At 40.0% G+C, this 135,035-nt stretch overlaps 16 protein-coding genes and 2 long non-coding RNA genes across 22 annotated transcripts; 8 read left to right on the top strand and 10 right to left on the bottom strand.

Moving 5' to 3' along the window:
- Positions 1-39,702: 39,702 nt before the first annotated feature.
- On the bottom strand, positions 39,703-42,265 carry LOC124337930 (crossover junction endonuclease MUS81-like). The gene is made up of 7 exons (XM_046791943.1): positions 42,063-42,265; positions 41,868-41,997; positions 40,974-41,805; positions 40,671-40,905; positions 40,392-40,604; positions 40,223-40,327; positions 39,703-40,152 (listed from the first exon to the last, which is right to left on the bottom strand). The coding sequence occupies exons 1-7, from the start codon at positions 42,207-42,209 to the stop codon at positions 39,901-39,903; spliced, it is 1,914 nt and encodes a 637-aa protein (XP_046647899.1). The 5' UTR covers positions 42,210-42,265; the 3' UTR covers positions 39,703-39,900.
- Positions 42,266-42,797: 532 nt separating this feature from the next.
- On the bottom strand, positions 42,798-43,489 carry LOC124337934. The gene is made up of 2 exons (XR_006917581.1): positions 43,158-43,489; positions 42,798-43,071 (listed from the first exon to the last, which is right to left on the bottom strand). It is a non-coding gene; the product is annotated as an uncharacterized LOC124337934 (long non-coding RNA).
- A 427-nt stretch (positions 43,490-43,916) lies between these two features.
- On the top strand, positions 43,917-46,341 carry LOC124338508. Its single transcript, XM_046792589.1, has 9 exons — positions 43,917-44,122; positions 44,190-44,309; positions 44,377-44,778; positions 44,841-45,098; positions 45,183-45,327; positions 45,402-45,516; positions 45,607-45,643; positions 45,729-45,899; positions 45,971-46,341. Exons 1-9 carry the CDS (start codon positions 44,026-44,028, stop codon positions 46,045-46,047), a joined length of 1,422 nt encoding a protein of 473 aa, XP_046648545.1. The 5' UTR covers positions 43,917-44,025; the 3' UTR covers positions 46,048-46,341.
- Positions 46,342-46,348: 7 nt separating this feature from the next.
- On the top strand, positions 46,349-48,951 carry LOC124338507 (major facilitator superfamily domain-containing protein 6-A-like). Its single transcript, XM_046792587.1, has 11 exons — positions 46,349-46,694; positions 46,768-46,887; positions 46,962-47,230; positions 47,298-47,436; positions 47,503-47,688; positions 47,771-47,842; positions 47,926-48,070; positions 48,148-48,262; positions 48,349-48,385; positions 48,464-48,640; positions 48,720-48,951. The coding sequence occupies exons 1-11, from the start codon at positions 46,601-46,603 to the stop codon at positions 48,788-48,790; spliced, it is 1,425 nt and encodes a 474-aa protein (XP_046648543.1). The 5' UTR covers positions 46,349-46,600; the 3' UTR covers positions 48,791-48,951.
- A 658-nt stretch (positions 48,952-49,609) lies between these two features.
- On the bottom strand, positions 49,610-64,770 carry LOC124338505 (follistatin-related protein 5-like). 3 transcript variants are annotated; one of them, XM_046792584.1, is made up of 17 exons: positions 64,436-64,770; positions 64,232-64,319; positions 60,589-60,702; positions 60,280-60,387; positions 58,514-58,860; positions 58,074-58,223; positions 57,693-57,825; positions 54,983-55,267; positions 53,932-54,029; positions 53,129-53,324; positions 52,687-52,820; positions 51,787-51,924; positions 51,355-51,570; positions 51,097-51,247; positions 50,768-50,968; positions 50,496-50,642; positions 49,610-50,406 (listed from the first exon to the last, which is right to left on the bottom strand). In XM_046792584.1, exons 1-17 carry the CDS (start codon positions 64,547-64,549, stop codon positions 50,180-50,182), a joined length of 2,847 nt encoding a protein of 948 aa, XP_046648540.1. In that variant the 5' UTR covers positions 64,550-64,770; the 3' UTR covers positions 49,610-50,179. The 3 variants fall into 3 exon arrangements, with proteins under 3 accessions (XP_046648540.1, XP_046648541.1, XP_046648542.1); XM_046792585.1 differs by having other exon boundaries at positions 52,687-52,817; XM_046792586.1 differs by having other exon boundaries at positions 58,514-58,857.
- Positions 64,771-74,113: 9,343 nt separating this feature from the next.
- Positions 74,114-82,115, top strand: LOC124335828. The gene is made up of 24 exons (XM_046789311.1): positions 74,114-74,260; positions 74,374-74,515; positions 74,580-74,923; positions 75,006-75,126; positions 75,215-75,375; positions 75,446-75,633; positions 75,692-75,854; positions 75,921-76,227; positions 76,301-76,459; positions 76,528-76,751; positions 76,864-77,065; positions 77,124-77,267; positions 77,335-77,430; positions 77,490-77,720; positions 77,787-78,010; positions 78,085-79,178; positions 79,251-79,427; positions 79,512-80,149; positions 80,257-80,440; positions 80,509-80,833; positions 80,903-81,182; positions 81,290-81,572; positions 81,637-81,812; positions 81,890-82,115. The coding sequence occupies exons 2-24, from the start codon at positions 74,375-74,377 to the stop codon at positions 81,998-82,000; spliced, it is 5,973 nt and encodes a 1,990-aa protein (XP_046645267.1). The 5' UTR covers positions 74,114-74,260; position 74,374; the 3' UTR covers positions 82,001-82,115.
- Positions 82,116-82,149: 34 nt separating this feature from the next.
- Positions 82,150-83,538, bottom strand: LOC124335833. 2 transcript variants are annotated; one of them, XM_046789316.1, is made up of 4 exons: positions 83,102-83,538; positions 82,756-83,032; positions 82,548-82,674; positions 82,150-82,479 (listed from the first exon to the last, which is right to left on the bottom strand). In XM_046789316.1, exons 1-4 carry the CDS (start codon positions 83,278-83,280, stop codon positions 82,214-82,216), a joined length of 849 nt encoding a protein of 282 aa, XP_046645272.1. In that variant the 5' UTR covers positions 83,281-83,538; the 3' UTR covers positions 82,150-82,213. The 2 variants fall into 2 exon arrangements, with proteins under 2 accessions (XP_046645272.1, XP_046645271.1); XM_046789315.1 differs by having other exon boundaries at positions 82,756-83,035; positions 83,102-83,537.
- A 169-nt stretch (positions 83,539-83,707) lies between these two features.
- On the top strand, positions 83,708-84,729 carry LOC124335836 (sentrin-specific protease 8-like). Its single transcript, XM_046789320.1, has 2 exons — positions 83,708-83,881; positions 83,953-84,729. Exon 2 carries the CDS (start codon positions 84,065-84,067, stop codon positions 84,683-84,685), a length of 621 nt encoding a protein of 206 aa, XP_046645276.1. The 5' UTR covers positions 83,708-83,881; positions 83,953-84,064; the 3' UTR covers positions 84,686-84,729.
- LOC124335834 (C-factor-like) lies at positions 84,714-85,979 on the bottom strand. Its single transcript, XM_046789318.1, has 5 exons — positions 85,559-85,979; positions 85,327-85,489; positions 85,204-85,248; positions 85,038-85,118; positions 84,714-84,979 (listed from the first exon to the last, which is right to left on the bottom strand). Exons 1-5 carry the CDS (start codon positions 85,880-85,882, stop codon positions 84,813-84,815), a joined length of 780 nt encoding a protein of 259 aa, XP_046645274.1. The 5' UTR covers positions 85,883-85,979; the 3' UTR covers positions 84,714-84,812.
- Positions 85,980-86,667: 688 nt separating this feature from the next.
- On the top strand, positions 86,668-87,488 carry LOC124335837. The gene is made up of 2 exons (XR_006916919.1): positions 86,668-87,073; positions 87,351-87,488. It is a non-coding gene; the product is annotated as an uncharacterized LOC124335837 (long non-coding RNA).
- A 298-nt stretch (positions 87,489-87,786) lies between these two features.
- LOC124335830 (transforming growth factor-beta receptor-associated protein 1-like) lies at positions 87,787-90,962 on the bottom strand. The gene is made up of 10 exons (XM_046789313.1): positions 90,837-90,962; positions 90,702-90,754; positions 90,115-90,622; positions 89,894-90,054; positions 89,495-89,828; positions 89,301-89,423; positions 88,967-89,232; positions 88,461-88,905; positions 88,152-88,406; positions 87,787-88,094 (listed from the first exon to the last, which is right to left on the bottom strand). The coding sequence occupies exons 1-10, from the start codon at positions 90,912-90,914 to the stop codon at positions 87,849-87,851; spliced, it is 2,469 nt and encodes an 822-aa protein (XP_046645269.1). The 5' UTR covers positions 90,915-90,962; the 3' UTR covers positions 87,787-87,848.
- A 97-nt stretch (positions 90,963-91,059) lies between these two features.
- On the top strand, positions 91,060-92,449 carry LOC124335835 (group XIIA secretory phospholipase A2-like). Its single transcript, XM_046789319.1, has 5 exons — positions 91,060-91,251; positions 91,320-91,679; positions 91,759-91,826; positions 91,901-92,165; positions 92,229-92,449. Exons 2-5 carry the CDS (start codon positions 91,451-91,453, stop codon positions 92,330-92,332), a joined length of 666 nt encoding a protein of 221 aa, XP_046645275.1. The 5' UTR covers positions 91,060-91,251; positions 91,320-91,450; the 3' UTR covers positions 92,333-92,449.
- A 270-nt stretch (positions 92,450-92,719) lies between these two features.
- LOC124335829 (kinesin heavy chain-like) lies at positions 92,720-98,044 on the top strand. Its single transcript, XM_046789312.1, has 15 exons — positions 92,720-93,441; positions 93,514-93,601; positions 93,675-93,902; positions 93,966-94,109; positions 94,171-94,295; positions 94,362-94,615; positions 94,677-94,851; positions 94,911-95,069; positions 95,129-95,302; positions 95,362-95,499; positions 95,562-95,909; positions 95,973-96,167; positions 96,235-96,438; positions 96,502-96,702; positions 96,783-98,044. Exons 1-15 carry the CDS (start codon positions 93,295-93,297, stop codon positions 97,125-97,127), a joined length of 2,925 nt encoding a protein of 974 aa, XP_046645268.1. The 5' UTR covers positions 92,720-93,294; the 3' UTR covers positions 97,128-98,044.
- A 42-nt stretch (positions 98,045-98,086) lies between these two features.
- On the bottom strand, positions 98,087-99,670 carry LOC124335832 (spermidine synthase-like). The gene is made up of 5 exons (XM_046789314.1): positions 99,372-99,670; positions 99,190-99,310; positions 98,875-99,121; positions 98,577-98,806; positions 98,087-98,486 (listed from the first exon to the last, which is right to left on the bottom strand). The coding sequence occupies exons 1-5, from the start codon at positions 99,500-99,502 to the stop codon at positions 98,319-98,321; spliced, it is 897 nt and encodes a 298-aa protein (XP_046645270.1). The 5' UTR covers positions 99,503-99,670; the 3' UTR covers positions 98,087-98,318.
- A 661-nt stretch (positions 99,671-100,331) lies between these two features.
- On the top strand, positions 100,332-103,519 carry LOC124338165 (glutamate receptor ionotropic, delta-1-like). The gene is made up of 10 exons (XM_046792238.1): positions 100,332-100,544; positions 100,606-100,700; positions 100,761-100,848; positions 100,909-101,067; positions 101,121-101,250; positions 102,405-102,446; positions 102,529-102,704; positions 102,768-102,893; positions 102,979-103,127; positions 103,193-103,519. The coding sequence occupies exons 1-10, from the start codon at positions 100,443-100,445 to the stop codon at positions 103,422-103,424; spliced, it is 1,299 nt and encodes a 432-aa protein (XP_046648194.1). The 5' UTR covers positions 100,332-100,442; the 3' UTR covers positions 103,425-103,519.
- Positions 101,334-102,238, bottom strand: LOC124338166 (cilia- and flagella-associated protein 20). Its single transcript, XM_046792239.1, has 3 exons — positions 101,997-102,238; positions 101,777-101,923; positions 101,334-101,713 (listed from the first exon to the last, which is right to left on the bottom strand). Exons 1-3 carry the CDS (start codon positions 102,123-102,125, stop codon positions 101,408-101,410), a joined length of 582 nt encoding a protein of 193 aa, XP_046648195.1. The 5' UTR covers positions 102,126-102,238; the 3' UTR covers positions 101,334-101,407.
- A 1,581-nt stretch (positions 103,520-105,100) lies between the features above and the next one.
- Positions 105,101-106,987, bottom strand: LOC124338477 (carboxypeptidase B-like). Its single transcript, XM_046792559.1, has 8 exons — positions 106,849-106,987; positions 106,482-106,794; positions 106,216-106,419; positions 106,026-106,136; positions 105,728-105,961; positions 105,573-105,626; positions 105,416-105,500; positions 105,101-105,342 (listed from the first exon to the last, which is right to left on the bottom strand). Exons 1-8 carry the CDS (start codon positions 106,929-106,931, stop codon positions 105,164-105,166), a joined length of 1,263 nt encoding a protein of 420 aa, XP_046648515.1. The 5' UTR covers positions 106,932-106,987; the 3' UTR covers positions 105,101-105,163.
- A 179-nt stretch (positions 106,988-107,166) lies between these two features.
- Positions 107,167-109,884, bottom strand: LOC124337511 (integrin alpha-8-like). 2 transcript variants are annotated; one of them, XM_046791527.1, is made up of 8 exons: positions 109,641-109,884; positions 109,425-109,546; positions 109,276-109,349; positions 109,107-109,206; positions 108,996-109,033; positions 108,683-108,907; positions 107,454-108,590; positions 107,167-107,385 (listed from the first exon to the last, which is right to left on the bottom strand). In XM_046791527.1, the coding sequence occupies exons 1-8, from the start codon at positions 109,826-109,828 to the stop codon at positions 107,290-107,292; spliced, it is 1,980 nt and encodes a 659-aa protein (XP_046647483.1). In that variant the 5' UTR covers positions 109,829-109,884; the 3' UTR covers positions 107,167-107,289. The 2 variants fall into 2 exon arrangements, with proteins under 2 accessions (XP_046647483.1, XP_046647484.1); XM_046791528.1 differs by having other exon boundaries at positions 109,276-109,334.
- Positions 109,885-135,035: the final 25,151 nt, after the last annotated feature.

Here is a 135,035-nt window from a genome sequence, read left to right as displayed (position 1 = left end):
TAGATGAATCCCGGTACGACGCTTAGTTCTTCACGGATGGAATGAAAACGGGGGCTTGGTAGCGCCTTTGTCATGATGTCAGCAAGTATATCCGGCGATCTTGTGAACTCCATTTTGATCTCTCCATTTACTTGTTGTAGGCGAATGAAGTTGTAGCGGATAGCAATGTGCTTCGTCTTTGGACGTTGGTCAGGGTGGCATACAAGTTGGATTGCGCTTTGATTATCGCACTTGATGACAATTGGCGCTTCTGGGCCCTGTTGGAAAATTGGTAGAATGCGGCGAATCCAGATCGCTTCTTTCGCGGTCTCACTAGCGGCCACGTACTCTGCTTCGGTGGTGGACAGGGCCACACAGGTTTGACGGCGGCTGCACCATGCAATTATTCCTCCGTTGTACATGAAGACGCTTCCAGTTGTTGAGCGTCGAGTTGTTTGGCATCCCGCATAGTCAGCATCTGAAAACCCAACCAGAGGGTTTCTGTTTGATCCAGCGAAGCATATTCCATGGTTAGGGGTTCCGTGAATGTAGGAGATGATCTGGCGAACAGCTTTGACATGGGAGAGGTTGTAACTTTCAACAAAACGAGCCACCTGACCCACCGCGAAGGATATATCAGGTCGTGATACCAGCGCTAGGTAGAGTAGAGCTCCGACGGCTTCTCGGTACGGGAAAGCATTTTCTTCTTCCTTTTTCTCATTTGGTTTGACTAGGTGGACATTTGGGTCTGCCGGGATTGACTTGGGAGAACATGATGTCATGTGAAATTTCTTCACTATCTGGGAGATATATTCTGGTTGGGAGATGTGGAGTTTTCTCTGTTCTCGATCGCGAGCTATTGCGATGCCCACATATCGTTGTAGGGGGTGGGATCGAAACTGGAATTTTTCACCAAGGGCGATCAGGAATCCGTCAATGGCCTCCTGCTGATTACTGGCAACAATGACGTCATCTACCCAGGTGGTTAGAAAAGTTCTTTCTGTTCCGCGTACTCGGGAAAAGAGGCATGGGTCCGCTTCGCTCCTTTGAAAGCCATGATGCTCAATAAAATCGGTGAAGAGGTCTCCCCAGACACGAGATGCTTGTTTGAGTCCGTATATGCACTTGTGGAGACGGCACACCTTGCTTTCTTGGCCTGGGATGATGAATCCTTCAGGTTGGTCCATGAAAATCTCCTCCTCAAGGGGGCCGTAGAGGAAGGCAGTCTTGACATCGACCTGGAGTGCTTCGAGGTCATCAGCGGCAATAACGGACAAGAGGATCCTTAAGGTGTCATGGGAGACGACAGAGGCATATGTCTCATTGAAGTCAATCCCGGGGCGTTGGCTGTAGCCTTTAGCTACGAATCGGGCTTTGAAGCGTTGTGGTTCACCATTCAATCCAGGCTTGATGTCAAATGTCCAGCGCGATTTGATGGGCGTTCGGTCTTTCGGACAGGAGACAATGGACCAGGTTCCATTGTCGATCAGTGACTGATACTCCTCCTGAGTCGCTATCTTCCAGTTCTTGGCAGCCGGGCAGTTCATTGCATCCCAGATAGGAATTCTTGTCCCAAGGCGGGACCAAAGCCGTGCGGGTGGTGCGGGGGGCACAGGGGAATCTCTAATATGTCCCATTGCGAGCCCTTATATGAACACGTTACTCATTTTCATCTTGTCGGATTTGTCATTTTTTACTCTCTCTCGTAGAAGTCTCTGATGCGTCCCGTTTTTATTTTTTGGCTCCTTCTCGACACTTAGAAAATTTCGGAGAAACTGTCTTTGTCTTTTCGCGGCAAAGTTTGATTCTAAAATTCTATTATTAGCTTTATCTTCAAATCTCAGATATCATTTCGTGGCCCATCTGTATAGTGCTGGCTTCTCACCACGACGATCCGGGTTCGATCCCCGGGTCAGGTTCCATATTTCTTCAACTATGATGGTTATATGCAGTTGAATTATGATGTGTGCCTGGTAACCCTTTGCATACTCTGACAAATAAACTTTGTCCGGATATCCGGATCACCGTTCGTGAAAAAATGTCGGCACAGCAAACACTCATAAGAAAAAGAAGAGTAAAGAAAAAAGGAACGAAATTCAGAGTCCAGAAAAAGATTTATTATTAATGACTTCTTGAGATCCTTTTTCCGTCCCAAGTACGTCTAAAGTCCATCCAATGGGACGGGATAAGGACCGCTATGAGATCTCGGCGAAGCGGACATTGGCCATACGTAAAAGACGTCCTAGGAATGTAAACTTGGGATTCTGCTATGTGCCAAGTACATCCCAGACGTCTCAAAGTGACGTGTTTTGGGCGTCTATGGGACTGCAGTGTGCTATCTGGGATCTTGGTAGTTGAGCGGAATGTAGGAGTTGTCGGTTTCGGGTCGGTCCATAACCGGGCATGCCTTCCACTCTCGGATGGGGACTCGACCTCTGAGGGAGCGACGTGGCTGAGTTTGATGTTTTACGTCGATTTCATCAGGAGCTTTGGGCTCGGTAGGCTGGTTGGGCTGCATCTCTTCATTCAGTTGGGTCTGAGGGTCACTATCTAGGTGGATGATAGGTTGTTCTGGACCACTGGTGGCCGCCAATGGCTCCTCCTGGACTTGGACGAGGGTCGGTGAGTGAGCTTTCTGGTTGTTGTAGGCGGGGGGTTCCCCTGGTATACCCACAAGACGATGATGTTCATCAAACGTGGCTGATCTTAATTGTTCGGTTTGTCGGGTTCCAAAATCTGTAGGCCTTCTGGGTGTGGCTGTAACCAACGAAGATGCAACGGGTGCTCTTTGGGTCCAGCTTTCGTCTTTCAGCTTTTGGAATATGGATGAAAGCGATTGAGCCGAAAACACGCAGGTGCGATAAGTTGGGCTTCTTGTTATGCCAGGCTTCGAAAGGGGTCACGGGTGAGACTTTGCTTAACACGCGGTTGAGTGTATAGACGGTGAATGACGCTGCCTCAGCCCAGAGATACTTCGGGAGTCCACTTTCTTTGATAAGATTTACCGCTCCATTAACCACTTCGGTGTTCCATGGTTCCAATGGGGTACGAGTGTCGTAAAGACAACTTCGTAGGCCTTCAGTCACTGTTCTGATGCCTCTTTCGGACACGCCGTCTTGTTCGGGTGTGTGTGGAACACTCGTCTCATGGCGGATGCCTTTGTTGGTCATCCAGGTGGCGAATTCGTGGCTGGACCATTCTCCGCCGTTGTCTGTCCGGAAGGTGCGTACCAGGTTGCCTGTCTCTCCACGGATGACATGGATAAGTTCTTTTAAACAGTCCACGGCTTCAGATTTGGCCTTAAGAAATGAGATGAATCGCCATCCTGAGTAGTCATCAATGAATGGGGCAAAGTAGAGGGACCCGTTTGGTGTTGCCACTTCCATTGGGCCGCAGAGGTCAGCGTGAATCATTTCTCCAGTGTAAGTTGCTCGATTCCGGCCAATGGGAAAAGGTGATCTTTGGTGTTTACCAAATGCGCAACCGTTGCAAGGTTCTGGTGGAATGGTTTTATTTGCTAGGTCCAGACCTTCTACTACACCACTTGACGCCATTTTCACGATGGTGTAGTAGTTTAGGTGTGCCAGGCGACGATGCCACGTGGAAATGGCAGGTGAGACAGAGGATGCCAGTGCAAAGCTTGTCGGCTCCTCCTTGTATCGAGCTTGGATGGCTAAGAGATATAAATTTCTGCCTACTCGTTCTCCAACTATAATTTTGGTGTTTTTCTCTGAGGAAATGTGAACCATGGTGTCAACAAATGTGACTTTCCATCCAAGGTCTGTGGCTGCGGCAATAGAAAATAGATTAATGCCTAGCCCAGGCACGTATAAGACTTTCTTGATGGTGGCGGGCTTCCTGTCACCATTTACTTCAGTCCAGATATTGACGTCTCCGTAGCCTCTAACTGAACATTTAGCCGAACCAATTCCGTCGACGTTCCAGGAGCCATCTGGTACAGTTACAAAATCAACGAGCCATTCCTTCTGATCCGACATGTGCTGTGTCGCTCCGGAATCAGCAAACCAATCATCAGTACTTCGAGTTTCAAGGCGAGATGTGATAGGAAACGAGCTGGAGTTCTGAGTCTCTTTGTATTTCTTGGCAGACCCGTCATTCATCTTCATCTTCTTTGCTAGTTCAGCACGTTCGGAATCTGTTCGGTCATGACGTTTCTTGGTGTAACAGCTCTCTATTTCGTGGTTTGTCAGGCCACAGTATGAGCAGTGCATCGGTTTGTCTCCTTTGTTCCGGTCTTGTCCACTTTTTCGACTCAGGCCTTTAGTGTGTTGGGAGTGGCTCTTTCCCCTTCCTCTTTGTTTCTGATAGTGATTCGAGTATCCCTGAGATTCGTCACGATTTTGGGCGTGAAAAGCAGAATCCTTGTTATCGCTTGACTTTGGCCTCCATTTCGTAATTTCTCTCTCCACTTGTAATATGAGGGAGGTGAGAGTCAATAAAGTTTGCTTTTCTGTTGCCACATGTCGCCATGAAGAGACGAAAGCTTTGTAGTCAATCGGGAGGGTGCTAATGATCTTGGTGATCAGCTCTCTTTCCTCTATGGGGCGTCCAACTTCTCCCAATTGGTGAGCAATGGATTTTATGTTGGCAATATGATTCTTCATGTCGGTTTCAGGTTGGTATCTGTAGTCATAATACCGCATCAACAGGTCGTGTTGGTTGTCAGATGCCCTTTCAAGTGTAAGGCTCGTTCCAGCCTTACTTTACTCGTAAGAAATGGAGACGCAACGACTTGTACGAGGATGACGTTTGTATTTGAATACACGAGATTAAACATAAAAGTACACGAATGCGACTATTCAATATCAGAATAATAAGAGAGAAAGAGTTTACCAGCGTGAAGGCCTGCTCGGAGAAGACTGGTTATACAAGGGAAACAGGGGGGCTTTTATACTGGTCAAGGCGGAAGTCAGCGTCGTAGATTGATCTCTTTATTGCCGTTATTGCCGTGTTGGGATTGATACTCTGGCTGATGTCGATATCACGGTGTTGGGAATGGATACCTCCCGTGTGTCGACATCAGGGTGTCGGCAAGGGATACTTCCCGTGAGTCAGCCTCACGGTGTCGGCACTGGATACCTTCCGTGAGTCAGCCTCACGGTGTCGGCACTGGATACTTCCCGTGAGTCAGTATCACGGTGTCCGTGAGCGGATCCTATTTGCTCAACGGACTCGTTTGCGCAGACGTCTTTTGAATTGCGCGCTTATGGCTGACTGTGCTATAGATGCGCCGCTTGTTTGCTGGTTGCGGGTGCCCTCCCGTGGCTGGGTTCGGGTACTACTCTCTGCCAGAGCGGTGAGTTAACCCGATCCTTACACACTCCCCCCCCTTTAAATTTGCACTCCCGGGCAAATAAAATATTAAGCTAAGCTAAGGATCGGTTAATAGAATGCATTGAAAGAAACATTTTAAACAGGTAATGTACGATAATTTCACAGCTTTTTACGGCGCTGTACAATACATATGCATGGGGTGGCCTTGAAACTTTCGTCGGAATTTATCTGCCCGCCGGCTACTGCAGTGTTACGTATGCGCGACTGGTACGCTTTGGTTACACTGGCTCGGCGTTGGCTCTTTTGCTTCTTTTTCTTGCGCGTTTTGACGAGATCCGTCCAGTATTTGGTTTCAATATTTCGCCTTTTGATTAAATGACATCGCCTTCTTTTTTTTTTGTTCCTTCGCCTTTGACGGCTTCAGGATTTTGTCTCCCTATAATGGCATCATGGGACATAACATGGTCATCATGGGACATAACATGGTCATAACATGGTCGTAATGGAAAGTAGGTCCATTATTGAAGCTGAATGAAGGGTAATATGAATGTAGCGTAAACAATTTGAAATACAATGTGCTCTATATTGTCATCCTCTTTGATTAATATTTCTATTTCTTAAGCTTTGTAGTAGGACAAAATACATTTTTTTTTTTTTTTAGTATTGTGTTACATGTTATTGGTGTGTGTCCTGTTTCTTGGATTTATATGTCTATAGGGGGAAGCCTAGTGTAAATGTATTCCTTTTTTTTTTTGTTTGTTATTTATACGATCTTTTAGCTACTTGAAACGAAAATTTGGTGGGTGTCCTTACTTGCTGACGATGGTTTAACGGGTGGTCTTTTTATTTTCGTCCGAGATTTCACTATTTCTGTTCATTGCCTATTTCGCCTCGCCCTAGTGCGCATCTATCGTTCTTTTTACTGTGAGTGAAAAAGTTGCACCTCTCTGTTCTAACTTTAAAAATGCTGCGCCCCAAAAGATTTAAGCGCGTCGCTTATGCGGAGTCCTCCGCTAGTTCTACTGTGGGGACTCCCCAGTTGCCCTCCACCTCGGTAGTTCCCCCCTCGTCATTCGGGTTCGTCCCGAATCACCTCGAATTGTTCCGTCCGCTGGCCCTTCTGGATTCGTTCAGCCGCCGTCCCGAAGCCAAGCTGGCTCCGTTGTGCCTCCGGCGGCTTGTCGTTCCGGCCCATGTCGGCCGACGGCTAGGAAAAGTTGTGCGGTGCCTTTGCGTGTCCCGGCGGGTGGCCTTTCCGGCCCATCCGTTGTCGAGTCGTTTGTGCGACCGACCAGCCCGGCCCGCTCGGCTTTCCGGGCGTTTGTAGCCACCCCGGTGCCTCAGCCCCCGCCCGCGTCGCCGTCCGGAAGGGTGCAAAGCGCAGGTGGTATGCCAGCGCTTGTCCCCATCCGACCGCCGACGTTGGTGTCTCCGAGTGTTTCGGTTTCCGGCTGCCCGACGCCACTGGTGTCGTCGGAGGGCTCCTCTTCTTCGAGCCCTTTAGAGCCTTTTGACTTTGAGACCCAGTATTCGCTCGAGGCGAATTACCTGGCCTCTCTGCTGACTAGTGAGTATCTAAATCGTTTTGTTGCCACCTTGTTTTTTTTTTTTTTTGTTTGATGTGTTAACTGACTACTTTTCTTTCTCTTTTTTTTTTTTTTTTTTTTAGGCTATACTACGCAGGAACGCATCGCGGCATACTACGCCTTTCGGCGTCATATGGATGCTCATCTATCTAATCTAGAACAGGACGACCAATATCGGATTCTTCCCCCTCATCGGATTGTCTGTTCAAAAAAAAATTTTTTTTTGGTTGAAACTTTGTATTTACTATGTCTGCCGTCAAATAAAACAAGGTTTTCTTTCAAATTCATTTTGTTTTGTTTCTTTTTTTTCGTTGGCTATTAAAAAAAAAATTTTCTTCATGTATTCTCCTGCCTTCGATCAATAAAAGTTTTTAATTCTGACTTTTCTTTTTCGCTTCGTATTATTATTTTTTTTTTTTTTGGAAAGAAAGCAGTACAAAAAAAATGGCGTAAAAATGGGAAAAAATGGGACGAAAGCTATACTAGAGTAAAACGAGGTAAAATGTATGGCTCAATAGGACAAGAAAATGAAGTATAAAAATGCGTTGAATCAATAGGAAAATGGAGTATAAAAATGCATTTAATCAATAGAAAAATGGAGTGTAAAAATGCGTTAAATCAATAGGAAAATGGAGTATAAAAAATGCATTTAATCAATGGGAAAATGGAGTGTAAAAATGCGTTAAATCAATAGGAAAATGGAGCATAAAAATGCGTTAAATCAATAGGAAAATGGAGTATAAAAAATGCATTTAATCAATGGGAAAATGGAGTGTAAAAATGCGTTAAATCAATAGGAAAATGGAGCATAAAAATGCATTAAATCAATAGAAAAATGGAGTATAAAATGCATTGAATCAATAGGACAAGTAAATAATGTGTCCGTTCTATTTGTTACTACGGTTAAACATAGGGGGGAAATGCAATGACTTTCTTATCATTACACGTACAATACTTGGTTACTCGTCGTCCTCGGTGTCCATCTCCTGCTCTCCTACCAGCTGTTGTATTCCGTTTTCTACGATATCGCCATCGTACGCGAGTCGTCTTATTTGGTCCAGATTTCGGCGGGCGGCTGTTGCTGCCTCCCGTAGGCGCAACAATATACGCCTAAGTTGTTTTAGGTAACTCGGCAGAGTCCTATTTTCTGGATCGTAGTCCTTTTCTTGTTGATTTTCTTCACCTCTTCTTGACTGTGGGCGGTCGTGACTCACCGTCACTACCGGAGATGATTCAGTCAGCTCCCAATTTTCTTGTTCTTTCATCAGATCTTCTATTTCCTTGTTTGTTGTATATCCAGATGTTCTTTTCATCTTGATCGGCTGAACGCGCACGCCGGACGGCGGTCCTTCTGGTGAATCTGGTGACTCTTGAATTTCTTGATTTTTCTTCTTGCTTGGCGTCCTGCAAAATTCTTCCCATTCTTGAATTATTTCTTCGGCTAGGTCTTCATTTCCGGGGCCTGCTTGGCTGCTTCCTCCGTCTTGCCGTGTCTCCTTTGCCCATTCTTCTCTTCGTGTCACCATCGTTTCCGTCCGCGTTCTATAGGTTGGTGTCTTAAGAATTTCTGGTGCGTGAATGACCGTTAATACCTTGTATTTGTTTTTTCGTGCCGCATCGTCCGCGCTCGCCGACCTTGAGCGTGGCTGCAAGTTGTATCCGGGTCCGTGCAGCTCTTCTTCTTCGGCTCTTTCTCCTGCTGGGTCGCGTCTCATCATTTTTTTTTTTTTTTTTTGAAAAATCTTTTCTGTTGCAATGTCTATTGTTGGCCGATGCGCTGCTGCTTTCTTACTGCATCGTTTTAATGTGTAGGCGTTCGTCTTTATATACCGACTTTCTGCTGACTGGCTTGTTTGATTGCATTTGGCTATTTGTTTGCAGCTGTTTGATGCTGCGTAGGCGTTCGAGCTATTTGAATCCGATACTCTGCGTGTTAATTAGTTATCTGGCATATGACTACGGATGTGCAACTGATATGCTGCTATATATATATTCTTCGAATGATGAGTCCTGCAACCGTTAACCTATGGCAGATCGTATGTTGCTATATGCGTCCGTCTTTGACGGCGCGATCGCATGGCCTGTGTGTTGTTCACAGAAGGGGGTTGGGCTTAGCTTTTTCCTTTGCCGACGATGCTCATTGGCTGTGGGCGGGCCAATGGCGTTGGGTTTGGGATTTTATGCGGCCGGTCCCTCCCTTTTTGTGATGGCCGCTCGGCTGCAGTTGCATTGACTCTGTCTTTCTTTCTTTCTTTCCTTGACTTTTCTTATGATAGGCTTGTGTGTTGATGATGCTTGATGGGTGAATTTTTAATGATGAATCGATACATATATATTCGGGCATTTGGTCTGTTGCTTACGGTGGGCTCATCAGTTGACTTGCCTGAAGCCGTAGAGCGAACTCTGTCAGCTCTTTTTGATGCTTTATCTGCTTTAGTCTAAAATAGGCCAATGCCAGACAGGCAAATGATGCTATTGGGATGATCACTGTTGCTGATATTAAGCTCGTTTTTAATGATGTGGTCCAGTTGCTCAGGCTCCAAAATCGCGACTCAGCGTGTTTATTTAATGTGATCTCTGAAATTGATTCTCCATTGTCTTCGTGGATCCTTGTTATCAGCTCGTTTATAACATTTTGTTGCTCGAATTCGCTCGTTTCGTAGGCTTTGTGTTGCAGTAGTTGATACTCCAGCTCGTTGTCATCGAGATCTGGGAACTTTTGTTGTAAGTTGATCGTTGCCAGGTGGTAGGTTGGATATACTCTTGTATAATTCTCAGATGTGTTATTCCAGGAATACGAATGACCATTTAAATTAATTATTTGGTCCTTCCAGAAGCATTCTTGGAATGGGTGGAGCGAATAGCCATCCCGACCGACAGTATAATTGTCGAATCGAGGCTCGAAACCGCACTTCGTTTTCTGTCCTCGAATGGTGACATTCTTCGCTTCACATTGTTGAATTATCAAGTGTACTCCGTTTGGTTTCAATCGACTACAAATAGGTAAGTTGTTAGCCATAGCTGCCTGCAATCCATTATTTTCTGCCAGTAGTTGTGTCGTATATTTTCTGAGCTGTAAGTTGCCGCAGTATATTTCTTTTATTTCCTTCAGCAGTGCGTTTTCTCTTTCTAGTGTTTTATCTTCGATATATTGATGATGTTGAGCCAATAGTGGTCCAATTTCTTCTGTTTTGCCACTTGTTTTCCTCCTCTCGGGTTCGAATATCCACTGCTGGTTTGTTTTTGTGGGTGAGCAATTTACCGCCTTTACTCGCTTGTCTTCGTAGGCCTCCAAACAATAAACACCGTCTGTTAGTGCTTTCGTTTGTGGATTCCAAACAAGGGGTATTATTGGTCTGTAGTTCTTGCGTCCTGAATCGCCTATGTAGGGCAACTTTTGTTTATCGCAACTTTCTTTTATTCTGTGTAACTTGTGGTCGAAAAAGCCCATGCAAAAAGTTGGATTTTTAAAATATTGCACGACTAGCGTTTGGGAGATTTTATACCATTGCTCATCCACCGGCCTGCACTGATCCAATTCTAGTGTCTGAAAGCTCAAACACATTCCGTGTTGACGGTTAAATAATTGCATGCCCTCTTTTTTCGCTCTGTTGGGCAGCTCGATATATCCGTTTTTTAAGTTTGCTAATTTGTGAAACGTGTGATTGCAGAATTCATACGTTTTGTCTTCATAGTGAAATTCCAATTGGTTTATTTCATCTACTAGCTTGAATGATCCGTCATCTTGTTTTGTCGCGGTCCCTGTTGCGCATATTACTTTCTTTAATTTACATTTTTCGTCTTTTTGTAGGGTCGGTGTCTCCCAGATGATGGTGACGTCGCGGGATACTACTGATGTCTCGTCCGTTTTGTTTGTCAACACGCCGAACGGAGACATAACAGGGCAGGTAAGACAATCTCTATGTAGTTTTATCTTCTTTGTTGCGCAGTTCTTTTTAGTTTCGACTACCTCTTGCATCCAGGTGCCTTTTTGTGTAGGGTTTCCTTTGAATTCGTAAGCATTTTCGTTTAACTCTGTCATCTTGTTGCCATCGCAAACATGACTTTTAACTAGTTGCCTGCACTCGTCTGCCGTAGTCACGGACGTGACCATGGTGTCGATTGTGTCGAATGAGCCAAAAAAATATCCAGACGTTGTCCTTGTTTTTCGCCATGTCATGCATAAATCTGCGCTCCACACGGTGTGTGGTTCTTCCGTTACATAAAAATCATACGCTTCTATCACCGATTGGGTTGAAGTGATGTTATCGTCGCAATACGAGGGTAGGTTGATGTCCATCAAGCCGATTACTTCTGCGCGTCCGCAGTCGCATACGGTCATGTTGTTTCCTCCCGTCGTTTGAGAACTCGCGCCAATGATGAGTAGTACGAAGAACATCTGTAAGGGAAGGCGTTGCAGATTTGTATTGATTGGTGAAATACTTGTTCAACACTAAAGGTACAGAGAGGAGGGGCATGATCCTTTTTTTTTTTTTTGTTTTGTTTTGTTTTTGTTTTTGTTTTCTTTTTTTTTTTTTTTTCTTTTTTTTTTTTTTATATCCTTCCTTCTGTTGTTCCTCTAGTTTCTTCTTTTTTGTACGACGAAATCCTTGTATTTTCTTGGGAAGATGACTTCTCGCGTGAGTATTCTTCTTGGCGCTACGACCTTAGTACCAGCATTTGTCACAGCAGTTTTTGAAGCTGTGACTCTTGCTTGTGTTACAGTCGCTGTCGCCGCTGAATCTCCTTTGCTCTCTTGTGCTTCATTCTCTATTATAGGTTGCGGATTTTTGGTGGCTGCTGCTCGAGCATCAGATTTTTCCTTAGCATTCGATGACGCTAAGGTCATCTCTTTTGCTCTCGTCGCGGCCGCCGTTGAATCTCCTTTGCTTTTTTGTGCTGCATTCTCTTTTACAGGTGGCGGGTTTTTGGTGGCCGTTACTCGAGCATTAGATTTTGCCGTAGCCTTTGTTGACGCTACGGTCATCTCTTCTGCTCCCGTCGCGGCCGCCGTTGCTGCTTCTTGATTCTGATTTTCATTTGTGTGTATCCTGTTGTTTGGGTTGTTGTCAACTGGCGCTCGAGTGCGTGATTCCACGACAGTCAAATTTTTATCAGCTGTGAGGGTTTCACTCACTCTCGTTCCGGTTGCTTCTGAAGCTGCTTTTTCAATGTTGTCTGTTTGGTTTTCACTGTTACACTTTTTCATTCGATCAACATGTGTCACGTATTCTTTTCCTTTCGGCGTCAGCAATTTATAGTTTACTTCCGATTTCTTTTCTAGTACTGTATACGGTCCTTTCCACCTCATGTTGAATTTTCCTGGGATATCTTCGTCCACTTTTATCATTACTTTTGTGCCTACGTCGTACGTCTTTGCTGTTTTTACTTTTCTGTCGTAGTATTGTTTTTGAATTTCTTGGGCTTCCATTAGGCGGTCTCTTGCCGTTGATTTTGCCAAGGTCCACATTTTGGCGAACGCCATATTTTGATCCGTTATGAGTTCGTTTCTTACCGGTGCTAGAACGTCTCCTGGTTCTCTTGCATCCCTTCCAAACATTAAGTAGTGAGGTGTATATCCGGTGCTGGCGTGTACCGACGTGTTGTACGCGAATGTCGCATGTGAAATATAGTCGTCCCAATTCGTCCGTATACTTTTTGACAGATAGCTGGCCAACATGTCTGTCAAAGTACGGTTGAATCTTTCGACTAATCCGTCACAGCAGGGTCTGTACGCAGTCGTTTTCTTTCTTTTTACACCCAGTTGACTGTAAAAATCGTCCATTGTTTTTTATAAGAAATTTGTACCTTGGTCCGTCAGTACTTCTTCTGGTACTCCATGCGTTAAGATAATTTTATCTCTGAACGCCTCATGGACACTATCCGCCGTTTGATCTTTCATAGCTGCTGCTATCATATACCTTGTTGAATACTCGCCCATCACGAGTATATATTTATTTCCTTTTTCTGTGAGGTCCATTGGTCCTTGAATGTCCATTGCCATTAATTGCCATGGCCTATCCGGAGGTGTTATGGGATTAAGTGGTGCTTTACTTGACCCTAAAGCTTTTCTCTTTTCGCAGATTGCACATTTCTTTACGTACGTTTTTATCTCTTTAATCATTCCAGGCCAGAAATACCTGCAGCGTATTCTGCCTATTGTTTTCTTTGTTCCTAAATGGCCTGCCAATGGGTCGTCATGATATCTGAATAGGATTTTTTCTCTTAGCGCTTCTGGGGCTAGTATCTTTCCGTAACTGGTTGCTAATAATCCGTTGTTTAACACCGTAAATTGCTCTTCTTCTGAATCCGATTCTTGCGGGTCTGTTGCCAAATCGTAATTGGGTGGGCTGAGGGTACGTCGTTTACCAGGTTTCTTTTCTTTATTTTTTCCTTGTATTTTCTGATACACTTCCTCCCTTACTGCGAGTCTCTTGACTTGTCTGTCGTACGTCTTCCGGGCTGCCTTGCAGTAAGCATCTTTTCCTTGTTCTGTTGTAAGACTCTCCACAATGAGACAGATTGGCGCCGTTGTCACATGTGGAGGGAGATACGTTTTTGTAGGGAGTGGAATTCGACTTAATCCGTCTGCGTTTGCGTTTGCCGATCCTGGGCGAAACTTCACTTCCACATTATACTTTTGTGTTTGTAGGACCCACCGTGTTACTTTGGCCGTTTCGTTTTTTAATGGGTTTTTAAATATCTTCACCAATGCCTGACAATCGGTATATACTGTGAACTTTGGACCGTAAAGGTATGTGTGGAATTTTTCTAGCGCGTAAATTATTGCATATAGTTCTTTGTCGAGTGTGCTCCATCTTGCCTGAGTGTCAGTCAGATGTTTGGATCCGTATGCAATTACTACGTCTCTTCTCTTGCCTTCCACCCATTGGGTTTGTCCCAATACTACTCCAACGCCGTATCCTGACGCGTCGGTTTGTACTATATATTCCTCCGTGAAATCCGGGTGTGCTAAGATGGGTGCCGTAGTCAATTTGAGCTTAAGTTTTTGGAACGCGTTTTCTTGTTCAGTGCCCCACACAAAATCGACGTCGTTTTTTGTCAGTTCTGTGAGTGGGTGGGCGATTTTGCCGAAATTTCTTATGTACTTTCTGTAAAATCCAACAAATCCTAGAAAGCTTTTTACATGCTGTTTATTTTCTGGTACAGGGTAATTTTTTACTGCCTCAATTTTCTTTGGGTCTGTCGCGGAACCCTCTTCTGAGATTATGTGTCCTAGGTATAGTACACTTAATTCGAAGAAACAGCACTTGGAGAGTTTTAGTTTCATCCCTGATTTTGCGATGAGGGAAAATATTTCTTCGATATGCTTGATGTGTTCTTCTTCTGTTTTCGAGAATATGATCACATCATCCAAGTACACTAATGCAAGTTTCCCAATAACTTTCCTCAGAATTCCAGTCATAATTCTTTGGAAGCAAGGAGGTGCATTGGTCAAACCAAATGGCATTCTTTTGAATTGGTAATGACCATTTTGCGTTGTGAAGGCTGTCTTGTGCCTATCCTCCTTCTTTATTGGTATTTGCCAGTATCCACTGATGAAATCAAGCGTCGAGAAATATTTTGCTCCCTTCAAGTCGTCTTTTATTGCTTCAATACTAGGGATTGGGAATTTATCCTTGATTGTTACATCATTTACGAATCTGAAATCGACACAGAATCGTATTGTTCCATCCTTCTTTTTCACTAATAGGATTGGTGAACTGTACGGACTTTTACTTTCTTCAATCACATCGTTTGCTAACATCATTTCTACATGTTTTTCTATAACCGGCAACATCACTCGTGGCTGGCGTCTTGGTGGTATATATACTGGAGGGCCCACTGTCGGAATGCTATGTTCTTCTCCAATGGCTTCGCCGAAGTCCGAATCTGAAGTGGCGAATATATGTTTATTTCTTTCCAGTACTTTTCGAAGATCTTCTTTTCTGATTTCTGTTTTTCCGATCAATTCTTTTATTTCTTCATCGAGTTTTTGATGTATTATGACGCATACTTGACATGGTTGAATTTCTGATACCTTGGCCACGATGTGGTACTGTTTGCCGTTATTTTTGTATGATATCCGCCTGCTGGCGGTGTTTATTCGAAACTCTAGATTTGTTATGAAATCCATTCCTAAGATGCAACTAACCGCTAAATTTGGTACTACGTGGAAGTTGCTTTTAATCGGGTCGCTATCCACCGAGTGTAATTTCACTTGCAGTTCTACTGTTTTCACTTTTGGCATTGGATCCCCACATGCTGTTATGAGATTGAGGTTTTCTATTGCTTTTTCCTTCTTTGCTGATTGCGATATCTGTTTCTCGAAGTCGGAAGAGATTACACTCGTTGTGGAGCCCGTGTCTATTACAGCTGCTACTCGTCTGCTGCCTACTGTCACTAATATTGTAAATGGCTTATACTGTATTTTACACTGGGATGGGTCGCATTGTTTTGTTGATACGTGTCCAAATGCGATTATTTCCGTACGTTCTTGTGGTTGTTGAACGGTCTCCTGGTCGGGTCTCTGGGAGCTTGATTTCTTCTCACATTTTCTTCGCGCCATCTTTGGTATTTGCGACAGGCTCTTTTTATGTGTCCTTTATTCTTGCAAAAGAAACAGGTTCTGTCTTCTAGTCCTCCCGGGAATCCTCCGTTCCTTTGGTTATCCCAATTTCCTGGAGTACGGTTTAGCGAATTACTCCTTTGTGGTTGTGTTTCTTGTTCTCCTTGACGGCGATTTTGTCTCCAGTCGTTATCACTTTGCGATCTTTGTCCCAGCGGGTAATACCGCGTGCGTCCGTCCACGTCCTCCGGGTTTTGCCTTTCTCTATATCTTGGGCTATAACTTCTGCTCCTTCCAGAAAAACGGACTTGTTTGTCTCCCTCTTGCTTCTGTTCGGATATGTGTGCTACCGTTCCTGCTGCTACACCTGCGGAGTCAGCAGACAACTGTATGTTAGCTATAGCTTGCATAATCTGTTGCAATTCGGGGTTTTTGTTTTTCTCGTTTTCTTGTTGCTCCGCTTTTTTATGGGCTTCTGATTCTTCGGTAAGACGTCGCAAGTCTACGACTTGTTCGCATACTTGTGCTTTTTCCACTACTTCTTCGTAGGTATCTGTTGCTTTCAAGCTATTCCATAGGCTTGTCCTGATGGTTAGGCGCATTCCTTTCAACAAAGCCTCCTTTTTAACAGCGTTTCTTAGTTGTATTACTTCAGCGTCCTGGCTTTCTGCGGCTGCTCTTCCGTAGGCCGATTTGTATAGCTCGTCGATGCGGTGTCTGTATTCTCGTATGCGTTCGTTGAATTTCTGCTCCATCTTGCTGAGTTGTGCTCTTCTCATATCTTGTATCGTCGCGTCATCGAATCCCGCTTCCATGGCTGCCGTCCACGCTGCAAGGTTCGCTTTGATATTTACTCCTAGCGAATTATTAAATGCAGCTGCTGCTCTCCTTAGTTTGGACTGGAAAAATTTCAACTTCTGATCTTCGGTCCATCCAGCTTCTACGCCAACTCTGTTTGCTTTCTTTAGCCAGCTTTCAAATGTCGTGTTGTCGTCGAGGTCGCCACTGAATTCTGGAATATCTTTTCTATAATTGACGGCTGCTAGATTTAGCATTCCCGTTGTCATGGCTGCTGAAAATGTTCGGAAATCTCCTGGATCGATTCCTCCGGCGCCTACTTGTCCAATAGGTCCTTGGGGTCCAGGTGGGCCTTGGGGTTCTGGTGGTCCTTGGTTGCCTGGAGGTCCTTGGTTGCCTGGAGGTCCTTGGTTGCCTGGAGGTCCTTGCTGGCCAACTTGCCCTGGAGCGCCTTGTTGTCCTGGTTGTCCATCTTGCCCCGGTTGTCCCGGTGGTCCTTGTTGGCCTGGTGGCCCTTGTTGGCCTGGTGGCCCTGGCGATGGTGTTGGGGTATTTGGCATTTCCTCTTCTGTATCTGTCTGTTCGGATGAATAATCTTCTTGGGTTGATGAAAGGCTTTTGTCGAATGCCGGGATTTCTGTTTTGTTTCTTTCGAATATGTCGATGAATTCTTTATCGACGCCAGCTATTTCTTTTTCTAGTTTAGTGATCTTTGCTTCTCTTTTATCGTTTTTTGGCTTTTCCTTAAGCTTTAGTACTTTGTGTTTGAGTTCGAAACTTCTCGTACTTAATTGCTGCAGACGTCCTGCAATTTGGCTTGACCTTTGTGATCTTCGTAATTCTGTCTCTGGTTTTGTTTCTACGCTGTCTTTCGGGACCACTTGGTTTGAAGGTGAGTCTGATTTTATATTTACCTCCAATTTGGGTTGTCTGTTGTCGGTCATGTGGGTCCTCGATGTTCCGTTTCTGGGTCGAACTGTCGTTGTCTCCAGATAGTTCACAAAATGTTCAGATTTGCACAATAGAGTTAAGACACTTGTACAAATTGAAAGGTTCAATATTTTGGCACGTTCACCACTTGTAAGGCTCGTTCCAGCCTTACTTTACTCGTAAGAAATGGAGACGCAACGACTTGTACGAGGATGACGTTTGTATTTGAATACACGAGATTAAACATAAAAGTACACGAATGCGACTATTCAATATCAGAATAATAAGAGAGAAAGAGTTTACCAGCGTGAAGGCCTGCTCGGAGAAGACTGGTTATACAAGGGAAACAGGGGGGCTTTTATACTGGTCAAGGCGGAAGTCAGCGTCGTAGATTGATCTCTTTATTGCCGTTATTGCCGTGTTGGGATTGATACTCTGGCTGATGTCGATATCACGGTGTTGGGAATGGATACCTCCCGTGTGTCGACATCAGGGTGTCGGCAAGGGATACTTCCCGTGAGTCAGCCTCACGGTGTCGGCACTGGATACCTTCCGTGAGTCAGCCTCACGGTGTCGGCACTGGATACTTCCCGTGAGTCAGTATCACGGTGTCCGTGAGCGGATCCTATTTGCTCAACGGACTCGTTTGCGCAGACGTCTTTTGAATTGCGCGCTTATGGCTGACTGTGCTATAGATGCGCCGCTTGTTTGCTGGTTGCGGGTGCCCTCCCGTGGCTGGGTTCGGGTACTACTCTCTGCCAGAGCGGTGAGTTAACCCGATCCTTACACAAGGTGTTGAGCCGTGAGTGTAGTCCACATTTGGTGTGCAGTTATGCAATCAATGAGGAGTCGTTGTTGTGACAACTATAAACATATATAATGTAGGAAAGTTATCAACCGGATTGTATATATTAGGAGTGATCCTGTAGATTGATACCTCAGTTGTTGAAAGAATGTAGCCTCGAGCTCTTACGTCTCTTTCTTTCCAATCTTGGATTTCTGCTATGATTGCTAGTTGAGCATCACGTTCAGCATCTTCCATCTATCATTTGTAAATATGAGGTCTTTACTGCAAGTTTGATTGGCATATTTATATTGCTGTAGTAAACTATTACCATTTGAGGGATGGTGTAATCTCCGGTTACTATGTCGATGAGGTTGTGTTGTTCGAGCAGGACCCATAGTCCCAGCTTCCACAATGAATAATTTTGGCCATCAAACTTGGCAATGTGAGAAACATCTTTGGATGTGTTCATTCTTTAGTATCCACGAGGTAGGTAGCGCGTAGCTGGGCCCATAACCTGTAGGATTTTGACATAATTGTAAGTGAGGGTGCAACACATCACTTTAATAGGCACACTCATCTTATAATTATTCACACAGTTAATAAATTATATACCTGGGATATGTAGTGATGTTGAATGATTACTTAACCAAGTGTAAGGGAAAAGAGCTAGCGTTTATTGCAGATAGCTAGTTCACTATTCAACTGACAAGAAGCGTGGTTTTAGGATAGCAGACGACAGACCATACAGTGGTGCCACATCATGTCTAGATGGTGCGCATGGAATAATCCCAACAGTAAAGAATATAGCTGGACCATTTTCTTGGTCTCTTCCAGTACAATAATCTTCTATAAAACACCGTTTCACCATTTTTCGATAACTTTCAAATCACACATCAATGAAACGGTTACATCGCATTCATACGTAATGGCCGTATTCGAACGAACGAGAAGTCGAGAACCGAAATTCCTAAATTATTAAAGAAGTTAGTATTTTGGTTCATAGAGGGCACCGACAATACGTGACCAGCCCTGCAATTGGCTGTTAGGAATTTCGACTTTTGCACTAAGCTCCGCTTCTTGTCCGGAAACTAGCTTCATTCGAGATAGCCGATTCCAACAAAAGTTCCCCCACCATACTAATACACCATGTATAGAGTAGGCTATGCTTTTAGTCGTCAACTCGTCATGCCTGAATCATTGCCTACTTCAGTTACGGCCACAGATCTGTGATTCACCCTGGGTGTCAATTTTGTTCGAGCCACCCACCGACCCTCAGCTGCCTGTGGCAGTTATACCTATGCCACATGCGTTGCCATTTTACGAAAGTATGATTTTAAATTCCTGTTTTCCGCAAAATTTTCGGTTTTGTTCCACCACGATTCACTAAAAGTAAGCAATTGGTAGCATAGTGGGTACAGCGGAAGATTCTCACGAGAGAAATGTTAGGTTCGAATCTGTGCAGGTCATTATCCATTTTTAATCATTTTTCCTTGTTTTTTCTATATTTTTTAAACAAAATAGATGGAATGCCTAGATTATGTAAAAAATGCGAGTTTTTTTCACATTTTTTAAAACAAAATCTGAATTTGTTTTCTTCGGCAAGGACTTAGAAAAAAAAACTCAGATTTTGTTTAAAAAAATGTTAAAGTAGTCAAAATACTCGCATTTTTACAGAATCGAGGCATTCCATCTATTTGTTTTAAAAATATAGAAAAAACAAGGAAAAATGATTAAAAACGGATAACGACCTGCACAGATTCGAACCTAACACTTCTCTCGTGAAAATCTTCCGCTATACCCACTAGGCTACCAGTTACTTACTAGGGGAGACTGGAGTAAAACGGGACGGTTTTCGTTTGCCCCCTATATCTCCCCAACTAATTCTTTAATTTCGTTAAAAAAATTTTTTATGTATTCTTTATTGTAATGTACCCCCCATATTTTTTTTATAATTTTATAATAAACCATTTCCCCATAAAAGACCTTTAAAGTTTACTCAGATTTATGGGAGGAGCCTATTTTTGGGGGTAAGTGAGGACACTGGGGTGGGTGGTAAGGGACGTCCTCCGTTTTCGCCTTAAAATCTATGTATAATAAAAGAACAAGCTTTTGTGGGAGGAGCCTGTGTCTGTCACGGATATTTGGGGGAGGAGCCTGTGTCTGTGTCAACACAGGCTCCTCCCCAAAAATGGAACATGCCCAAACATGCCCATCACCACCAGATGTCGTCGCCGTGATGACGCAATCTTTGATGACGCAACAACCAGCATCACCACCAGATGTCTCGCCGTGATGACGAAATCATCAAGTAAGGTACTGGGCAGATTTCTCACGATAAATTCTTTTACGGGCAGATCGTGCTACAGAAAAGCGAATAGAAAAACAGTCCAACTTTACGCTAGACCCAAATTCCCCGGATTCAAACGGGGCTCAGGTTACTCGTTCATTAATAAAATTTAAAAAAATTTAAAAAGTGTTCCACTGCATAGACTCTTTGAGTTTATAAAGGTTTCAATTAAATTATTGTGTTTATGAACCTTTTTTCTTATATATACAAAAACCCTTATGGAGCTGTAGGACATCCTGCGTTGCTAGGTCAGGAAATCGAGCCTCTTAAAAATGCTGTACACTGATTGGTCCGTAACTGTCCCATTTTAGGCAAAAACGGCTGTCCCAAACAACCCGATTATGACTCTTTTTTTAAAAAGTTCATACCGTCTTAACAAATTGGTCTAAAATTCTAATTTTTGTTTTAAACGATCAAGAAATGAATCAGCTTCATTTCAATATTAAATTTACATGCCATTACCGTTTATTTGTTTCTATAAACATAAAATGGCGGAGACAAAAATTTATAAATAAAAACCGTTTTTTTAGTTTTGTCAATAACTCATGCAGTTATTGACAAAAATCAACAAAATTTCATGCCGAAGTAGATTATACAGATTTACATAACATACTAAAATTTTTTAAAGTTTTATTAACATCTACTATTTTTCCCCCCACTGTCCCTTTTGACCCGGTGTCCCATTTTACTCCAGTCTCCCCTATTAGTGAATTGTGGTGGAAGAAATCCGAAGATTTTGCGGGAAACAAAAATTTAAAATCATACTTTCATAAAATGGCAACGCATGTGGCATAGGTATAACTGCCACAGGCAGCTGAGGGTCGATGGGTGACTCGAACAAAATTGACACCCAGGGTGAATCACAGATCTGTGGCCGTAACTGAAGTAGGCTATGGCCTGAATCCTGAATTCCTGATTTACCATTAACGAGTTACCCGAAGGGTTTCTATTCACGTTTTTTTTTGCTGGTATGGGTGGGTTTAGTACTCGATTGCCCACTAGATGGCTAATCAAGTACTCGATTGCCCACTAGATGGCTGTATCAGGAGAGGTGGGCAAACGCGAGAGGAAGAAACTGTGCCAACTTTCGGTAATCATTCTCACTTCTGCCGCTAGGTTCTCTAGTGTTAGTGGCCCTGGAATTTGGCGCGAAGTTTAACCGTTGTGGATAAACGCATCGTAGTTTAAGCCTTTAAGGGTGTTTCAGTTCAGTAAAAATAAAATTAACACCATGCTAGTCTGTAATAACGTAAAATTATTTACAATTTATTTTTTTTAAAGAATAATTGTTAATTCTTGATTGTTTTTTTTCGCTTATGAAATGTAACAAGAAACAAAATTCAATAAAAATTACGATTTTTCACAATTTGGACAATTTTCTTGACTTGTGTTGCATCTTCGTTGTAAACATCGCAATCAGGAAGCCAACGCCAAGACGGAGGAAGTTTAGCGTCACTAGGATCACAAATGATGTTTTCAATTGTTTCAATAATTGTTGAATCATCACAATCCATGGCTGTGATAACTTCAGCAGTGTCTGCAGTATGTTTCCCGTCAGAAGTGTCAGAAGTGATGTTTTCTTCATGTTGGGTTTCTATAGAAGTGTCAGGAGTGATGTTTTCTTCACGTTGGGTTTCGACAGAAGTGTCACAAGTGATGTTTTCTTCATGTTGGGTTTCGACAAAATTTTCAACTCCTGTTTCTGGGGTTTTGTGTTCAAGACTATTCTCTCCAGGAAGAGTGACTTCAGCACTGTTTACATCAGATGTTGTTCGATCATCAAGTTTCTCTTCTGGTTGTTTATGGCATCCATTGTTTGATAATGGAGAGGTTGTTTGTTTACGATACTTTTTGTTTGGGGCTACCCCATCTTTGTAACCTGCATAATTTAAAATAAGTTCATGAATAATACAGGAATTATTTATAAAGCGTAACTTACCAAGAAAATGGGTTGGTATGGCATCATATCTCTCATTACCCAGCAACTCAATGAGGCCCCACCATTTACAGAGTTCTTGATGATGAATTCTTCTTTAAAATGTCTAGAACACACATGATCTTTTATAGAAAATTTTCTGTCACTTCTTTTCATTTTTTTCCCCCATAAAATGAATTGCCTTTCTTCTTTGGGTGGTTTAAATACCTTGGCATCATTTTCTTTTGCTGATTTGTATCCCGTAGAACATCCAACCACGAAACACTTCACCATTTCACCACACGATTTATCAAAAACACATCAGCACCACAACTTAAAGATTGAAATTATAAAATGAAACAACGAAATGGAATCTAAAAATCTACTATCAACAATGGCAGACGCTTCACGTCAGAGAATTCGCGCCAAATTCCAGGGCCACTAACACTAGAGAACCTAGCGGCAGAAGTGTAAACAATTTCAGAAAGTTGGCACAGTTTTCAGAGGGGGCGCCCTACTGCGTTTGCCCACCTCTCCTGATACATCGTGGTTGGAGAATGCGTGTAAACGTAAAAAGCGCCACTTCTATTTTGGAATGATGAAAGTGTAAATAAAATAGAATGACCGCGTAGTGACATCGACTTTGACTTCGATTTTGAAACGAAACGACCATTACACTTACAGTACATTACAGCCCATTGTGTGGTGTACAGTTATATTCAATTTTTTAGTGTCAAATAATTTCGAGCAATTACATTTGTTTTGGAAAACGGGTCGTCATAGGATCATAAAATATCCACTTTTAATTTTTTTAGATTGGTTCATCACATGTTGCTCAATGTTTCCACTAAGGAGATTGTCAATACGAATGAAAAGAAAGTTGTAAATCCTTTGATTCTAGGCTGCTACAGGCCTACCATCTAGCTTGGAAAATCAATCTCATTCCCTTCATACCAGCATGTAATAAGAATTCATGCATATATTTTCTAAGTATTCTATATTATTATTATTATATATTATTATTATTATTCTATATATTCTATATATATATATTCTAAGTGTGTACATGGTGAGTCACATTTATTTTTCATCTAAATTTATATGCAAATTAATGATTCAAATACTTTTGCAGGTTAGATTTAATTCTTTGCAGCATGCACATTACTGAACAAGGCATTCAGGTTGGAATGGAATGTGGAAGTATATTTTGCCTCGCAGACTCATCATACTGCCTTCGTGGAAGGAAAAAACGCGTCATGGGATAATGATCAAGAGCCACCGGAAGGGTGTTTGGACTATTCAGACGATGAACAAGAGCGTCGAGCCAAAGCCGCACATCGATTGAAAAAGAATCTTCGCGGTGATGCTGAGGAGTGAGGATGCCTCTGTGAATCCATGTAAGAAAGGCAAACAAAATTCCGTCGCTCGAGGGGTCAAGGGCAAGATCACCTAATAGAACAACCCCAAGTGAATCCATTTTACCTGCTTCCACCTCCAGGTTACCGGGTTACCCAGCACATAACACTCATCATAATTCCAGTTATTTAAGTGTAGCCCCTAATGTAAATCCAATTGCCGTCGATATTTCGACCATGGAAAATTCGGCAATTCACTCGCCATCTGTTTATCCACCAGCAATGCCAATCACTCAAAATCTTCCTCTCTCCTTGCCTTCTGGTGCAGCAGAAAATCACATGGCTCAACCGAATGATTAAGATTCGCTTCTCCAACCTGACAGTGACATTAAAAAACCGCCAATTTCATCGTTGATTAGTGAACCGAGCTGTGAGCTGTAGAAGTGACAAACGCGCGATGTGAAATATAAAAACCAAATTTCCAACTTTTCAACTTGCTGCAAAAATTGTGTGTGTGTGTGAGAGCAGCATCTTTCATCTAAACCTGGCAATGTGTATCAGCAAAATGTCATTCAAGATTGAAGCATCGAAGTGTCATGAAAACCACTAGACGAAGTTACGAACAACATAGAAATCAAGGAAGAATCATGGTGTATGGTGGAAGAACTACGAGAAGAACTTGGCGGTATGTAAAAATATTTTTGTTTATTGACTTTTAAGAGTGTAAGCTGTAAAATTAAGATTCGGGGTACTTCAACATACAGAAAATTTAAATGTGTACATAAGCTTATTCTGTAATGTTTTTTTTTTCTTTTTAACTAAAAAGAGACTCATTCACTAGTCAGTCTCACGAACAAAGGCAAAGACTGTCTAGCTAAGCTAACTGACCAAAAATTTATGCTAGATATACTAAATCAGTCAAATATTCCCTGATAGTCTTCTATTGGATAATTGAAGAAAAGTGTTTGAGTATTTTGACATCATATTTTCATTTAAGGTTTATTTGATGGAGAATTCAAATTCAGTCCGCAGTATTTCTAAAGATGAGACAGTCAGAGACAAAACGCATATCCGGACGACATCAACAATTTTAAATACGCAAAGGATTCGCATTAAATGCCTCACTCCAACGGTAAAACTATTTTTCTGTTCTTTGTTTAGGAATTACTTAACAGGTTGTGTGATATACCATTGAATTTCATATGTGTTTAGAATGTGGAATCCTGGAAGTCTTGCTTAACCTCCGGCCAGACTGGCTTTCGTTCATGACAGTGGTGACTTCCACTAACTTTCTGCTCCATCCTCATCTTCGCAACCCACGCTCATCTCAGCGTCATTTGTAGCATGCTTGCATGATAAGTGCGCTATATAAATAAATTTTACATACATACATACATACATACATCCAGCTCCACTGCTTCTATACTGCTACACAGATTGTCTTACCACTGACGAGTTCTGCCACTTCAGTGGTCGCTTCCGTCCGCTGTGACACACCTGTCCGTCTCACCACGAGATTATGCCCAGGTACCCGACAATTAACTTATTTTTGTAAATTATCTCCTGATAATCTAAATCTACTTGCGTTTAACTCTCTGTCTGTGTAATAATTCCAAAATCAGGCCCTTCTTGCGCGCTTAAGTGTTATTGATTTTTTTTTTATGGAAAAAAAATTAAAAACATCCCTTCGGGTACCTTGCTAACGCAGGTTGCTGACAATTCTAGCCTAGAGGTCAAAATGTCTAACTGTGTTAATCTTGCCGCTAGATGCGCCACCTCCCAGCTTTGTTATACAGAAGAGGATGAGTAGAAAAAAACTCTCCATAGTCCATACCCACTAACATAGAAGAGGGGATGGTATGTTCAATTTTCACTTAAACCAATAAAGTTTCGGTTATTTTTAGAATGACTACAAAAAATAAATCAGTTTTTGTAATATCTCCTAAAGACTGTCGATGTAACAGAGATGAGAGAACTATTAGCCAAAATGGAAGGCCGCGATTTACCGATTGAAGGAGCTGGAAGCCTGGAACACTAATTATGTAATAACAGGAATTTCCACAACCCAGAAGAGAAATTAACCCAAGTTTCGAGGCAAAATTGGCGCAATTCAGCCACAAAAAATAACGAAGAAATTAAAGGAAGAAATAAAATCGAAAATTATTCGATCCTGTCCTGATGGGTGCTGAATTTGTTTTAAAATTCAGCCACAGCCCGTAAGTGGCGCTACCTACCCTTTCGCTTTTTCGTACTCATCAGATTCGAATTATCATTTTCGTAATAATTTAATTAGCTAAACATTCCTTTGACTTTAAAGTTGTTGAAATAAATGTAAAAATATATCAACTTTGATTATGTTAAGATTGCAAGTAATTGGAATCAAAATTCAATTGATAAACATGAGAAAATGAGAGAAAATTCAAAATTCGTGTTGCGAACAGAGAATGCCAACTGCATAAAAGAGAAGGCCATCTTAGGTGAAATCATTTAAGTTTACTAAAACTAAAATTATTCGACAATGGAAAGTTTATGTTTTCTAAAAAAAGCGAGTTTTTTCACATTTTTTAAAACAAAATCTGATTTTTTTTCTAAGTCCTTGCCAAAGAAAAAAAATTCAGATTTTGTTTTAAAAATGTGAAAACTCGCATTTTTTACAGAATCTAGGCATTCCAAGTAATTCGCTTTAAAATATAGAAAAAACAAGGGAAAATTATGAAAAATTGATTATGACATGCACAGAATTTAGGTTAAGGAAGTTTAAGGTTTTATTAAGTTTTATTAAGTTTAAGGAAGCACTTAATAAATAAAAAAAAAAAAACCTGTTTGGCTAAAATGGGTAAAATTGGTTTTAGCTCTCTTGCTAGCCGGTTCCAGGTGGCCCATGTATGTAATGTTATTTACTTGAATTTACTCATCATATCCTCAATTTTTGTTGACCAGACTGTGATTTTTTTTCCTCTTTCTTCGTGTTGATCTTGATTATTTCTTGTTTGTGTTGCAAGAATGAGTATTAAGAATCTTAAGAAAATTTGTAAGAATTCAATTAATTTATGGAATATAAAATAATACCAGGAACATCAATTGCATAAAAATGAAAGCACGAGTGAAGCAACTTTGCGCAAAAACACTTCAGCGGATGGCAGCAGTCATTCTCCGCATGTTTGCGTACTCCTTCTCTTTGTTTAATGCATTCGAGTAAAATGTGAATGGGCCGGAAGAGGGAAGTGGATCACGTTTTGAAGACTTACCCAGCAATATGGGAAATTCTTTTTTCTTTTAGTTCTTATTCCTTGGAGTCCTTCAAGTAGTAATAATAAATCGTTGATTGTTCCCGATACTAAAGAATCCGGGAAGTGAATTGAGTCTTTGGGCAAATGCAATTTTTTAAGTTGATTTTGGGATAATTTAAATCTTAGACGGACTAATGATGGAGGAGATCCATTTTCCCAACTCAACTAAATGTTCTTTCTTTTTTTATGGGTTATCTTCATCGTTAAAATCCAATTCGCTCTTCCTTCTTCTAGTAATTCTGCTATATTGATAAATGTGAAAAATCATGATTAACGTGGTAAGGCTGGATGTACTAACTCAACAGGTATTGTTGTTGACTTGCAGACGAATTATGATGTGATTTTAGTTGAGAATGACAATTCAACCACCGTTACATGGATTTAACGATTTATTAATCTTTATTATTTATTTTATATCCGTAATATCTAAGCTAACGGAAGGTCACGTCGCTGGTAAATTCTCTAATCACCTGCCTTTAAACAACATCTTCGACGAAGGTAAATCTACTTAGCGTTCGCGTCACTCCACTAAAACGGAATTTTTTGCACTCTTCAACGACTTACTGATGACCGTTCACGCTGGTGATCGATCTGCTTTGTTATTTCTCGACCTTAGTGATACGATCGACACAGTCGTTCATGAGATTTTTTTTAGCGACTATCGAATCACTGCGGCGTGACTGACATCGCCGACAATTGGTTTCGCTCCTACAACAATGGTCGCACAGGTTGTTTGTACCAAGGATGAACAGTCCGGGAGCTCAGCCCCTTTCACAAGCGTTCCACAAGGAGCTGTTTTGGGATCTATTGCCTACCTCATCTACGCCAACCCGATACCTTCAGTTTAACGGAAGTGACCACCTTTGTAATGGTATTCCTGTAGATAAATTTTATGACGACAATCGATACCACATAACCCTCCGCCTTCTTCTCGGTACCTATTGAGCAAGAGGTGGCCTACCGCAAACTCTCAAGATCTTTGCAGAGCGCCAATAACTGGTTCACTATAGCAACGTAGATGGCGAACGCTGATAAAACTGGTTTTATCTACACTTCTTCTTCTCAGCGCTGGGATTTGGTCGAGTGTGAGCCCCTTCTGGTTGGCAACGTCCTGTTTCAACCATCCGACATCAACCTTTACTTGGGTGTTATCATTGGCCGTTATCTTCGTCTCTCCCAGCACATCTCTTCTCTTTGGAGGCAGTGCTTCATCCAACTACACTGCATCGGCCGCATCAGACGCTATCTGACCGATGATTCTACCAAGATCCTCGTCCACGCCCTAATTCTGTCGAGAATAGACTATTGCAACTCACTTTTTTGTTTGCCTTCTCAAAAAGGACATCCATCGCCTGCAAGTAGTTCAAAACACCGCCGATCGTCTCATCTTTCGCAAGAAAGCATTTGACGATGCAACGGTACTTTCAAAGAAGCTCCCCATCTCTCAACATATTGATTATAAAATAATTTTACTCACGTATCGTTGTATTCACGGTCAAGCCCCTCCCCCCCCCCCCTCCCCACCTTACTTGTCTCGTCACATTGTTCCATACTTGCCCGGTCGTTCTTTCAGGTCCGATAACCTTGGTCGTATTATTGTCCGTCCACAACTTAAACTTGTCAACTATGGTCAGAGAGCTTTTGCTCCGGCCACGTCTAGACTTTGGAATGATCTTCCCGTATCGATCCGTCTTGCCCCTAACTTTCCCGTTTTTAAATGTCTTCTGAAAACCAACTTGTATGCCGCTGCTTATCTCTGATTGTTTCATTTCCAATTGTGTGTTGTCGAAGGAGCGTCATTTAATCTTTCACTATGGAAAATGCGCTTTAAAATGTAAAGAATAGAATGGAATAGAAAAGAATTATTAGCGATTCGCTTGAATCGACGGCGGGGATGCATTACTTCTTCATCGAAATCCATGTCGGGATAGTCGATGGAGTTTTCGGTTGGTGGAGTTGCGGGGATACGGAAGTGACCAGCAGCTGTACGTAAAGCGTAGTAGTTATGATGCCAAATTCACGGAGTGAATTGTTCCAGGTGTAATCCTAGCATCACGAGACAAATGATTATTTGCATCATGGTCTGGAGGAACAGCTGTGGCGTTAGTAACGGGATTGGCTAGGTTATGATCCCTGACAATGTGTGAGTTGATGTGAAGTATTAATCGGGTTGTGTGGGGGCCATTTATGATTACGGAAATATTATATAGGTAGTAATGTGCGGACTGTGACAGGTAGTGAACCATGTTCACCAACAAGCATATTAGTATGCAGTGTGGGAAAGGGATTTATTCCCTACGCAGCCAAGATTCTGATATTCTTTGAGCGATTAGTCGGAGATTGTATCAAGTACTCATGTACTCATGTACTCATGCAAACATTGCAATGAGGTATGTGTAATGCTCCGAGGCTCATGCTCCCGGAAAACAAGGTCAATCCAAGATTCTCCTCGATTCGCCTCTCCAGTTACCTGCCAAAGCATTACAGGATTCTATTTCTCTTTATCAGTGTACTGAAGTACCTGGTTAGTTAATTCGTGGCCATTTCTAGAGGTTGTTGTTGTAATTTGTAAAAATCATGCTTCAATCCAAAAACTCCACTCCGTCGTCCCAATATCTACATCTTACGCCCTTCTCTTCTTCCATTTTCCTCCTCCGTTTCCTTCAGTATTCTTTCATTTTTAGTGTCCTGTACGCTTTATGTGTAAAATTAAAAGAGAAACGAAGAGACAAAGATACGCTTTTGTACGCTTCAGTAAAACATGAATTTGCTTCAAGTTGATAAACTATGAACTCTGAAACTCTGAAACAGAAGGTAGATCTATAATCGGGAATACAAGAGAAACCAAGACAAACATTTGGGTAGACCGGGGCATTTGTGGAAAGGGGCATTTGTGAACAGTGGACTTTTCCACTAGTTGTAATAACTATATTAAAATTAATTTTCACCCCAATGTCAGGCAATAGAAGATGCTTGCCTTCAAGAATTTTTCTGAAAAAGTAATGAAAATTGTGGGAGCTACATTTAAAAAGGTAATTTTTCTTTTTTTTTACGGAATTTTTTCTCCCAGTGGCATCTTATTATTAAGGTACCCTTGAGATTTTCAGGAAAATAAGAAAACTAAAGTAATGATTAAAAAGCCCATTTAATTCTGCGTTGTATGTCGTTTTTGTTTTTTTGCTACGTGACTCTGTTTAGTTGTAGTTGTAGAAATATATTTTTGGGGGTAATTCAGTAAAGGAAAAACGGGGTATTTTTGGACAGTCTACAACAACCAATGAGCGTGGCTTTAGCAGACGATTTTCAACATCACAGCAGTCGAGTAGGAAAATAGTTAAACTTTTCTTAACTTAATTTTTTTCTAAATATTTAAACATCGTCTTCAAATTTGTAAAAATACAATTCGAAAGAGAATTGATTTCTTGTTCGAATGGTACCAATTTTCTTTTCAAATATTTGTTTTTTTACATCACAAAATCAAGAAAATTCTACTGCCTAAAAATGCCCCGCCATATTTTCAGAGAAAGAGAAAAAAGACGTTTTACTTCAAAATTAATATTTAAAAAACTTTAAAACTAAATTCAGTTTTGAAAAAAAATTTAAATACACGGAAAAAAGAGATATCGAATGATTGTATTATTTACATAAGTTTTGATTTACAAGACAGCGTAATTTTATATGAATTGGGCAAACAACGATTTTGTCCAAAAATGCCCCGGTCTACCCTAACATAAGGAAGAGGGGATAAACAAACGATGGACAACGATCTATATTACTCAGAAAAGCCGATTTTCAGTAAACGTTGATTCCGTGTTTACTCAACAATATGTGTTATCATCAAGCGTGATTCTTTACAAGGTAAAATCTTAAGTCTCTTAGACCCTTGAGATGGTCTTAATCAGTTATGTTCTATCTTCCTTCTCATAATACAGAGATGCCAAGAAACTTAACTAGCTCTCTATCTCCATTTTTCTCATCCCTTGGTTTACTATAACAGGTTAGGGGTCCAGGCCAACGCATAACTCTCTAGCTTATAGTTTCAAGACGGAACCCTCAAGTTCAAGAGAAGGAGGCGTTACGACCGTTAAATTTATTTGAAAGAATTTTTAGTATCTGGAAATACAGTCTATTGAACAGATAGTTACACTATTCCAAGAAGTCTAAAAAACAAATCATCCTTAGGAAAAAACTTGCATTCTATCCTGCTACTTCATCATTCTTCATATCCCAATGAGAGAATGAAGATTTCAATAACTAAATGCATAATTTGAATCCACGACATTGATCATCGAGCATGCCGACAAAAATTCACAAAAGACATTGTCGAATTAGCCAATAAAGGTAGACTTCTCACAAAAAAAATTTCATTCTGCCCTTGCAAAAAACAATTGTCACTGCTGACATTTGGTCCAAAATAGGCTTATTATAATCCTACTTAGGTGTAATCTAAAATTTACAGAAATAATATTGTTAATTTTTTGGTAATTCGCAAATTTTTCTTTAAAACAGACCTTAATTTACAATATATCAATATGGACCATGCCATCGAGAAAGTGGTGATCAAGTTGGCTTCCTTTCCTCCACCCCATACGAGAAACGCAGTGGTGGAACTTTTCTGAAAAGTCTTTATTGATTGGAATTTAAAAGTCCCCATAATAGTTACAGATGTAATAGGGTTAAGGCGTTCAAACATTTAAGCTTATCATGCCAAGCAAGTCATTGATAGTGTTGATAAAAATAGATTGATCGAAATAAAGAAATTTGTTTGAATTTTTTTTCTGGCAAGTCAGATGTCGAAGTTGATTTCCCAGAAGTTAAAGACGAGGACTTCTTAGGTGTTCCTGCGCAAAATATTTTTTCTTCGCCCTCGACAAGCGATGATATTGATTCAGTTGATATCGACGACGACAACACAAATATTGAAATCGATAACGATCAGGTAGAATTCTTGCAATTTGAGATACAAGAAACACAGCAACTGCAGGCCATATTTCATAGAGTAAATGGAGAAAGTAATGAAGGAACAATTGTAACGACTATCTTGTCTTTCACACAAACTTATTTTAGGTCTGTTAACTTTTTCCAAATGCAAAACCATTAAAACTTTCAGACCAATAAACGATGGATCGCCCAGAGCGCCAAACATTACGGGACATAATTATTTTGTGTCTGTTTGAACGACGGCATCCTGGCAAAAACCCTAATTTGTAAAGTTTTTTATTCTTTTAAGTGTTTTAAATAAAATATTATTCTTTGTTTATAATTTGTAGGCGATGAAGGAAATGGTGGGAGATAACATTTTTGAATTTTCTAGGTGTGCAATGAGTCTTCCACTCACAGAAAAGTGAAGTATTGCAAAAAGCTTAATATTTTTAATTCTCATCACTGTCTTCGTAGATTTGAGAGACTACAGTGCCATGAAACTACCAAAAAGATATGTAGTCGTAAAAGGTTTTGGTAAATGATTCATTTTCAATATTAATTTGTTACCGGTACTGTGGCGTGTAATGGTCGCTTGCACGCCCCAGCAATAAAAGAGAAGAGGTAGTTATTTCGCATATAAACTTTTTGATGGTATTGTCGCAAGAAAGTGAACTAAAATGATGTTACTTTTATGACTTTAATGTAAACTTAATTTTTGCTGCTGGTAATTGGTCTAGGGAGAACAAAAAAAAATTGCCTGGACAAAAATTTTGAAAGCATTGGAACAATCCTGTCACAATGAACCAATTCATTGTGTTAAAGATGCGTAGAAAAGTTTAGTAAACTCAAAGCAATCGCTAAAACGAATATTGCTATTGTGTATAAATGAGACAGGTATAATAGCAGATGTAATTGCAGCATTACGTTTAATAATTTTTGTTGGTAGAAAGTGGGTCGGAGAAAACATTGCATCTGAAAATGCTGAACCGACTCTTTGGCCTTCTTTGGCCAAAAAAATGCTTCCATGCAGGAAACTCTATTAAATAAATATTATTTTACAGTTTCCAATCTGTGTTTTCACTTGACTTTATAGAGCATTTGATTTTAAATAATAAGGAGGGTGCTTTGGCAAACAACGAATCAATATCGTACATCACTAGGGGACAAACTATGTCTTGGGCGGTTGCGATTGCGAACTGTATATGGGCGGTTGAAGAACCAGGGCCGTTGCCAACCAAAGAGAATTTTACGTCGGATGAGCCTTCTGGTAGAGAAATAAGAATTTAGACCTTCTCTTGCTGTGTCTCAGGATCTTTGTACACGGTGACAAGTGCAGGCTGATTGTAATGAACAATTTGCAAGTGTAGTCCCTCTAAATCTTTCTCTTTAATGTCATCAGAAAGAGTTTACGATCTTAGTCGCTTTGACGATTCAGAGGGACCACTTTCACTGAGAGAATAATCTTCAACTTCTCTGACACTAAAGTTAATGTTCAATAAATTCATCAACCTAATAAAGATCTTCCTCAGTCTAATCCTCTTTTTCTTTTAATATTTTATACTCTGCTGGGCCACCTAAAGCTGCCAATAATTTTCTCGTCAGGTGTGTAAATTTTCTCCCACATTTTCTCCCTGATTCTTCAAAAACTTGCAATTAACAGAATGTCATCAGCATGCTGATCAAGGTGATTTAGCTGCAACAAGTCATCTGTAAAAGCAAAAATGAGTTATTTTTTTGTTACTAAAATGTAAAACATTAGTATTTTATTAATATACTTACTATCAAAAGAAGAATTTTGGCACACTGCTTACGTTTCACTACCTCTTCTTCTATAGCATTATCACACGGCCAACGTGGCCAGAAAACAAAATGAGAGACATCATACTAAAAATATATGTCTGACGTGTCATCACCAGCACACTCCACGTCAATAAGACTACTTCACCATGTTTCTACAGTGCATAATTAAATTGAAAAGAGCGTACCTCGGCCATGTGTTCACGCAAGGCATGGTCACACACTCCAAATTCAAGAAAATTGAAATTTAAAAAAAAAGAAAAAAGCTTCTGGGGCAGCCTCATTGGTATAGAAACTTCTTTTGTTTCTTTTCTAAAGGAAATTATTTTCATTTATGGTTTCAAATGGACATCGAATATTGCCATCACTCATTAGTCAAACGTTATTTTCCCTCTTGTTATAGCTCATGCACCTGTCCGAGCAATGCTGTCAAACAGCATGACGTTATACATTCTTATTTTACGGATGCGGTTAATGCTTGAACAAGTGATTAACTGTTGAAAAGGGTTCTGGATGGGCGATGATGTTTCCATTTTTATATCCTATATGCCTGATTTGGAACCCAAGAATCACAATTTTTGTCATGTAGTTACAAGTACTAGACTAGACAAACCAGTGCGCCGAGTAAACAGAACATCAATGCTTTTTTTACTCTTTTTCTAAATGTTATCACTGGTTGGATTCGGGCCATTCCATGGTATTTCAATTTTTTTTTGTCGCGGTACCTCACCGATTTTGATTAAAAAAATACTGTGTGTTGTAAGTCATGGTTACATAACACTGTGAAATTTTAAAATTTTTTGGATCAGTGGTTGAGCGTGAATTGTCGTTCCAAATTTACGGTTTTTTGCGGAATCGTAGTGCGGATTTTTCACTAAAACGTGAATAAAACGGCAACGGATAGAGCAATTGAGATCGGACAAAAACCAAAAAAAGGAAAAAAAAAAATGCAATTTTTTGGTTTGCGTCCGAGTCTGATTAGTCATTAGCAAGGTTACGCAATCTTCATTTAAAGAAAAAAATTTAATGGCTAATATCTCCATTCTCGAACGGCGAAGCTGGTCGCGACTTGCGCCATTCGATAGCCCGACTTTATGTTTACTTATCCTGTAACAATTTTCCTCCTTCCATTCTTCGTGTTTTAGTTATGAATTATTTAAATTTGTTCGTTTTCCCTATCTCTATACCTAGGGGAGAAGTAAACGACGCGCGCGCCCCCCTCTGGGAGAAGTGTAAGGTGCGATGGCCCCTGTGTTAAAAGATAGGGGAAACGAACAGATTTAAATAATTCATAACTAAACTACGAAGATTGGAAGGAGGGGAATTGTTACAGGATAAGTAAACATAAAGTCGGGCTATCGAATGGCGCAAGTCGCGACCAGCTTCGCCGTTCGAGAATGGAGATATTAGCCGTTAAAGTTTTTTTCTTTTAATGGAGATTGCGTAACCTTGCTAATGACTAATCAGACTCGGACGCAAACCAAAAAATTGCATTTTTTTTTCTCCTTTTTTTGGTTTTGGTCCGACCTCAATTGCTCTATCCGCCGCCGTTTTATTCACGTTTTAGTGAAAATTCCGCACTACGATTCCGCAAAAAACCGTAAATTTGGAACGACAATTCACGCTCAACCACTGATCCAAAAAATTTTAAAATTTCACAGTGTTATGTAACCATGACTTACAACACACAGTATTTTTTTAATCAAAATCGGTGAGGTACCGCGACAAAAAAAATTGAAATACCATGGAATGGCCCATTCTAGACATTATGCTCTGCGTTTCTTTTTTGTTGTTTCCCAATTGATAAATTTGTTGTTAGGAAGCCCAGACTAACACTATTACGTACATCCCAAAATCCCCAATGATGAATTTGAAAATTTAAAAGCTCCGAATGAAATTCTGTGTGATTCCAGAAATATTAATTCTCATCTTACCGACTAGGAAGCTATCAGTTACAAAAAATGTTATTATTTTTTAAGCTGTAGTTGCCTTAAAGAAATTCCTCCCCTCAGTTTATTATAAATATTAAATTCCTTTTTCTACTATTAGAAGATTTTTTTAATTAATTGCAGAACTATATGGCCTAGAACACTTAGTTGTAACGTTCATTTACTATTACATGTAGTCAAGGGAACAAAAAACTCGGTTGTCCCATGCGTATATTATGCGTTTTTATATGAAGATGTGGGTGGATTAATAAAACGACTCTCAGCAATAGCAAAACATATTATCGGAACTATCAATGCGGTAGTAAATTAAGATAATGTTCACGACACTTTATTCCACTGTCAAACGAGAGTGTTCGTAATTTCTATGAAAAATCGGATGACTCTTTTTCATTGTCGACACCTAATACCAACTTGGTACGCATTTCTACAATTGGATCCTGATAAAAGAAAGATGTCGATGATTGCTGTCTCTTTTATTGCAGTAGAACGGAAAAGTTTGGTTTGCTATTAAGATCAATTCTATTAATCCTAAATGTGACTTCATGTCTTTCTTCTGAAGATTTTATGCTATCTAACTCTGACGTAATTTATTTTTTAAATGTATTGTCATGTCATCAATTACCCCTTCAGAGTATTCTAACCAGAATTCAACAGGTTTTTTTAACATAGTCAACCGTGATAACACCGCCACAGAAGTAATTTTTTCCAAGTGAAATGGGTCACAAATGCATCATTATAAATCGAGATGATGATACTGAAAGTGACATTTGCATTGTACGTATATGCAATATAAGATTTGAAAAATAGTAAGATAACAATATAATGTGTATGTGATGCTTAACCTATCTATATTTTTTTGTATAGTGGGAATATAGAAATTCGCCAATTATCAAAACATTATGCACTATTTCACATGTCGGGAGTGCATGTTAACTTCTATTTCATCGGTATAACACACAATTTATTGTAAACTAGTAAAAGTATTAATTGACTTTGTGGTTTCATCATGTATTGCATGATATTACTTTAATGATAAATTTTGGTAAGCTGTTAGTATGAAAAATTAAACAAAACAAATTATACTAGTATGTGATTAATTTTAAACTTGTACAATTAATTGTCTCAGTTTTTTTCCTTAATAGTGGAGTAAAGTTAGATTTTAACCTAGAACAAATTGCAAGAATTGATTTTTTTAATGAGCTTTATTACTATCAAGATAATAAAGAGTTGTTTAAAACCTTCCGAAGAAATAATCATATTTACTATTAAAAATATTGGATTTAAATTAAAAATTTCATTAAACTTTTAATTAAGTACCGAATTTAAAATATTAAAAATTAAAAAAAATCATGAAATGAAACCTTGTGATAGGCTACATCATATCACCAAATATGAATGTTTTCTGTTGAACGGTATTTTAGTTGTATAATTTAGAAGTTGTGAAATTTTTAAAAATTTTACAGTGCCGCCAAAAAGGTTTAACACGGTCTCTTATGCCCGATAGTCCCTAACTAAAGTGACGATAACTTATAAACTATAGGACCTAAATTTTTTCTATTGTTGTTAACAAATAAAGAACATCCTAGCGTATAAGAATCAATCGTTGAAATATGGTGTTAATAGGACTTTTTCTTTAGTTATTCATACTTAAAGTTAGTCTATGATTTTGCCTTATTAAAAGTAAGTTTCCAAAAATTCCCACCACGAGCGTTGTCATCGTTTTCAGGCAAAATCATAGATTAACTTTAAGTATGAATAACTAAAGAAAAAGTCCTATTAACACCATATTTCAACGATTGATTCTTATACGCTAGGATGTTCTTTATTTGTTAACAACAATAGAAAAAATTTAGGTCCTATAGTTTATAAGTTATCGTCACTTTAGTTAGGGACTATCGGGCATAAGAGACCGTGTTAAACCTTTTTGGCGGCACTGTAAAATTTTTAAAAATTTCACAACTTCTAAATTATACAACTAAAATACCGTTCAACAGAAAACATTCATATTTGGTGATATGATGTAGCCTATCACAAGGTTTCATTTCATGATTTTTTTTTATTTTTAATATTTTAAATTCGGTACTTAATTAAAAGTTTAATGAAATTTTTAATTTAAATCCAATATTTTTAATAGTAAATATAATTATTTCTTCGGAAGGTTTTAAACAACTCTTTATTATCTTGATAGTAATAAAGCTCATTAAAAAAATCAATTCTTGCAATTTGTTCTAGGTTAACATAGCCTTTTGGCATAACTTTACTCCACTATAAATCCGTGCTGCCACCATGCTGGTTGACAAATTACCATCACTGCCAAAGCACTTCTTCCTTCTCTTCAACTTCAAAAGCATCAGTTATAGGTATAATGTTTCGTTTGTTGATTGTTGTGAAATATGCCTGCACTTATTTATTTTATTTTTAAAAATTGATGCAATTTAGCAAAACAATCACCGATTGTTAAACCAATGGCCAGCTGTAAGCCAAGTTCAAACAATCTGAGACTTGGGGCTTAACAGCCCACGTGATGTCAATTACGAAGAAAACCAGGGTTTGCTGGCAATCCCATGCGTAAGGGTGTTTTAAGGTTTTAAGCTCCTCCCCACGCTCGTAAGGGTGTTGAGCATGGGGAGGAGTTTAAAACGCCCTTTTACGCTACAGTACACATTCTTCCGTCACACCACGTTGCACTACGCTACGCTCCGTAACGCTGCGTTAGTGGCAGTGTGAACGCACCTTAAAGCATAAAAAGGGCCCGAAACAAAGACAAAAAAGCTACAGACCTGCCATGAATTGGATGAATTTTGCTCTTTTTCTCCCCTTTTCACCCTTTTCTTGCTTCCTATCCCCCCCCCCTCTTTTGCCCTTAGGGCCTAAAGGCGAAAGACGAAAAGGGTGAAATTCATCCCATTTCAAGGACCCCACCAAAAATGGCGTGGGGTCCGTTTTAAAGTGGGGGAGCTAATCTAAACTTTAAAGTGAGATTACGGGGGGAAATTATTATTTTAAAAATAAAAAAAAATACCATGAGAAATCAGCGTGAAAAACTGATTCTAATGATATTTTTTTCAAAGGAATTTCTTATTCATACAAGAACAATTATAATGATATACCTGAAATCTTCGTTATCATTGACATGGAAAATGTAGACATTAATCATTATTGTCATCTTGAGTTTGCACAAATTGGGCAACTCTCTAGAATTATATTCGTGATTGGCGTCAATTAGTTGAATTTTAGATTCTAATACATTATTATATTTTTCTATATTTCCTGTCTATTTTTAATTAATTCATTAGCAATGGCGGCTTTCAATTTACTATCTTTCTTGTCACCTTCCGTTAAACAAATTACAAATTTGCTACCATTAATTTTTAAGTAACATCAGAAGTAAGTCTTACAGCTTACACAAACCAAATCAAAATTTCAAATTTTTTATTATCTAAAAAATAAGAATTATCAACATTAACGCCATACACACGGTGTTTTCTAAAAACTACCGCCACTTCCTCGCGTCGCCTGGCTACTGCCTAAAGAGAGTAAACATCCTAAATGATGAATTAATACGATGAATTAATAAAAGATTCTAAAGACTAAAATCAATCTAAAATAAATAAATTTCCATTTGATCATTATCTGCTTACATTTATTCATTTTCTTAAACAAAACGGCACAATATCTATCTCTCTTTCAATAGGAAAACAGTCTAGATGATTGCTAATGCTCTAATCAAATAAGTCATGGTAATGGTTCTATAACATAACAGTCACTAAAAAAACTGTCATAAAAATGTTGACAAACATAAGCTGTTCCCGGCTGTTGCCTTCGCACCAAAATGTTCCAGTGGGCGTTAATTCACGCTGCTCTTTCGGCTTAGCGCAGCAAAGAGTTGTATCTCCCTGAATTTGCATTTCATCATCCAAAAATATTTTGTTGCCAGCGTGAACCAACCTTTCAATGCACACAAGATCTGCCCCACATGACGAAGACGTAGAGCCAATGCGGAGGCGTCCAGCTCCCAAAATCTGCCCAGATAGTCGATCGTTTAGAGCAAGGCCAGCACCAGCATGGGGATCCACGTCAGCAAGAAGGACGCCAACACTAGCAAAATCGTCCGCATTCCTTCAATAAATAAAATTTAAAAACCCAGAAATCCTAAACGATTAAATGTTGAAATTGAAAATATTGACAAGATCAACTTTATTGCAAACAAATTTAAACAAGGGATTCTGGAGATGCTGACTTATTCCAATCAAATCTCCAGCTGAAAACTGTATGACTGAATTAAAATACAAAATGCAATAATTCTTGAAAAAAAAAACAGATTGGCAAAAAAAAGGGGGAATGAACGTAAGGTATTTTGATACCAAGGATGCGAACAACTTATTTGTCAAGGCGGTCTTCAGTGTAGAGTTTGGCAAGAAGTGAGCTAACGGTCAAGCCGATTTTATTTCTCTTGGCTTTTCCATATTCAAGGGAAGCGAGGAGAGTGCTGGCAGAAGATCCGGCAGCCTTGAGCGCTTCCATCAGTACATAAGGCGATGGATAAATTTTGATTATGGCTTCAGCTTTGTCTGCCGATAATGCGTGAAGCTGCATTAGCTGCTTGGCAAACATCTGGGTCACTGACAAAGGCTAAAATTTGAATCCCAAGTATTAGCGCGGCTCAGTGTCAGGTGCTTCTAGCAGAAAACGAAATATTTACCTTTGATTTGGTGGAATTTGTATACACTTCTTTGTAAGTGACTAAACTTGTCTGCCAATCATGTCCAACTTTTTCTTGACAACCTCTGCTTGTCACAGTCTTACCCTGGGAAACAAAAATTTATTTTGCAAGACTACATATGTACTAAATCTCAATTCAATTTGCTTACGCGGTAGAGTTCCGTTAATTGCTCCGTCATTTGGACGAGGAAACCAACAGACTCATCAGATTTTTGTGTCCAATGTATTTGAAATTTCTCGATGATCAAAGTGTTGGCGATGGCTTGCAACACACTAGCCTCCGGCATACCAAGATTTAGTCGATTACCGAATTCTTCAATCAAATATATGGGACGAACTAATCCACTGTGTTTCAATCGGAACTAAACATTAAAAAAAAATGGTCAACTGCAAAAAAGTGTCATTTATTCATTTTTTGTTTTATTTACCTTTTGTTCTTTGAATCGACCGTCTTTGATACTCGAAACTAAGTCATCCATTCGCTTACGTTCAACGACATATGGAAGCACCAGTTCACGATCAGACCTAGTTCCTGAACTGGCTTTCGGCTTGCAGATCCACGAGTAATCACCAATCGAAAGTTTGCGTACATCGTAAAGCACTCCACAATTCTGAAAGGCTTTGGCTGCTGATTCTTTTTGATTATTTCCAGAACCGCTACTTCTGCAATGGCCAATATCATGATGATCAACTTCAGTTATATTTAAAAATGTAGATTAATGTTTTTATACCCAGAGACTTCTGCAGTGTCGACGCATAAGACTATGTCATATTCGCCAGCTCTTAGTGTTATCTTGTCACGAACATGTACGTAGGGTTCGGGTTCGGGATCTTCAACAACAACTACCTCTTCGGGAGCAGAAGGTTCAATAACAGGCTTCGCGGGAGCACTTATTCGTCCATTTGAGTTCAACAATAGATTATGTTGGGGATACATGTCGAATTCGTCATCGTCTAAAAAAATTATGTCCTTTGGTTGAAGGAGTCCACTCGTTGAAGGTAATTCAATGTTTCGTAACGTCGTTGTTTGTTCAGTCGATTGATGGATTGCTTTTGCAGCTTTTCTAACTGTAGGAACTTTTTCCACGTCCTTAGAAGCAGCTTTTGGCAAGGGGGGCGCTGGTTTTACAGGTAATTCATTTGCACTATAGTTAGAGTCAAAGGCTGACGAAGAGATTGAAGAGCTTTGTAGTTCAAATTCGGCTTTGTCCAACCGACGAGCTAAATTTCTGCCACTGTCTGTCAGATGATATTTTGCAGGATTTCCTGTTTTACCCACCAGATGTTTGTTGATCAAAGTTGACATTGATGACCAAGCATTATAATACTGAGCATTTAGTATATCAGTTTGGGAGAATGAAACATCAGCGTAAGGTTGAGCTAAATCTTGCAGATCCTTCTTTTTCAGGTAACCATCTGTAGCATGCTTGTAAAGTGCCATAAGTAAAGCATATGCCCCTGATCGTCTAGTGGGAATGTATTCTTTTGATGCATTCTTAGACTGTTTTCTAGGACGGTCATCCTCATCTGAGCCATCTGATTCTGAACAATTTCCGAGGGTACCTAAAAGGAAAAAAAATTACCTCAAATAATCATTTTATAAAAACCAGTTTTAAAGAAATAACCTCCACTGGCAATGTGCTCTGTGAGTTTCTTGTCAATTATTTTGCACAACCCCTCACCAAAATGCTGAAGCACTTTGCATTCTTTGGCACTTTCAAGTACTAATGGATATTTCTGCAATGATTTCAATGCCTGCAAGTAACACATAAGGTTGAAAGTGACTGACTGCAAAATTGCAGATTTTTTTAAAATTTTACCTTGCCATAAACATACTGCAGTCTCGACTCTTTTCTAACAGCATCCTCCTTCAATTCAATTAGCCATTTCTCGAAAAGTGGATTCGGACAAGTTTTTGGTTTGCGAGTCACTCGAATTCTTTTTTTCGCTCGAGACGTCGCAGCCATTTTCCACTGTTTACAATTTTGAAAACGTCAGGTTAACAGATTGCCCAAATGACTACTACTTTTTGTTATAGTTGCCCTACAACGACTTTATATCGTTTTATTTCGTTATTTAAAAAAAAACTCGTTCAAGCGTTCAAGTTTTTCACAAATTAATATCTTAGTATGTCTTTCACAAATTACCCCTTTTTTAATAATAAGTTGGCATTATAAAATCAGAATAAAATGCTGAAATGGCTAAATTGGGAGCGATTCAGAACTCGTTTTTATAGACACAAAATGATAAAAACCTGCGGCTAATCGATAACGTGTTTCGCTCTGACGCGGAATGACGTCGTTTAAACCCATTATTACGTCTCGTTTCACATCGAAAAGATTTATTTTATGACGCAATTCAATACGTTTATATTAAGGTTTCTGTTTTCGTCCGTTTCAAATGCAACCGCGCATGCATACATCAAGATTATTTACTAAAACTTAGCACTATATAGTCACTCTTGCATGAATACCGGTACCGAAGTTGCACGAAGCAGAGAGGCAGACGTAATACGTTCTCTGGGAAAAATGAATTTCAGTTTGAATGCATCAGGCTAAGGGCAATTAATCACTTTATTAGGCGCTGTTTTGTTCTAGTCCAAAAATAAATACATTTTGATAAATTACCAGTAAAAATGACACATTGTACATAAAAACATAGACAGTATTCACTTTAAAGATAAAAAATTTCCAGCAAAAGAATTACTTAACTTCCCGAAATCCCGATAATTTGGATTACAATTAAGCAACGAGGTATCTGAAAATCTTCATTTTGATCGGCGACGACGGCTTTCAAGAAGATTACGGTTATTGATCTGCCAGTCACGTCCTAAATACACGAGAATTCAATTAGTGAACGAGAATTTCACTGAATGCGTGAATAGGTGCGAATATATATAATGCTGTCGCGCTTACTTCCAATTGCTGCCACAATAGCGTTTTCCACAATCATTACGCCTTCTGAAGTAGACATGAATTTCTTGACAGCTTCGTACAGTACCGCGCTTCCCTCCTCTGTAGCGAAAAAGGCTGCCATACATTTGGTCTCTGAAGATTCTACAATTTGGGAAGTGGACTTTCCTTCCGTCGACAAATTCATGGCAATTTAGCGTTCTCCATTTTGTTGTTGCAACTAATGACTCGGATGACAGCGTTCTGAAATGACAAGCAACACGAACGACATAATAAAAAAAAAAAACGAAGGATTACACATAATGTGTAATGAGCAAATAAATCTACCTGTAAAGACGTCCTTGAAGGGAATGATTTATTCAGAGCGAACAAACGGATAAGTAGACAATGTCTGGGTGGGATTGTTGCCATTGGACTATCATCACGTTTCTAAAAACTAACAGTAACAGTACACATGCGCTGTAACAATTTCAATAATTTTTTCTACCTCATTATTTTATTCATTTTTAAGAAACTTCAGTCCTTCCATTACTTTAAAAAATCATTCAAACACTTTATTTTAGTAGGCACGGTTGATGACAACTCTGCAGATTAATGAAATGTATTTTCGCGCGAAGTCATCTTTATTAAAGAAACGTTGCATAACGGCATAACGTTATATAACGTGTCCGTGAAGAATTCGAATTATAATTCAGTTCTTCTTTTGATTAAATTAGTAAATTATGTTGGCAAAATCGAAGGCCGTGACAGCGCAAGTTTAGGAAATCAATTGGAAAAAATGTATTAAAAATGTGTCTAGTCACCGATCCGAACAATCGAACAATAGTTTTCTTGCATCAAGAGTGAGAAGTGGTTAACTCTAGTACACGTCATGGGACTCGATCTATTTTCCAATTTACAAAAATCTTCACTTCAAGTTAATGGACCTCTTCTAAAGTTAAAATTTACCTACTTCTTTGTTTACGCAAGTACGTTAAAGAGATCCAATAAATTTGAAAAATTGTTAACTATATCCATTTTGACTCATCAATATAGTATGGTTTATCGCATTTCCGTACGTCTCGCTTATTTCCACACAAATTATCGACTACACGCAACTAGCAATTATATATGGTTGCGTACCAGCTACGTCAATACTTGGACCTGTCATCACAGGTTCTTATACTTTTTATCTCATTACGATTATCGAATTTTTACATCTGAACATTAATTTACTGGACAGGGTTTGTGGCAGACAAAATAGGCAATTATAAAATGATTTTGACAGCCACTCTACTCTTGAATGCAGTAATGTACCTGTCCGTGCTATGGCTTGGATCCGATCACCTAAGCTATAACGCTGGTGGATTCAATCAAACCAACAGTTCCGCTAATAACTCGGACTTGGTGTCGACCAGCAGTTCCGTTCCCCAAAGTACTTACACTTTCCCTTTATTGCTAGTCGTTCGCTTAGTGGGGTTCTACTCGTTCGATACAACCAACTTCCTCTTGGACAGCTGTTCTTCGACAATGTGTAAAAAATACGGCGGCGATTTTGGGCGACAGAAAATGTTCACCATGGCAAGCATGATTATCTTCCCTGTAATTGTGGGAGTTTTGATTGACAAAATATCTGCCTATAGAGGTAAATCGCCAAGTCGTAATATGTAACTATATAATCCAACCATCTAACTTGTTCTTTCTCAGGTTTTAACGACTATTCGATGGCATTCTACATTAGCACGGCAATAACATTGGGTGTCACCGTACTAATTTACAATTTAGACGTCCAAGTCGAGAAAAATAAAAATTCTTTTGTTCAAACTGCAAAGGAAATAATCAGAATGATCGATGTGGACGCGTTCTTCTTAGTTCAAGTCGTTGTCGGGATCTGTTCGGGATGGCACAGAAGCTTCTTTCCAGTCTACGTCAACTTGGAGATCGAGGATTCAAAAATTATTTTCGGTATGAATCTTGTTTTATTGTGAATTGGGCCGAGTTCTCTATAAGCGCCACAGGGATTTAATCGATTTTTCACACGAACTTCAGGAGCTGCTGCGAGTATTAGTGGAATAGGTTCAATAATCGTGTATTGGACTGCCAAAAAAATCGTTGAGAAATTTGGCGCACCCACGACGGTTGCCGTGTCACTAATACTCACGTGCTTACGTTTCAGTGCCTATTATTTTTTTAAGTAAGCTGTTATACTAAAGTGCGTATCAATTTCTTTTTAGAAATCGTATCCAATGACGCCTAAGTTTCTTTCAGGAATCCTTGGGTTATTTTGATTAACGAATCACTCGAGGGAACTAGCGGATTCTTATCCGTTGTTGCGGGGAATTATTTCTGTGGAGTCGCTGCGCCACCAGGAATGGTCGCCTCGGTACTTTATTGCCAGAATAATAATGACGACTTTTCGTGTGTGGGTTGCGTTTCATCTAATCTTACGCTCCATTTTTCTTTTCTTTTTTAGCTCAACGGACTACTCTCTGCTGCTGTCTTCGGAGCTGGTTGTGACAACTCAAATGCCAACTAATATGCTTTGTCAGTCAACATGTATAGTTCAATTAAAGTTCTTTTTTTTTCCTTTTTTAGGAAGAGGATTGGGCTTAACTTTGGGGAGTGTGTTGACGGCAGAATACGGAATACGTTTTACGTATTTGGTCTTCGGTATCTTTGCTGGAGTAACTTCTTTATCTTACATAATTGTCTACCATTTGTTCTTGAGGAAAATAGAACAAGCAAGACTTCTGTCAGCTAATCAAAGTTTGACATTCATCACAGTTTTGTCTGTTTCAAATTAAAATATGTTCTTCTATTGTTTCCCAATATTTCAGAGCCGAATGAAACGGCCGTCGAGAACCCAGCAAGTGTTGCGTGCGCAAAGGATAATGCTGGGAATCTATCTAATTAATTGCCGAAGCATTGTGTCACCTAGCGCTATTACGGAGTTTGGGATGCAACTTTCATCCGCATAGATTCAGTCATATAGATGCATCGTTCTATGAGAATGCTTACAAGTCATAGTCAATGTCTTTGTGATGGCAAAGTTATTCAAACCCAGTAAAAGCTTCCACTCGCCCGCGTATTGTTTATGCTAATGCGCTAGTGAACAGTTGGTAAATAATACGTATTCATTAATGTGTAGGCTAATATCACCCATTTTCTCTATGAGTGTCCCACCCCCAAAATAAAAGGTTCCCCTGAATCCCCCAAGTATTATTCAGCAAGGAATCAATGATTCGACGGAAATTCTAAATGCGGACTTCATACCCGCGGTAATATTATATCTCTGTTGTTGTGTTGCGATCGGTTTTGACGTGAGTTCGCATCAATCGCACGCTATTCCCATGAGCGCAGCAGCTGAAAACGAGTCAATAAAACGATTTTACTCGTGAAGTGTACCTCAGGAAAGTTGGTCGAACAGTCATAGCGCAGGTCGATATCAACAAATTTTAGCCAATAACATGGAAACCGTTTTTTGTCGAATGAAATCTGCCATTTTCCCTATAAACCCTGAATTGCTAAAATTGAAAATCAGCTACTTTCTCGTTTATGCATGTAAGTTTTTTTTAAATTAGCAAATATTGATCTTGTGCGAATGTTATTCACATATCTCTTGTTCACTGAGAAGGCTTATACTCGTCAATGCCTTATATCTCCATCATCGTTACCCATATAATCAATTACCAACAGCTATCCATTATCTTCATGTGTGCCACGGCTGTTTCCACACTGGGACCTATCGTTACAGGTTTATTCAGCATCGAAGCTCAGCTTAAATAAATTTGCCTCGAGTATTAACAAATATTTCACGAAACGGAACAGGATTCGTGGCCGATAAATTGGGAATTTACAAGGCGATTATAATTTGTGCTGGATTCTTGACGGGGTTCATTCACTTGCCGCTCCTTTGGCTCGAGTCGGCTCACAAAATTCACGTGGCCGAACTTAACGAGACCATTCAGTTGGCTGGCGGCCCAGCACTGACGTCCGTCGTTAGCTCCACCGCCGCCGCTGTGCCAAGTGAATACATTTTCCCAATCTTGCTGTTAATTCGGATCCTGGGCTTTTTATTCTTGGATGCCACCCTCACGGTGAACAATTAATTGCACTTCATCTGATGAATAATTATGTGTACTGAACAAATTTTGATTCATTAAGCTTCTGGATGCTGCCGGGCTCGCGATCTCCAAGAAACACGGAGCAGATTTTGGCCAGCAGAAAATGGCAGGGTCACTGAGTGCAATCATTGTCCCGTTGACGTGCGGACTCTTGATTGACGCTATTTCAGAGAAATTAGGTGCTGCCACTACGACGTGTATATACAGAGACGGTGAATATTTCTAAATTTTCGATTGATTTCCAGGCTACACAGATTATTCGATCGCATTCTACATCAGTGCCGGATTTGTTGTGATTCTGATGCCGATCATCTACCGCCTGGAAATTGACGTTCAAAAGAACAAGCAATCAATAATTTCTACAGCCAAAAGCGTTATTGGAATGATTGACGTCGACGTCTTCCTTTTTGTCGAAATCTTCGTGGGTGCCTGTGAGTATTGTGTCTCAAAATCTTTCCGGCTCGTCCTTTTTCTTCTGAATAAAGCTCTAACCATGTGACACATTTTCCGAAGGCATGGGATTTCACTTGACGTTTCTCAGCGTCTACGTCGATGCTGAACTGATTGCGCCTAAAACTATTTACGGTTGAATAATCAATACATATCTTCGTTGCTTGTATAAGACAAAATTCCGACACGGGGATATATTGTTTGCTTTTTGGTTCCAGGGCTTGCTACCAGTTGTAACGGAATCAGCGCCGTGATTTCTTTATCTGTTGCGAAACCGATTATTGATCGCTTGGGAGAGGCGAACACGGTAGCCCTCGGATTGGCGCTCTACTCGATTCGATTCGCCGTCTTTTATTTTCTACAGTTGAGTACCGCTGTGTCATAATAACGTGCCAATATGAATTATTAAACGATATGACGCGCTTTTTTGCTTTTCGCAGGAACCCTTGGATTTTGATTGCTACCGAATCATTGGAGGGATTTAGCGGATTTCTTGGAATCGTCACGGGCAGCTATTATTGTGCAGCTGCAGCACCGCCCGGAATGCTGGCATCCGTTCGTAAAATAATTAATAGTAGTGGTTTTTCTATGAATGTAACAAGAATGAAATTTTAATCGAGAATTCATTGCGGTATTTATAGCTCAATGGAATTTTCTCTGCAGCCGCATTCGGTCTTGGTGAGTTTATAACTTTCAACACTTAAACAAAAATAAAGCAACAATACTACTAATTGCGTATTGTCAATCCGTGAATAGGTAGAGGAATCGGCACATCTGTCGGAAGTCTTCTCATATCGTCCTATGGAATTCGGTCAACATATCTATTGCTCAGTATGGTTGCTGGGTCAGTGGCCATTTTATACCTGGTGGTCTACCACCTGGTGTTGAAGAAACTTGAACATAAAAGATTGATGTTGACTCGATCGGAACAAGGTCAACTCGACACCTCTGACTAGAAATTGTTGCTATTGTCTTGAACACAAAACAAAAATTGAACGTTCCATTTCTGCAGGTGAGGCGACAGCTCAAGCGAATGGCGACAGCAGTACCCTCAAGGATGATATTCAAGTCACACCTTTGTAGGATAATTGAAATGGTTGAAATGCAAGTATGTATCAATCACCCGGACATACACTTGAAAGACCCCGAGTCACTCTTTTGGTGCTTCATTGGTATCTCGCTTTCTCACAGTGCCCAACCGTCATGTTTATATTTTTCGCGGGTTCCAGGAGATTAAATTTCGCGTGTTCCGCTTAATATCGACGAGTATTGGTTGTTTGTTTTTTAAGTTAGAAATGTATTGTTCGGACGATACACTATACAGGCCAACATACAAGAGTGGACAATATGGGAGCGCGTCAGCTTATTACACAGCACACAAAACATACGATATAGCGAAACGGACCACAAAAGGGCGTGGGCATTCTCTAGCTTTTTCTTGTTTTAGCGAAGAAGTCCGTCCGTTCAAAAACACCTGGATTTCGGCTGTTACGATTTCATCAATGTCACTGTTTATTATAACAGCCCAGGCCGTCTATTCTTTGCTTTCCATTTCGATCGATGTGGACCACACGCTTCGATACTATTTTTACGAATGCGGTCACGTTGTTGATTCTGCCGATTTCACACGTCTATAAGACACGCGAGATCCACCTCATTCCAATATATCAATATGTAATTAGACTTGATGGTATATACCAATGCCCATGGACAGTTGTGTGGCTTTGTTTTCCGTACACGGACTTTCTACTAGCAATATACCAATTAGTGTGTTGTACAAATGAGTGAAAAGTTGGAACGAATGAGAGATGCCGGTGTGTGTGTGTGTGTGTGTTCAAGTTTCCAGCAGGGACGCAAACTTGTTATAAACCAATCGGTATCTTATTATGTAGTATTATCAAACAGATGCCAATCCAATTTTTATTCTAGACAAAATAGTATAATGAACGTGATGGATTTGTTGAGAGTAATATAGTATTACGATGTAGGACTTGAATAGCCGTGCTACGAGGAGATGCAAATTTCATACGGCAATCAGGAGGACTTCATGACTGACTGATATATCTTTTTTGAAAAAGCAACTCCGTCTGGGAAAGATGAAGTCGAAAAAATAAATCAAGAATTTCAAAAAATAATTAAAAATAAAAATTCTACGACTTGGGCCAACACATCAAAGTGATAAACTGATAATTATGAGGTGAATTCAACTTAATTATTTAAAAAAAAATTGCATTTCCATTATTTTTTTTTGCACACGATAAGGAAATAAGAAAGTGACTTAGAATTAAATATCTGATAGACGGGATCAATTCAAAATATAGCAAAGAGAAAGAGTTATACAATTTATAAGTATTTTTTTTTTTCATCTTCGAAACGACCAACTTGTGATGCGCGCGCCATACATTTTGCGGCAGATTTATGCAGAGCTCAAAACTCGTGATGATCGAGAGATCGGGTTTTCGGGGGATGGACTCACGGCCGGGAATTGATCCAGCTGACGTGTCGCGGGTGCACCAATCCGCCGATTTCGCAGTTGACAGTGCGCGTGTCTCCGTTGATGACAAAAATGGCTTCGTTGGCTGGACTAATCAGGTAAGTACCGAAAAGGCCGGCGCTGGCAATCGGGCGATTTGGGGCACCCCATTCGCTCAAGTGACTGTCCAGTGGTTTACCCACTCCCGTAATGATATCAACTTTTCCTGCAAAACAAAAATTTGAAAATTAAATTTTTTCTTATTTTCGCGGGCTCATATAAAAATTTGAAACTTGGTGGGGAAAATGGTCTCACCTGCTTCCAGATTGAGGAAGAGGACGTCCCCCTTGTCGGCCGACGTCGCGTACAGGTCGTAGCTGTGCGATGTGGTCGACGGATGAAAGATAACGTGACTGACGTTCAAAGTTGTTCGCACGTCAAAGGCAAATTTCAGCCCGTCTTCTATAGTGTCACAAAGAAAACCAACAAAAATTCCCGCGTTGTAATGTCTCACCCAAGTGTGGCATTTCACGATTTCCGGTTGAAATCAACACATAAGGACAGCGCATATGAGAGAAACGCGATACCTGTGGTGTGCTGGACGATGAGGGTGACACTGGTCTTTTCACGATGGACCGTGACGACGATGCGGCTGTCGGGAGTGATGTACGGCTGGCCGAGCAGAGTCACTTTGTGACTGAGGACGGTGTCTGTCAGGTAATCCATGACGATCTGACCGGTTGGTCGTCTGGTGACGGGCTCTTCGCACTCCATGATAACGAGGCCATCTGATTGGGTATAGAACAGATAGAGATAGAAATAGAGAGAGATGAACGGTATTGATTGCGCTATCAGTTAGCCCGCCAAGAGATAATTGGCCGAACAGCAAGAGAGAGAGTTGGCGAGTGAAACTTACATAAAGAAGAGTACTGGAGTGAGCGCGGGACGCAGTTGTACGGAGCCAAATCGATGGCTTTGACATACTTCATGGCTGGCAGACTCAGTTTGTAAAGGCCGCGCTGATTGGTATGCGATACGTAGCCGTACTTGTAACGATGCCCGTACTCCTGCCGTTCCCGGAAGTGAACAAAATGTATGAGATATTATATATTGTGCTGCGCGGACATGGTATATTAAACGGATTAGGAAAAAAAAGAAAGAAAGGAAACCGAACCTGCATGGGCGGAATGAAGAGCGAATAAACCAAATCAAAGTGGCCGTCGATCGGCTCCGGATGAACGGTGTGGTGCTTCTTCTTCTGACTGGCCTCCCGAATCACCTGGATCGTCTTGACGCCGTGATCCTCCTCATCTCGCCAGTTGACGATCCAGACCTGGTCCAGATGTTCCACGTAAAAGATGTCTACCGGGTATCGATCGGTCATGATGACCTGCACTCGTCAAAAAAGAAAACGGACAAAGGAGCAGAATGATGATGATGATGGCGGGGCGCAGTATAATAAACTCTTTCTCTCTTTCTCTCTAGTGCTCTGCTGCCGATGGCTATTTGGGAGTCAAACAAAAGCGCCGAAAAGAACGCCAAGCCATGCAGCAGCAGCAGCCGTAAAAAGAAAGAAAGAAAAAGAAAATGGCCGTATGAAACTTACGTCAACGACGACCATTTGTATGTTGCTGATGACGAGAACGCGGTCTTTGTTGGGTTGCGTGACGTAGATGTAGCGATCCGCCACGGCGATGGCACGTCCCCAGCTGCAGTTGACGCCCTTGGAGCCGCAAACGTAGTCCTATAAACAGCACACAAGACATGATATGACATATACAGACTAGGCCATAACCGATAATGCCTCCGTCTATATAGTTATATCTATCTAGTGGAATGCTGCATATAAGCGGGAGTGGCTGCCATCGACATGAAATGAATCGAGAACGACTCGACTCGACGACGACTTTGGAATGGTTAAGAGATATGGCTGCTGTGCTGGCACAGCGCGCATTTTGCACTCTATCAATATTCTTTGTGTCAAAGCATCGACTGTCATGAGCCGCACAACGGCGGTAGAAGAGAGAGAGATGGATGTAGCACAATCCAGTCGAACAACTCCCCAACGTGTCCCGCCGCGACTCGAGTCCGTGACAATTCCAGCTGCGCTACATCATCAGTTTGAGTATAGATATAGCAGAGCAAAGCCAATATAAAACGAATCTACCGCGAGCGTCGAAAATATGTACACATCCATCGAGGCGGCGCTATATGTGTACAGGGACGACGGGGGGATATAATGCGGCTCGTGAACGATGTTGTGGTGCACTGGGAATGTCAATACGAACAGGAGAGAAGAGAAAAAGTCTCTTTTCTTTTTTTTCTTTAATTCTTTTTATATTTCGGTTGCGGTCTCATGTTATCTGTCTATTCCATCCATTTCTTTTTTGGCCTCCCGCGTGTCTTTTTTCCCTCCGCCAGACTGACTTGGTTATATGGACGGTAATAGTAGTAGTATAGGAGCTGCTACTAGAAGTCTATAGTACAAGTCTATATGAGTGCTTACTTGCGTTCCAGGCATGATGTCCGTTGACTGGATCATGTGTAGCAGCCGACAGTTCTGCGGCTCGTAGACGGAAACACCCCAATCATGAAAGACGAAAAACTTCTTATTGCTCTCGCTCAGCAGGCTGCTTTCTTCTGGTGTGTTCCATCCAAAAAGAAGCCGGGCAGGAAGAAACAAGAAACAAGAAATAAGAAACAAAAAAAAGACAGATACAAAAGGGAAATAAACAAAAGAGCTTGATTAGATTCTTTTTGGTCGACAATGCGTTCGGTAACGAAGCGAGATCTAATCACGCCGAGCAGCGATGACGGCCGTGTGCTGGCCTTGACAGCAGCGCACGTAACCCACACACAGCAGCAGTGCGCATCCATCAGACGGGGGAAATAATAATAAAAAGAAGAAAAAGAAAACAAAAAATGAGGGCGTGACGTCGGAAACCTACTGGGCGTGGAGTCATCTTGGACGACTAAAGAAGAAATGTCGCGGGCGAGTCCTCCGATGCTGCTGGCCTGGCACATGTAGGCCCCCGTATCGGCAAAGTTGATGGAGTGGATTTTCAGTCCGCTGTAAGAGCCGATCGACTCGATCCGCTCGCCGGCGCTGCTCCGCAGCGGCTCGTCGTTCTTGAGCCACTCCACCTGATGAACGCCCCCACAAAAAAAGGAGGGAGAAAGAAAAAGAAAACAAGACAATCAATTTTAAAACACACAGACCAGCTCAGGTCCTCCGTGCATGTCACTTGTGAATATATATTATATGCGCAGCCTGGACGCGTGTGTGTGTGCGGTCTCCCGCAAACAGAACCAGCCGAGGGACGACGACAATTTATCTATTGACAGGGACAAACCGATCGATGTCTCCAAGGCTGTCCAGGTATATGCACACGCTATAAATATATACACGGAGAAGCAGCAGAGAATCTACTGTGTGTATATACACACACAACAGTGTGTGTGTGTGTGGTGTGTATACAGTAGCCTACACCGAGTTATTGATCGAAATCCCGTCCGCCCGCCTGCCCGCCGAGCGGCTAGATCGGCCAGCCCAGCTGACGAGTGCACACCGTAAAAACCTAGACATATGTAAGCTGTGACAGGCATCAGCATCAGTCTAGCACATCATTAGCCCTTTTGCCTTTTGGGCCTCGGCAGTATACGTCTAAATCTACTCAATAAAACAGGAGACGGGCGACGGGCGATGTATATAGTACCGGGCTGATGAATAAATGAGTTGCCGGCAACTTACTTTTGGGAAAGGCACTCCTACGGCGTGGCATTTCATCAGGCTGTCGTCCCCAGGCCGGCGCGATTGTATCCGCGGTGTCACGCGAACTTCGGGCAAAGCTGTTCGGTTGTAAGACACGAAAGAAGAAGGAAAGACCCGGTAGGAAACAACAACAGCAACGAGAAAGAAAAAAACAAAAAAACAAACACGAAAAGTTAGTCAAGTTGCACACAGCAGCAGTCGCTGCAACGTCACAGCCCCCCTCACTTTTGTGTGGATCCCTAAAGTGAATCAGCTGACAAATCAATAGTTACCTCCTCCAATAGACCAGATCCAGGAAAAGCCAACGAAGGGAGAGAAGGAGAAAGGGGGGGGGGCTGACGGGTGGAGTGGGGGGGGGGGAGAAAAAAAGTTGGTGGATTCGCTTGATTGGCTTCGTTACGTATGCAAAGCAGTCACATCCAGTAAGTAACTATGGGGCGACTTTTTTTCTTCTTCTTTTGAGTATTATTAGGATTCGACAAACTCCCCCGTTGCTGTACGCAGCACGCAAACGGCTTTATTATATTTTGAGGGAGGGTTGAGGTTTTATCTAAGAGCCGTTGTAAACATCGATCCATCTTGAATGATATGATCAAGGGTGGGGCTCTCCGTGTACAAACCTCCATGTTTTTATTTAAATAAAAAAAGGAAGGAATCTGAAATTCTACTTGTCTACGTCTTCCCATTTGTTACGCAATGTCTTCTAGTGTATAGGCAGCTAGCACTATACAGCTAGCGTGATCCACCGAAGATGTGCAATGCAATACGCCACCCCGACCAGCAAACCAATGACCTACTCCCCCTTATCCCCCACATCGCGGCCATTGTGACGCTGGCCTCGGGACACAATAACAACAAACAACAACAATAACTATATACTATTCCGTCGCGGTTGACTCCTGCCTTTACTGAACGGACGGGATATTATTTGGTTTGGGCTGGGCTGGGCAACGAGTACAATAAGAAAATATAAGAGATGGACATAAGCAAATAAGAAAAGAAAAAAGGGGACCAGTTAGATATTACGTACTGTGAACGTGGAGAGCGTGCGTTTGGACGACGTCTTTGTTGCGCTGGGCGTGGCAGGTGTAGTTGCCGGCGTGAATGAGCCGGACGTTGTTAATGTAAAGGGCTCCGTCGGGGAAGACTTTGAGCTCGTCTTCGGCCAACTGGGCCAAGTCCAGTCCGTGCCGCCGCCAAACGATCGGAGGTGTCGGCGATCCCGTCACGTCGCACTTGATCTCGATATTGTCGCCAACTCGGGCCGAAACTTGATTCAATTCCAGGGCTTTGTCCAGCGACACAACAGATACGCCTACACACACGAGAAAAGAAATGGAAAAATGTCAACGTCTTTTAAAAATTGATTGGAGCGACAGCCGAGCGATAGACGCCAGAGATGTTTGGATAGTCGCATGTAAACAGCACACACGACATCAAAAGGAAGAAGAAATCCTTCGTCAAACAAGCGAGAAAAATTGCTTTTTCTCTCGTCTTATTTTCTTCCTTTTGGGCGTCGTGATTTTATATAGTATATAACAGCCGGAGCCTCTTTACCAGTTCCACACACACCGAAATAAATTGGGTCTGTACTTTTTTTTTGACTCGTTCAAAGTTGAATCACTATGACTACGTTAGAGAGCGAAAGGAAAGGACCACGGGGATCGGCAAACGAAATCAACGCTCTCTCGTTTCTTAAACTTTCCAGCTAGACAAAACCTCCCTGGATAGTTCTCATCATATTCGACCTTTTTTTCCCTTTGCATATCTTTCTTCCTTCTCTCATCATTTTACTTGGCTGGCCCTTTTATTTGCTTTCTTTTATTCCCCTCGTCTATACTCACATATATCTCGACCGATATTGAATTTCAAGCAGAAGCGCGTCAATTCAATCCGCCCGAGGAGTTCCATTATTCGGCACCTACTTAAGCGCCAGCATACGATGGAGGAAAATGGCCAGCGCTCTGGCGCACCAGACAAAACGAAAGGCCAAGGAATTGACGAATATCAAAGATTAGAAGGAGGAAAGTTGAATGGAGTAACTCGAGGAGAGAGAGAAAAAAAAGTCTGTTAGGAAAAAGAACAAATACGAAAAAAAGAAAAAGAAAAAAGTGTCGGAGCAGAAAGGCGCGGCTGATGTGCTCAACAACGTGATCCATGCGGGAATATAAAGTCTATATTTGAACGCGGACAAGTCTGAGATTATCAGTTTCGCGGTTGACTGGCTACATGTAGGCCCATTCCTATATCTACACATCTAACAGAACCCTCCTATATATACATGTACGACTGGCGTTGGCTCTTTCGTGCGCGCGGCACAGACTTTCTTTTTGTCTCTGATGATTTACGATCCGTGAAATCGACTCAAAGAAAAGGACCAGAAACGGGGGCGTCTCGCTAACTGTCCAGATTCCCTCACACACGCTCCTCCCGGGGAGAGAATGTCTATAGAAGAGGCCTATACTCGCCTACTACTACAACTGTCTGAAACATATGTGTAAAATAGGAAGAAGGGGATTACCGGCCAACTTATATATTCCTCTTGTTGTTGGGTCTGATCCGCGCCCGTTTCCCCCACCCTTTATTTCGCCTAGCTGTTTACCAGGAAAGCCAAGACGCATCTCATATTCGCCTGCTGTTCCTATTTTCTCTTTGTTCTCCGGAATCCGGAAAGACATCAAACGAGAGAAAGCCGAGAACAGCCGGAATTGAAATTTTGGCCATCAAGCCAGCGGACCTCGACTCTTTTTTTTCTCTTCACACACAAAGGTGACGACGACAAGACCCGCGCCGCACTCTCCGCCCAGCTGAGAATGTCGCCACACCATCACAACACAACACCAACTGGAGTCTTAACTAAATAAGGAGGTCCATAAGCAGTGTGCAATGTCTACACACATCACAGGATCCAACTTCCGCTAAAAAACAAAGAAAAAGGGGAAATGGCCTAGAAAAAGAAGGTGAAGTTTGCCCTATCTTAGGTATAACATACACCACAGCAGTATATGTATAGAGCCATCCGTCGTCGCTATGGCAACGCTATCTGTCGCTATTACGTGACTGTGCTGTGCGCCTTGACGGCGATTATTCTGCCATATCCAGCGCCGGCACGGAAAATAAGAAAGTTGCGGGGGCTCCGGTGTGCTCCCGCAGAGCGCACATCGTGTATAGATCAAACGGTCTAGACGCACACTGTGTCGTTCTATATCTATGCATAAGCCTGTCTCATTGCGAATGCGAAACGACGACTCAAAAGCCCGTCGTTCCCCCCGTTCTCTCTCTCTAGCCAAGGCGCAGCAGAGCTGGATCGCGCATAGAAGCGAGAACCAAGAGAAAGAAAGAGAAAGAACAAAACGGAAAAAGACAAGATAAAGTAAATAACCCAAGACGACGGCTTGTCTCGTTTTCAAAATGATTTGACAGGCGTAAAATGTTGTCGTGTGTCGCGGCGGATAAACTGGAGAGACACGGGAGCGCAGCAGCCAGCAAGATAGATGAATATAAAAAGACAACTGATGTCGGTAGATTTGTTTTCAATTCCGCTCCGCCATCACAATCCAACAGCGCACACACAAACATCAACATCTAGCACATTTATGCATGTTTTCGCAGTTCTAAATGGCTCTGCCTTGTAAGTAAGTGTAAAATGTAGAGAGAGTGAAAAGTCTAGACGACAGCAGCAGCATCAGCCGAGAGTGGCACTGAGAGAGAATGGAAAGAAAGAGACGATGGGGGCTTACTGTAAAGCTTGCTGAAGGCGGCGTAGAACTCGTTGAGATTGAGATGGGTGTCGTGATCGACGTCATCGTAGGCCAACATGTCCGACAAGGAACACTCTTTGGACAGCTGAGAAAGATGTTCATCCTCAAACGTCTATACAGGGGAGAGAGAGAGATGAAGAAAAATAACAATAACAGACAGAATAGGAAAAAAAAGAAGAAGAAGGATAGCGTTCCACATTTCAATCATCTCTAAGCTGCTTTGGGAAACCGGGAACTCTGCTGCTGGCGGGTATCATTTGAATAATGCGCCAGGAGTGAAATGGGGAAAAGGAAAAAAGAAATGGGGAGAGGGCGAAGCAGCTCTATATAGGAGGATCGATATGTATAGTCATAGTATACCTTGGACAGCTCTTGTGCTTCGAGTAATCCGTTATTGTTGAGATCGTAGTGGCTGAACATGAGACTGACCAGGTAGTCTTTGCTTCCGGCGTTGCTGTGTCCGTCTTCCATGGAAGAGAGCCGGGCGTGATTATACAACAATAAGTTGTCCTGTGTGTACAAAGGAAAGGCGTGAACCAACGGGATGATGATGGAATGGAACGGGATAGCGAAAAAGGGCCAACAAAGAATCAAGAAAAGAAAAGAAACTCGACTCTGAGAAACTAAACAGCTGACACTTTTTCTTCCCTCCTTGGTGATGGATAAAAGCATCCATCCATCCAGCTAGGCAGGCCAGCCATCGGGAGCCAATAAGATGATGCGTGCTGTCGAATTTCTTCCTTGTTGCTGGCGCGCTTCTTATAGTACACAGAGCTAGAAAAAAAAGAGAAGAGACTTGCCTTGAGGATTTCGTAATCTTGTTGGGAGCAGATTGAAGAAGAAGCTGGCGTCAAGAAGGAATCGATTGGGAGCGGCTCCGACTGACTGGTGCTGCTGCTGCTGCTGCTGCTACTCCTGGCATGCGGCTCGGCCTGGTCCGTCTCTGACGTCGTGGATATCATCGAATACGAGTCAACCGATCCGGCGACTGATGTCTCAACGGAGAAAGTCGACTGGACGGTGGCCGTTGTCCAACTGTTTCTGTCACTTTTCACAGAATGTTGCTGCTGCTGCTGGACTCCATCATCTTCGTTGGAGATAGGACTGCTGCTGCTGCTGCTGCTATCGCCGCTGCTTTTGTTGCCTTCTAACCGCACAAAAGGATTCGCCGTGAAAAGATTTGAATCGCGTATTAGATATAGTATGTACAGAACGTCCAAAATATCCATTAGACCTATTCTTCTTCTTTCCTTAGATTATTATGTATATGTACGCTGCTGCACCGGCTGTGTGTACGCCTTACACAAAAAAATAAAATAAAAAGGGAATAACTTCTTCTTCTTTTGCGGCGGGTACGTCCCTCTCCGCAGGAGCGGTGGAGCGCGGACCGTGCTCCGCGCGCGCTTTGATGGATCACTTCGATCGCGGATGTTGATAGCGACCGCAAGAGAGAACGCGAGCTGGTCCAGCCCCCCGTATATAATACATCACGAGTTCTATATGTATATACGCTTCAACGAAAGCTCTCACTGATGATGATGATGCTATATCATCGAAATAATAAAGCACGTGATGTCCAGATAGAGGAAAACCCCCCCGCCCGACGTCTCATGTCGTGCCCTTATTATTACACAGACTGGCTGCTGGCTGGCCAACTATACATCGCCCGCTGGACTCTCTCGTTACGCAGCGCAAAAAAAAAAATAAATAAATGAAAAAATAATAATAACAAAAAAGGAACGTGGCACGCGACCCGGACGCCGACCGATTACCGGGCTACCGCTGAACGAAACACGACAAGCAATTTCCACAAAAGAAATTGCTTTCGCTTGAGAAATGGAGTTACAGTTACAACGAATCCTCTTTACTCGCTGGTCGTACATATATGAGGGCCCCTGGAATGGCAGAAAAGGTTCTTGCATTACAGTACAGCACAGCAGCAGTACATAACTCGTTTCTCCTGGAAGGGCAAATAGAAGAAGGAAAAGGAAAGAAGAAAGTGGTTCCGAATTATTCCGACTCTCTAGCGCCGGTCTTTTTGAATAAATCGCACGCATTCAAAACGGACTGAATGGTAGCGGGTGCGTGTGCACAAGGGCATAAGCGCAAACACAACAATGGCAGTGTGTGCAACAACAATCAAATGAAATAAAAAGGAAGAAAAAAGGAACGACAGAAAATTTGAGTTGCGCCATTTTCTGCTTCTTTCACCGCGCCGCTCGATATAGAAAAGTAAAGCGGAAGCGCGTGCCAAGCGGCGCCGTCGCCTCCGGCAGCGTCCGTGCTCGATAACCATAACTCACGGCATAGTCAACACTCGCACCTAATGGCTGCAACCCCACCCCCTCTTTTCTCGCCGTGAACAAACTTAGCCCGTATACATAAAACACCGTGGCGTGAAGATAGTGTGCGTCTTTGTCGTTATATACGGAACGCCATTTTCCCAGGGTAGGCCTACATATATTGCATTCCGGGCGGCGCAGACCAATAAGCGGCGAGCAGTTTCACTAATTGCAATTTGTTTTCTTTTTTATATTTCTTTGGGATTCGTTTTGTTATATTTTACCTCTCCGACGTAGACAGAGGTAAGTGTGATCGATAGCGATGGGCTGATTGGATAAGCAAGCGGACCGGTGCAGCTCGCAGTGGCTGGAATAAAGAATTCCGTCCGTGCCTAGGAAAAAAAAATAACAAATTCGCAATCAATTCAAAATTTAGCGCCCAAATGTTATGTTAAGCAAACATGATTATACCATTTATTATTGAAACAAAAAAGAACTAGATAGAATAGAAAACGAATGCAAATGAGATTTTCAAAGGCTCTAAATTGATTAAACTAATTAGCATTTTTAATCTTTCCCTCCCTTGTTCTTACCGCAGATTAATTTGTGATGTCGGCGGCACTTCCTGACGCAAACGCACTCCGGGTGACCCTGTGAGTTCATCTGGCACTCGCGTCCGCGGCCGCAAAACAGACTGCTGCATGAATCTGTAATCGTTCAATAATAACAAACAAAGCAATCATCAGTCATTTATGTCAGTCCTGTTCCTTTTCACTTGTAATTCGATTTCATTGTCTTGCACCCCCTCACGAATTCTACTCTCAAACGACAACAATTCAACAGACATGCAGCACTTGCTGTACTAGTACTCTATAGACACTATAACAGTCGGTTCTATTGTTCTTTTGTGTCGTCGTATCTTGTCGTATGCTGAATCCACTAACTGGATATGTACACGATCGGCTCCCATAAAATATGCACAGCCGAGCAACCTTCCAAAAAACACAAAAAATACCTATAAAAGTCTGAAATTCAGACCAACTTGTGAGGCAGTATTACGAATAGTTCTATTATATGGCTGACTATATCATTTTCCTAATAAAAGGGTCTTTATTTCCTATTTTATTACGTCTCGTATTTCTTAGTCTCGCAATCAAATTCGCTATAGACTAACGGGACCGCCTTTGAAACCCGATCGTCGCTTAATGAGAGAGACATCGTGAAATTCGCCTATCCATATAATGACAGTGCGCCATTACGGCTCAAAACGACATGTCACATCAGTAATGGAGAGGATGACAAAAAAATGACATTTATTCATCTTATAATTGGGTCGCTTCATTAGCTTCAAAGCTATATATACATGGGGATTGATTACGCGCGCTGCCTTGTTTCGACATTCATTTCCATCCGGGTCGATATGATGGACGTTGTCGGATTAGGCGGATCAAATGTCAAATCTAAAAGGCCGTACCGTACCGTACCGTACCGTGCCGTGCCGTGTGTGTGTTTGTAGTCGGATTTTCTTTCTTCCTTTTGCAACTATATTTTTCGACTTTGCAATTGTTTCTTCTGCGCCCTCATTACGTCAAAAGGTACACACTATAGCTATATATAGTATAAGGCAACGAGCTGAATGTCCGATGCCTCTTTTGTCAGCTGGATTGTCGTCAATGCGCCTGTGCTCTTTTCTTTTCTTCGTGTGTGTATATAACTCAATTTTCACTCGTGAACACAATGGAGGGGTGGGGGGGGGGGATGGATGGGTCGCGTTTGTTCAAAGAAAACAGCATCAGCGCCTTCTTCTCGCTTCTTTTTACGTCCGTGATTTTCGTCGTCACGGAAAAAGTCGCGACAACCCGCTGCCAGAATCACGCACTCTTATATCCCGGCCCTTTTGCAATATCTTGTCTCTTTTGTTGAACGCGCCCGGCCAATGGACATTTTCCGTGTTATTTCTTCGCTTCTTTTTTTCTTTCTTTTCATTATATACGTATATTTTTTCTTCTTCTTCTTCTTTCGACATCTTGACTTATTCTTCCCTCCTCTCCTTTTTTTTCTTCTGCTAACCTACAAACAGTTTTCTTTTTCTCTTTTCTCCTTTTATTACTTGGTTTCTTTTTCTTTTTTTCTTTTTAAGGTTGTGTTCCGCGGGTGCAAGGTTAAAGTGGGGAACCGGATCGATTCCCGCGGGACGAATGCCAGCGTGAATCCTAGGCTATAACACGCATTCGGCCACACCCGTCTCTCTCTCTCTCTCTCGTTTCTTTTTTTACTCTGCGGTCGTTTCCTTTTCTTTTTTCTTTCTACGTTGATTCTTTTTCTCCTCTTTAAGTCTCTTTTCAACCATTTCCCCATTACCAATCGGCGGGGCGATCCTGGGGAGGAACCCGACCGAGTTCTAAGGAGGAGCCCAGCACCAGCAACTGCAAATTCAAACGTCGCCGATGGAAAAAAACCGGAACGCGTGGGAGCCAATGCGACATTTCGCAGTGTCAATTATCGGAACGTCTTTGGCTGGCTGGAATTGCTGGAATTGCTGACTCTACACTTTCACACGTTGTCTTCATTTTCCTTGTCCTTTCGCAGCCGAGCAGTAATACGCACTCGTTGCCGTACCTCATTCCTTTCCGTTTGCAGCACAGCTCAGCAGGTCAAAGTGGGCGATGAAAAGCGGCCACTTATATAACGGCCGTGGCTTCGTCCGGCAGTTTTGGCACGCCTCATAAGAGGGTGACAGACTAGCTGGACCTTCACTCAAGGGCTACACTGTATAGCTACTACTGTTCTCACATAGCGGAAATATCCTGTGGGCGCCGAAAAGTAGCCAAATGTTATTTTCCCTGTCGCTTTCATAGGCCTCTTTAAGGTCATGCTGACTGGGCTAAACACCTTGGACTTTGGCGTTTAAGACTTCTTTTCAGGGGGGTCGACGTCCTTTTTTCCATTTCTTTAGTATAGGCTAATACTCTCCGTTAGTCTCCTGCCAGGGCAACCACAAAAGGTTGCGAGTTCGATCGTTGCCTTCCCCCAAAAACTTTGAACCCATTTTTCTTTTTCTTTATTCTTTTGGGGGCCCGCGTGTCGATTAGGAGGTTTCACGGGCTCCGTTTCAAATGTAATTACTCGCCGGTCATCATCACGCCTTGGCTCAGTATATATATAGTGGACTGGTCCCTGTCTGTATGAGAGATAGACGGGATTCATCAGCTTGTCCAAATAATACACGTCGACTAACCAACTCCATAAGGAAGGCAGTCAAGAGTGAGAGAGAAAGAGAGAGTCTCTCCTGCTGCCATGGCCACGCACAAAGATGATACACAGTCTGTACACACACACGAAGAGAGAGAGAGAGAGACAAGTCAGCAGGAGCAGTGCCTTGGTTGCTTGCTTGTGTGTGCTATATATGCGATGGTATTGATCGCCTAATAGCCACCGCAAAACTCTCTCTCTCTCTTACAGGCTGGCTGGTGCTGGGGCTGAAACCCAAAGGAGAAGCACACGGCCTCCTCCGTCTATGCATCTACACACTAGCCATCATTAGATATTGCGATTCGGTTCATCACACCCCACCCCACCCCACCGCCAGTCTATGTGAGTGTACTACTAGAAAAGGTAAAGGATTGAGGGCGCCAGCGCTGGCGAGAGGGAGAGAGAAGATGATGTTACACCTAGTCTTATATACCCCCGGCTACATCCACTCACGGCAACTGATCCCGCGTCTACACACCGGGATTCAAAAGAAAAAAGAAAAAGGAGGAGGGAAAAAGCCTCTTAACAGAGTCGACACTGTGTGAACATAATGTTGTCGAAAAGAAACGTCAAAGAGAGTGGGGCGGGAGAAGCCAACAATAAAGACACTATGCGTTGATTGACTCGCCTTTCCCCTCCAGACTGCCACCCATCCAACAGCATGCACCACCCGAAAAACTTTGATGAAAAGACGGACGCCGGAGAGAGATGAGGTAGTGCACCAGAAGCGCTTTATTCCTCTCAATACACTCACATGCAGAATCGCTGATGAAAATTTTTCTCAAACTCAAACAAGTTTCCCCCTAAAGACTTTCTCATCCGCCGGTTCTTCCGACTTTTTCCTTTTTTTGACGTTATTTTCATTTTTCTTCCACCCAGTTTTAAATTTCCCCTTCACCGACAGACTTCTTCTTCTTCTTTCCAATTTTTTCTTTTTTCATCTCGCTTCTATAGTTGCCTTTTTCTTTTTTAAAAAATAATTACCGCGCTTGACGGCGATGGTGATTTCCTGGCGGAGTAGAGCTTCGACGTCGTATTCAGACGACGACGCGTCACGGTGTCTTCGTGATTTCTGGAGCGAAAGGCAAATCAAAATTGCATTAGAGAGAGAGCCAGAATAAAAAAGGAGGGAGACAATTTATGTGACGAGACAGATTCCCCATCAGGTGTGTGCAATTCTGGACGTACCACGAGCTGTTCGATGCTCTTCATCGACGATTCGGCGGGGACGAGGAGGATGGCACTGAGTAGCAACAGGGCGGCGCAGAGGTTTCGACACCTCGCCACATCACCGGAAGCCATGGCGATATTCTTTTCGAATGAATCAAACAACAATCACGTTATTGGAAACTTTTGCACTGCTGGGGAATTTGCACGGTGGGTGGAAAGAAAGAGAGGGGAGGAAAACAGTTGGAAAAATCCGAACCGACAACACAAACGACGAGAAGAGTTGAACTGTTGGTTATTATATTGACGACGTTGGCCAATTCACGTCTACACTCTACCGGGGCTGAGCTGCGACTGCCGATGCCGACCTCCCAACCAACCAACGCGCGCACCCATCGCACGCCCTCTATACCCTCCTTGCTCCTTGTCGTCCCTCTTTCTATAGAGGACACGCCATCTACTTTGCTTTCAGACATTATAGCCAGTCTTATTTAGTTGGAAACCCATTTGAAAATTTGATTCCCTTTCACCTGCTGCTGCTGCTCCGAGAACGACGACGGACCTTTTTCAATAATTATCGCCACATCTCGGCCAAAATAAAATCGAAATCAACGGCGCATATATTCGGCGGAACACAATCTCGAAGAAATGATTGAATCTTCAGATACGTTTCACTCGTCATCTACATGCGAAATATAAGTAGAATAAAAAAAAATCTATTTGAAGAAATAGTAAATAGTCTGAACCTTTTTTTTTTCGCCCTTCTTTGTTATTCAGGTCTACCTGGTCGGGGGGTCGTGTGTTATTATTGGCGATGGTCGTGCGCGCGCGCGCCGTCCATCATGCGGCCAAATGAGAAGAAGACGAAGAAAGGAAACAGGTAGAAGAAGAAGAAGCCAGGTGCGTCGATTTTTTCGCTCTGAAGGCTTTTTTATTTTTAATATTTTTTTCCCCAAACACTCTCGGCTGCTTCTGCTGTGTGAGTTGGGGAGGAGTGAAGGATACTATAATTCGCCCCCACGAAACCCCAATTTGTTTCCCAAAAAAGGTTTCTTTTTCCTTGTACACAATAACGGGCAGATTCTATATGCGCCTTCGTTAGGGAGCCTCTTTAGATGGCAGTAAATCCTCGCTCATTCCCTTCATCTTTTTTCTTTACCGTTTTCTTCCTTTTCTACTTTTTTTTTCGGGGTTATGGAGAGGGAGGAGGGGAGGAGAGAAAGTCTTATATATATACTGTATATATATCTATTTTTTTGTGGGCTTGTTTGTGTAAAGTTGAAAAATGCTCGTTTTTTCCACTGGAGAAAAAGAGCTCGTCGCTCCGTGGCCCCCTCCAGGTAACTGCGTTAGCTGCATGGCTCCGTGTTATTTTCTTTTTTCTTTATCCCTACCAGGCTGCTCCTCTATATACCCCATTATGTTAGCCACTGGACATTTGAGTGACCCCCGAGCGAACGGGTCGAGAGTTTATTTTTTATTTCTTCCCTAAATTTCACCCCATTTAGTTTGTTAATTCCAAAGACTACTCCATAGCTCTTTTTCTTCTTCTTTTGTGTTTTTTTCCCCCCACTTATTATCTTAGTAGGTAGTTGGGAATAGCAATTTAGAACCACCGAAAAAACAGCGGCCAGCAAGCACCTGCTCTTGTTGATCCCTCATCGTTCCGACCCCTGGCAGCACCCAGCGCGGAACGCAACCCAGAAAAAATCAAATCCATCCGCCGTAACTATAATAACAGACTCGACACCTCGTCCATCCATTTCAACGCTAATCAAAATGCCATCCTTTTTCCATCCAACAGTTTGTCCCGCCAGCCCAACTCCAATCGCTCCAACTCCGATCCTTCCATAAATTGCGCGGTGCGGATGGTGTTTTTTAATGGTGGCGGGCGGCTGTAAACATCTGAGCTCGGCCATTGTCAACCGGATCGAATAAAAGAAGCGGGGCCACCGAGGCCGAATACACGATCATAATAATAATAATAATAACATAGCAGCAGCTCCGTCACATATATAGAGGGACTAGTATATAATACTACCCCGGCCGACCGGCGGCGGTGGTGATTGAATGATCCAAACGACACCGTACGCAAAATCGTTGGAGCGTGAGTTGCAAGTCAGCGCACATAGACAGACAAACACACACACACACACGCTATACCGACTGGCTGCTGCTAGTCGACGGTAGCTGTGTGTGCCAAGTTGGATGTGTAGCGGACGGTTGCCGGGGGGGTTGCGTGACTGGAATAGTAGTAGCGAACGAAACGCGGGGGCAAACTACCGACGACGTTTCGCCTCAACTTATTGCTACTGCGTGGGACCAGTCAGTTTCTCCATAGCCTCTCCTGAAGGACATCCAACAGTGCAGTTGTAACATGTTGGCCAACGTCTACTATAGCCGGTATATAGCACACGGCACACGACACGCAATAGCCGAGTCTAAACGAGGCTATAGAATGCCGGACAAGAAGTGCGTCATTAGATAAATAAAAGAAAGACGAAATAAAAGGAACGGATCAGCCCCCAAAAAATGTGAAACAAAAGAGGAAAATCCTGAAGAAATTGCGATCAATCAAAAGTAGAGATTTCGGCTGCTGCTCCAAATTGAGTATGAATGGAATACTACTATATAGGGAGGCCAGCGGCTGTCCGCTTTATATAATATCCATGGCTGGATTGAGTTGTACGCCTCCATATCATCTCCGTGAAGGACGAGGGAGCAAAATGGCTAGTAATCTAGAAGATGGGAGCGTTGAATCAAGTCTCAAAAGGTAGCCGGGTATATAGTATAACCGGATCTGATCGAGTCTAGAGAGTCTGATAGGTCCCTTAAGGGATGGACGGTATATAGACCTTCCGCGTTCTTCTTTCGCCCATCTTTTCCACCCTCGCAATATCTAGCATCCACTGCCATATATAGTGCGGAATGGATATGTACTGGTACTGCTGAACTACCGTACATGTTTCCATCAGCCATATTATAAGGTTACCATGGTGACGGAGGGCGGCTGCTGTCGGGAGTTACACACAGGCCCAACACGATCTATGATGAAAAGAAGAAGAAAAGAAGAAGCAACTCCAGATGGACGGATGCGCGAAAAGGAATAGATGAAACGTGAGAAATGGAAAAAGAAGAAGAAGAAGAAATAAAAAGACTGCTGTGCTGCTGTGCTAAAGTTGGTTTGCCATCCAGCGCAAGCGACGAGTCAAATGGAAAGCGACAGAAAAGGAGAAGGAAATAAAGTCGAGCAGAGAAAGAAGAAATGAAAAAAGAGGGGCCCACATGAGAGGACGGAGGGTGGTAGTGGTAGTAGTAGTAGTACAGTAGGAGGGACTGGTGGTTGCCAAGACAACAAGGATCTAACACGGTATTGATCGTTCATGATTCAACCTTCTTCTCCCGGCCTCCTTTGCACAACACAACACACCCTCCGCTCGACGCTATACAGCGATTTAGACTATACAGAATCCACAGCAGAGCAATATACTCTGATGGCAGTATAGCAGTATAGCAGTAGTAGTAGTGTAGCTTCAGTTGCAGCAGCAGGAGGAGGAGGAACAAGCTACTGGGAAAAACTTTCACAGTCACCCAGGAACAATGGGACACGTCACCCTGCCCGTTGGTCGACCATCATCTCTCCCTTTCGGGAGGGGCCGTCTCATCCCTCTTATTCCCCCCCCCCATCCCCCATCCCTATTATAAGAGGACCAGCAACTCTAATGGTCTAACCCCAATCCTGATGCAGTATATAGAGGAAAGACGAAGGAGTTCTGACTCATCCATTCAAGTCCTCTCGACGTGGACCGCTCGATCCGCGACGCCCTGCGACGCTCTCTATAACATGACTGACTCCCTCCTTCTTCCTCTTCTGTTTTCTCTCCTTATATTCTGCCAGATATATATTGTCTTCATAACGAACATTCTTCACGGCTCGGCAGCCATGCCCCCGGTGGGGTTATGGGACCGTCTGATGGTCTAGTCAGTCCGAATCCCAACGACGTCTTTTCTCTATAGGCAATATCTTTTCCTTTTATTATTATGACGATCTGACTGTCAAACTCCGGAGGGAAGGAAAAGATTGTCTCACTTGTGTGTTTGCCGTCCTAAACGGATATAACCAAAAAAAAAAGATCCTGCTGCTTATTTCCTTATAGATAGAGTTTCGTCCTTTTCCTTGAGTGCGTATACGTAATATGGCGATGTCCTTTGAAATCGAACGCTGCTGCTTGCGTTTTCCTTCTATATATATATTTTTACCTTTTGGGCAGCCATTTCATTCGGTTCACCGAGTCTCATTGCAAATCCAATGAAATATTCAAATACGCGCGACTCACGTTTCACCGTCCCGCTCGACGTCCGTTTCGTTTCGTGTGTTCATTCAATATTCATTCAATGACGCGCATTCCGCACGTCTTTTATATCTCCTACATACACTTCCGTTTGCCCGCGAATAACAAGAAGCATTTTAACTTGAACTGACACTGCTGCGCATACATTAACTCCCCCCTGTAAACAGAGTACCGACGACGCCCGTCCTCTTGTGTGTTTGACAAATAAGTCGACATGTAGACACTGTGTTTAACATTTCGTGAATGCGAACAACACACATCAAAGATTCGATTATTGGCAGCAACGAGTAAAGAGGGGGAGGGATAAGAAAAGCCAATCGATCGGCGCTGGACGCAACACTTGGCATCTCTCCGTGATGCCACGGGTTACACGCATAAAGAGAAGCGCCCGTGCACGACATATGGCCAAATTTGAATATAATATTACACCCCCTGTCTCTTTGTACAGTCGCTGTGCACACAGACGAGGAGTTCAGGAGCTTTGCGGACGATTGAACAAAGAAAACGGACACGCCGAGCCGCGAGTGCTTCGACCTTTTTTTGATTTATTTTTATTTTCTAGACATTCCTGGGCCAGCAGCTAATAGAGTGACTGCTCAATGCATCTAAAAGGGATAGGATCGGACATTGAATAGAGAGGAGCAGGCACGTTGGAGTCTCCTATGACCCCCCCGAAAGTCTATACAAACTAGTCGTCGAAGATAGTCGAGCCTCTTTCGCTGTCAGCTCAATTGAATGAACCGGCCCAGCAACTATGAGAGCAAAAAGGCGACGGGGCTATTGTGAACAGCAGCGATGGTGGCCGCCAGTCGTCTGCGGGATATATGAACATGATGGGGGCCGAGAAAGTTTCAACTAAAGGTACTATAGTCCATACACTATGCAGCTCTAGCTAAATCAGGCTCAAGCATCACATGACCTCAATCCCCTCTGTTGTACAAGATGTAAGAAGATATTGTATAATAGACGCTGCTGCTGCTGCTGCTCTATGCGATTCAGTTCTGTTTCCTACATATATAAACTCACTGCATCATGTTTGTTTGTTTGTTTGTCGAGCTTCTTTATATGACATCTCGTCACGACGGGGCTTATTAAATGTCTTTGGTTCATCGTCTCTGATGACTCGACAGCAATCGTACAACCATTGACCCGCTCCCCAGGTGTTATTGTGTAATTCCACCGTCGTAAAATTCTCCAAATGTCTAGAAGAGAGGGGAGAGACTCACAATACTGTCGCATTTTTTGGTTCCTTCCTCCCCAGCTTTTTAATTGTTCCTTTGGTTCACGTTTCACAATTGCCGGAGAAATCGCCCGTCCATTATATGCGCAATCCTAGTCTCGATTGTTATATAGCCCCTCGCTGATTGAATCCGCCTGGCATTGTCTGCTGCCGTTCAAATGGATGGATCAAGATCAATAACGCTCCGCTGCGTCTAATAAGGCATTGAAAATTCTTCTTCTTCTTCTGTTATTGCCGCAAAATGGATGTCTCATATTAGATCGTTCTAACCGAACGCTATTATATAGACGCGCGTTTATATTTTCACTCGTACCGCCGCCGCATCAGCTATTATATAGGAGGCAGCTATAATCTAAAAAGGACGGGCGTCAGCTGATCGATAAATACTATTTTAATGGGTCGGCTTTTTGAACTTTCCGTGTGTATATACATAAGACACACAAAAGACTGTTGGAGCTGATAAGAAGGCCGTGGAAAACTCTAGAGACTAGGCGGCGATTCACGGCCGACTGTATATAGCAGAGGCCCTGCGTTTCAAATGTCTAAATCTCTGTGCACACACACACAAGACTATAGACCCCTTTGGAGAGATGTGCCACACAGGAGCGGGAGCGCATTCATCATCATCATCTCTCGCTCCCGGCTCGAGCAGTGTTGGTATGGGCCTCGTCTTTTTGCTCTAGTCCGCGTTACGCGGAACGGGGCAGCGGGAGCGAGGCTTTTTCATTGGAATCCATGGCGCATTTCGCTCTTTTCATTCATTTCACTGTCAGTTATAATGACGTGAAATAAGAAGGGAATCAGCAGTGAATTTACTCTCGGCGCGAGTATATACACACACACCGCGCGCTCGCTGAGATTAGATGCATATAACAGCAGCAGTTGGTGAACAGGCGGCGGCGGTACTATATAAAGTGCTATATGATGGGAACTTGGCCATCGCCAGCGCTGAAATTTCAGTTGAACAAGTTTCTTATGGTCCCCGGCTTTTATATATATTCTTCTTCTTTCTATACACCCTCCTCTTTACATTCGATGTCATGTGTGTTCATTCCACGATTTATTTCACTGCCACTACAGATTTACTGCTGGGCGTTGGGAAGAGCAAAGAAGAAGAAGACACCCTCCTCTCTCCCACCAGACCTTATATAACTCCCCCGTCGCCAGGTTTTTTTCCGCTGTAATTCTCCAGGTTCTTATTTTTTCCTCCTAGCTCTTTCTATCTTTCTCCCCTTGAAAGTTGCAACCCTCTTCGACGTGAAATAGAGTCCCCCCCTCCAATTCATACGTGGTACTACCTCATAACGACGCAGTGTTAAAGTCACCGGAGCCAGGGGATAAATCAAACCAAGAGTTAACACACACGGTGGAGGAGCCAGCAAAAGATGTTTGGAGTTGGCTCATCATCCGAGGAGCGGATCGTAAAGTTAAAGAAACCACAATGAGTCACAGACAAAAAAAGAAGAATATATAAGAGTCGCTTCTTCTTCATTTTGTTGTGTGTTCTCAGTTCAGGTACCTACGTACATAATGTGACGGAAAGTGTAGCCATGAACCGCGACGAACGTTGCGCCATGCAGGGTCGGTGAATCATCATTATGTGACGCGCACTTGACATTGCGCTATCGTCGTCGAGGGCCATCGACGCAAGTTAAGAAAAAAGGATCCGCACATCAGGATCAGTGGATGATTTTTTTGTTGACTCAAACGAGACCAAGCGAACAAGAACGAGGATGAATGGCGGTCCCTTCTATTTATCTTCTTCTCCCGGCATGTTTATTTGCTGTTTTTATTTTTTTATTCCCAAACTTCTTTTTCATACGTTATCTTATCCTTTCCCGTCCATGTTTAAGTCGAGATTCCAGGAAGATGGCGCAGCAAAGGCAGCGCCGGAATCTTCTTCCGTCTATAGGCTATTTAGCTGCACCCTTAAACCTTTTGAAAGCTATATGAGAATCAAAGATAAGCAAGGGCAGAAGAATAAAACAATTCTTTTGCTTTCATTTCCGATTGTATCATTAACTTGACTCGTCGTCCTTGTTATCGGAGCGTGAATGCAACTTGGGTCTTCGGGATTTCCCTTTTTTTCTTCTTCTTCTTCTTCTTCTTTCGACTTGAGCGTGGCCAAATCTGTGGTCCCCGGTCGATATGTGCAGGATGACAACACAAAAAAGAAAGAAACAGGAAAGATGGTAGACGGAGCAATAAACAAGGCAAACATCCGAAAACGATTGCAGCATCGTTCCTTGCTGGGTGGCCACCGGACGACCATTCCTTATTCGTTCACATACGCAGTTTTCCCAGTTGTAATAAGGAAACAAGCTGAAAATAAGATTTTTTGATTCATTCGGGGAAAAAATTTGGTCATCGCCGTCATATTAAATTAGAACTAATGGTTGCCTTGACGTGTAAAGACATTTCTTAAACGGTTAATTTCTCTTGTGGTCTGACACATGAGAGGATTCATTTTTTGGTTTGAATAATATACTCCACACCAATTTACCACCATTTTGATGTGGTGATGGTGACTTTGGTAGGCCCCGTATACGGGACAAGGAGGGGCAGGAAGGAAGCCAATCTAAATCACGAAGCTTTTCACAACTGTTTTAAATACATATATATATTTTCGTTTCCTTTTGTGTTGTGCTGTCTAAAAGGTGGCAGCCATTGTGCTGCACTCGCTGGTGTGATTCTTTAGACTTGATAACTTGCAACGCTTCCTCTTCCTCCTCCTTTTTTCCGCTTTGACTTTTATTTTCAGTTAATTATAATACCATAACATCGTATTACGGTTTATCTGCTGGTCGGCCGCGATACAGATTAAATGTTCCCTATTCACTCAGACCTTCTGTGACGTCCGCCGCAGCCCCATACAACTGCTTAAAAGCTTTATTGATGATCAGAACACCGTTGCTGGGCAGCGATTGAAACGAATAAGAAAAGCGCAGCAATTTGTCTCGAGTGCTATCTGGCCATTAGATCGAACTCCAGCAGGTACATGAGTGTATTTTTAGACATTTTTACGGTCTCGTGGCAGAGATTTGTTTACGACGTGTAACAGGATGACGAATCGTCAAGAACCATTTCTCTATTACGTCGTTCGGTGGCATGCGGCGATGCACTAGAAAAAAAGCTCGACAGATCCATCTAGTATACTTTTATATACGCCACGGATCATGGAAGAGACGAGAGAATGGAATAGAAATTGAAGAGACGCTACAGACGGATGATGGGATTTCTGAGCCTTTTCAGCGCAACAAGAGTTTCCAATCCCGTTTTCGATCGAATCTTTACATTCTCTGATGATATTCTTTTACAGCGTTGCGTTCATGTCGTGAAAACGGATAGACGTCGGCGTAACCGAATTAGATTTTTTTTAGCTGCACAAGTATATAAGAGACGAGAGGCCAAGGGTTACGACTGCGGCGATGGTCTTAAACGAATACGAAATCGATCGGGAGAGGTGCCGCTCGTTAGTTGTTGTGCGCGCGGCCTCAACAGGAAGTGATTCCACGCCAGCTAGCTCCTTTGTCGTCACGAAACCACAAACGTACGTTATACATTCACCACCTCGTATGTTCGAGTGCCAGTTAAATACCTAGTCACGCCCAAAGCACGTTATGATGTCGGGACAGCGCATTGTTGTCGCAAATGGATGATGCGTTTGTTCGGGAGTGTACACCATAACCCTAATGATGTTCGTCTACCCTAAAAATAAGGTTAATTCTTTAGGCCTACTTAGCGGGTGATTTAGTAGACATTTACGTAAACACAGATTTTTTAATAATGAAAAATGATTTTTAAGTGACGTAGAGAAACATTAGGTTAATAGAAGAGTTGAAGTTCTGTCCTATACATCTTCTGCTACAAACAGAACTTGTCAGTCTGAATTTAAAAAAATATTTGCTGAAGATGTCTCCTAGGATTATGAATGGATATTTAAAAAAAAATGTAACACCTTAAACACGATCACGCAGTCACGAATTTGAATTTCTCACGTAACCTAAAATTCGACAAACACCGGATGAACGCCATCTGTTGGTCGCAGTTTGTGATTTTGGGTTATGGTGCAAACCATTAGCGCCACTTTTGTACACAAAGCAATCACCTGATTTCAAACCATAACGAAAGAAACAGTCACAAAGAAGAAAAGAGTCTAATCGTCGTTTCAATCGATTTCAGTTAACATTTTCTGAACTAAGAAACAAGTGTTCCCTACTTTACAGAGTATTGCAAATCTACATACATTTCCAGGTGAGACGAAAACGAAATGTTCTTTCAAAATGGTTTTCATTGTTTGAATCTTTTCATTTGAAAATTGATCATTTGCCTTTAATGTGTTGTTTTTCAACTTTTTTTTCTATCAGAATGGCGGCTTGCTGGAATGTTATTAATACTGAGTGGGATCCAGATCAAGAGACTGTCAATTTTGGTACAAGGCAGTGTGTTGTAGTCGATTCAGCTATCTTTGATGTTGTTACATTGGCCACAGTAGAATGCACCAATCCTGTAAGCAATAACTTCAAGTTTTTATAATTCTGTTTTCTAACTGTAAATTTTAAAAATATTTCAGGGGACAAAGTCGACACCCACGAAACCAAGAGTCAATGGAAGCATGTGGGAACAATTTACAGTTCTGGCAGTTGATAGCTATTGCCATATTCTCACCGACAACTGCCAGACTGTTTTAAAAAGTTTCTCTTTGGATTCATTCCTAAATTGTTTGGGCTGGTCTTTGGATGGAAAATTCCTGTTTATTGTCACAGAAGGAGGCTTCATGAGTGTAATCTACATTCCAGACAGCTTGCTGCTTGCAACTATGCCTTTGCCAAACTTTAGTATTCCAAACCAGGCAGTTTACATTACCGTAAGAAAGGATGAAGTTCTTCTCCTCAATAGCAGTGGGGTTTTGTTGAGGTAAAGAAAAACATGCAACCAATGATTAAGAAAGCATCATATTATTAGTGTCAAACTAATAACAAAACTTCCTTCATTCTAGATTAAGCAATTTGAATCTTGAAAGTCTTGCAACAGCCTTGTCCAATAAAAATGGACCAAAAGCTCAAGAAATTCAGAGTGCAATGAAACAAGAAGTTGTGGAATGTTTACTAAAAACAAAGGTATTTTCTTCAGGTTTTAGAATGTATTTTTCTCTTCTAGTTTACTCACAAAATATTTTTCGATTCACCAATTCTACTTTATGTGTAGGTAACAGCTGCAACAGTAATTGATTACTTAAACGGCGATGCCCTTCTGGTGATTGGTAGTATTCACGGAATTTTCCTTTGGGATTTTACGAAAAACGTGATTGTTACTGGTGCACCTTTGAGCTGTATCTTACGGCAAATTGAAGCAACTAGTTGCAGCAAGTAATAGTGATTTTCTCGACTTATGATATGCCATTTGTTGTGCAAACACTTAACATATATTACGATGAAGGTTCATAATCGCACTGGACGATGAGGGTCGATTGATTTGCTACGACGTCGATTTTCTTTTGCCTGTTTACTACATTGAATCGAACGGGCAATTTGTGTTTCTTGAGCTTGATAAAACGACCAAGCGCATTTTGACCACAGACTTGTCCGATATGGAAAATCGATCGATCATAATGAGATCATTCAAAGGTAACATTTCCAATCTCGTAGTGTCTTAATCAATCCTTACTAACGAACGAATTTTCAGGATATGAGATAGAATATCGAGTTCTTGTAAGCGATTTCTGCTATTTGATTTCGTCTTCAAGTAAGCAGAATGACATCATGTTTATTGAGGGTGCACGTGACAGGGACGGAAATGTAACTACTTTGCGAATAAGGAAAATGGCAGAAGGACGACCAATTGATAGGTAAATTCCCAGTAGTATTTCTCGATTTTGTTGTCAACATCAGAATTGCTTATTTTCCAATTTAAGGTTAAGACGATTAATCGCGCGAGGGAGATTTGACGAAGGGCTTCACTTTGCTCAAAATTTCGACTTGGATATGCAACTAGTATACACCGCTAAAGCCACCCGGCTCTCACATGAATTATCTGTTTGGGCAAATACGAAGCCGGAAGTAATTTCTGGCAAATTTAAGGATTTCATCGACACGTTAGACTGCATTACTGAGCTTCGGTTCGTGGTAGAAAGTTGTTTGAAATGCGCCCCTACTACCGTTGAGTACATCCGTAGTTCGCTCTCATATGCCAGGAAAAGACTAAATCTAAACAAAAACAAGGTAATTACCATATTCAAATTCCCAAACTTTCAAATAATTTCGTACGATTAACGGTTATCCCACTTGTTTATAGGACGAAGAATGTGAGCGGGTACCGTACATTTTGGAAGTGTGTAACGTCCAAGAGAAGCTCGATACGTTCGAATTAATCTACGGCCAGAACTTGATCCAATATTGGTATACTATCGACATGAAGGATATGTTCAACACTCTAATAGAGATTTTAAACCTGGTATGTTATTTCATTTTTAAATAAAACTATTGTGTCATTTCTTCATCATTTCCGTCATTTATTTTCAGGAAGAAATGACCAGTGCTCTAATCCTGTGGCAAAGGCATAGTGTTGAAATTGTCACTGATCCTGCCTTCGGAGAAGAAGAAACGTTTCAACTTCTTGGAAGTATACCTTCGGATATGAATTCGACCATCCTTCTACCTTGGCTTCAACACGTTTTGCCAAGTTTGGTTCAATTTGACAGCGAACGCATTCCACTGGTGATTGACTGGATCATCAGAAAAGCTGCGTAAGTGAATTGGTGGAACATTCTATTTTTTGGGCAATTTATATGTGTTTACCTGTTATTCTATTTTTTGGGCAATTTATATGTGTTTACCTGTTATTCTTTCCCGGTGCAGTTCTTTCGAAAGTACTGAAAGACAAGAATGGCCCCGAAATGCCCTCAAATTCACCGACATTTTGCTAACGTCTTTAAAGAAAGTGAGTGATTCCCCTGATGGCCCAATGGCACCACTATTTGATTCAATCCAAGAACTCAAGGAGATGGTTGTACTGAATGAAAATTACAAAATTCCTATTACCTTCAGCAAATTTACTCAGGTACGAGTTTTGTCTCATTTTCAGACTGTATTTTATCTTAATTTAAATCGTACCTCAGGAGAACAAGTTGGCTACAATCATTCTCCTGTTGAATTGGCTGCCGACAGCTGCAGACGTTGGTCCGTTTTTGGATGTGTTTCTGTTGCCATTTATGCGTCGACGAGCCATGGACATTGATGAGAGCATATTTCACTACATCTTGGTACTACTATTCTAATTTCGGCACAGACGGTCCGCTACTATAACATTTTTATCATATGTTCCGTTAGAATTTACTTCACAACTCTGTGAGTTGGTGGCATAGTGGACAAGCACAATGGGAACAAATTGTTGCTACATTGATCACTTACATTAAGAGTATTGAGGTATTTTATATTTTTAACAAGTTCTCATCAGTGAACTTCAAGCCTTCCGTTTTGTCCAGGTCCAAGCCAAATCCATACTTGCTGCACTTTGCCAAGCCCCCGTGCCTTGGAGTTCGACAGTAACAGAACTTGCAGAGAAAGGGAAAAAGCTTGAACATCCGCTAGCCGAGAAAATTAAAGAAGAACATTCCATTGTTCCCCTTAAAACGGTCTTACGACACTACAATATTCATGTCTTCGATTTGACTGATACGCTTCTCATGAATTGCATCGTGCGGAATATTCTGAAGGTATGTTGTTGACCAAGTTGAAAAACAAAATGCTAATCGCATGACTAATTTATTATTTTTTTGCAGCAACAAACAAAGGACTGCCTCGAACACGCACTCACTGTGGCAATGACATCGAATGCAATCGCTGAAAATAACGTACGCACGACCTACCTTACAAGTTTGATGTGCAGTGACAAGCATGATCTGATTGTAGAGACGCTAGGTCAAATGTCAAACGATGAACGAGCTGACTGTTGCCGGAAGCTCATGTTTTTTATTGAAGGCTCTGTTAATTCATACGTTAAAAAGTATAAAGTTTGTTTCATTGTAAAATTTCTGCTTTGCTGCTATCGATATCTAATATTGCACTTTCTTCTTACAGGCCTAATCAGATGACTCAAAAGCGAGCTGATGCTTGCATGAATTGTCTCAACGGAATTTGGAAGAGTTACACATCAACAAACAAACAACAAATCGTCAGTAGTTGGACTGATCGTATTTCAGATTTGAGAAATGTACATCGTCTAATGTCTCACGGTGTGGCTATATCTACGAACAGCTACTGTTACCTGAAAGAGCGGCAAAATACTTTGCGTAATTTTTGCAATTTTCTCATTGAGAAGGAAGTGATGGACTACACGGAGCTGAACAGTGTTGCCCACCTCTTGTCGCTTCCCGAGTCATTTGCTCTACAAGAACAAATTCTGTGTGCACGGTCGTCTGGAAAAGACGAAGTGATGGTGACCTGTTCACAAAGGTTGTTAGTTTGCCTTGCAGGTACAGAAATGGCCGAAGCTTGTTACTTAGCAGCACAGTGTTTGAACCAAAGTAGCCACGCTCACGATACGATTGAACTCCAGAGTCAACTAGCCGCTAAAGCTGCAACATACTGTTCAAGTGAATCTTTGATGGATCCCAGTGAACTTTGCTGCCTGGTGAATTTAAGGAATCTCATTCTGAAGCGTTCCTCGGCAGTTGGCACACCTGACATTTACAGCAGCATTTCATCTTTGGGAGTTTATCAAGATTTTACAACACCCATTCTCAATCGCGATATTATGAAATATCTCTCTACAGCTCAAGCTCGAGTATTGCCATGTCTTGAACTTACCAAGGGAACCAATTCGATTGTGGGTCTGTCAGCCCGAGTCCAAATTTCAGAAGCAGCCGAGGCCTTGCGGGAGTTTGCCAAAGAATGTCTTGGTGTAATCCAGGTGTTGCGGGGCTGTCGACAGTTGATGCCTGCTCTCTATTTGGCGTACGCCTCGGACTCGCTAGTTCATCTTATGTTTCTTCAGCTACCTAATCTGGATTTGGTGGCGGTATACAATAAGACCATCTCCAAGCATTTTGACGAGCTATCTTCCCAACTTCTAGTTCGAGTGATGACTGCAAATCGACCTGATATCCCAGATATGGCACTAGCTACTTCATGCCTTTTGATTCTGGGACCCACCGAAGGCTTTAAATATCTTGGTGCGTATATGAAATTATTTGTTTTGTTTTCTATTTTTGTCTAAATTTTTTTTACTCGTGTCTCTACTATAGTGGATCTTGTTAAGCGTTCCACATCTGATCGACGTCGGGTTTTCTACATTGGATTTCTTGGCCGTTTGCTTTTTAAACTTGCGGCAACAGGCGGCGAAGAAGAAGAGTTTTTTGATTCCGTTATCCTTCGCTGTCATTGGAGTATGAAGCTTGCACCTTTCGGGATTCACGTCCAGAGTAAGCATTGCTCTGTTCAGCTAAAATGATTTTAAACCTGCAATGTATTAATTATTATTTTTTTTATTCCTTTTTTTTTTGCAGTACCGCCAGTCGACGAAATGCTACCAATTATGGACACTTTGGTTACTTTAGAGGACGTTCCACTCGAACTGATAAGCTCATTTTGCTCGAATTTCCCTTTAAATCTCAGTGCGGCGTATATTTCTAGAGCACAGTATCTGATCGTATCCACGGATGCTACTAATATGAAGGGAAGAATTGGCAAAATCCACGATGTTTTGTCTCAGCTGGCGCCAATCGAAGTTCAAAAACTGGTTCAAAGTGTACGCTGCAAAGTCAGTCCTTATAACTATGAACTGCTCTCCTGCTTATTGGGAATTCTGTATGACCTGCAACCTGATGCGCTAGAAGTCAAGACAATGCTAGAGCTATTGGAGTTCCTGTCTTGCTATGAAAGATCCGTTCCACCAGGAATCATGGAACAACAGACTTCATTTTATCGACTTCCTGGTTCGGATGAATGGCCCCAAAAACGTTTGCCCATGTACTACCAGATTGATTCCAGCTTGGCTAAAAACATCTACTATGAAGAATTTCACATTTCCAACTGGACTATTTGGTTTAATTCACCTTCCCTTCTACCAATCAACCGCGACGAAATTTGTATGATGGCGGTCAACAATACTGTTAAACGCTATAACAAGGATTATCTAGATCAGGTAACATAAAAAAGTACATTACTCGCCGATTTATAAAGTGTTTATGCTCAAAATTTAGTTTAATTTTTTAAATATTTGTTTTAATTCTTTTTATTTTGAAAATCAAGGCCCAAGTTGAGTCCGTATTCCACAAAATCAAACAATGTTTAGATTGTATTAGTACTGTTTCTCGGGCTGCAGCTTGCGCTGGAGATATTACACAAAGACTGACCACTAGCCCTGAAAATTATTATGCCGCTGAATTACACATGCAACAGTGCGAGAAATGGAAGAACGAAAATGATCCGTCAGGTATGTTATATCGTTGTGGTTTTATAATTATGTGAACTTGTCCTTGAAATGCTTTTTTAATCTTAAAGGTGTTGCCGCCTACAATAAAAGTGTCAAAGTTCATCAAAGGGTTCAAACTGAAGAGAGTTTGGCATACTTTAAGTTGTGGAACAAGCGACATGAAACACTGACTCCATATCCTGAGCGTCTCATTCGTTCTCTGTTTGAAGACTGTGGCACTCCTGATCGGTTTCAAGATATTAATTCTGCAGCAGAAAATATTTGCCAAATATTTAACTTGAATCTGAAGGTTCTAAAGCATTCAATGATGCAAGAATGGTTGCCTATGATTGAACAATATCAGCAAGAAGATTTTTATCAACCTTATGGAATGGAATCAAATGGAGCTGCACAGTAACTATTTAAAGTTTCCTTATGTTAAAGGACTGATTATGTAAATAATTTTTTTTTTTCATCTTTTAGAGATTTAAGTGTTGAATTACAAAATAAGCAAAATTTGGAACGCGTGATTTGCTTGTTGAGCGGTTCTGATTACGTTTCGTGGGTCGCATATCTCCGTGAAAAAGCTTTAAACGACGAAGAACGTCCAGCTGTCCGAATGAGGGCTTTAACGGCTCTGCAAGCTGCTTTAACTGAAGATCAAATGATGGAACACATGGAACTCCATTCCTACACTTTAAATTTACGCATTAAAGTATTAAACTTCTTGAGTCGCCTTGAAGTTCTGGGTTTGGTTTATAAGGTACTGTATGCATCAACGTATGCGTTTTCCGCCTGTCGTAACTATACTTTTCCCTATTTCTGCTGAACTTTAAACATCGTTATACAAACTTTCTTTTCCATAAACAGGAAGACGAATTTGAAGTGACAGATAAAGCAGATTTGATTCGCGCTTTACTTCAGAGTGGAGCTAGTACTCAGCGTTGCATTACTTTGGCCATGGATCTGGCAACTTGCAACATTATTCAAGATGCTGATATTTGGTCCAGTATTTTAGAGCGAGTGGTCAAGTTCAACCTGCTCGAAACGGCTCATTCTCTCATCAAAGATATTTCAGAGATTCGATATTTATGGATCAATCCAGTTATGGCACCTGTATGGAACTTAATCTTACAAGCGCCATTCAAGCAAAGTAAGCAAATGCATCAAACTGAAAAGATGAGAAGAGCTTTTGCTACCCGTAAATATTTGTTTAGATAGCAGTGATGTAAACTGCTGCATTTCCGCCCTCGAGATGCTGTGGAGTTGCCCAATTCTCGAAGATATAGATTTGGATTCTCTTGAAAAGTGCGTCCTCAACCATGATTACCCATATTTGGCCGCCTTACTATTGCCATTCATCAGAAATAAGAAACGGTTAGACTTAATTCAGGTAAGATAAAGTAATATTTTGCAAACAACAACAAAAATTATACTAATAATTTTCGTTTTATTTATCATCTTATTTAGAAATTGCAAGGTTTTGGGACATCAGAGATTTTAGAAAAGAAACTATTCGAAAAATGTCCAACATTTCCTTATCTAAATCTAATCAAATCACTACTTTCACACAACTCATAGTCGGGAATCAGGACTCAATTCAGTGATTCTTATTGTTATTGGGTGTGCTGAAATCCAAAATTCAGAAAATATATAATCAAATATTAAATTAAGGCCTAAAGGATTTTTGTTTTTTAATTTTCCTTGTAATTGATTACAGCGTATCGGAGTAAGACAAAATTTACTGTATTATCAACAAAGTAATGTAAGAAAACTTCGAAAAAAATTAGAATTTCAAATAAAAATCGGGTGAATTTTGCGAATATCCAATTTTTGACGGCAGCTTGGGCACTGTTGTGTAGTTCCAATTAGCTTTTTGATACAGGGACCGCAAAACAGATGTCCACAAATCGTCGAATGCATCTGCTGGTTAGCTTCCTTGACTTGAGACAACGAGTCAAGACATATGGGGCAGTGTATTCCATGAGAACCTCCTTCTTGGACTGTAGGGGGTGCAGATGCCGGCGGAGCTTGGAATACGACAGGATTTTCTGTTGAAACTGAGCAACGCATATTTAATTGCATATCATTTTTAACATTTACTTCAAATAACAAATAATAATCATACCAGATCTACTTGAAAATGTAGAACGAAGATTTCTTGGTGCCAATACTCTGGTTCTTGGTGGGCTACTACCTAACATTATTGGGAGATCAGATAAGTTGGTTCTTCGTGATGGGTTCACTATATCTTCCTACAGAAAAATGAGTATTAATTGGGTTGCATCAGTGAATAATAATAAATGTGTTTTTTTTTTTAATATACACATACATACCAAAACAACAAAAACTTCATCATCCAAGTCACATGTTAAATCAACTTCTAATGGCCTTCTAGCCCTAACAACTGGAATTTGAGGTTGTACTGCAGGAGTTATTAGATCAACAACTTGAACATTATTTTGTTCATTTTCTGGTGTAATTGGAGTAGTTGGATTTCCTCCCTCATTCTCTCCAGTATTTGCAATTTGAATTTCAACCTCAGGCACAACAATAGGCACAACAACATTAGATTGCCTTGCAGTTCTGGCGCGTCTGACAGTAGTTGCTGAACTTCTGTACACAAGGAGTCATCTATGAATCCGCTGATATCAGTAAGTCAATGAATATTAATGTGAATACCTAGAAGGTGCAACTCTCCTTGTTGGAGCTTCACCTGATGATGTAGAAGCTGCGGCAATAACATTGTTTATCATTGCTATTGAAGGTGTTGTCCGACTAGATTGAGACCTTGTCACTCTGTCTATTGCAGTTCTAGTCGATCGTTTCACCGTAGTTTTCACTTTAGTTGTTGGGCTCATTTTTTTACAATTATGATTGCTATTAATAACACGTGAGGTGTGTAATGACCACTTATGAAATTTTGAAAGAAAATTACAGAATATTCTCGTCTTTACTAATTTAAGCGAAAATTCTAATAACGAATGATTTTCCCCTTTCAATGCGAATTACACATAAGTAAAATGTGCTTAAACCAGGATTGACCAGACTACCAAAGGCCACGACACTCGACAGGGAGAAAAATCGGAACAACAAAGGAGACTGACTAAACCACAGCAGAGAGCAGAGTGGCCAAACTACAGAATTTGAAAAGTAACAATTGTTAATAAAGAAAATTTTGCATTGACCTATTCTATTATAAAATTAATAACTTAATTTTTAAAAATAAAACTGTGAACCATACTCGTTTTCTAACTTTCTTAAAACATTTTGAATTTTACAGACGGGAACAAATACATAAATCTGAAACATTGCAGATGGTGATATTGCTATTTTTCGTTTTTTTCGCCTGCTTCTTATCATTTGAATTTTGCACACCTGAAACCACAAGTACTGCACAATGCACATGCTGTGCAAACATCTGTAATTCTAATAAGTCACTACAGTTTATCCTCTGTGAAAGTAATGATCTAATTAAAAATATTTTTAAGTGTTTAAATAATAAATATCAATTGCATTTGTCCAAAATGTAGGTAGCTGACGTTATCAGGACTTCAGTAATAAAATACTGTTGCTAACACCTGATCCAGCACACTACTGATTGTGTTAATAACACTTTATAACTGTATCAAGTTCTTTCCAGCCATGTCTGATAATGAAATTGTATTGAATTATCATAATTCTCTTTTGAGAAAATCAGATGTGGATCTTCTGAGAAATCCACACTGGTTAAATGATAGGTTAATTGGTTTTTGGTTTGAATATCTCGAAAATTCCATTCTGGATGAATCAGTATGCCTAGTCTGCCCAGAAGTTTCACAGTTTATCAAACTTGGAGAATTATCAGAAACATCTGCTTTTGTTGATCCACTTAATTTGCACTCAAGATCTCTAGTTCTATTGCCTGTAAATGATTCTGTGTTATTGGATCACCCAGGAGGGTCACATTGGAGTTTACTTGTTTATGACTGTTTTGCCAAGAAGTATTACCATTTTGATTCTTTAATTGGATCCAACTTGAACCATGCCAAGAAAATTGCATATAACTTGAATCTGTCCAATAAGATTGTTGAAGTTAGATGTACCCAACAGCAGAACTCTTTTGATTGTGGAGTGTTTGTTTGTTGCAATGCCGAAAATATCATGAAGCATTGTTCAGTGAACAAAGGTGAATTAAAATCTGTTTCCCCACTGAGTATTGATGTTTTTAAAAATCAAAGGAACCATATGCTTCAGGTTATATCAACTCTGTTATGTAACTGTTAATTGATCAATAAAATTCTGTGAAATTAAATTAAAATTCTAGAGCATTTGTATATTACATTGTGACCTACACTGTACCAAAACAAATCATAGATTTAGTTTTCCAGTAACAGAAATATAGTTGTGAACATCAATAAGGAATAATATTCCCATCCCACCCAATGCACTTCCCTGTATCTTCAACTGAAAGCTTATCTATGATAGTCATCAAAAAGTTTACGGATTTTTCGGTAGAAAACAGTTTGTCAGCAGGGACACCTTTATGATAAGGACGGGAAAGGTCCGTGTCGACAGTTCCTTCAAAATAAACAAAAAGAATTAGCTTTCAATTAAACACATTATTTATCATTATTACCTGGATGCATCGCTACACATATTACTTTAGATTTCCCTCGCCCCAACTCAATACTTAAATTTTTTGTCGCCATATTCAGTGCTGTTAAATAAAAAGGTTTGGTAATTTGATTTGCTTATTTAGTAATTATCAGAACACTATTTCACCCTGGATTTTCCATTTATACCTGTTTTTGACAGTCTGTAGCTGTACCAACCCCCAATTTGATTATCTATTCCATTTAAAAGCAAAATAGTAATAAGAATCAGGTTATCCAATGCATTAATTTTATATTGGGGAAAAAACTTGCCAGATATGGATGATACTTTAGCTGTCATGTTGACTAGGATTCCAGAATGTTTTTTTCCAGACTGATTTCCAAACAAGCCAGAACTTTTCAACAACAATGGTGAAAAATACTTCGCAGTTAAAAGTGGTCCAATTGTGTTGGTCTCAAAAGTACTTCTTAGTCCCTGTGTAATTTTTCAAAAACTCTGAGTTTTCCTTGATAATTCAAAATTACTTGTAATAATAAATAATACTTCAAAAGAAACATCACGTAAGCTTGTTTCTCCTTTTCCCGAAGGATGTAGAATAGCACTACAGTTTAAGACAAGATCTAGTTTTCCACCGGATTTTTCTGTGATTATTGGAACAATTCTTTTGATATTATCCTCTTTTGTAATATCAACATTTATAAGCACAAGTTTATTAGGAAATTGTTTTTGTATGTCAAGAAGCACTGCTTCATTTTCTGCACCTCGACTGGTAGCTATTACTTTTGCCACATCAGCTCTAGCAGTTAAAACTTTGGAAAACTGAAGACCAAGTCCCTTTGAGGCACCTTGAATTAGTGCAACTGCCATCGATTAACAACAAGAACTGCTAAAATTTTTAATTGCCTCAGCTCAAGCTCAACTTATATAACAATAACATTCAAAAACAAGCAGACGCTTTTTCGACCTTTTCGGCATTTCATTTGTTTATCTAGACAAAAAAGAATGAAAAAACTAAGCAACGTAAGAAAATTAGACGTGCCTATTTATTTGTAACAATTTTTAGGTACAGCAATTTAAAATACTTATCTTTTATGTTTTTAAATTAGAAAATCGTTTATTATTTTAATGGAAAATGGACTGTTTCATTATTAGATGACAACATTGCCACGTTACTTTGCATATGCAGACGATCTTTAGTCAAATTATTTGTTCCAAACAAACTTGTTGACACTGAGCTATATGGATACTATCGCGGATTTCCCAGACTTTTATCGAGTTTTAGGTGTTGAGTCAGATGTCAGTTCGGCTGAGATGAAACTAAGATATCACCAGCTTTCTTTGAAATATCACCCCGATAAAAATCAAACTGCCACCAACGAGGACTTTCTCAAAGTTAAATTGGCCTTCCAAGTTCTTAGTGATCCTAATCTGAAGCAGCATTACGATTTGCAATATGTAGCACATAAAAACAAATCTGTCACAATCCACGATCAGTTCTCCCTAAGTGAACTCAATTTCGATGGCTGTGTGTACGAAACAAATTGTCGTTGCGGTGGAAGTTTCATTTTATTCAAGGAGGCCACTGAATTGTCCTTAGCAGCTATTTATGTTACCTGTGACACATGTTCTTTATGCATCTCAGTTAACTTATAGCTGTTTACCTATGTATGCATTACTCAACTTTGTTGGCTGTTTTTTGCGTGTAAAAATTTGTTTACTTTCCACTACTATATTGCCATTACTTACGAGGCTGTGAAATTCATATTGTTGTAAAAATACTATTTATGTTCACTCAGTCAATTTTGTAATTCCCTTTTTTTTTAGAAAAAAAAAACATTTTAGTTTTTCCGCTAGGGTTAATTTGGCCTCTGGCAACCCCTTCCCCCTTTGAAGTAGCCATATAAAAAGCGAATCGTGTGCTCAAATAGTCCTCTCTGACAACGTAGCATAGCAAACCTATTTCCTCTCCTCGTTTTCGGTCTTTTTGTCTCTACTGCATTTCTTGGTCGCCGCCATCAAACTTCTCTTGAAATGGACAAGCCCAACGTTCTCGCCCGTGTGAGTTATAAATACTTTTAGATTATCCATATTTCAGTCAGTTTTAAATTTAAAATATAAATTTTGATTATTCGTGTAGTTGAATCAAATAGATTTAGTTTGTATACTTATATTGATGTTGGTCCCTCTTAGACACGTGATGACGCAAATGGCTGGATATGTTTTAGTGATATTAAATTGTAACGTGCAGTATATCCAGAGTTTTATTTTGGCAGTGCCACTTTGGTTGTGTGCAAAAAACAAAACAAATTTGATAATAACTGAATTTTCTTGACAGGTCACCAAAGTTTTGGGCCGAACTGGTTCCCAGGGACAGTGTACCCAGGTAAATTTTGTGAAAAAAGAATAATTGTATGTTTTATCTAATGAATAACCATTGTACTTGACTAGGTTAAAGTGGAGTTTTTGGGAGAACCAAACAGATCAATCATCAGGAATGTAAAGGGACCTGTTCGGGAAGGAGACATTCTTACCCTGCTGGAATCTGAACGTGAAGCCAGAAGACTACGCTAATCACTTGGTGACTTGATGTAAGCTTATAAATTAGTTTGAGTGTACTGAGTGTCTCATAATGTATATTTAATTATTACAGGTATTCTAAAAGGAGTAATTTTGTTGCTTCTGTGAACTGAATACAATTGATGGCTCCAAAAAATACTTTTAATCATTTTATGGATAGTTAAATAGCAAATTCAGGGAAAGATACCAAAAAATTTCATTCAAGAACATGTGTAATTTCTTTTACATAAGTACAGCTTCAAGTGAAATTGAAAATTTAGGAATTGTACTGAAATCCAAATTGAAACAAATGACCGGTAAGGGGGCAAACGTGCCGACTCGTAGCACATTTTGAATGGGTTAGCACTCCATTAGGATATCGAACGAAACCATCGGTCACTACAAAACGTTTCTTACAAACACAGCAGTAACTAGAGGGTTGAATAGAAAATGACTCTGTTTCCAATATTTTCAATTCATATTTATTTGTCAAGTTGTCCATTTGATGTAATGCCTTCTCGATCTAGAAATAACAAAAAAAAATTATATGGATTAACACCCAATTTGACTACAGTAATACCGTCTTCATCCTCTTTTCGTGTAATGCTTCACGAACCGCGAAGTTGACGAACGGGGCGATTACATTGAATTTTGTGCTATCAGGAAGACAGAGCAGGGCTGTTGGAACGTCAAACTGATGTGGCCGGCGACGCAATAAATCTGCCACACGGTCAAACATATGAACGTTCGCTTCAGTCACACAGGCAGCCAACAGGGCATTCCAAGCTTTTGGATCATCTAGACATGCACAATATTCCTCAGCAGCATCAAAATCCTGATAAAGATTCATTAAATTACATTATTTGCTTTATATTAAGAGGTTAACTACCTTAAGATAGTTGATAAAGGTATTAATAGCAGTGGAATGTTGACCAAGTCTTCCACAAACGATTGCGTGCTCATGTGGAAAGCCAGGCGTATCAAGTATTTCCAACAGTTTAACTAGTTCAAGTTTTTGAGAAGTTCTAAGAAGACTTCGTAGTTTGTTAATTGTCATTCGATGGCCTGGGCTATTGCGGTTCAGATCGGAGCGTTTGATGTCATCTATATACATCATAGCTAGTTGAGTGTGAACCGACTCCTCGTCGATTTTCTTCTCGATCAAGAATTCGAGGAAAATTCTTAAACTTTTTGGATAGTTGCGTAAATAATCTATTACAGCTCGCGGCTTAACGGCTGGTATCTTTTCTGAAGTAAATATTTTAGCGCCCATCTCTTCATCCCTCTTCAAGATTTCTCCACTAAAGCGCCAAATCAGTGAGATGTCTCCACACCTAAGTAAAAATCGCAAAAACTTATGAAAATGATTTACAAACAACTTTAAAGAATTCATACTTTGTCAGCTGCTCGGCCACATGAGGGTATCCTAAAAAATGCACGTCTTCAATGTCCGACTTCATCAATCGATCCCAAATGCAAAAGGCTTCCTCCCATTTTTGTTTAGAAATATAGTAGGTCGCTAAGCAATGGAACATTTGAAAAGTTTTCAAGCAGTCGAATGTTTCACTTGAGTCGGCTTGGCAGTCTACGATGAAATCCATCAACTGCACTCCTTCGTCGTCATTCCTTGCTAAATACTTGAGAAGTGCCAAATCGACTGCCTAAAAAAATTTTTACATCAAATTTTGATGCGATGACACGAAAAACTACGGAAACACAACTAGCATACCATCCTCTGATCTGGCGTCAAGCACTTGAGTCTCCATCGCTGAAGAAAATCGAGGAAAACCACTACAGAACTGTTGCGCATTTCTTCTTCTGGGAACATTTGTTCAAGGTCCAAGTCAATCACCTAAATAGTTGCACAAGTTATTTAATATGCTATGCATGTACATTGTACACAAATGTAAAAAAAAAACAGACCTTTCGAGGATCAATGTTGCATGTTTCAAACAATTCCATTGCATCCAAAAAGCGTCCAGAAGAAAATCGTAGCAAAGCCACTTTTTCTTCAAGATCCTTAATCATGAGTTTATGCTGTTCTCTATCGTTAGAAGAGATATGGGCATTAGCAGCTAATACGAGGGCCTCTTCTATGCGATTGTCAGCAAGTAATTTCTCTAATTGCGTCTCCCAAGAAATAGGAAGTAGAGCAAACAAGTCAATCAGTGTCGAGGCAAAGATTCGACCATCACCATTTACTATAGACCGAACATTGTCAATAGCTATCGTTTGTTTGCATTGCTGATCAATAATGCTGTAATTATGAAATTTACAAATAAAATTATCAAATCAGATTGAATTTTTTTTTTCTTCAAATACCTGTAAAAACAGATTCCTTGTCTACACACTGCAATTATGTATGGGTGATGAAAGGCTAAAGCTGAGACTTGACTGGAAAAATTAATTGGAGGTTTATCTGAAAAACCTTGTGACAACACAAATACTCCTAATCCACCAGGTCCACTCAATAAAAATTCTCCCTATAATTAGGAGGAAAGTTAAAACAGGTGCAATATTTTGTAACATTTAAATTTAAACACCTTTGAGACTCTGTGAATGATGAGTGGTTGCTGTGGGTTGTCTACAGCAAATAGCTGTTGAATCTCCCCAGAAAGAATATCCAGCATGCAATATTCAAAGCCCATAGCAAAACAAATGTGAGCTCCATCCATCACCAGTGTTGAAGGTGTTAAGCTCGTTGAGACTTCTTTAATTATTTTAACATGCTCATCACTAAGGTGAATATACAATATTTTTTTCTTGGACCCAGCACAAATCTCCACTGTGAATGGATCTTCATTGAGTGGATTCTCATTAAGATGGAAAGAAGTGATGGATTTGAACTTTAATGTTCTGACTAGAGCTAAAGTTTCCAAATCAAGCACAGTCAAGGTTTCATTAGAAAGCACAAGCAGCTGTGTCAAGGCTGATATGGCTTTCATCTGTACTATAGGGCTGGTAGTTGAGTAGCAGTGAGTGGCTTTGTTGATAATTACTGTTTGTTCAGGTAAGATTGAAGATTTCTTGAAGCTACACCTCAGTAAGTTTCTGTGATACAATAATTAGAAATTGTCTTTATATTCAATGGTATAAAAAAGGGGAGCCAAACAGTATATAGCAAATTTACCCTTCTTTGCACCCTAGATATAAGAAATCGCCACATATTTCCAGGCAGGTTATCTAAATGACATTTTATTCATTAATGTCTTTGAAAAACCATATTTATACATACAACAAGAATATTTTAGATACAAAGACTTACATTTGTAGAAGGAGATCCATCAATGAAGAGATTGGGTAAATTACCAGCAAATATGATGTCAAATGCCTGTACACTCATTTTAAGATTGCTCAAATTAATGAGATCAAACAAATGGTAGCAGCTGAAGCGTTGTGTTACTAATTATATGTACTCTTTAGTTAAATATCGTGTACACAAATGGACACAAATCCAATAAAAACTAAAAAAAATCTTCCGTCAAAACAAACCCCACTAATCGATATAGAAAGTTTATCGATTCAATAAGGAAAATCAAATCCGATTTCGATTTGAAATTACGTGGGCGTTCAAACTACGCTATATTTTCGTAGTATCCAATTTGTTTATATTTATGACCAATGGCCGCGATTATAACTTAAAAAACAAATTTATTTCGTAATTCAACGTAATATAAAAGGTATCGTATCGAGATATCAATATATGTATCGCGTGTTGCAATTGCAAATCCCTTCTATCAATATATAGGGAAGGTTCGAAGGGGCGGGCGGAGTGCACCGTTTGCTTCTTGGTGAAATAAAATACCGGGCTGTATTTGTGTAACCTGTAAATTGTCTGGAATTCTCTCAGAGTTATCGTCCCATATCGGACGATGTACGATGAAGAATTCACATGTAGCCATCATACTAGTAACTTTATTTTTCCTGGATGGTTGGTGGACCGGAATACTAAGATGGATTATCTTCAAAATGATGTCTACTGGAATTATTGGTTCTACTTTCAGTACTCTTGTAGATTTTTGCGCTTATCACCCAAAGATCTGGGAATCCTCAATCAATCTTTTGTCACAGCCTTCCAGTTCTGAATTGAAGTTTGATTGCCCACCTGGTTAAGTATACAATATTCTGACCCCTTTGCAGTATAAACTAATAAATCAATAATTAAATGTATACCTACATTCTTGCAGGATTTATAGCAGCGCCAAACCAAAGTCATTTCCCGACTAGTAATGGCTGTGGAGCTGATGGACTCAAAGTAACGATACAAATAAAATCAGTCCAGAATTTTCTTTAATCTATTTTCAACTATTTTTTCTTTATATAATGTAGATAGACGTTGAATATTTGCCATATAAAGACCAAGAGCTATGCTGCAACACTCATGATATGTGTTACGATAAATGCCACATCATTTCGTCAATGGAAGCTGACGTGCACCGAGGCCAATGCGATAAAGAATTTAAAAACTGTTTGATAAAAATTTGTTCATTTAAAAGCTGGCAGCGGTACTTGATTTGCCCATTTCGCATCGTACTTACTAATAAATTCTGGAATGAGAACTGCGAGCAGCCTTTAATCGATGATCGGGAGAAAAGTGAGTTATTACTTTACCAAATATTTATTTCGTCTCCTAACAGTATAAAATATTTTTTCTTAGAGTGCGAAGCATCTGTTGAAGTTCTTTATCAATCCGTCCATGGTTGGGGATTTAGTGCTTACTTAAAGGCTCAATCACAAGCTTGCGTCTGCGTCCCCGGTTGAAAACACAAACACAAATGATTTCATAATTTTAATAATAATGTCTTTCATAATTTATTTTCATGATTTCGTATTTTGCATATTTACTGCCTAGAATACAGACAACAAATTGAAAAATAACGCGTTATGCTGCCTACTTATTATTATAGTCAGCCCTTAATATGTCTAAAATACTTCCTTGTTTTTTCATCATAGAATATAATTACGACTTCTATTATTAAACCGGTTTAATTTGAAATTGATTGGTTGAAGAAGAATCTAGTGAAAATGATGCAATGTTTTTAAGAGCACATACAGCGCATATCACACGACTCGATCAATAAGAAACCAATATATGCAGCAGTGGGTTAGTCTAAACCCTATCGCACCATAGCTGAGCGAGCTGCATGGGATGTGCGATACAGAACAGAAGAAGGTAGTAGCCCTTACGGTGTGTGTCATTTAGTTTTCCTCTTGTATTTCCTCTTTCTCTGGTGCACGACCATAGCTGCAATTTGGTTACGAGTCGTTAACGCATCCACATCTTACGGATGGCAGCTTAATTGCCGGAAGTCCGCTCGGCTTGAAAATATCAAGTGCATCGGCCTCCAGCTGCTTGCTCGCACCCGTTTGGTCGTTGTGTTTTACTTTTTAGGTGTTCGAGCTTTCGATCAAATACGTGCAGTGCTCGCTCTTCCAACCAACAAACAAATTGAAATATCTCGTCAATTTGTTTTACGCAAATACTGTCAGAAACAGAACAAACATTTCTTATCTAAGTAACAGACTAACAGATTCGATTGATTTGTTTGTTGGCCATTGGTCCTCATACTCGCCTTGTGTGTTGGCTAGAAGAGGGTTCACGTGCCCCTCCCTCTCTCTTTCTTCCTTAAGGGCAAATTGGCATTGAGTCGGAACTGACGTGAAAAAAAAAGTGTTCCTACTAAAACTTTCAAGTATTTTAAGTTATTGAGAGCTGTGTAATCATGTCAGCCGAAAGAGAAGCGCCGGGAGAAGATAGTATTCGTGTAGTGTGTCGTTTTCGACCTTTAAACGATGCCGAAGAGAGAGCTGGATCGAAATTCGTCGTCAAGTTTCCACCCGGCACTGACGACCAATGTATAAATTTAGGGGTAAGAATCCTGCAACACCGATAATGTAATTGTAATTAAATCAAATAACCACGAGTTCTACTTTTAATGTAGGGAAAAGTTTATATGTTTGATAAAGTATTCAAACCCAATGCCAGTCAAGAGAAAGTGTACAATGAAGCAGCAAAGAGTATTGTAAAAGGTATTTCTATTTCTTCTATTAACACTCATTTGAGAAATATCCTTGATCTAAAACACACTTTTTTCCTGATTAGATGTCCTAATGGGCTATAATGGAACTATATTTGCATACGGGCAAACATCCTCGGGTAAAACCCACACAATGGAAGGAGTCATGGGAGATCCACATCTACAGGGTATCATCCCACGAATTGTCAACGATATCTTCAATCACATCTATGCTATGGAAGAAAACTTGGAGTTCCACATTAAAGTCTCTTATTTTGAAATCTACATGGACAAAATTAGGGATCTTCTTGATGGTAAAACTACTAAAGAAATTATTGTGTTGTTAGCAGAATATTACCAAACTGTTTTTATTGCAGTATCTAAAGTCAATTTGAGTGTGCATGAAGATAAGAATCGCATCCCTTATGTAAAGGGTGTAACAGAAAGATTTGTTACAAGTCCTGAAGAGGTATTTGAAGTGATTGAAGAAGGAAAAGCTAATCGACACATCGCTGTAACAAGTAAGAATTATTTAGAGACGTAAATTGTGCATCAATTTTCATTGTTTATTTTCAATTACAGACATGAATGAGCACTCCTCTAGGAGCCACTCAGTTTTCCTAATTAACGTAAAACAAGAAAACTTAGAAAATCAAAAGAAACTATCGGGTAAACTTTACCTTGTCGATTTAGCTGGAAGTGAGAAAGTAAGTAAAACAAATCAACTTTTGGTGTCCTTCGTGAACTTATCGCGTATAATCTTAATTTTCCAGGTGAGCAAAACAGGTGCTGAGGGAACCGTCTTGGATGAGGCAAAAAATATTAACAAATCCTTGTCGGCATTGGGAAATGTCATATCTGCATTGGCCGATGGAAATAAATCTCACATACCTTACCGTGATTCAAAATTGACACGTATTCTTCAAGAATCATTGGGTGGTAATGCCAGAACGACAATTGTTACTTGTTGTTCTCCAGCGTCATTCAATGAATCGGAAACTAAGACTACTCTGGACTTTGGCCGAAGGTATTGATGAAACAATGTTTATGCTTCTCTCTAAATTATGCCATTTGTTTTGTATTTGTAGAGCAAAAACTATTAAAAACGCCGTCACAGTAAATGAAGAACTTACTGCCGAAGAATGGAAACGCCGCTTCGAAAAAGAACGCGAGAAGGCTCAACGCTATAAAACAAAATTGGAGATTGCCGAAGCAGAACTCACTCGTTGGAGATCTGGCGAATCTGTTGGGCAAGAAGAACAAGTATGAAAATTCATTTTGAGATTACTAGATCAACAATCCTGATCTTTGGTTTTATTTAGGTTAATCTTCGAGATGCTATGGACGTATCTACCATCAGTGTTGACCTGACTCCTGTGGCACCGGTTGCTCCCGTTTTGCCACCTGTTCTTGCTGCCCCTGCCGTTCGAGCTGATTGGGATTCTGAGCGTGAAAGACTGTACCAACAGTTGGATGATAAGGTTGGTTTGTTGTCCAAGTTTTTCAGTACACCGAACTAAATTTTTAAAAATCCCTATAGGATGAAGAAATAAATCAGCAAAGTCAGTTAGTGGAAAAGCTTAAGGAACAAATGATGGAACAGGAGGAACTTATTGGTGCTACCCGCAGAGATTATGAATCGCTACAACAAGAAATGAACCGCATCCAGGCTGAAAACGAATCAGCAAAAGAAGAAGTCAAAGAAGTTTTGCAAGTATGTCACTTTCATCCCCTCCACGTTCTCCCCAATACTAAACTTTTCTATCTGTCAAGGCTTTAGAAGAATTGGCAGTTAATTACGATCAGAAGTCTCAGGAAGTGGAAGCTAAGAACCGCGACAATGAAACAGTCACTGAAGAGTTATCTCAACGTCAAAGCCAGCTTAACAGCACTATGTCTGAACTAGCACAGGTGCGCCACATTTTCGTAATATTTGATTTTTATTTACGTCATGCTCATATTGCTTTTTAAAGGTGAAAGACACATCTGCCCATCAGCGTCGAAAACTCAACGACTTGTTAACTAGTTTATTCAAAGATTTGAATGAGATGGGCGTGGCATTTGGGGCTGATTTAAAGTCTTCGCTGCAACCATTTGATTCTAATAGTAGCAAGTCAGAGGAGGAGTTCACTATGGCTAGAATATATGTATCCAAGATGAAATCGGAGGTGAAAAACCTTGTTCAACGCTGCCAGACTTTAGAATCTTCCCAAAGTGAATCTTCCAAAAAGATGGACGAATCGGAACGTGAACTGGTGGATTTGCGTCTCTTGATAACCCAACATGAAGCGAAAATGAAAGCGCTTCAAGAGAACATGAAGGTTTGCCGCTTGAATATATTAAATCTAGTTTCGTTAGATTCAGCCTCGTTTTGTACATTTTAGGAGGTAGAAAACAAGAAGCGTAATCTTGAGGAAGCAGTGGATTCCTTGAACGAAGAGTGTGCTAAACTTAAAGCTGCCGAACAAATGCAAGCCGTATCCACTATAGACAAGGCAGCTGAACAAGAGCAAGCTCTTTTGATCAAGGGAGCGCTTGAGCAACAACTAGATCAACACAGAGAAGCTCATCAGAAACAGGTAAGTCTAATATTTTGAAGTAAAAAAATTCTTTAAAATAAATAATACGTTTCCGTAATTTTTATAGGTGGCAATGTTGCGTGATGAGATCACGGACAAACAAACAGTCATCGAAGACTTGCGCGATTCCAAACGAGAACTGACGCTCATCCACGAGCAACTTGTTCGTGACCATGAACGGCTTAAACAAGAGGAATCGGATAAGAGTCACAAACTTCACGAGCTTCTCGGTGCAAATGAGCGTCGTGAACAAGCTAGACAAGATTTGAAGGTAACATTTTTCTTTTCTGCTACATGTTCTAATATAGTTTGATTTATACAATTTTCTATTTAGGGTTTGGAAGAGACGGTTGCCAAAGAACTTCAAACATTACATAATTTGCGCAAGCTCTTTGTGCAAGATCTACAATCGCGCGTTAAAAAATCATTGAGTGGGGAGGAACCGGAAGATGGAGGCGGTTCCCTGGCACAGAAACAAAAGATCAGTTTCTTGGAGAATAATCTAGACCAATTGACTAAAGTTCACAAGCAACTGGTAAGTGGTTTCCTCCTTCAGCTTATCAAAATCTTTAACCTTACGGTGTTTTTTTTTTTTTTTTTCATTATTTATTTCAGGTTAGAGATAACGCTGATTTACGTTGTGAATTGCCCAAACTTGAAAAACGTCTTCGAGCAACGATGGAACGAGTAAAGGTGTTGGAAGCAGCTCTCAAAGAAGCGAAGGAAGGTGCTATGCGTGATAGAAAACGCTATCAGTATGAGGTAGATCGCATCAAGGAAGCAGTCCGACAAAAGAACTTGGCTCGTCGAGGTCATGCTGCTCAAATCGCTAAACCGATTCGCGCTGGTCAGCATCCTCACCAGCAAGCAACTAATCAGCCAACGGCAATCGTGGCACCTTCAATGGCTGTCCCCAAACGCATCCTAAGTGCCGGAGCTCAACCGAGAAATGATAGCTAAACGTTTGTTTTGCATGTTCTGATAAGCAGCCTCAACGCATACTCGTAATTGATTTCCATCCTACACATTGGTTAAAGGTATTTGGTAAATCGTCGGTGCGGTTAAGTCTTCAGGAAATCGCAGCGTCAAGAACGTTCCGTTAAAAGAATGTTTTCGCCTATATTTAATGCACGCACTTTTGGGGCCATTGCTTTTCTATTTCAAGGAATCACAGCAAAACACTGCACGGCACTTGAAAACGGCAATCCCTAAGTTACAATAGCTAGCAAATATCCAGTGATCCTCTTTATCCAACCGCAGATATCCCCACTACAGTATAACAGTCAGCTGGTACTTCTTGTTGATTTATTCCGGTTCATGTTCCGTTAATTTAGTTTTTTTTTTTTTTTTTTTTTCAATTGTGTTTGGGGCAGCAATATTTCTTTTCCTCTTTTCTCACTTTTCACGGTCGATACCAAAGAAAGCCGGGAAAGAAATTATATGGCTGATATCGCTGAATTCAAGAAAATGGCCTTCTATATGATTTTCCTGCACCCATTATTTCGTTGTACTTGCCGATCTATCTTTTACGGGGTCTTTCCCAATGTATGCTAAGTATTCCTTAAGACACCTAGGTTTAATTTGCAGTAATTAAGAAATAAGATAAGTCAATCGTACGAAAAAGGGTTATCTTATAGCAACTGATTCGAACATTTAAAAATTTCTCTCATACCCTCCCAATCCCCAAACATTTCTTTCCACCACTTTTCCTCCATCAAACTTGATCTGTCTTCTAGGATCTTGGCGTATGTTTTCTCTTGATTGCTCCTCGATTCAAATACCTCTTCTTTCAATTCTGTTTTCACCTGTGTTGTCATTGAATTCGCCTTTGGTGTAAATAGAATTTTGCTTGGCTCGATGGACGAGCTACTATCATTCATTATTTAAACTGTCATCTTTAGCAGTAAAGAGAAGAGACATAGAGTAAAAAGCGGCAGTAAGTATTTTTTGTTTAGTACCAAGCAGAAAATTATTATAAATGAACATATCAGCGTATATGAGTTAGCTTAGCAACTTTTTTACAGAATGTACGAAACTACGAACTGTTTTGGAAACGTTGCAGTTGCCAATATAAGTAAAAAACTAATTCCCCAGAGTAGTGTGCGAAAAATTTAGACCCATCAACTAAATTCAAGGTATTTTGGAATTACTTTAATGTGTTTCTTTTTCATTAGCTTTAGGCAAACTGATGAGTGCTTTTCGAGCGAAACGAGGTACAACAAAAGCTGCTGAATGCATTTCTGAAGAGTAATAGCGTAGTTGCATTTTCTCACATTCAGCTTCGGATAATTGATGAATCGGAGTTCGAAATTGTGTCTCCTTAGAAAGAAAAAATACGGGTTGTGAAAACAAAACTTGCATGAAGTAAACAGTATTTTTGTTTTGTTTTTTGAGAAAAAAACTACTTACAGGATTTGTACTGCACAATATGAATCCAATTTGGCCACCTGGATATGTTGGTATGCAAGTATAGGCATAATCCACAACAGGAAACAATTCAGTGCAACTTTTTAATAATGGAGCAATCAAATGACTATGAAACCAAGCATTTTCTCCCTGAGAGCAAACAATTCCTCCTGGCTTCAAGGCTTGGCACAAAAGTTGAAAATAACTCTCTTGAAACAGAGAAGCAGCTGGCCCTATGAAAAAAATAAAATAAAAATTATGTAAAATCTTTTAAAAGATTTAAATGTTAAGCATATGGCACCTATGGGATCTGATGAGTCTGTGATGATAACATCAAATTCAGCAGGATGATTTTTAATAAATTCAAATCCATCCCCAATATGAAGAGTGACTTTAGAATCCTCAAATCCTTTGGCCATAAATGGAAGAAATTTTTTAGAAACTTCAACTACTCTTTCATCTATTTCACACTGAACAACAGACTGCACAAGAGGATGCTTCACTAGTTCACGTGCAACTCCTCCATCTCCACCACCTACAATTAAGACCTGCATAAAGGTAAGCATTACAACTCATTTTCTTTGAATGCTTCTCTTTTATGTTAAAGAATGAATACCTTTTGGGGATTGGGATGGCAAGTGATTGGCAAAAATGAAATCATTTCTTGGTACGAAAATTCATCCAATTCGGTACACTGAATTACACCGTCTAGTACTAGAACTTTGCCATAGGTTTTCCTAAGCAAATTATTTAAACTTTAAAAATGAATTTCTGATTTTTTACAATAAACATACTTACGATTTCAAGACCAAAATATCTTGAAATTCTGATTTTTCCTGGTGAAGGACTTCTTCTACTTCCAAAGAAATACATTGGCCAGGCCACAAGGGGCTCAATTCACTAAACCATCCGTTTTTTAGAGAATCCATTCTTCCTAGTAGAAACTTGCAAACTAATAACAAGGCTACCACTACGTAAGAGACTGTGTGGATTATGACTAATTAAATCTTGAAAGTCAAATCCCTTCCCGAATCTCGAGCGTGATTTGAGCAAACATGTGTCGTGACATATCCGGGCCTGGCGACATTGACAGGCATACGCATACAGTGAATTGAATTGATTGCCAAAAGTTCATTAGTAATTATTTTTGACCCAAATTCCAACTAATTAAATCTCTAATTAGGAAATTCCTTCTTTTTATTTAGAAAATAAGAAACACTTCTAATTAATTTATTTTTAATTTATTTTCTTCTAGTTATGGAAAATATCTGTTCAGTTTGAATTTTGAAACGAACAGAGATAGTCGGGGAGGGGGGGATATTTTATTAGTCTGCCAACAAAATTTGGATCGAATCCAAGTTTCTGAATTTCGTTCGAAAAATGGTCCAGGCTAGCTTGATTCCTGTTTGCCTACGTTACTATGGTTATTCGCAAGAAAATTTTTGTTATTCATGAAACTGAACCAATCCAACAAAACTTTTGATTTGTGTGCGCCCAATATTTGATTTTGGAAAACGGCTTTTACTGCCAACTAAATTCATGCTAAATCATGCATAAATCAAATGAAACGATTAAATATGAATAATTTAATTTCCCCCGTTTCGGCTCAATCCCACATTTCAAAAGACAATCGACAAACGCCGTCTAACCGCCTGATATCCGATTCATTTTTCATGAATATTTCAATAAGATTCACCAAATATAGATTGTTTAATTTAATATGAATATTCAGTTTTGCTCCTAACCTAACTGAAAATCTTTAGAATTTTCGGTATAAATCTCGGTACAAACCCTTACTTCGAGAAAGAACATTTTTAGTCTGTGAAGCGCAAGGACTATTCGAAGACGAACTGTTGGAAGTCCTTTATAATGTTTACACTTAAACGTATATTTATTCTTTTTATAAGTCTCGTCACTGTTACGGCAAACCAGCTGCCGCTACCTTCTCATTTGTTGGCAACGTCACCTGAAGTAAGTCTTATAATTGAAACATATTTAGAAATGTTTCTTTACCATTAATAACTTTGTAAAGCCACCATTTGTAGAAATTCCTGGAATTAAAAGCAGTTACAATGCTTTGATTGCAAGCGATACCTTAAATCTGCTGGCCGCGCGTCTTCAATTTTCGTATGCTTAATTTCTTAATATCAAAGGGATATCTTTTTTACAAAAAAATATCCGCTTTAGTTTGACTATAACGCACCCGCCTGATTTTCTGTTTGGAGGTTTCAAAAATGGGCAATGGGATGGAATCGTTGGGCAGCTTCTGCGAAAAGTAAAATTTTTTTAAATATCCAGTAAGAAATTCTTTTACTACAGATTTTTTATCATTAAGGAAGCTGATATGGGGGCTAGTTTGAATGCCATAACTTACGCGCGATACACCGCAGTCGATTTCAGTGTCCCTGTGATTTACGATGTTACAGGAATACTGATTCCTTTTCCAGATGAAACTTCAAAAATCATGGCGGCCTTTCTACCATTCAGCATAGAGGTTATTTTCATTTTATTAACATTAATTGAAGTAATTAATATTTCATTCTGTAGGTGTGGATAGCTTTCATCTCCTCCACCTTTCTGGTTTACTTTACTTTATTAATTGAAGGAAAGATAAATTCGAGCAGAAAAAAATTTGGAGACCATGCAATGTGGGTTGTAGGCATCATTACTGGTCAAGGTAACATTTAAAAAAAAACTCTGTAATTAATAACTATTAAAGTAAGCTATAGCTTGAAAACTAAAAAGTCATTGAGACCAAAATAATGGTGCATAGAAAAAGTGGTTTTAATTGCAGGAAAAAAATAAAGATGAGCATACATCATAAGTCACCACATTTACACTTTTGCCTTAGCTTGAACAGGTAAATAGAGTTTGAATTCAGCAGGTAATTCATCTTCAGAATAGAGTCTGTCAGAAAAGTAAATGCGACGAATTCTGCAATTTGCATGAATTTGAATCCTTAAAGTTTCGACGTAGTTTGTTCCGTAAGCACGCCTTGTAAAGTCAGCTAAATTAAATTGGATCTGGTTCCATCCTTCATCAAGCCGCATAGGCATAGTGCAAATGAAAGGTTTCACTCTTGTAGTTGATTGATAGTTGCTTGCTCTGAATCTACGTCTCACATTTTTATCATCTAGAATCTAAAATGTTTGCAAACTAAGTAATTATTAAAGATCAATGCATGTGAATTATATATCACTAACCTGAACTTCAAAAGTGAAATACTTTTTCATGTTTTTGACAATCATAACAAGATATGGAAGTTTGATTCCAAGAGTTTTCTTTGGATCAGCAGGGCATGTAATGTATGTTGTTGAAACATTAGTTCCAACAATTTCTAAGACAAGGGACTTCATATTCATAAAAAAACCAGTTAATTTCTAAGTTTAACGCTGCTTTAAACTGTTTTTTTTTTTTTTTTACCTGAATATCGTTGTCAGTTATTCGCTTGATATGACCGTTTCGTACGATTTTGTCCCAGAGCTGCAGAGGTTTACTTCCAATGCTATAAAGAACGGATAGAAATCCACTTTGAAAGGTGTTTTTAAACATTTTGCCGGTTTCAACTATGGACTTATTAGGCTAGAACTAGACTAAGAAATAAGTTTCGAGTAAAATCAGTTGTTTGTGTCAATTGTGTGTTTATTCAATAAACAAACGATCGTCATAGCAACGCACCGCTGCCAGATTTTTTCGCTTCCAAGTGCATATTGAAATAAATGTTTAGATTATTTATTTTATTTAGTATTTTTTGTTTTAATTCTAGTTTGAAAATAGTTGGAGTAATTTACTTTAATGTTAATTATAATTGTTTTTCCTCATGCATAAAAGGTGTTGGATATAATGAAAATCGCTTGGGTTTGCGTCTTGCAGGTGAAACAGTTTAATTTATACGATTTCTTGAATCTTTGTCATTTAAAATATTATCTATTTTTTTGTTTCATTTCCTTAATAGCGGCCACATGGTGTTTAACGATGGTAGTATTCATATACGTTTACACTGGGGTGCTTACGGCTTTGTTAGCTGTTCCCAACTACGTTCCTATAATAAACACTTTAGATGAATTAGCTACGAGCTCCACCATCAAGCCGGTCACGATTAAGAGTACCGCAGTCGATGATATCATGCTGGTTTGAGATTTAAGATATTCCAAACATTGATATCAGGGTAACGGTTTTTATATCTTTATTCAGAATGCCAAAAATGGTACCTATAAACTAATCGGCGACACCTTTCGCAAATACCCAAATGAAACTTTAGTAGCCAACACTTTAATTGGTGTTCAACGTGCAGTCGAAGGAAAATATGGATTTTTAGAGGTAGGCCAAAATACAAAAGTACAAAATTTCAGCAAGTAGATTGGAGCTGCCACTGTAATCAGCATATCTGAATACGTATTTTTAGCCACGAATGTCCCTTTTGTCGCTGATGGAAAACGATCGCAAGGAACACAACAGTTGTCGTGTAACTTTGGCTAAACAAACATTTTATCCTCGTGCTTTCGCATACTTTTTGCCAAAGAAAAGTCCGTTTAAAGATGCATTTGATCGACAGTAAGTACTTGAAATTCTAAAATTTTTAATAACTTTTGAATAATACTTAAAATTCTCATATTAAGGATATTGTTGATGCAACAGTATGGATTCATTATTCATTTCCAGACGAAAATTGTTCTGCAGAGCAATCGCTGCCTGTTGCTTAAAAAGAAAGTTCGAAGCCGTCCCCCTATTTTTACTTTGAATCATGTTAGTAGTTCATTCGTCATTCTTGTTTTTGGTTATGCCGTCTCATTTTTGTTTTTCATCTTTGAGAACATGTGGAATCTTATCGACTATCTATACGATTTTTAAAAGGCAATTTACGTTGAGTAGTCAAATTACGACGTAGTGTAAAAGTTAAAGTAGAGTTCGCCATTTCTTACATAGGTATAATAAATGGAAAATACACGTAGTGTAATATAAGAAAAGTATAGGAGAAGTTGTCTTTCTTTACACGCAAGCGCTGCACGCCGTGAAATTGTCGATATGAATTATTTTTCGTAGTTGCCTCGGCACACCTTTGATATGGTTGAGCTTGAAAGGTTCATTTTTTAAATCGTCCCGATGTTGTCCTGTTCCGCAATTCTCACGGCTTTCGCGCAGCAAGTTTCCAGACCTAAAACACCACCGACCGAAAAAATAGGTAAGAAGATTGATTGAACCTCCAACTTTTAATTAGTTATTGTCGTGTGGTGTTGAATATATATGAGAAGCCCAGACGGAACGTTCCACCACAATCGCTCCAGCCCAGCAACGCACAGCAAGGTAACAAAGGAACCTATATGTGTCATAACATGAAGGGTCAATACCACGTACCTGGCTGTACCAATCGGGAGGAGTGGAAGTATAAGGCGTAGGGCTTATATTACTTTCTCTGTTCCCCTACCAACAGAACTTGAATCTATATATCATTCTAGTGAATCACATGTGGCATTTGCGTCAAGAGTGACTCAGTGATGGCATTGACAAAGCGATGATATCTAGAGCTACAATGTCTGCGTCCAATAATACATAAATATTTAATATTCGTTTGATAGAATTTATAACTTTATAATCTATATTATGTTTTATTCTCCTATTTTTCCATGAAAGTTAACTTGGAGAGTGACATCCTCAGCGTAGCAGCGTTGGCTAATGCATACGCCACTTGCCACAACGTACAGGACTTGCTATATTTTCGTGGATTTTCATCGAAACCAGCTCACGCAAAGCGCGGAAAAAAAGGAGGGAAACCAAGGCCCAAAAAGAAAGGTGCGTGTTGACAAAATGATTAGTCAACCGCATGTTGTAGGAAAACATTTCCTAAACATGATCGATATTATTGTTCTGCAAAGCTGTTACAGGTGTAAGCCTGGTGGGTTTTGTTGTAAGATTGTATTGGCAAAACACCACAACTTTTTGTCACATTTCTTTTATAGCTCTATACGTTAATGTTTTTATTATGTAACTAGGCAAGAAAAACAAAAAATGAATAAATAATTCGGAATTTCAAAACAAAATATCTTCTAATAAAAAATTGCAACGTTGTTGAAAAACGCCGATTTCAATACTTCGTTTCTTTAACAAAAAAAAGCAAAAATCGACAAAACAAACGTGCCAAACGTGCTAAAACTTAATAGTCTTAAACTTACAAGTGAACAGTGAACAAACTCTTATTTTCTCACTGATCGATTAGACTCATCGAGGTACTGAGTGTAAAATTGCCAGCACGACATTTTTAACATCAATTCATTTTCATCCCAATGAGTAGCCCACCTCAACTGCTGCTGACTTTGATGCCATTTGAACTCTTTCCCATGGTAAGTGCTTTCTACTTCATAGTTACTGTAAATTAAGACGTGGCAAGATATCAGCAATACGCTGCTTTCATTATAATCGCCGGGGGAATGTTTTGAATTCGTAGTAGAGGTTAGAACGGGCAATATATAGTAGATAAGGGCAGGAATATGCTGTTCGTCAATATTCTGCAGCATAATAAAAGAATCAGGTAGTCTGCTATTGATTTATTATGCTGCCATGTGTTACAAAGCAATGATATAATCGGATATAATCTAAAGGATTTCAAGGGCCATAGCTTTAATTCCATTCCATGTTTCAATAGCTGTTTCCATGATTTGTGATGCAGGCAATTCAAAACCGAATTCTCCCGTGTCTCGCAATTCGAGAAGATAGGCATATAAGATACCCTCTGCTGTGTAAGCGTGATCTAACGTCGTTCCAGATGCAATATCTGCAATAAATAGGTCAAATTTTTATAAGAAGCTAGAATCGTTGGCAGAAAAGTCTAGAATATTTGGTTGTACATATTGTGTCGGCATGATTTCCATATTGATACTGAGTTCCGTAAGTATTTTGAAGAGCTTGGACTCCAATGGACATTACGCGCAACTAGTACGTAACAAACAGAATAGAAAGTCAATCAGTTTCTTTTTTAATAAGTGTTTTCAAGCAATCGATTACCATTTCGTCATACTCTGCTGGTAGATCATAAGTATAGCCGTAAGGTGACATCCACTTTAAGTAGATCATTGCAGGATCGTCGATTATCCCAGAAAATGGAACAAGATGAAAACAGTTTCCATAGAGTAGTAAATTCTTTAAACATATTCACGTACGAGTTGAGAGTAGGTGTGAATTGATATGGCAGCCTTTACTCGAGGTCGATTGGCTATTAACACATCCCTGACAGCGCTTGATTCTGCTTCAGAGAAACTGTTGGGGCCGTGATATGTATCAATGCAGGGTACATCTGACGATCCAGCTCCACCAAAGTTTGTGTCAAAATTTCGGTTAATGTCGACGCCAAAGCAGGTGCCGGTCGGCATGCGATTTTTCCGCCATAAACGATCCTGTCGCAGGTTTCTTATTAGAAATTGTTCTTTCAATTAAACTTAATGTAATCGCTGTACATACCGTAGTCCACGAGTAAGTGTAGCCATCAGGATTAGTTACCGGCGTAATTTTCCAATCGAATCCGTCAACCAAACGAGTAATTTCGCTATCGCTTCCGTATTTAGTAGCTAACTATAAAATCATACAAATATTTTTAAAAATTCGCTTTTATAAATCAGATGGAAAAAGAAACTATTCAGAAGTATCTTACTTCGTTTATAAACCAAAGGCAGGTGGACGGGGCGGCCCATTCTCTGGCGTGAACTGCGCATTCGAAAACGATCACTTGTTTCTCTGGATTACTTCCAGTGCTAATGGTAGCCATAGTTAAACTACGATTCTCGTAAGTCCCGCCGATAGACGAAACAGAAACGAGAGGATTTTCCAAGGCCAGGTTTTCCAGATAGCTAACAATCTATAGCAAAAAATTATGATATAACGACCTTTTATTACAAGATGAATAATTTATTGTTTTACCTCCTCGTAAGTGTGGTAATTTTCAAAATCGAAAGCTTTTTGATTTTTGGTGAGTTCCCGACGGAGTTCAATACTTGTGCGCTCTTCTTCTATAGCTCGTCCGAGGTCTTCGACTTTTATGTGGTGTTGTATTCCGGCCGATTTCAACGAATGCGCTAAATTGTCGTAATTAGCTGGAGTGACATGGATATCCACTGGCTGACCGACATGAAACGGCTCCGACCAAAAGTCTAAGGTTTCATCCAAATTTTGCAAGTTCCGCAAATAGCTCAGTTGAACTACATTTGCTGCTCGGGATCGAACTACCTTATGACTTTTTGTAACGAATTAAAAAATGAAAAATTGTTCCGAATTTTGTACTGCTTACCCAGTATAATCGACCCGATTGCCGAATGAAGATGAAATGTAAACAACGAGAACGAAAGCAACAGTAAAAAAATAAAGCCTCATTTTGTTAATAACTTCAGAAAGTTGAAACTCTAAAGTACAACTGCGTAGTCTACTAATATTCCTGTTGGAAATACCTCGCTAACCAAATCTGCTGGTATCTTGGTTATTTGTTTAATTTCATCTTCAGTGATAGCGCGCTGTCATTTTTTTTTAATAGTAGCGATATTAACGCAACTCCATTTATTTATTTTTGATCGTTATCGCTACTAAAGACGTCATATTTTTCGAGATTACATAAGCTTAACCGTGTACTTTTTTCCACTATTGGATCAACATCAATAACAAACTTTATAGAAAATGAAATTAAAGCGATAAAATTCTTAACTGAAATTAAAGAATAAAGCTATGAGCCTCTTTATCAAGAATTAGTTTCCTTTTGTGAATCGTCGGCCTTTGTCAATTCTTCTCCATCGGTTTGTTGGGTGGGTGGCTTTTTCCTTTTGAAAAATCCCAACTGTAAAAAAAAAAAAAAAGTCGTGATTTATTTTGAACGACTGAATAAATTTGTTTGAATCGTTTTACCTTGTACAAAATGCCCGTAATGATTGCGAGTATGAGAAAGGCTCCCAAGCCACTGGCAACATAAACCCACCATGGAATAGCATCGACAACCGCGTTTGCTTTACTGTCAATCATGAAAGTGAGTGAGTTGGTGCTAATGATGTTGCTATTTTCCTTGGAGAAGATAGGCAACAACCGATTAGGTTTTGTTGTTTTGTCAACCGGCTCAATAGTCATTTTCGCTTGGGCGGTTGAAGCGAAATCTTGGATGCCAGGTATGGCGTAGATGGTATTAGTTAGACATTTCTTCGATCCTGACGTAAAATTCAATTCTCGAAATAATTGATTGCGATTGTTTTCTAAGAATAAGATTCGACTGTTGTCCTTTTCGGCGTTGAAATCCAGTACTATTGAGACCCGAAATTCCATTTCTTTCTCGACACTCGAACCGGAGTATGTTATACAGAAGCTGATGTCTTCGCAAGCTACCGGGATCGTGGTTACACCATCGGTGGAATTAGTGATGGAGCATTTACTCGTCTGCTGTAGTTTAATGATTTTGGAGACGAAATTTAGGTCGCTGGTTATTTTGGCAATTGGACGAGCGGGGATGTAAACAACAGCGGCAGACTCGTAGGCACCGATGATTACATCACTATATTTGTTCCCATCGAAATCACCTCCCGCGATGGAAAATCCAAACGTTTTCAGATGCGGACTAAACATATTTCCGGAAATGATTTGAGGGTTATCTCGCAGGCCGTTCTCTGACCCTTGATAAATATAAACTGTCCCAAGTCCGTCGTTCTCGTACGGTGCCCCAATAGCCAAGTCGTTGAATCCATCCGCATTAGTATCGCCAATCGCCGCCACAGCATACCCGAACCTACTACCGGATGTTAGCCCTCTGAGTTCTTGAGGTCTATCTTGGCTATCAAAGGTGTTCTTTGATGTTTGATAGTAAATGTAGACGGCGCCAATTTCAACTTTGAGTTCGGTACCGTTGTAATCGGTGTGGTGAGGAGCGCCCACGACAATGTCATCCCTGCCATCACCCGTGAAATCCGATACGGCTAGCGAAGCTCCAAAGTGCTCACCTGGCTGGTATCCTACTAAACTTTCTATCTCCTTTTTAGTGTCTTTGTTTAACATGTATACCTGCCAGAAAAGACAGCGCATATAGTTCAGGTTTTGTTTAGCACAGGAACTGGCCAAGGTTTTGAATAAAGCGCGGGAGATTATCTAGATACCTTTCCAGCAAAGGATGAATTGATGTGGAAAGCAACAGAGGCGAGCAGGAACTCTTGTCCAAACTTGCGCATTCCGTACGTTCCGGATGCCATGGCGTAACCTAGATACCATTTATCCAAGAATGGGTAAGCCGCTGGATAAAGCAAACTCGCTACATCATTTGGTTTGTCGTCCTTGAGGCAAGTTGGACCTCCAAGGAGAGGCTTCAGCGAACCCTTCGCAGTCTGTAAAAGAGATGAATTTTTGTTTGAAGAGTTTAAAAGAAAAAAAAAATATAGGAAGGAAGTAGATTTAAAAGGAGGTCAAACTCACTGTCATGTATGTTGCTGAGAATCCGGACAAACAAACACCTTAAAAAGAAAATGCGTTAAAATCATATATCCATATACCTTACTAAAGGAAATTGTATTAATGCTTCCTTACGCCGTGGAAGAAAAAGTTTAACTTTGCTAAAGCTTTGAAGATTATTTTCACTTGTGAAGCATTCCCCTTCAGCCTGGGATCCAGCACGAGGTGAACATAACTGTAAAATGATTGAGAATCGTATCATTTCGTAGAGCTATCTCAAAATTTAATTTAAAAAAGAGCGTACTAAAGCAAACTCTCGGTTGCTAACAACGGTGGCACCAAACCACCCATTTTTGACTGGTTCTAAGGTTATCCGTTCCAAGAGATTGAAATCATAATATAATGTAATGACGTTATGTTATGTTTCATAATTTTGCTTGTTTTGCCACTTACCACTGGATGAGCTTATTATTCTTAATTTTTTGCAAAGGAAACCAGCTTCGAGGTCAACTGAAGTATTACATTTATAAACCGCTCCTTGAAATAAATTTTCACCTGGCGACCCAACCAACCATCTATACCAACGATTAGCCACCAAATGGGAAATAGCATTAGATTTATGTGCATATCACTCACAAAATAAGCAAGATAGAATGGGTTGATGTATACTCTGCTGGTGTTTCGGTTAAGCGATGTGCGCTCAAACTATAGCCAAAATAGGATTTTGGAAGACTTGTAAAGACTCGTTCCTTCCTGACGTCCAAGTTGTGAATAAATGACGCGTGAACTATCCAGGGAAATAAGAAGATGAACAAAATTTTAAGAGTGACCCATCGAGCGATGATCATGTTGACCATAGTTTCTTAGGACCAATTCTACTCGCTGTTAACTATTCAAGACTAAAAAACTAAAAACTAGAGACTCAAATCTAATACTCTCTGTCGAATAAAAAAACGATCCATGTTTTCACAATGTTATAGGATATGGTTTGCGGTTTCGATGATATTGTCGGTCGTCGTCAGTTCCTGTTTTCTTTATCGCTAAACATGTATATCTAAAGTCTTATCTGTATTATTGCAAACCATGGAAAGGGAACATGTATGTTAGTCTGGGAGCTGGGCGACAAAAAAATGACAATGATTTAGCAAAAGGTTTTTGAGGCTAAAATATGGTTAGGGGGGGGGGTATGACACACACGAAAAGCCACGTCTGTCGACTGGCGGCCGGGGCGTTCAAGCGTGACACTATCCCGAAGTCGGCGGGAACAGTAAAAAAATCCACTTTGTTAAGAAAATCTGAAATATCTTAAATTATATGGGACGCGGATGTACACAACTAAACTCGGCGGTTGAGATGACGGGAAGCTTCTTCTTTGTTTCGTCCCATCCGTGTGCTGTGACCAATAATAACATGTGCGTGTCTCTCTCCCAAACCCCAACGTGCAAAGCCACTCCTGATGAAGACATTCGAACATCTTACACACAAACATAACACACTGATCTATAAAACAAAACGAAATAAAAATTCTACAACAAAGGGATGCCACTTTTTCTACAAAAAATGATCTTCTTTTGACATACTCTGTAGCGGAGAAAATGAGAATCGTATGGAACGCCATAGGGACAAAAAATTAACTGCTTCAAAGTAAGCATTAATTTAGTGTTCTCCAAAAATAAGTGCTCAAAATTTAGTGCTCTCTCGCATCCGCCCTCTAGCGGGCGGTTCAAAATATTTCGCTATCAATGAAAATATTGACAATTGAATATCGATTAAAATCTAATTTTCGAATACATCAGCGTCGATCAGCGTCTTGCCCCATCACCTCCGCCACCACCCTTCTGTCCTGTGATTTTTATCGTGTCTTTTTATGATTCCATCTTTGTCGAAGTAATCTTCGTGACTGGTACTTCGTCGATACTTTTTCCGACTTTTTCTTCTTCCCCAGCAGAAGTAACAATATTATTAGGTCCTGGCATGTTCCGATGTTCGGCATCGCCAGAATCCGGAATGGATGGATGACGGATTTCAGGATTCTCAGAAGACATAAGGGGTTGCCGGGTTGGCAAAGGTGATGAGGCAAGAAAAAGGGCAAGCATTCGAATTTAGAAATCCCATAGTTAAGCTAAATATTGGATTTTAATCGATAGCTTCTAACTCCTCTCACAAGCAGGCGGAGAAACGAAATATTTTGAACCGCCCGCTAGAGAGCGGATGCGAGAGAGCACTAAATTTTGAGCACTTATTTTTGGAGAGCAAAAAATTAATGCTTACTTTGGAGCAGTTAATTTCTTGTCCCTATGGCGTTCCATAGAATCGGGGGAGATTCATTTAGACCGTCGTATAGATCGTATTGTCGTCAGTTTGCGTTTGTTATATTGAGGTATTATATATAGTCGTAGGCCTATATAGTAAGAGCTGCGCAGACAACAAAAGTATAGAGAACGGTAGAACGGAGAACGGTATTTATCTTATCGCATTTCGTCGCTGAGGAAACTCATGCTACAACCGCGTCGGATCAGATAGATAAAGGCAGACAAAAGTTATAGATATACAGAGTTTGGTAGAAGACAGGGTAAAAACCATAACGGCTGTTAGTCAAGAGTTTCCCGAGACGTTCGGTATGCTCTCACGAAAGAGGAGCAGAAAAAAACGGGTAATATAGGGAAGAAATTTGAACCGCCAAAAATTTAGCTGCCAATAGCACTAACCAAATAATGAAAAAGTAATCGGTTAAACAAAATAAATGCATAATTTTATAAAAAAAAAACAGTTTACTGCATTTTCTGTTCATATTTACTTAGTTAAAAAACATATCCCCCCAAATCTCTCTATTTCAAATTATGCGCTTGGGATACAGCGTTGCCGTTTTCACAATTGACTGAAATTTCGTGAAATTTCTTACATACCGACGTCTGATGGCCCCAAGGGCCCAGATTATGACGTCTGTCTGTCGGAAATTAAATAAAGTTGATATCCCTCTATTTTTTAAGATATAGTTCAGATTTTCTAAACAAAGTGGATTTTTTTACTGTTCCCGCCGACTTCGGGATCGCGTCACGCTTGAACGCCCCGGCCGCCAGTCGACAGACGTGGCTTTTCGTGTGTCATAACCCCCCCAAACCATATTTTAGCCTCAAACCTTTTTCTAAATAATTGTCATATTTTTGTCGCCCAGCTCCCAGACTATAACAACAATTTTTCTTTGGGACGGTTTTAGGGACGGATCAAGGGTACGCGGGAATACTGGCGCCATCTAGTAATGACCAAATGAAACTTTATATTTAAACGCTAGATCCTTCATTTTTTAAGGTGGCTCAACAAAGGTAGAGCTAAAAGTAGAGTTAACTCAAATCTTCAAACTCAACAGTTATTTAAAGTTTATTTTTACTGTAGGCAGCGTACGTACGCCGCAAGGTACCCGAAGGGAATGTTAAGGGTATTCTAGTTGGTATAGTAGTATTGGTATAGTTTTATAAAGACAGAGCTATAGAATAGTTAAAGAATAATAAAAATATTCTGTTATAAAGGTAGGCCTATTATTAAGATGAATTAATAACATTTAAAAAAATGTATGCCCTTAGTTTCCGGAAGATTGTAATAAGCAGAAATCGAGAAAGAGATTAAAAGAATATTTCCGCATGTTTCTATCCAAACATTAAATAAAAATTAAATTCCAAAAAACCTAATATGATATGGCGCGGCGTAAGAGTAAGGCGTGACTTTGGTGCGGCGGAGGCTTCGCCCCGCCACCCCACGTCACACCGGATCTTGTTAAAATTAAATTTAAGTAACTACCTATCAGCACTTCTTTTACTGGAGATTGATAGCGTTCGGTGATAACATACAGTGACTTCTATTCTATCATACAATAGTAGTCGATTGTCACGTTACGTTTATATCCCTGTCACACACTCACATGTCTCTGTATTATCGTCTGCTGTAACAGCTATTGAAATTCTGTCAAAAAGTAACCAGAACTCCGTTTGATCAAATGCCTGAATCGATTGCAGCCAAATTTTCAGAATAGATGTAAAAAATTGTAAGCTACCGATTACTGCCATTGAAATGCAATAAAATTGTTGATTACAATCAATAATTGCCAAAAACTAGTGCATCCATCTATGTAGTGTTACGATAACTGCAAAAAGCCATCTGTGTAGTGTTACGAGAACTGAGGGTGCCCATGTAAACCATACTGCAAACGAAACTTTGACCAGTAACCCTTCGGGTAATTAATGTTTGTTTTTTGTAATAATTCAAATATAGAAAATTTGTAAAAATTAAACATTGAGTGTATTTTTTCAAAAATTAATGGATTTTTTTTAGAAAAGTGCGATTTACCCGATATTTATCCTGGCCATCTCGTCCCGGGTTATTTTAAGGTCGTTTTTTTTGGGGGGGGATGTCCCTGTACGAAACCTTTAAAGGAAAACATCCCCTTAATTTTATACCTTTAGGAAAATTATGCCTCATCACTAATGAGGTCCTGGCCCGGGCCACAACTCACAGATGAAGACCAAATAAAGCCTTTTAGTATTACCACTCAGCCTATTCCCCATTTCCCAACACACCCGCCGTTGCGCTTCTCGCGAAGCGTCAGGGCGGGGCTCAAGGCAGGCTTCACTTCCAGAGAAAAAAGGCAATGGAAGGGCTTGCAATATGAGTGGTTACACCAGTACCAGAGCTATAGAGTTGAGTCAACATTAACGATGACTGTTATAAAGCTATAGAATACTGCTATATCCCTCACATGAAAACTCATTCTTAAATGTTGATAATAATATTAATGTGATTGATTCGTTTAACGATATATAGCCTTTTCCTGTTAAACATGTCGCAAATATAGTCAACTGGCATCACTCGAACTCTAAGAATACCAAATTTAAAATAAAAATAAGTAAACTGTAGTCTTCAACTACATCCCAGAAATGGAAAAAACAACACAAATACGTTGGCAAAATTGTATTTACCGAAAATCAAATATGGGTCTTAAATGCAGGAGTAACAGGTAATTTCGCAAGGAAGATAGTTTAAAAAAACCATAAATTTCACACAAGTTGGCAGAACTGAGAATCCGGATATTGCAGTGATGAATAATTTAAAACAATGAAACGCAGTTTCTCCTTTGAGATCGTCGTGAAACCGTCTATCCAAGAAACCTTTTGCTCTTCTGTTTGCCCATATTCTAATATGTTGGTTGACTAACTAGTCTTCTGCAACGAGTCTTAATTGTTAGCCTAGGCCGAGGCCTATCTTCGAGGGAACTCTTTTGCTGGGGAAATTTCTGGTTTCTCAGTTTGACCAAATCTATACATCCTGTGCAGTGCTTTTCAGCTTTAAATATAGTGCATAACACGAAAGTCTCAATAATCACACGAAGTCTTAAATGAAATTACTTGTGGTGGATGGAAGCCTACTTTGTTGAACTTCATAGCTTCAACCCTCGCCTTCAAATCTTCTACATTGTCAGTTTGTGATTCAGATAAAACTTGATGCAGAGGAAGACCCCATATAGCACGGTTTCGTATTTAATATAAGAAAGATATTACCCCACCAAAACTTTGCCCATACCCTTCCCCGGTGTCCCCGTCTAAAATTAGTTGAACTAAATCAGTAAATCGTTGAGAACGTGGTGAAAAAATTGGTAAGTGCCATGAGTACCAATCCCGATTCTCAATTTCGGCAAGAAGCTCCAAACCCCTTTTGCCCCATACTAATGGGTGTGCGACATACGGGCCCCACCATACGGGCCCCGACATACGGGCCCAGGCCCGTATGTCGTAAATTTTTAGGCCCGTACGTCGTTTTTAACGTCATACGGGCCCAAGATTTTTATTCATATTTATGTGTATTTTTTTATAACGAACATAAATACAAATTGCGTTTGAACATCACCTTGGTCAGTCGGTTAGCGCTCTTTGTTTTCACGCAGTTGTCTTGAGTTCGACTCCTTTAGCAACCAGAAATTTTTTGATAACAGTGAATTGTGTCCAAGTACAAATTATACAACCTGCCCAACCAACCTGGACATCTCTAGGGATGCTTCAATTCTCATGAAAGCGAAGGCACAGGCTATCAGCAATCCGCTAGCCTCTGCTAGGGCAGTAGTAGAGAAAGAAATGATGGTGGAGTTCGCAAAAGATCCATCGCGCAATCTCCCAGTGAAGAACAACCTTATTAGAGCGGTGCAACGAAAGAAGCAACCGAAGTTTCCCAAAAACCCGACGGATCTTCACTTCGATTGGGGTAAGTGTAAATTTTATCGTTTTCATTATTTGCAATCATAAATATTATTTTTGATGATAACAGATCAATATGGCAGCTGCATTCCGGATGGATATTTCCGCCGAGATATCGCTATCACATCGCGGGAAAGAGTCGACCGCCATTTGATATTCGCCACGGATTATCAGCTCTCCCTTTTACGTAAGGCTAAGAGGTGGTACGGAGACGGCACTTTCTTTATATGTCCTGGGCCGTTTTACCAAGTCTTTGGCATTCATGTCTTCATCCGCCATGGAACATTGAGCAAGCAGGTATCAATAAGTCGGAACCGGGGATCGAACCTTTGTCCTTTTGAATAGGTTTCTAATGCTGTAACCATTACACCACAGGTTCCTGTAATAACCATTCTCATGTCGGGTAAACGAAAAAAAGATTATGTTGCGGTATTTGCTGCTGTTCTGGAGCTTCTGAGCCAAGATGGCAAACAGCCTAAAGTAATGGAATTCATGATGGATTTCGAGGCGGCTATGTGGCAGGTAAATTCCATTACAAATCCAATTCCACTGCAATTCCAATCCAATAAACTATTCTTGTATAGGCATGCAAGGAAGTTTTCCCTGCGGTCAAGCCAGTGGGCTGCTCCTTCCATTTGACCCAGTCCTTTTATCGGAACATCAAGTTAATAGGACTGGCACCATCTTATCGGAAGGACAGTCAGACTCGCAAAACCTGCAGGGAATTACTGAGTCTCTACCTGCTGCCAGAGGATAAAATCGCCAAAAGATTTCAACAGATCGAAGCGGCAGCAAATGGTCTCATGCTGAGATTTTGCAACTATATCGACACCAAATACATAAAAAGCACCGTTTGGCCACCACAAAATTGGAGCATGTTCAATCAGCATGAACGTACCAACAACAACGTCGAGGGGACTCACAACAACCTGAAAGCTGTTGCTGGTAACTGTTAGTTTATATCCCATTATCTTTTTTCTCATTATTATTTTTATTCTAGGGCCTTCATCTATCAGTCTCGTCACTTTCATTCTCAAGATGAAAGACGAGGCTGAGAAAATACCAATGACGGCCAAGCTCCTTTCCCAAGAACAGACCCTGAGACGGTTGAACAAAAACGCAGAGTCGAAGCAGCACCACCTGACGGAACTGTGGGCTTCCTATAGCCAGGCCGATAATCCCATTTCATCTAAAGAACTGTTGGAGGCGCTTGGAAATCTCACGCATAAGTTCTCCAGGGCCCAACTAAGAGAACTCCGGAATGCCAATGGTCTTGACGAGTCTGATTAAGACTATTTTTTTCTCTACCTACTTTATCTCATTTTATTTCTACATTCATTTTATAAGCTGGTTGTGCTACGAGCCAGCAATTTCGATACAGCTTCATGTCTGTATCTATTCTGATCAGCATTTAGCGGAATCCCAATTACTGTGTTCTTTTTTCATCGATTCCAGCTCCCTTTATGTAATGTAAATAATTCGATTACGCATAGTAGGTATTCAACTCATCTTTTTATTTCCAATTAAAAAATAGGCCCGTGTGTCGTCTTTTTTTAGGCCCGTGTGTCGCATGAAAAAAAAAGAGGGCCCGTATGTCGGGGCCCGTATGTCGCACATCCATACTAATCTAATTCGTGATAAAAAGTTCCGACTCCCAAAAGAAAAAAAATCAAATTAAAATCGTTTTCAGAGCCCTGGTGGATTTTGCAGAATTGAATTAAAAGATTGTGTCTTGTCCCCTCATCTAGGGACACTTCGACGTATACATCCTCACCTGATTCCTCAAAAGTTCCGCTTCCGTTTTTGACATCCATAAACTAGAAGGCGTAAGAGTAAAATAATTGTTGCAATGGGTTCTTCCTCCTTCCGTCTTTCATAATGAGGAGAGAGAGAGTCAATTTTAACAACGTATTCCAAACAGAAAGCAAGGGTTTTCATGAAATTCTTGAACTTGAATAGTGTGCGCGGGTTTCGAAGTTCTCTTTTCAACAGTTTTTCTTTCTTCGGGATTTTCGTGAATTCTAAAACAATGAATTGCAAAACATCTTGTGATTCCGTTGGATCCGAAATGAGTAAATCCATGAAGTTATTAGTTCCGATAATCTCAAAAAGGAATAAAGTGGATCCAAAAGCGCGGGAGATATGCTTTTTGTGTTCCCAGTTTTCAAGGGTCAATTTGTAGAGATTAAAAACAATAAATCGGCTTGGGAAGCAGCGATATTTCTCTAAGATGCGTCGCCACATGAAAAAGGCTTGAGTTTGACTTTTTTTTTACCCCTGCGCAGGCCTAGCCATCATAGTAAAGGTACAGAATAGTCAATCTTTTTACTCTTTAGAACAATTTTCTCCCATTTGGATTGAGAAACGGGTGTCTTCGGAATGGGATTAGTCTTTCGCAAAATTCTTGCTTTATCCCAGTAGGGCAAGCCGTGTTTTCTATATAATTCACGTGTTCGTGCGAAGAACCGTTGTCACCTCGCCCTTGGCAGTCTTATTATAGTCCCATAATCTCTCAAGATGAAACTGCGTGAAAATTGTTTGCATTAAATATTGCATTTTTACGTTTGAGAAAAAAAATTTCTCTTTTTCAGCTACTGACATATTTTCACCTTATTTTTAACTTTTATGTTTTCGCTGTGTTTGACGTGTTTGACGTAAATGCGATTTTGTTCCTGTTTTGTTTCGAAACGAAAATACAAGTGGCCTTGTTTGTTTCACGTTGAATATATTCACTTCTTTCCATTCTCATTTTTATGTTGTTTCTTTTGCTTCTGACGTCGGTAGGAAGAGGAAGAGAAGAAAGGGGTTAAAGAGCGATAGAATACGTGGGAAAAAAGGCTGTGATTTCAAGTTGTTTACATACACGACAGGAGTGGGACGACGACAGAGTCGGAACAAGAGCAAGCTATCCTTTCGTTCGGCTGCGGCTTTCTTGGTTTATATCTAATATTTGCACTTTGTGGCGTCGGTGGGAAGTGGAAGAGAAGAAAGGGAGAATAATTTTTTAATTTTTAACTTTTGAAACCTTTTTGACCTCTTTCCCTTTCTCGGAGAAGCGGAATCGAAAATTGTTGTATGGTAGAAATAAAAATAAGCGTGGGATAGGGAAATTATTGGCACGAGAGAAACTTAAATGAAATTCAACGAACCAAACAGAAGCGACATATACATTATCATGAGATCAAATATATCATGGTGTTGAAGATCAACGGAGCCTTTATAGATAAATAAAAATATTTTAATGCATGTAAAACTATTACGATCTTTTAATTTAACTTACCTTGAGCGCTGTGTCGAGAGACGAATTCCTGGAGATGACATGGAATCCGATGTTCATCGAAGGGAATTCCTTCCCAACGAATAACTCGAGCACAAGAGCAAGAAAGAGGAAACACAGAATTTTTCAGAGAACTGAAATAGGCATCGATTGTGACATCTTTTATCACGGAAAACTTTGTCGGCAAACAATTGAGGACTGTGTATCCAGAAATGGTTGCAATGTCAAGATGAGCTCCAGCATCCCACCAGAGTATTAAATATGGAAAGATATTCATCCGAATTGAGGTTATCTCCGTCATCTCAGGCCATGGCAAAACGATATGCCTCATCGGCCATAAGGTGAAGCGGAGTAGCGCCAGTAAAGTTGATGCCGTAAGGATCGGCTCCAAGTTCAAGGATCTGCTTGATGATTGGCTTGAGGTTGTCGGATGTTTGAAATTTGCTATTAAATAAACGTTCAACTCCAATCTCAAATCCAGATATATGGGGTCAGCCAATTACAACATCGTAAACGAGCGAAGTCACTTACTGGCAGTTCAAAAACCAATAAAAATGTTTTTCGCTAACGCAATTATTTATTATTTCCCAATGTTTCATATTTTATACATGCACAAATATTAATTTTTATTTTCTTGGTTGTTTTGTCCTTGTTGCCACAGAGATGGCTCCATTAAAAGTTGACGCATAATGTGCAATTTATCCATCTACTGCCGGAATCGGATCTACTGCCTGAATCGGATCGACTGCAGGAATTGGAACTATTGGAACATTTGCAGGTAGTTGGTCACGTGCCCTTGCTTGAAACCGTTGTAAACGGAATTTTTTCAATATGTAGAATGGAATCAATTGTGCTAGATAGATAGCTATCAATTTCTTCACGACACACATAGCCTTCTTCAAACAAAATATTCAGTAATGGCGAACATTTGCCATGTAATTTACGAATTAAATTCCAGTTTTCAATTAAGCATTGAGGTGTACATTCCTTTTCATTTTGCATATTTTTGGTTAAATGAAAAATTTTATCTGATTCATTGCATTTGGCGCACAATTTGTGGCACATTTTGAGTATGAGAGTGTTGTGGTTGATTTTAAACAGGTCTTTATGCTAAAAGAAAAGAATGAAATGGTAGGTATGTTAACGCCGAACATATGAAATCGTACCGATGACTCTGTTACTTCCATGGATGAATTTGGTATCATTGACTCAACTTTTCTTATTAGCATGTCACCTCATTTCTCTTGTCCATTTTCAATATCAGATAAGTATGGTTCTAATATGTCATCCATGTCATGGGTTTTTTCCTTTTCTTCTTGGAATTCGAGACATTCTTCGTCGCAGGGTGGATGCATTTTATGCGAAGTTGAAGTGAGATATTGTTATCTAAGTGAAATGCTTGTTACTTAATAATTAAATTAATAATTTCATGGATCCAACATGTAACTTTTCAAAATTTTAACTTAAAGTTATTTGGAATTGCGATGGCGATCAGGATATTTTTGAATAAGGAACTGGTTTTGTGCGATTGTCAGTTCGCAAAGGTTGGATCACGTTTGAAATCTTGAATGTCTTTTCGTTTTGTACCCGATTTTTTTTTCAGTCGTCTTGAATTGAGTCGAATTTTGCCTAATTTCTTTTTCTTGGTATTTTGTTTTCTATCTTTGTGTTTTGGGAACTGTCGTTTCTGCGACGCTTTTTTGAAAGTCACTCGATCGTAGGTTATTTTTTTGCCGCGCGTTTCTATTGAAGTGTCGATGAGTCTTGCCATGTCGGCCGGGTTGGAATAAAGGCAATTCACATCGCAGTTTATCGTGTCAATTGTTTCTATGTCCGCCATTTTTGTTGGTTGTTTTTGTTGTCTGTATTGGCTCCCCAAGCAAAGTGGAATTTGGTAATCAGTGTGTTATTTTTTTAAATTTTTTTGTGTAAGTTAATTTCTATGTATCCTGCTTAGTATGTGTAGTAATTTGTGTTTCCTGATCACATTTCATGTATTTTTCAAAAAATGTTTTCCCCTAATGCTTACGGTTTTAGAGACCGAATTGTCGGAGAATCAGCCCGATGGTAAAAAAAGGTGAAAAGGAAAATATGAAAAAGGGGGGATCCATACTTATTATTAATAATAATATTACTTATTATAATATAATAATAATTTATAAAAATTTGAAATAAACACACTTATTTTTATCTGTAAGTAAGTAAAGTTAGACACATCTGATTTTTGTTTTGTAATTTTTTTTGGGTTTTACTTCGATTATGCCACCTTTGGTGGTGTTAATTGAGGTTTGTTGAATTTAGATGTTGGTTGTGGCATGCTGAATCGAAATCTTGTAGAACCAGCCTTTGAGATCCAGGTTTTTGTTGAATTCAGTGTCATCATTCCAAAGGACAAGTTTAATCTGAACATGATTTTTTAATTTACAGTGTTGTTTCAAACTTTGATTTCAATTTTTGTACGGTTTTTCCAGGTGTTAAGGATTTATCGAAGACATCAAGTTCCTTTTTGCTGTTTCCACCCTTGACTACATGATTTGGTTCCCACTCTTTTCGGATGATGGCCTCAACATCTAATGGAAGTATGTAGTAATGTTTTTTTATTAGATCGGAGGGTTTGTGAAATTTGTGTACCTGTTGCAGTTACATGGGGAAGATCTTGAGTTTCTTTGAGCAGAGTTCTTTTAACCATGTTCGTTCCTTGAAAATGAGGTTTTGTGTCCACTTTTTTTATCTGGGAGAAGTTTTGTTAGATTTGGTTGGGCCTTTTTGTAAATTTGTTTAAATTTGTTTAAATTACCTGCGTTCTTTCTGATTTCTGCTATTACGATTTCGTGAATCAATGGGAAAATATGATCGACACTGATCGCTTCGTCTACTCTGGCATATTGTAGTGTGTAAAATTGTCCTTTCTCGATAACGTTGAAGTTTTTCTGTGCTTGTTTTCCGAATGCCATGATCCTAATGATTCCTGATTGATCTCGCAGACCGAAGAAAACATTTTTATTGTAGTTTTTAATAGGAAACAGTCTTGAAATCCGTTCTACTCTTCCTTTTATTTTCCATCTGAAATGTGAAAAATTGGTTAGTAATGTAGACTTATTAAAAAAAAAATAAACGTGCTCAATCGATATTACGTTTTGAGTTGAGGAGCGATTTCGGTGACTTTGTTGTAGGATTCCTGTGACATCGCCAATGTTTTTTTCGCTTGTTCCGGCTGTGGCTTGGTTGTTTCCTTCCTCGACGCTCGAATTGCTGTCGCTCTCTCGAATCATTTTGACGAATTGTGTGCTTTGTCGATAGAACTGAGGGTTATTTATAGCAAAGTCGGTTGTTGGTATGTCGAAAATGGTTTCGTTGAAATTACGATGATTTCTTTTTATTCTTCGGCTTTAGTGGGTTGGAGACGGGGTATATAATGTTTAACCTACGTCTGGTAACTTCTTTGAATTGAATTTTTCTTTTTATTTGATGTTCTTTGAACTTTGGATGGATCATTAATTTTTTTATAATATATTTTTATTATTGATTTCGTCTGTCGTCGTTGTTGCTTTTTCTCAGAAAGATAGAAACCTTTTAGATTTTTTCTTTAATTTTTTTCGTTTCATCTACGTTCCAAATGACAAATTTAATTCTAACTTACTTGCTTCAAAGCATATTGTATATAAGAAGTATATCACAATAGGCAGAGTGGCAGACATATATGCCAAAAGCCTTAAAATGTTTGTTACAGTCAATAATCAGCTGACCACAACACACAAGGGATGGGAGTCTTCTGTTTAAATACCTTTTTCCAGGAGTAGCAAATTGGGAGGTAGCCAGTGTCGGCTTTATGGGTAGTTAGTGCGGGGTAGCTAGTGCCGAAGGTAGCAGGAGTCCCCATGCCAACCCAAGTCTATGATTCCCGAATCAAAATGACCGGATTCCTTCGCCTGCAGTAACAATAGCTGTCATGGTGTCGCAAAAGTATTTGAACAGACTGTTCTGAATACAAACAGGCATCCCCAGAAGGTGGTTCAGAAATTTTGAAACATTATTTGCATAGTCATCATCCAGTTTAAATTTATCAGAATGATTTTTGCATCCACGAATAATACCTACATCAATTAATGCCACAGCAACATCTTCGAAGGGATAAAAAATATACACCTAATGGAATGGTTTAACCATAAAAGTATGAACCCTCAACCCTCACCCTCAAAGAAATTTCCGATGTAATCAGAAGGAGGCAAGGCAGGAGCAGGGGCTAGAAGAATCTTTTCTTGATATGCAAAGAGAATTGTTTGCAGTATCGATCTCAGGGCATCTCGGCCATAAATGGTATTGATGTTGAACTGAGAGAGTTCTGTGGCATGTCTATCACCATGGGTAAGTGCACCCAAACTTTTTAGACGTTTTGCTACAGCAGACGCAAACCGCCGCTCCCCTGTCACACCAGAGATTTAAAAAAAATATATTCTGGAGCACAGACCTGTAAATAGAAAATAAAACAAATTTTTAACAAATCTTATCTCCTGAAAGTTACTTATAAGCGTACTTGGTTACTCCAATGGGTGCGACCAAACTGTTGAAGCGCCCGCTCGGCACTCCATGGTAGTTCCAGAGTAATTATGTGAACACGTTGGCGTTGATTTTTGACTCGCCGGTCAGCCTTAAAATACAAAATTATAGTTGAAAGGTACACACAGTTTCGATGTATTAGGTTAGATACCTGTAGCGAAGTTCCAACACAGGTGGTCTCAGAAATTATGGCTACATTTTTTTTTCAGCCATGAAGCGATCTTTTTCTTCGATGTTAATCATTTTCAGAGTGACATATTTTTCGGTTCTTGACATTTGCTGGATCTAAAAAGAAAAAAAAATGGTTCGAAAGTAAACAAATATATCTTTTCGAAAATGTTGATTACCGAACAATCGTCGTTTTTAAAGAGTCTACTCTTCCGTCCTGTAATTTCTGCCACGCATTGTGGACCTCCCAATTTTTCTATAAGCTAATCGAATTACATGGTAGTTCGTTTTGATCCTCAATAAGTATCTACATTTCCAGTTTCTTTTGGACAGCCAGCAGTTCATCTAGACTCAAGGTCAGAAGGATGGCTTCAGAAGAAGCTAGGTTTCCTCCACTAGTACCTGGATTTAAAAAGTATGGTTATTGGACTGGAAAAGAATGCTTATATTTTAGTGGCTACTACATTCTCCGAATGACTCTGACATGATGTCTCGCTGGTCTGGAAGCACAGTACCTTTTTTCCTATTCAGAACCTCTTCTGAATAAATTTAAACGGACAGGGAGTGGGAAATGTTTGTCAACCAGGGTTTGCATACCCCTTTGGCCTTTCGCAGTAGAAAAAAGCAGAAATATCATTTTCATTGTTGGGGTGCTTAATTTAGAGATTCTGCCTCTCCAGTAGATTGGAGACCGATTATTACGCATTTTTCACATTTCAGAGCAGACTGATTGTTTTTATTACTTTTAATAGTTACTTTTATTAAAAATTACGAATTAAAAAATGAAAACTAGAATCGAATTTAGCTTGTATATTTTCCCAATCAGTAAACGAAATAAACTTCTATCGAAATTTGTCTTCCATTTATAGAGGGAATACTGCAAAAGTATCTTCATTTGGCACGGTGGTATCATCGTCCGAAATATTGCCGTCGTTATTTAAAAAATTGGGATTGCTTTACATTTTACATCGGAAATGCTTACTTCTGATAAAACATTTTCTAACAACTGACCTCGGCAATTTTTCAAATATTTGCGGCGTTTCTAAGATTCTCGTACAAGCTTGATATCACATACATTTGTCGGCCAATTAATAAACAAGCCCAGCGCGTTGCACAACTTGTGAATCAAGAAGACAGTTTCATTGTTTAATTAAACATAGTTGTTGGGTGGCAAACACGACAGCCTCCAGTGATCACACTGTGCTACTTTGAATTGTTGTTCTCTGGTGTTTTCAAATGGAATAGTTTGCCCATTCTTATGCTCTTCTTTTAAAATCACTGAATTTGGGGTAGTTTTCAATCCGCAATAATTCTGAGTTTTGGATGATTCACTAAGATGTTTGCCTAATTGAGCAAGTGGGTTGTTGCCGCGCCTAATGCATCTTTTCAATTGCTGTAAGTCATTTTCAAACGGGAACCTACTAAATTTATCCAAAGGACCGAATCGCATGACATTATCATTTATTATATAAAATTCGGACGGTCGACGATCTTAGTAAAGTAGACGGTCTTATATTTATTCAAGCATTTCAGGAGTGATTAAATGCTGTGTAGTTTGATGATTTATCCAATGAATGAGAAGTTTATTACCCATCACACCCATGCAGACCAAATGCATGTAGTCCAAAGGTATGTCTTTGATCATGTCAATTTGAAGGTCTTCTAGAACTGATCTCATTTTATGACGCTCTGGTGTTTCTCTGTCGGTAAATAATGCGTGCGAAGTGCAGCATCCATATCTGGAAAAACTATCCTTCCTTTTTTTTACTAGGCTTCACAAAGTTGATTCCAATAGCTTTGCATTTGGGACAAGCAAATTTCCCTGTATGTTCACATTTGCCGGCAACGAAAGACCGAGCATGATCCATCGTGATCTATCCAAATCACATAAGAAACCTGTGTTCTAGAAAGAGGGCTGAGGAAGATGAAGACCCCACACATGAGTGTGAGGAACAGGGTTTTCTATCAAAGAAAATGAAAATCGACTCTCTCCTGCCTGAAATTCAAAGAAACCTTGCTAGGTTGAAGGCTTTGGTCCATCAAGGAGTTGATGTAAAAAACCTTGGTACCTTCTCGTTAAGTGAACAACACAGATTTGTGGCTGTTCCAGCTCTGTTTTCAGCAACCCTTTCGGACAAAATTTCCATCATTGATGTCATCGTTGGTAATTACACCCATTTCCCTATTATGGAGAAGGCGCCAACAGACCCAGATGGTTTGATTGTACCTACTGACATCGACACAGAGCAGCTCATCGAAATACTGGAGCCGTCTGTATTTCTCACAACGATGATGGTGTCCGCAAATACGGCTGGGTATGCTTGAACGAAGCCATGAAATTGCGAGAAGCCAGTGCCATTCGGAAGACTTTCTAGCAGTCCAAATGGGGAAAACTCACTTTGAGGAAAAAATGTGAAATTCAGAGTTCTGACGAATTGAAAAAGTTGTTATCACAGAGGCATACACATTGGGCCACTCAAGCGTTCTTCACCAGTCGACGTATCCTTACAAAGGATGACTGTTTTCCGAATACTTTTGTCGTGTTCAATTTGTATAAGTTTGCTCTGGAAAACTGGGAAACTCGCTAGATTACTCCATCCTAATCTTTTGCTATCGCACTATACCTCTTTGAACTGTTTGGAACAACAGATTTTTTGGATCAGCTAGTCCAAAACCCAACAGAGTCAAAAGATGTTTTGCATCTAACTTACATTGATTTCTCTAAAATACTGATAAGGCGAAAACAGTTGCGATGGGAGTTAAGGAAACCCGATACGGTTTTCACGTTGGACAATTTGATCCTCGCCCTTGATTTCTCATGTGAATACCAACTTAAAGTTCGCGAACACGGTCAAAATGATGCAACTCAAAAAGAGAAAGATACTGCCGTTGTAATCCTCCATCTTCTGGAACTGTTTCCGTCACTTTCGAAAGCATCAATATGGCCATCTTAAGTATCTGAGTGCTTAATTGTAACACCTCTGCTCAGCGATCTGTACAATCCCGATAAGAGTTGATTTCGTTTTGGTTCCCACTAATTACCCTTACTGTAGTAGTTATTCTTTCTTTTTAACACAATTCCAAGATTTCATGTTAAAGTTTAAAAAGGAAAGAAAAAGCTTTAGATGTTTCTGGTCTTTTTTTGCATACTGACGATAGATTTCGCTGATGTAGTTCATGCAGTGGCAAAGTAACATTGCTGACAACTTTGGATTCAATTCAATTCTAACTTGCATTTGACTTCGATTTAAAATATTTATCGTGTTATCTAAATGGTGTTACATAACAAGATTTCAGAAAAACCGTCCAACTGTTATTAATTTCCATTATTTTATTTATCGCAAGGCGGCAGATCGACTTGAGATTATTCGCGTTATCGGGTTTAGGTACTGCTGTGTAGGCGTGCAGAATGAACATACAAAGACAATGGCGGATGGAACATGGGATTGAAGAAGCCAAGAAGGTAAACATTGAAAATTGAAATGGCTATGCGAATAATTGAAGCAAATACGAGCCATTAATTGAAATTGAATGATCAGCATTTCCATGATGAAAAATGTTGGTCATTTAGCATTTACGGTCTGCACTCAAAAGAAAAGTATGAAGTGAGCGCTAGGGGATATATTCAGTCTAATCCTTAGTAATCCAGTTGCTAGTCAGTTCCAAAAAGCTATAAACATTAGGCTAATTTATGTAAATTTGTGTTATGATTAAAATTGTGCCAGGAGAAGTAAGCTATTTAATTTCTGTGTTTTCATAAGTGACTTGTGTTTGAATTTTGAATGAGTTTGTCATGATTTACTTGTCAATTTTATTGTGAATGTTTGTGCAAATTATTTTTGTTATTTCCTCAAATGTTCTTTGCTATTCAGTTTGATATATAATCAGATGGATTTACATGAATGGTTGAAAATGAAGAGATAGAGATGTGTCGTCATTTGTACCCTTGCCAACATCTGCCAATCTGGGTCTGCAGACAAGCAATGCATGATGCTGTTGGTTGTCCAATGTCCTTCTGTTCCCTTTCATTCACACTTGATTAGTGCTGAGCGGGTTAGTGGTTCACCGTTACGATGTTTATACTTTCAAAGAGAAGGTACCTATTGATTAATCACGCTACCGGATAAATCTCACTGATGGCCAAACGAATTGAAAATTTTCCATCTTCACAATGACGTGGGATTTTTCTCTCAATGACTTTGCGATTTTTGAACATTCTTTGAGCATACTATTTTACACTAATCTGTTGCAATCGGTACTTTCTATTTGTTAAATGAACCGTGTCAACTTAATTTGTGATTCTAACAATAGTCTTTTATCCATCTATTACACTTTACTCGTAACTTATGTGAGGCGAATATTATTTGGCAATAACACTACCGATAGAGTTCAGGGCAAAGAGTTTTTTTTTCTGAATTTGACTTCAGTAGATAATCATCACTTCTTATACACTTTTTTTTCGTTCGCAAAATTAAGCTACAGAAGAAGAAATAGAGTTTCTGGTGCCGATTGACCCGACTCCAGCTTGAAGTTAGTCTCAGCTAATACAATGAACATAATTAAGTGGAAGTATTTTTTTCAGAAAAAAGAAAGACTTTTTATGGCATTTTACATTCGACTATAGGAAAGCATATAAGCAGTATACTTAACATAATAGATTGCTAGTGCTTCCTTACTACACAATAAAATAGCAAGCCAATCGATTCACTATTATGCAATATTGAATGTTCATTACAGTAGTATCGCAATAATCACAATGAAATGAAATAAAATGATGTTTACTGAATTCTTGTTAATGACTGTAATTTTTTCATTTTTAGTTGTCTAACTAGTCTTTTGTTTCAACTTGGAGGGGAGGCCAGGATTCATCAGTAGTTTCTGGTAGGATTCGTTCGTAGTATTAAGCTACAGAAGAAGAAATATACTTTCTGGTGCCGATTGACCCGACTCCAGCTTGAAGTTAGTCTCAGCTAATACAATGAACATAATTAAGTGGAAGTATTTTTTTCAGAAAAAAGAAAGACTTTTTATGGCATTTTACATTCGACTATAGGAAAGCATATAAGCAGTATACTTAACATAATAGATTGCTAGTGCTTCCTTACTACACAATAAAATAGCAAGCCAATCGATTCAGTATTATGCAATATTGAATGTTCATTACAGTAGTATCGCAATAATCACAATGAAATGAAATAAAATGATGTTTACTGAATTCTTGTTAATGACTGTAATTTTTTTCATTTTTAGTTGTCTAACTAGTCTTTTGTTTCAACTTGGCCAGGATTCATCAGTAGCAGTGTGAGAGAACTGCTGCACAAAAAAACGAAAAAAATTCCGAATTTCGGCTACCCCCTCTCAGTTTTTTTTTATATCTCCCAAACTACAAAAGCTAGGCGATTGCGGTTTTTAGCAATCGACTTAGCAAAAAATTATGCACAAAACCCATCTATTTGTTTATTTTTAGAACCCCCAGCGACGATTTCCGCTAAATCAAAAACTCCCCAAACGGCCTCTTTGAGTGGCGAATCGCTTGTTAAAATATTGTACTATTAATAAAATTACTTTTTGTTAAGTACATTTACGATCATACCTGTCTAAGTGTACATTTTTCATTAAAAAAATCACGATACAAAAAATGAAGAGACATCAGAACTTAACAGGTATAAAAATAGAAGAGCAGCAATTGTATTCATAGATTTCGAAAAAGCATATGGCATCATTGGTTGATAGAACATTTTTATTTGAAGTCCACAGGAAACTAGGTATTGACGAAATTTTTACCAATTATATTAAGACAGTGTAATGCTGTATGAAAATACAAACAGCAAAGTTTTTATCAACAACGAATTCGGAGAAAAAATTTATTTAAAAAGGAGACAAGGATGCCGATGATCTATGTACTTGTAGTTTTAGCCTACATACTTTTTATAGACCCCTTTTTTAAGTTCATAAAACGAAAAATCCAACCAACCAATATCACAATCTAGTCATCAAATAAGTGCTTCTGTGGATGATGTATCCAATTTTTTTCAAAACCTAACAGACATCGGAAAACATTAAAATTGTATAGAAAAATTTAAGAAAGCAACACATTTGAAAGTAAATAGGACTAAATCATATCTTTTCAAATTAGGAGCATGAAAAAATGAAACCCATTGGCAGATTACATGGATAAAATCTCAAGAACCAATAAAAATGCTTGGAATACTCTGGTATAAAAACATTCCATTACAGATAATAACCATAACTAGGGTCCATAACTCTCCATTCATCAACTGCCAAAGAAACTTTTGCTGAGCCACCTAAACCCCCACAGGCAGTTTTTTACTTCAATGCCAATAATTTGGTTTCTAACAACAGTCTCTATAACAACAGGAACTCAATTTAAAGCTGAAGAAGCATTTCAAACTGTGAATACTGAAACGGAACATAAATTCTTAATTAGAAAAGATCAATCAATAAGTTTTGCAACATTTGCAACTGCTCCTCACTCCAATGATCTGATTACACTGGATAGAACAGGATGAGTTACAAGTTTCTCTGAAAAGTTCCCTAAAATCCGATGGAGAGTTTTTTCCAGCCAAAAGGGTTGACTACCACATTATTGCCCCATCAAAGGAACGCTTTGCCTTAGCCCGTGTGGCGTGAGAGCGAAGCACCTTTCGGTGAGTTTTTTCTACAATAATTGAAAAAAAGAAGTTCTAATTTTTTCTCATTTTTAAGGCGGTATTTTTGCTGATGATATGGGCCTTGGAAAAACGTTTACGATGATTGCCTTAGCTGTCCATCAAAAGGAGAAATATTTGGCAACGGAACTGACCATTCCAAGTGCTCAATCAGAAAGTAGGAAATGTCAAGCCTTCAGGAGGCACACTGATATAGTACGTCCTACCAGCTTGATTGGTTAGCGCTACTTTTGTGTTATCTTTCTCGTGAACTAAATGTCTTCATGTCTTTCTGGTTCCATAATCTTCCTATACGATTTGACAATCAGTTTCTAAAATTGAATCGTTTTAATGAGAATGAAATCTATTACATTTGGTAAGGTATAGTATAGTATCTTAGATAAATTCCCCGTTTCTCCTTTTCATATCCTTCCCCCTCATTATTAAGATCAATTTTATTGTAAACTTAATTTAATTTTTGTAATTTTAGGTCAATTTTTTTAGGAAATTGAAGATCGCACAATTGGTGCGGATGGCAAACATCACTCTTGCTTTTTCACGGGCCAAAGGATCATCGCAATACTTTGGCTACTGAATTGCACAAATCCAATTATTTGTTATTGTTGGAGTGAATTGTTAAATAAACAATGTTGTATGCAAGTAACTTTTATTGGAATGACATACCTGTCAGCACAAATCTCATATCAAGTTAAGCCATTGCCAGTGAAACTTGACAGACATAGACAGCACTAAAAGGGCTGGGAACATAAAGAAGGTAGTACTAAACAGTTGGGTGGGGTTCTGCAACCACCACGGTTTGGCAACATCTCCAACACCTCCTCTCAAACTGTGGGGGTTTGCGGAAGTGGTTTTACACCGATCTGGTCACGTAAGAAAGTGAATCGAGGTCCTGGGAGTGGTTTTGTCAGGATGTTGGCTAGTTGATTTTCTGTTGAGACATACGACACCTCGATGTTACCGTTGTGTTGTTGATGTCGCACAAAGTGGTACTTGACTGCTATGTGTTTGGTGCGCTGATGGAATTCTGGATTCTTGATGAGACGGATTGCTCCTTGATTATCACAGAGTATAGGAATTGGTCCGATTTCATCGCCTTTCACTTCTCTCAGAAATTGCTGCAACCAGATGGCTTCTTTTGAAGTTTCACTAGCTGCCACGAACTCAGCTTCAGTTGTTGAGAGGGAGACACATTGTTGGAGCTTGCTGCTCCATGACACTGAGGCTCCATTGTACAGAAAAACGAAGCCACTGGTTGGCCGGCGGTTGTTTATGTTCCCAGCGAAATCGGAGTCAGTGAATCCAATTAGGTTGTTCTTCTGTTGCCCGTCAAAGCAGAGTCCAAGGTGGGCAGATCCAGCTAGGTAGGCAAATATTCTCTTTACACCATTCCAATGTCCGTCTCCTGGATTTTGACAGAATTGGGACGCTTGTCCAACAGCAAAGGCTATGTCCGGTCATGTCGTTGTCATGACATACATGAGGCATCCGATTGCTTCCCTGTAGCGAGTTAAGTGAGGGCTAGTTGGATCAGGTTGGGTACTTGGTGACATAGCAGCTGTTAGACGGGCATTGGGGTCAGCTGGGATTGACTTTGGGTGACACAAATCAAGATTAAACTTCTTAAGAATTTTGTTGAAAACATCGATTTGAGAGATGAAAAGCTTTTTGTTTGGCCTGTCTCTAAGAATATCTAAACCAATAAAGTGGTCTGCTGGTAAAGAGCGGATTTCAAAGTGCATGTTAAGGTAATTGAGGATGGAGGTGGATATAGATTTTTTGTTTGTACATATATGACCGTCGTCAACAAATATACACACGATTGTGATTTCACCCTCCTCTTGGCGACGGTAGTAGACACAGCTGTCCGAATCACAGCGAGTGAGTCCAAACTTTACCAGACATTCATTGAATTTTGTGTTCCAGACTCTAGGGGACTGTTTCAGTCCGTATAGGGATTTCTTGAGGCGGCAAACTTCATTTTATCGTCCTGCTGTAACGAAACCTTCGGGTTGTTCTAAGTAGAGCTCCCCCTCTAGCTCGCCGAAGAGGAACGCTGTTTTTATATCCAGTTGAGTGATTTCCAGATCGAGGGCTGCAACAAGGGAGAGTACGGTGCGAAGAGAGCATTGTTTCACCACCGGTGCGTAGGTGTCCTGGTAGTCTATTCCTTGGCTTTGGGTGTAGCCTTTTGCTACTAGTCGGGCTTTGTATCGAGCTGGTACATCTTTATGGCCAGGTTTCACCGTGAAGACCCATTTCGTCCTGATGGGTTTTCGTCCTGGTAGAAGGGGAGTTAGTTCCCACGTTTCGTTTTTCATCAGTGAGGCGTATTCATCATCGATAGCTGGTTTCCAGAGATTCGCTTCATCTGATGTTATGGCTTTGGTTTAGTTGAGTGGCTCATGCGGTTGGTTGGCACACGAGAGTAGTCCTAGATCACGTCTCCAGTTTTTGAATTTTTCCGAATAGACTGGTTGTCGACTGGAACGCCTCGGTTGGACTAGTGTTGAGTTCACTTCCATTTCATCCATATTCTGTTCACCTTCGGGACGCTGTTCACCTTCCGGATGCTGTTCACCTTCCGGACGCTGTTCACCTTACGGACGCTGTTCATCTTCCGGACGCTGTTCACCTTCAGGACTCTGTTCTCGTTCGGCGTTGGTTGGCTCTGGATCTTTTCTCAACTGTTCGAATTCTATTCCAGATGTGCTGCCTGATGATTCTTCGTCGGGAGTTGGATTGCCATCTGTTCTTTCTTCTACAAAATCTGATTGAGGAAAAACAAGAATGTGTTTTTCTTCGTTAGAAGGACCTTTGAAGACATTATTCTCGTCAATTAGCACGTCTCGACTTATAACTACTCTCTGTTTCTCGTGTACCCAGATTCTGAATGCTTTTGACGCATCACAGTATCCAACAAATATACCTTCTTGGCATTTTTGGATCCAGCTTTTTTCTGGTTGCATCTGGTGTATGGACGAATGTCCTTGCTCCAAAAATTCGGAAGAAGGAGACATCTGGTTTCTTGTGGAACCACATTTCAAATGGTGTTACACTTGCTGATTTTGATACGACTCTATTTAGAGTGTATACTGCGTAGGCTACCGCTTCCGCCCATAGCTTCAATGGGATTTTTCTTGTGTAGATGAGACTGCGGGTTGCTTCTAAAATAGTCCGATTCGCTCTCTCTGCTACTCCGTTTTGGGCTGGAGTGTGTGGTGCGGTGGTTTCGTGGCGAATGCCTGAGTTCCGGAGCCATGTGGAGAAATTCTTGCTGGTGTATTCTCCTCCGTTGTCGCTGCGTAGTGTTTTGACCACTCTTCCTGTTGAGTTCTTGAGAAACATTGTGTAGGCACGGAAGAGATCAGGAACTTCATCTTTTGTTTTTAAGAAATGGACAGTAGTCCAGCTGCTGTAGTCGTCTTTGAACGTTACAAAGTAGCGTGATCCGGCTGGCGTTGGTGGAGTTATTGGGCCACAGATATCTGAGTGGACAAGGGATCCAATATCAGTTCCTCTTGTTATTCCTTGGGGAAATGGCGACCAGTGCATCTTTCCTAAAGTGCATCCAACACATGGAACTTTTGAATCTGAATGGTGAGAGGATAAGTTATTAAGACCTGCATTAAGGTTTTGATTTGCCATTTTTAAAATACTGCTGTTTGACGCATGTGCAAGACGCTCGTGCCATGTTGATAGAGGAAGAACCAGATTGGCTGTGAGGGCTGAGTCTTCATAAGCCACTTTTGCCGTGATGTTCAGTTGGTAGAGCGTGTTGTCTGTTCTTTGTCCAGTAAGTTCTAAATTACCATTGCGATAGAACTAGGCCTCGTTGTTTGTGAATACTGCTTCTACTCCTTCGTTGGTTGATGCTCCAATGGAAAATAAATTCGTTCCGAGTTTTGGTACGAAGAGTACGTTTTTGATGGTGATTGGGACTTCTGCACCATTGATCATCGTTGTGGCTTTGACATCTCCTTGACCTTCAGTTAGGAGTTGGGTGTAACCAATACCAGTAACATACCTTGGTGTAGAGTCATCAGGCTTGAAGTTCCACAGGATATTTCTCTGATCTGCCATGGAGTTGGTGGAAACCATGTGATCCTTGTGGATCCAAATTGGAATATCCAGCTTGAGGTCCAAGCGCAAGACAGAGTCTATCGGGTTGGCCAGACGAAGAAATTCACGGTCCATCGCTTGATTGCAGATAAAACGATTGAAGAACGAATCACCCAAATACAGAACCAAAAATTAGCTATGGCTAAGGACATCTTTGACGTTAACAGCCTTGAATCGTCGGAAAAGGTTACTTCTAAGGAAGAAACTCTGCAATTGTTGAAAAATTTAATTGGATTTCCGAAACCCATTTAAATTTATTGTTCATGATAATGTTTTTGCATGGCAAAACTTGTTAAATTGATTTGCCTGGTATGAGCTGGTAAGGAGCTGATCGACGTTGCGTTTATTTTTCATGAAGATGCCAGCGCCAGAAATATCGGCTGGACCTACTGGAAAAAAGCCATGAAATTGAGAAAATCACATTTTATCCCGAAGACTTTCTTGCGTAAAACTAAATGAGAAAAGCTTTTTACCATATAAGAGAGACCAGAAATTCAAGTGATTTACGAAGCTGTGTTAATGTTACATTAATGTTAATGTAAAACGTATTTAACTCTACAAGACGAGCTAAACCAGAGAAATGTTGAGATTGATAGCCTCCAGTTGGATAATGAAAAACTACGGAGAGAATTATTTGATTCAAAGACTAAAATCTCCAAACTTCGAGCATCCTATAGACGCGACTTGAAAGAAAAGGCGCAGCTTCTTGGCGATATGGACAAAGCAGAAAAAATACAGGACACGTTGACCGCTAAACTCACAAAGACCTACAAGAAGAGGCATGACACGGAATACTAACGACCGTGGGCCACGGCAACGGATCAGAGAAGAATATGTTTTATCATATTACATTTATGAACTCTTTCATCTTTTTGATACATAATCAATAAAATTCTGTGAAACAAACAAAAAAAACGTTAATTACTAAATCCTACTATAATTACATCCTAAAAACGTTAGAATTGATACAGCAGGAAACAATTAAGAGATTTGCTTCTCTATGACTAATCTTTGT

The sequence above is a fragment of the Daphnia pulicaria genome, chromosome 4 (assembly GCF_021234035.1).
Source record: "Daphnia pulicaria isolate SC F1-1A chromosome 4, SC_F0-13Bv2, whole genome shotgun sequence".
Lineage (NCBI taxonomy): Eukaryota > Metazoa > Arthropoda > Branchiopoda > Diplostraca > Daphniidae > Daphnia > Daphnia pulicaria.
Note: the sequence above shows the minus strand (reverse complement) of the source record. Positions and strands in the feature narration are given on the sequence as shown.

What these genes read in the sequence shown, in the direction of transcription:
- LOC124337930 (XM_046791943.1), bottom strand. Translation starts at nt 42,209, where the DNA reads ATGGCTGCGACGTCTCGAGCGAAAAAAAGAATTCGAGTGACTCGCAAA. An exon ending in GTCGATTCAAAGAACAAAAG is followed by an intron (nt 40,605 to 40,670) that starts GTAAATAAAACA and finishes TTTAATGTTTAG; the next exon opens with TTCCGATTGAAACACAGTGG. An exon ending in CAAATTCCACCAAATCAAAG is followed by an intron (nt 40,153 to 40,222) that starts GTAAATATTTCG and finishes TTCAAATTTTAG; the next exon opens with CCTTTGTCAGTGACCCAGAT.
- LOC124338508 (XM_046792589.1), top strand. Translation starts at nt 44,026, where the DNA reads ATGGGACTCGATCTATTTTCCAATTTACAAAAATCTTCACTTCAAGTT. An exon ending in CTACTTCTTTGTTTACGCAA is followed by an intron (nt 44,123 to 44,189) that starts GTACGTTAAAGA and finishes TCATCAATATAG; the next exon opens with TATGGTTTATCGCATTTCCG. An exon ending in CACCAGGAATGGTCGCCTCG is followed by an intron (nt 45,517 to 45,606) that starts GTACTTTATTGC and finishes TTTCTTTTTTAG; the next exon opens with CTCAACGGACTACTCTCTGC.
- LOC124338507 (XM_046792587.1), top strand. Translation starts at nt 46,601, where the DNA reads ATGGAAACCGTTTTTTGTCGAATGAAATCTGCCATTTTCCCTATAAAC. An exon ending in TGCGCCTAAAACTATTTACG is followed by an intron (nt 47,843 to 47,925) that starts GTTGAATAATCA and finishes TTTTGGTTCCAG; the next exon opens with GGCTTGCTACCAGTTGTAAC. An exon ending in GTTGACTCGATCGGAACAAG is followed by an intron (nt 48,641 to 48,719) that starts GTCAACTCGACA and finishes CCATTTCTGCAG; the next exon opens with GTGAGGCGACAGCTCAAGCG.
- LOC124338505 (XM_046792584.1), bottom strand. Translation starts at nt 64,549, where the DNA reads ATGGCTTCCGGTGATGTGGCGAGGTGTCGAAACCTCTGCGCCGCCCTG. An exon ending in AAGCACAAGAGCTGTCCAAG is followed by an intron (nt 57,826 to 58,073) that starts GTATACTATGAC and finishes TCCCCTGTATAG; the next exon opens with ACGTTTGAGGATGAACATCT. An exon ending in ACTCCAGTACTCTTCTTTAT is followed by an intron (nt 50,969 to 51,096) that starts GTAAGTTTCACT and finishes ATACCCAATCAG; the next exon opens with ATGGCCTCGTTATCATGGAG.
- LOC124335828 (XM_046789311.1), top strand. Translation starts at nt 74,375, where the DNA reads ATGGCGGCTTGCTGGAATGTTATTAATACTGAGTGGGATCCAGATCAA. An exon ending in GTTAATTCATACGTTAAAAA is followed by an intron (nt 78,011 to 78,084) that starts GTATAAAGTTTG and finishes TTCTTCTTACAG; the next exon opens with GCCTAATCAGATGACTCAAA. An exon ending in GAATCAAATGGAGCTGCACA is followed by an intron (nt 80,834 to 80,902) that starts GTAACTATTTAA and finishes TTCATCTTTTAG; the next exon opens with AGATTTAAGTGTTGAATTAC.
- LOC124335833 (XM_046789315.1), bottom strand. Translation starts at nt 83,280, where the DNA reads ATGAGCCCAACAACTAAAGTGAAAACTACGGTGAAACGATCGACTAGA. An exon ending in AGGAGAGTTGCACCTTCTAG is followed by an intron (nt 83,036 to 83,101) that starts GTATTCACATTA and finishes CCTTGTGTACAG; the next exon opens with AAGTTCAGCAACTACTGTCA. An exon ending in TACATTTTCAAGTAGATCTG is followed by an intron (nt 82,480 to 82,547) that starts GTATGATTATTA and finishes TGCGTTGCTCAG; the next exon opens with TTTCAACAGAAAATCCTGTC.
- LOC124335836 (XM_046789320.1), top strand. Translation starts at nt 84,065, where the DNA reads ATGTCTGATAATGAAATTGTATTGAATTATCATAATTCTCTTTTGAGA.
- LOC124335834 (XM_046789318.1), bottom strand. Translation starts at nt 85,882, where the DNA reads ATGGCAGTTGCACTAATTCAAGGTGCCTCAAAGGGACTTGGTCTTCAG. An exon ending in TAAAGTATCATCCATATCTG is followed by an intron (nt 85,249 to 85,326) that starts GCAAGTTTTTTC and finishes TAAATGGAATAG; the next exon opens with ATAATCAAATTGGGGGTTGG. An exon ending in ATGTGTAGCGATGCATCCAG is followed by an intron (nt 84,980 to 85,037) that starts GTAATAATGATA and finishes TTTATTTTGAAG; the next exon opens with GAACTGTCGACACGGACCTT.
- LOC124335830 (XM_046789313.1), bottom strand. Translation starts at nt 90,914, where the DNA reads ATGAGTGTACAGGCATTTGACATCATATTTGCTGGTAATTTACCCAAT. An exon ending in ATGGATCTCCTTCTACAAAT is followed by an intron (nt 90,755 to 90,836) that starts GTAAGTCTTTGT and finishes AATGTCATTTAG; the next exon opens with ATAACCTGCCTGGAAATATG. An exon ending in CCTTTATCAACTATCTTAAG is followed by an intron (nt 88,407 to 88,460) that starts GTAGTTAACCTC and finishes AATCTTTATCAG; the next exon opens with GATTTTGATGCTGCTGAGGA.
- LOC124335835 (XM_046789319.1), top strand. Translation starts at nt 91,451, where the DNA reads ATGAAGAATTCACATGTAGCCATCATACTAGTAACTTTATTTTTCCTG. An exon ending in GAAGTTTGATTGCCCACCTG is followed by an intron (nt 91,680 to 91,758) that starts GTTAAGTATACA and finishes ACATTCTTGCAG; the next exon opens with GATTTATAGCAGCGCCAAAC. An exon ending in AATCGATGATCGGGAGAAAA is followed by an intron (nt 92,166 to 92,228) that starts GTGAGTTATTAC and finishes ATTTTTTCTTAG; the next exon opens with AGTGCGAAGCATCTGTTGAA.
- LOC124335829 (XM_046789312.1), top strand. Translation starts at nt 93,295, where the DNA reads ATGTCAGCCGAAAGAGAAGCGCCGGGAGAAGATAGTATTCGTGTAGTG. An exon ending in ACCAATGTATAAATTTAGGG is followed by an intron (nt 93,442 to 93,513) that starts GTAAGAATCCTG and finishes CTTTTAATGTAG; the next exon opens with GGAAAAGTTTATATGTTTGA. An exon ending in CTATGTCTGAACTAGCACAG is followed by an intron (nt 95,500 to 95,561) that starts GTGCGCCACATT and finishes TGCTTTTTAAAG; the next exon opens with GTGAAAGACACATCTGCCCA.
- LOC124335832 (XM_046789314.1), bottom strand. Translation starts at nt 99,502, where the DNA reads ATGGATTCTCTAAAAAACGGATGGTTTAGTGAATTGAGCCCCTTGTGG. An exon ending in GCCATCCCAATCCCCAAAAG is followed by an intron (nt 99,122 to 99,189) that starts GTATTCATTCTT and finishes ACCTTTATGCAG; the next exon opens with GTCTTAATTGTAGGTGGTGG. An exon ending in TATTGTGCAGTACAAATCCT is followed by an intron (nt 98,487 to 98,576) that starts GTAAGTAGTTTT and finishes TTTCTTTCTAAG; the next exon opens with GAGACACAATTTCGAACTCC.
- LOC124338165 (XM_046792238.1), top strand. Translation starts at nt 100,443, where the DNA reads ATGTTTACACTTAAACGTATATTTATTCTTTTTATAAGTCTCGTCACT. An exon ending in TGTTGGCAACGTCACCTGAA is followed by an intron (nt 100,545 to 100,605) that starts GTAAGTCTTATA and finishes AACTTTGTAAAG; the next exon opens with CCACCATTTGTAGAAATTCC. An exon ending in TTGGGCAGCTTCTGCGAAAA is followed by an intron (nt 100,849 to 100,908) that starts GTAAAATTTTTT and finishes TTTATCATTAAG; the next exon opens with GAAGCTGATATGGGGGCTAG.
- LOC124338166 (XM_046792239.1), bottom strand. Translation starts at nt 102,125, where the DNA reads ATGTTTAAAAACACCTTTCAAAGTGGATTTCTATCCGTTCTTTATAGC. An exon ending in TAACTGACAACGATATTCAG is followed by an intron (nt 101,924 to 101,996) that starts GTAAAAAAAAAA and finishes ATGAATATGAAG; the next exon opens with TCCCTTGTCTTAGAAATTGT. An exon ending in ATTTCACTTTTGAAGTTCAG is followed by an intron (nt 101,714 to 101,776) that starts GTTAGTGATATA and finishes CAAACATTTTAG; the next exon opens with ATTCTAGATGATAAAAATGT.
- LOC124338477 (XM_046792559.1), bottom strand. Translation starts at nt 106,931, where the DNA reads ATGAGGCTTTATTTTTTTACTGTTGCTTTCGTTCTCGTTGTTTACATT. An exon ending in GCCTTTGGTTTATAAACGAA is followed by an intron (nt 106,137 to 106,215) that starts GTAAGATACTTC and finishes ATGATTTTATAG; the next exon opens with TTAGCTACTAAATACGGAAG. An exon ending in TTCACACCTACTCTCAACTC is followed by an intron (nt 105,627 to 105,727) that starts GTACGTGAATAT and finishes ATCTACTTAAAG; the next exon opens with TGGATGTCACCTTACGGCTA.
- LOC124337511 (XM_046791527.1), bottom strand. Translation starts at nt 109,828, where the DNA reads ATGGTCAACATGATCATCGCTCGATGGGTCACTCTTAAAATTTTGTTC. An exon ending in TAAACTTTTTCTTCCACGGC is followed by an intron (nt 109,034 to 109,106) that starts GTAAGGAAGCAT and finishes TTTCTTTTTAAG; the next exon opens with GTGTTTGTTTGTCCGGATTC. An exon ending in TTACGGGCATTTTGTACAAG is followed by an intron (nt 107,386 to 107,453) that starts GTAAAACGATTC and finishes TTTTTTTTACAG; the next exon opens with TTGGGATTTTTCAAAAGGAA.